At 44.6% G+C, this 107,865-nt stretch overlaps 10 protein-coding genes across 33 annotated transcripts in view; 5 read left to right on the forward strand and 5 right to left on the reverse strand.

Moving 5' to 3' along the window:
• ptprsa (protein tyrosine phosphatase receptor type Sa) overlaps positions 1–10,501 on the forward strand; it is a 165,720-nt gene extending 155,219 nt beyond the window's left edge. For all 17 annotated transcript variants that reach the window (XM_081708290.1, XM_081708292.1, XM_081708296.1 and 14 more), the window contains 3 exons: positions 2,922–3,076; positions 5,261–5,396; positions 5,733–10,501. In XM_081708290.1, the coding sequence (XP_081564416.1) occupies positions 2,922–3,076; positions 5,261–5,396; positions 5,733–5,801 (360 nt within the window). In that variant the 3' untranslated portion in view covers positions 5,802–10,501. The remainder of the gene's footprint in view (positions 1–2,921; positions 3,077–5,260; positions 5,397–5,732) is intronic.
• A 6,215-nt stretch (positions 10,502–16,716) lies between these two features.
• On the forward strand, positions 16,717–23,515 carry tbxa2r (thromboxane A2 receptor). Of its 4 annotated transcripts, none has more exons than XM_027032344.3 (3): positions 16,717–16,824; positions 19,110–20,004; positions 22,664–23,515. In XM_027032344.3, the coding sequence occupies exons 1-3, from the start codon at positions 16,799–16,801 to the stop codon at positions 22,931–22,933; spliced, it is 1,191 nt and encodes a 396-aa protein (XP_026888145.2). In that variant the 5' UTR covers positions 16,717–16,798; the 3' UTR covers positions 22,934–23,515. The 4 variants fall into 4 exon arrangements, with proteins under 4 accessions (XP_026888145.2, XP_026888146.2, XP_026888148.1 ...); XM_027032345.3 differs by lacking the exon at positions 22,664–23,515 and adding an exon at positions 21,410–22,019; XM_027032347.3 differs by lacking the exon at positions 16,717–16,824 and adding an exon at positions 16,834–17,059.
• Positions 23,516–25,294: 1,779 nt separating this feature from the next.
• Positions 25,295–33,950, reverse strand: gipc3 (GIPC PDZ domain containing family, member 3). The gene is made up of 6 exons (XM_027032348.3): positions 31,591–33,950; positions 30,428–30,613; positions 30,017–30,197; positions 26,431–26,540; positions 26,205–26,286; positions 25,295–25,524 (listed from the first exon to the last, which is right to left on the reverse strand). Exons 1-6 carry the CDS (start codon positions 31,852–31,854, stop codon positions 25,373–25,375), a joined length of 975 nt encoding a protein of 324 aa, XP_026888149.2. The 5' UTR covers positions 31,855–33,950; the 3' UTR covers positions 25,295–25,372.
• A 1,267-nt stretch (positions 33,951–35,217) lies between these two features.
• On the forward strand, positions 35,218–48,451 carry si:zfos-943e10.1 (GRAM domain-containing protein 2B). 3 transcript variants are annotated; one of them, XM_081708461.1, is made up of 12 exons: positions 35,218–35,383; positions 43,014–43,166; positions 43,372–43,432; positions 43,512–43,584; positions 44,018–44,121; positions 44,286–44,384; positions 44,615–44,755; positions 44,854–44,950; positions 45,070–45,132; positions 45,216–45,315; positions 45,679–45,786; positions 45,931–48,451. In XM_081708461.1, the coding sequence occupies exons 1-12, from the start codon at positions 35,292–35,294 to the stop codon at positions 45,956–45,958; spliced, it is 1,119 nt and encodes a 372-aa protein (XP_081564587.1). In that variant the 5' UTR covers positions 35,218–35,291; the 3' UTR covers positions 45,959–48,451. The 3 variants fall into 3 exon arrangements, with proteins under 3 accessions (XP_081564587.1, XP_026888137.2, XP_026888139.1); XM_027032336.3 differs by lacking the exon at positions 35,218–35,383 and adding an exon at positions 35,492–39,517; XM_027032338.3 differs by lacking the exon at positions 35,218–35,383 and adding an exon at positions 41,798–42,282.
• Positions 48,452–49,518: 1,067 nt separating this feature from the next.
• On the reverse strand, positions 49,519–52,947 carry lim2.2 (lens intrinsic membrane protein 2.2). Of its 3 annotated transcripts, none has more exons than XM_027032350.3 (5): positions 52,563–52,947; positions 51,189–51,422; positions 50,909–51,049; positions 49,942–50,076; positions 49,519–49,779 (listed from the first exon to the last, which is right to left on the reverse strand). In XM_027032350.3, exons 2-5 carry the CDS (start codon positions 51,364–51,366, stop codon positions 49,706–49,708), a joined length of 528 nt encoding a protein of 175 aa, XP_026888151.1. In that variant the 5' UTR covers positions 51,367–51,422; positions 52,563–52,947; the 3' UTR covers positions 49,519–49,705. The 3 variants fall into 3 exon arrangements, with proteins under 3 accessions (XP_026888151.1, XP_026888150.1, XP_081564589.1); XM_027032349.3 differs by having other exon boundaries at positions 50,867–51,049; XM_081708463.1 differs by having other exon boundaries at positions 49,882–50,076; positions 50,867–51,049.
• A 133-nt stretch (positions 52,948–53,080) lies between these two features.
• Positions 53,081–60,107, reverse strand: ftsj3 (FtsJ RNA 2'-O-methyltransferase 3). The gene is made up of 21 exons (XM_081708460.1): positions 59,950–60,107; positions 59,248–59,353; positions 59,104–59,150; positions 58,935–59,014; positions 58,749–58,848; positions 58,311–58,505; positions 58,080–58,195; positions 57,877–57,981; positions 57,372–57,472; positions 57,195–57,281; positions 56,953–57,108; positions 56,579–56,714; positions 56,238–56,428; positions 55,931–56,048; positions 55,763–55,853; positions 55,291–55,678; positions 54,974–55,062; positions 54,569–54,671; positions 54,250–54,433; positions 54,073–54,167; positions 53,081–53,841 (listed from the first exon to the last, which is right to left on the reverse strand). The coding sequence occupies exons 1-21, from the start codon at positions 60,014–60,016 to the stop codon at positions 53,559–53,561; spliced, it is 2,838 nt and encodes a 945-aa protein (XP_081564586.1). The 5' UTR covers positions 60,017–60,107; the 3' UTR covers positions 53,081–53,558.
• A 77-nt stretch (positions 60,108–60,184) lies between these two features.
• lonp1 (lon peptidase 1, mitochondrial) lies at positions 60,185–68,212 on the forward strand. Its single transcript, XM_035523095.2, has 18 exons — positions 60,185–60,902; positions 61,518–61,606; positions 61,694–61,813; positions 61,983–62,241; positions 62,336–62,397; positions 62,824–62,953; positions 63,051–63,134; positions 63,516–63,736; positions 64,024–64,162; positions 64,248–64,426; positions 64,517–64,604; positions 64,724–64,846; positions 64,951–65,067; positions 65,366–65,506; positions 65,780–65,945; positions 66,377–66,597; positions 66,863–67,027; positions 67,256–68,212. Exons 1-18 carry the CDS (start codon positions 60,357–60,359, stop codon positions 67,403–67,405), a joined length of 3,000 nt encoding a protein of 999 aa, XP_035378988.1. The 5' UTR covers positions 60,185–60,356; the 3' UTR covers positions 67,406–68,212.
• On the reverse strand, positions 68,210–70,060 carry rpl36 (ribosomal protein L36). The gene is made up of 4 exons (XM_027032343.3): positions 69,964–70,060; positions 69,423–69,517; positions 69,002–69,136; positions 68,210–68,337 (listed from the first exon to the last, which is right to left on the reverse strand). The coding sequence occupies exons 2-4, from the start codon at positions 69,513–69,515 to the stop codon at positions 68,248–68,250; spliced, it is 318 nt and encodes a 105-aa protein (XP_026888144.1). The 5' UTR covers positions 69,516–69,517; positions 69,964–70,060; the 3' UTR covers positions 68,210–68,247.
• Positions 70,061–70,483: 423 nt separating this feature from the next.
• lmnb2 (lamin B2) lies at positions 70,484–83,098 on the forward strand. Its single transcript, XM_035523096.2, has 12 exons — positions 70,484–70,939; positions 72,757–72,893; positions 73,694–73,850; positions 73,932–74,057; positions 74,345–74,515; positions 74,975–75,100; positions 75,384–75,604; positions 78,339–78,570; positions 78,810–78,917; positions 79,018–79,137; positions 80,150–80,248; positions 80,484–83,098. Exons 1-12 carry the CDS (start codon positions 70,718–70,720, stop codon positions 80,523–80,525), a joined length of 1,761 nt encoding a protein of 586 aa, XP_035378989.2. The 5' UTR covers positions 70,484–70,717; the 3' UTR covers positions 80,526–83,098.
• Positions 83,099–86,394: 3,296 nt separating this feature from the next.
• LOC113567642 (histamine H3 receptor) lies at positions 86,395–98,611 on the reverse strand. Its single transcript, XM_035523278.2, has 3 exons — positions 97,676–98,611; positions 95,651–95,817; positions 86,395–88,265 (listed from the first exon to the last, which is right to left on the reverse strand). The coding sequence occupies exons 1-3, from the start codon at positions 97,911–97,913 to the stop codon at positions 87,375–87,377; spliced, it is 1,296 nt and encodes a 431-aa protein (XP_035379171.1). The 5' UTR covers positions 97,914–98,611; the 3' UTR covers positions 86,395–87,374.
• Between the last annotated feature and the right edge of the window lie 9,254 nt (positions 98,612–107,865).

Below are 107,865 nucleotides of genomic sequence, written 5' to 3' on the forward strand. Positions count from 1 at the left end.
GACACCTTTATGCAGGTGACGTAAGCGTTTCCTCTCCCAACGGCCTTGAACTTGTCCGGCTCCAGTTCTTAAAGATGGTGCCCGTCACTCGCCCTCGTTCCGTTCCCAAAACGGACACCGCGACAGCGGAAGCTGCGCGCGCTGTCCGCACTCAGCCTGCTGACGGTCGTCCGGGAAGTTTGGACAAATTCTTGACAATGGCCCACATACATCTGACTCAACTCTGGACTAGAAGCCGCACAGACGTCCAGTTCCGGTTTTGTTGGCCAGCTCTGTGATGTCGGCGCACACGCGGTGGCCTAACTTCACATCCCCTGCATGTAGCAGGCGTGACGACCGGCCAGCTGAAGATGGATGCCTCGGGGGAATGGAAGGACTGATCTGCAGCAGCTCCTCCAGCAGCCGTGTACCAGCAGCCGTGTACCAGCAGCCGTGTACCAGATGCCCGGGAAACAAAATCACCTTCCAGGAGTCGCATTGATCCACTCTGCCCCATGCAGATGTTTGTTAATGCCCACTTAAACTGGCCTTCTCAAAAGGGCAGCATCCTGCCATACAGCAGTCTCTGGGTACAGCAGTCTCTGTATACTGTAGTCTCTCTGTACAGCAGTCTCTGGGTACAGCAGTCTCTGGGTACAGCAGTCTCTGGGTACAGCAGTCTCTGGATACAGCAGTCTCTCTGTACAGTAGCCTCTGGATACAGTAGTCTCTGGGTGCAGTAGTCTCTGGATACAGTAGCCTCTCTGTACAGCAGTCTCTGGATGCAGTAGTCTCTAGGTACAGTAATCTCTGGATGCAGTAGTCTCTAGGTACAGTAATCTCTGGATGCAGTAGTCTCTAGGTACAGCAGTCTCTGGATACAGTAGCCTCTCTGTACAGCAGTCTCTGGATACAGTAGCCTCTCTGTACAGCAGTCTCTGGATACAGTAGCCTCTCTGTACAGCAGTCTCTGGATACAGTAGCCTCTCTGTACAGCAGTCTCTGGATGCAGTAGTCTCTAGGTACAGTAATCTCTGGATGCAGTAGTCTCTAGGTACAGTAATCTCTGGATGCAGTAGTCTCTAGGTACAGCAGTCTCTGGATACAGTAGCCTCTCTGTACAGCAGTCTCTGGATACAGTAGCCTCTCTGTACAGCAGTCTCTGGATACAGTAGCCTCTCTGTACAGCAGTCTCTGGATACAGTAGCCTCTCTGTACAGCAGTCTCTGGATGCAGTAGTCTCTAGGTACAGTAGTCTCTGCATACAGTAGTCTCTGGATACAGTGGACTCTGGCCATTATGTCTGCCAAGCCACAGCAGACCTCCTGCTCTGGGAGGCAGAAAGCAGCAGCTTGAGACCAATGTTAGCCAAGCCCCACTCCCCACACATGGCTGAAGCATGCTGAAAGGGTTGCCATGGGGTGGATGCCCCCAGAACTTTCCTCCCGTAGGTCAACAGGGATAGCAACTTTCTATTGAGCTAATCTGGTGAACACCTTCATTGACACGGTCTTCTGGTTTTGCTTTGTTTTGTTTTTTGAAAGTTTCTGAGCCTGGAAAACTGCTAGAACTTTCGGTCTTTTCCATCTCCACCTACGATTCTTTATCAGTGGTGAGGACCTCTCAAACTACCTCTGTCCTACCCATAAGTCCGTGCTCTTATCCCAGGTTTCTTTAGCCTTCTCATGTAACTTGAGGGCTTCAAACAGAGCCGTAACATCATGTCCAACGTTAATACAAACTGTTACATCATCTGCTTAAGCAGAGAGTGTAATCCTTAGGTCAACCCCCGAGATATGAAAAGCAATTGTGCACAAAGGCAGAAGAAGCAGTGGTTTAATGGCTGAGCTGTAAGACTGACCAGATAAAGGGTAACCTCACCTAATACCTGCTGAAACCAAAACTTGTTGGCTTAAGACGCCCCTCCTCCCTAGTTTAACCTTGGCTAATAGGCCAACATGCTATAGCTGTAGCATTTCAAAAACCCATCACCAACACCAAACGCATGAAGTATTGTAACTGTGATTGTAAGGTATTTTACAATCAACACAGTCAATGGCTTTCTTTTAGTCAGGGGAAATGAATCCAACATTTCTATTAAAAACACTGCGTATGTCCAAAATGTCGTGCACTAAAAATAAACGATCCATTGCAGACAGAGTGAGTGAGTGAGGGAGGGAGGGAGGGAGGGAGAAGGCAGCGTTCCAGGCCTTTGATTAGGATGAGGGTGACGCTGTTTGATGTGTGCGCTGTGTCCCAAGACCTCACGCTCTCTCTGTGGATGAGATCTCACTCCCTCCCTTACACCACTGTAATGTGGCCTCCTTCCACTCCAGTTCAAAAATATTACAAATATTCCACTCTTTCAATCTCTCTCTCTCTCTCTCTCTCTCTCTCTCTCTCTTTATCTCTCTCTATCTTGGGACCATTGTTAAGGGTATTGTGGCGAGTCTCTTCTCTCGTTGCGCTCATCCATCAGTGCGGGTGGGTGGGTGATAGTTGATGGGGGTGATGGTGCCCTCTCCCATCGATCATCCACCCGGATCGTCCCGGTTTACACTCCAGAGCAGGACGTATGAGGTGCCACACACCCCATCTGCCTCCCCACAGACTTACTGCACACACAAAAACAACTGCAGATCCAGTAGAAAACCAACTACCGGGTCATAGCTGGAAACGAACAGAAATAACCAAAGTCTTTTTATTTTGGTTTTGTATTTGTATTTGTGTATTTAGGCTTATTAACCCCGTTAATAGAAGACTGTGGTCAATGGACACACACATGGTCTCAAACGAACACCAGGGTGCTTGACAAAGCTTGATCTGACACTCTCTCTCTCTCTTTCTCTCTCTCTCTCTCTCTCTCTCTCTCTCTCTCTCTCTCTCCCTCTCCCTCTCCCACTCTCCCTCTCCCACTCTCTCTCCCTTCTTTCGTGTCTCAGGATGGGCAGTCCAGAACAGTCAGGCAGTTCCAGTTCACTGACTGGCCAGAGCAGGGCGTGCCCAAGTCTGGTGAAGGCTTCATTGACTTCATCGGGCAGGTTCATAAAACCAAGGAGCAGTTTGGCCAGGACGGCCCCATCTCTGTCCACTGCAGGTGAGCAGCCAGTACACACACACACACACCATTCTGATAAAACCATTCTGTATAAAAATAAAATAAAAATGAGGTCTGCTGCCCATTTCAGCTGGCATAGACACACACACACACACACACACACACACACACACCCAATTCCTCATCACACTGCTTAAACCCCTAATAGCATCTTCAGATTTGATGCCTGTGGTTAAGGCCCCCTATTATAAATACAAAGCCTCCACACTAGTGTCCGTAACCATGGCAGCACCATTTAATACGCAAAGCAGCTCCCTCCCAAAGAACATTGGCCTCCAACTTCACATAAATAATGACCGAGCCCCAGCTCTGTTCATTTAACAGCTGCAAAGTGGTCGTATTTTACTGGCACCAACCTCGTTAGCACGCTACTGAACAGAAGATCGCACTAGGTGGGTTGTCTGAAGTGCCGTTCCGGGTGCAGATACCGAACCCCACGCGATGCGGGGACCGTGCGCGGGACCGTGCGCCGTCTGTCAGCATGCATTTGCTTCATTGCCACGTCTGGGTGGCGTTCGCGTTTGTTCATACTCCAGTAATCCCTTGTTAAGCTACTTTTGGCCTCACGGCCATTCTAGGTTAAAGACGCGCATGTAAACCCTGATCAGAATGTGCTGGCTGTTTCTGAGGATTAAAGAGTAGATGCCTGGATCTGTTTAATCAGACGAGTCGTTTAACACTCTCCGCCGTGCACCTGACGAGCTGTGTTTGTGAAAGGCTGGGGATTTCGCCGTCTGCTCTCGTGTGCGCTGTGAATGTTTGAATTTTGAGCTCGGTGTGTGATATACGCACTTGTTGTGTGTGTGTGTGTGTGTGTGTGTGTGTGTGAGACTGTGGCAAAAGTGCTTCATTGCTGGGGGCTGATGTGCTTGTTCCTATATAGATGTTCCCTCCCATAGAGGAGAACAATATCCCTTTAGATTTTCCTCATATTCCTCTGTTGCATTTTGACTCTCTCTCTCTCACACACACACACCTTTCTTTTTGTTTATTCTGGCCAAAGCATCTTGCGTTTTCTATAGCCTGTGTTTAACTTTTGTTTGTTTTTGTTGTTGTTTTTGTTTGGAGGGGGTATATACTCCTCCTGTCCTTTTCCTCGATCTGCTATATATCTCCTTTTTCCTTCACTCCGTCTCACACAGCACCCCCGATAATCTCCCCTCCCTCCCTTCCTTTCCCCCCACCCCTCATGCCTCCTCGTCGCTCTTCCATATTTCAATATCTAACATAGCCGTGGGGTTTAGCCAGTAGCTGTCTTGAGTATGCAAATGAGAGGGCGGATCCTCTTACTCCCGCCGCGGCTCTACCGCTGTCTAACTGCGGCTTGACAGAGTCAGAGAAGAGCTCGTCGGCAGAAGGCTTTGCTGTCGTCGTCCTGTGATGTGGAGAGTCTCGGTGCCAGACGCGCTTTATTTCACACGGTGCAGGGGGCCTGCGCCTTCTCCCGCCCCTCTGCCGGGCGGACGGCCGTTTAACGCGCCACCGGCGTGACACGAGGCATCTAACGCCGCGTCGTTCTGATTCTCGACGCAGGAAAAGCGGCCCGAGCCTCCGCGTGAGCGCTCGATGCCGCGAGCCGGCCGCGTTTCGCACGCCAAGCCTGGCCGCCCGGCCCCGGCCTTGCCGAGGGGACATGATGAAAAATAAATCTGTTGTCATATCAATTATTGTTCCGTGGAAGGGAAGAAGGAGTGACTTCACAGCAGAGAGGCTTAGGGAGACAGCTTTAAAGCACTGATGGATCAGCCTTAAGAACTCTCCTATTTCAGGCACTGTCATAAGAAAAAAGGCTTAGTGTGTTTGTGTGTGTGTGTGTGGGGGGGGGGGGGGGGGTGCTTACGTGTGTGCATGGGCAGCTGTTCCTACTGTCTCATAGTATCTTGTTTTTGATGTCTGTGTTTGTGTATCTGTGCATGCAGTCTTGGTCGTGCCTGAATGTGTGTTCCGGTACAAACGGCTCCTGAAGTTCCTCACCACTACGTACTAGTTTGTTTTAGGAGAGCCGTGGGGTCCTCGCCTTTGTAAACCACCTTGAACGCATCCAGAACAGCCGGCGCCACAATCCTAACAGTTCTTTAGAGCAAAATCTGCAAAGCAATAGCCAGGGCTGTCGTTCTCAAACTCAGGACTGACCGGTCGATTCTCTTGCTTCCCACAATGCAGTGCCGGCGTGGGGCGGACCGGGGTCTTCATCACGCTCAGCATCGTGCTGGAGCGCATGCGCTACGAGGGCGTGGTGGACATATTCCAAACGGTCAAAATGCTGAGAACCCAGCGGCCCGCCATGGTGCAGACCGAGGTGAGATGGAGCTTGCCACACTCCCCGACCCAGTTCCAGCCCAGTTTAGGGCTACACCCTGGATTTATAGTGCAATAACCTTCTCTCCCTCAGCTCCAGTCCCACCGGGCGCTCCTGCTCTTCCAAACATTTGATTCAGCGTGTTTGTTAATTATCGTATCCTATCAGTGGTTAGTTATTTGATTAGAAAGTTGAGACTGTGTTACGTGCATTAATTTCTCACCATTTAAGTAGTCTCTCGGGCACCTACCCCGACCTTACGGCAGGCTAGAATAACGCCCTCCAATAACATGTTCATGAGCGCTTTCCTCTGCTTTCTTTCGCCCACCCCCCCAGGATGAGTACCAGTTCTGTTACCAGGCAGCGCTGGAATACCTAGGAAGCTTTGATCACTATGCAACGTAAAAAGCCATCTTCCTCCCCCCTGCCCATCGCCTCCCCACAGAGCCTTCCGAGCCATACAAACTTGCTTGAAACAATTGATTAAAAGAAAAAAAGATCCAAGGGGAGGATAAAAAAAGAAAGTCAAACGAGTTCTCTCTCTGTGAAATTAGATTAAAAGGGACGGTTCACGAGGACAGTGGACTGTGGAGCCGCCATCAAAAAGTTCAGTCCCAATTGGCCCTCGTGCAGCAGACCTAAGGATCCCAAACAAACTCTCTGTATGTCCTTACTCGTGAGACGGAACCAAACATACTGGGTCGGGCTGCGGGGTGAGAATGATCTATGTGTCGGACCGCTAACCTTCCTCGAGTGTTCTGATGTGGAGGATGTTATTAATCTCTGTGTGAACATATATTTCCCAACCAATCCTGTAAAAGACACGACGAAAAACAAACACCGCGAGTGAAGGAACAGTTACCTGGAACAGCTAGCAGGTCAACTGTCAGAAGCTTCGATCGTCCTGTGTTTACAATTCTGGTTCGCCACTTCAAGAAATGTCCCGTTGCTTGTAGTGAGGAAGTGTTTGAAGGCGGCGTCCTCGCGCCAGTGGCTGCTTCGATGGAGGGGCTCTCAGAAGCAGAAGGAAAGAAGCTTCAGGGACTGCAGCACCAGATCTGTTGGGTTTGTTACTACTCCTTAACCATAGCATACTCCACAGCTCCCTCCTCCATATCCGCGTCTAGCTGAAATTGTAAACCACTCTCCAAGAGGCAGGTGTCGCCGCCGGTGACGAAAGCAACCGTGCGATGGACACTGGAGAACGGGGGACGTGAGCAAAGACGCCGTCGGCCGCAGAGACGCCCGTCTGATCCCCCGCCGCGCCCGTTTGTCCGGCTTCGCGAAGCACGAGCTGACCTCTTCCGGTGCTTTTTGACAACGAGCTAGCGAAGTGTCCATGAGTGAGACTTGGGGAGGAGGAGCCAGGAGCTTGCCCCCCCTCCCCCCTCCCCCAGGGCAGGGGGCATCTTCGATATCAGTGTGGACCAAAGGAACCTTCTCCGTGCCCCGCTGCGTGTGTTTTCCCGGGATCCTAGCATTGATTACCGTTTGGCTGTTTGTTACCACTCCTGGGTGCTGTGGGGTTTGTGACGCACTGTCTTGGGGGGGGGGGGGGGATTGGGGTGTGTGGTGGGTTTCGACCACCACACGGACACACGGGGAGTCGTGGGTTTGTCTGGTATCTTTTGCAACTACGGTGACTTCACATCTCCAGTGACCAAATGCTCATTGACATGAATTTGAATGACTTTGTCCTCTGACTGTGCTATGAATTTTTTTCCCCTTTCTTCGGGCTCTATATACCAAACATGCTGCTTTAGCTGTATGATTCTGTACGTGTGTGTGTGTGTGTGTGTGTGTGGACCTCGTGGGAGACTGAGAGAATGACCGCAGGAAAAACAAGAGTATAAGCCCATAACACACTGTTGTCTTCTGTGGCCAAACAATCATTTCCATCGACTCTTTCTCCTGAAGACCGAAACGTCTCAGATGTTCCTCACAATAGTCTAAGCCCCGCCTGCTCTGCGAGAAGAGACTTTGGTGTGCTCTGCATATGCTCTGTTGCCAGGAGACCTAAGGCTGACTACTTTTCTAAAGCCCAACCGCGCCCTGCCCCCCCACTTCATGGCAGTTCTCCCAGTGGTTTTGTTTTGCCACAACCTGGTACTGGCTGTGCATGAGCAACCCACAGGCAGTTGTGATTAGTCTGGATATAGTGACCTGAACAACAAAAACAACAGTAACAGTAACAGCGACAACAACGGCAGTATGACACAACTCAACCACATCACCGAACTTCAGATCCGTTTACTTTTATGGACATACACGACTCTAGCACATGTGTCTGATGGGAAAGGGGGAAGCTTCTCCTTGTTAGGGCTCTGTGTGCGTGCGTGTGTGTGTGTGCCTGCGTGTGTGTGTGCCTGCGTGTGTGTGTGCCTGCGTGTGTGTGTGTGCCTGCGTGTGTGTGTGTGCCTGCGTGTGTGTGTGTGCCTGCGTGTGTGTGTGCCTGCGTGTGTGTGTGCCTGCGTGTGTGTGCCTGCGTGTGTGTGCCTGCGTGTGTGTGCCTGCGTGTGTGTGTGCCTGCGTGTGTGTGTGCCTGCGTGTGTGTGTGCCTGCGTGTGTGTGTGCCTGCGTGTGTGTGTGCCTGCGTGTGTGTGTGCCTGCGTGTGTGTGCCTGCGTGTGTGTGCCTGCGTGTGTGTGTGCCTGCGTGTGTGTGTGCCTGCGTGTGTGTGTGCCTGCGTGTGTGTGTGCCTGCGTGTGTGTGTGCCTGCGTGTGTGTGTGCCTGCGTGTGTGTGTGCCTGCGTGTGTGTGTGCCTGCGTGTGTGTGTGCCTGCGTGTGTGTGTGCCTGCGTGTGTGTGTGCCTGCGTGTGTGTGTGCCTGCGTGTGTGTGTGCCTGCGTGTGTGTGTGCCTGCGTGTGTGTGTGCCTGCGTGTGTGTGTGCCTGCGTGTGTGTGTGCCTGCGTGTGTGTGTGCCTGCGTGTGTGTGTGCCTGCGTGTGTGTGTGCCTGCGTGTGTGTGTGCGTGAGTGTGTGCGCGTGCGTGTGTGTGCGCGTGCGTGCGTGAGTGTGTGCGCGTGCGTGCGCGCGTGCGTGCGCGCGTGCGTGCATGAGTGTGTGTGTGTGTGTGTGTGTGTGTGTGTGTGTGTGTGTGTGTGTGTGTGTGTGTGTGTGTGTGTGTGTGTGTGTGGAGCCCGCAGAGCAGTGAGCTAAGAAGGCAGTCTGAGAATATAGTGCGTACTAACCGCGCAGTGGAACGAACTGTGTGTAGTCTTTCTTATTTCCAAAAAAGCCTTATTGTTATTGAAACATTATACAAAAAAAAAAAGAAACATGGAAGTATTATTATGATTTTTGTTGTTTTATTTCTCTTACTTTTTTCTCTTGGTTTAGTTTTATAACAGAGATATTGTACTCATTTTTTAATTAGGAGGAGAAAAATGTTCATTTTGTTCATATTATGTTAAAAGACATTCTATTTTTTCACTATAGAAATGTTATGTAAAATGTTTGTGTGTATGTATATATGCATACATCTGTAGGCGATGTGTTTATAGATACACACTCACATATACAGTATATTTAAATGCAGAATATAAAAATGTATCAAAATCTTAGTACAAATAGCATTTTCTTCTCGTTTTTTTTTGTTTTTTCCACCCAGGAACATTTATTTGCTCATATGAAATTATGATTCTGTTTTGGGTTTTTTAAAGGTTTGATAACATGCCACCTGTTCCCCTTGAGACATTGAGGAGTTTCTTGGTACAAAGTTTTTTCTTCCTCTTTTCTTTTAACTTCTCAGAAGACACGAGCCTCTGGATGTATGGCGTTCTGGACATTACTGGTATTATAGTAGTTTCATTAGCATTAGGTAAAAGTATCACGTTGTTTCTTTTTTTAAAGTAGGATTTCTTTACTAAACATTGACTTGACTTTCCTTTCCACATTTCTTAGCTCGTGAACTGTACCCCGATATTTCACCTCTTCTTTGTTAACATTTCATAATTCTCTTTTTTTTTTTTGCTTTTGAATTCACAAATAGAACATCCACTTGTTATATATCAACAATGATCCTGAATATGATACATGTAAATAAACAAATATATATTATATGTATTTGTATAATTTGATCCTCAAGTTTACTGTCTTTGAAGAATAATAATGTCTAAAAGGGGGTGGGACAGACAGCTTCTGCTAACTCACAGATCTCTGGGGACCTTCTTTATCTCCCATCCTGCGCCATCACTCCTTAGTTGAATTGTTTAGATTTTTTTCTCTAGCAATTTCATTTTGATTTTCCAAAATGGCTTTCAGCGCAAAGTCAAGAAAGTCCCCCCATCCCCCATAAGTCTTTGGGTATGTGCATAGCCTTGTCCAGGCTGAGGGTGTGGAGTTAAGCCCTTCTTCACCCCCTTGAATCGACCAGTCAAAGACTGTAGGCTGACGTGTCTCGTATTCCCCTTTTGAAAATGCCACGATCTGGGGAGGGCTGATATGGTCAGCAAACGTGTGCAAAGCCCCAGACAGACTGAATCAGAGAGTAGATTAACAAGCAAAGAAGAACTGATGTCCCTCGCAGCCTCATTCACCACTGGCCCTCAGGTCCTGGCGAGGGTACCAAGCCCTCGATCTGTATTGCTACATACATCACGTTTTGTTGTTTCTGTTTTATCCTTCTTGTGCGATTTTGGTAAGGGATGTAGATCAGGACGTTCCAGCACTGCCTTGTGAACTGCTGGGAGTTTTGACACGCTCCCCGTCGGCCCGGCTCAAAGAAAGAAGACCTTCCTTTCTGATGGACTGACACATTTCTCTGGAACGCCAAAAACTAAGATGGCAGAAGTCTGTGGACGCTCAAGAGTAATGTTGTGACTTTTGTCTGTATCCTGGACCTCTGACAGCAACCAGACTCATCAAATGTTGGATTGATTAGGGATAATACATTGAACCAATACAAAAAAAGTGAACATATTAAAAAACAACTCACACACAAAAAAAAAAAAAAAAGCCAAAATTTAAAAGTGGAAATAGTTTCTCTTTGTACGAAGGCCAAGTGATACTGCTTTCAAACTGTTACTTCTAATTGAAACAATAATTGGTTTAAAGCCACTGTGTATGTAGATATGTTGACTTTGTATTAAAGAAATGTTGTCTGAACATTAGTTTTATCATTTACTTTACCCTACACATTAGACATTTTGTTCAAATGAGTCATTTTACCCAATAATAATAATTTAATTTAATTATTTTTTAATGATTTATTGGTATACATAGGCTGTTGTGATCAAATTTGGTTTAACCAGAAAGACAACAGCATTTAAACTTTTTGTCCATATAAGTACGGACCTCCTAAGATGGATATAACCATATCTGGCAACTTGACGGAGCAATCTTAGCTGTGTCACCATTTGGCTTGAAGCTTAAATTGATGGAGTCTTCATTACACCACTGCCACAAACAGCGTCCCACTCACTGTGTGGATGTCTTAATTCTGCTGATTGATTTGGACACACGGCTTAAAGTTTCATATTCCGATTTTTTTTTTCAGGTAATGATTCACAGCAAGATGTTACTGTGTGTTTGCGAACGTTATTGCTGAATTTCCATGTTTGTTTTTCAATCATCTACACTACAGAATTCAATCAGTATACAGGCAAATTTTCAGGGTATATAATATGCACTCAAGAGTAAGAAAACCTGCTCCTGTCACTGATTATTAATGTTATTGTCTATTACGGATAATACAATATACAAAAGAAACTCTTCAGTTTACCCCCGGTAATGGCGGCGACGAGGTAGGACTGGTTGGTTGGTTTCACATTAAAACCACAGCAACTTTATTAAAGATTAAGCTTTATTAAAGCAACTTTATTAAATTCACATTGCAGTTCTGCTTGGGATTTGTTCTTGTTAGCTGAATGTCAAAATGAAAGGGCTCTTTTCTTTTCACCGGGGCCAGTACTTGAGTTGGCAGCGCTCTGCATTCAGCAGGCCCGGTCCGAAACGGCGCCAACCCTTCACCTGTCGCCATTTACCTGCGTAGTCCCGCCCTTTCTCCCTGTCTCTTTAATACACTCGCCTCGCGTATTAAAACGCATTGGCACGTAGTGCTGTCCATCAAGGCGCTCGAATGAAGACGTGCTCTTTAAAGAGTCAAAGAGGGGGAACAAGAGACCCTCATTTATTACTGGGGGAGAGGGGGGAGGAGGGGATTTGTGGGGCGTAATTATGAGAGCCCGGCTCATTGGAGCTTTGCTAAGCAACCCATCAAAGCACTGTCTCTGACCGAGTGCCCAAAAGCCGCAGGAATTTGTAATAAATGGCAAAGCAATAAATCTGATTATCTGTAGCCCTGGGCTGAACTCTGCTACAAATGACAAATCAATCGAATCAAGCTCTGCGGAACAACTATTATATGGGTGAAATCTGGTTTTTGGTGGTGGTGGTGGTGGTTGTTTTTAGGGTGGTTTTTTGTTTGTTTGTTTGATTATTAAGAATTGGGTAATGAAGGCCTTCTTTGCACGTTCTATATGTAGCCTTTCTGAAAAATCTCATTTCTAGGTTCACATTTTCTAGGTTACTTTTTTAAATGTTGTTTTGTGAAGCTCTCTGGGCCTGACTTGCTTTTCTATTAGATCAAACAAAATAAGAAAATGCAAGAAAGAAGACAGAAATTTTCTGCTTGGCCTTCAGAAAACCTGCGTTAAAGGACTTGCTTCATAATGCTGTAACTAACCCATTTTTTAAAATGGCCTTCAGTGCTCTGAAAGAAGTTTCCACAAGGCTTAATGGGTAAACCTTAGTACATTCCCATTTATTTCTGCAAAGACGTTTGAGTTTCAGGATGTAAATGAGACGGCATTCTAGTTGGCACACAGCCTGTTTTAGTCTTTGTATTCTGCAGGGATTACTGCAGTCTATGTACTAGCTTTCATCAGGCCCGAGAGTCTGCAGCATGAAGATTCTGAAGTCTCTTATCTTATGCTCTGGCAGAGAGAGAGAGAGAGAGAGAGAGAGAGAGAGAGAGAGAGAGAGAGAGAGAGAGAGAGAGAGAGAGAGAGAGAGAGAGAGAGAGAAGAGAGAGACTAGTATGGTGTGGAAGAAGAGGGTAGAAAAGGGCTTGCATGTGCCAGTATAATCAAATCTACTCACTGTTCCTCTACTGCTGTGACATCCAAAGCGATCTAAGCCATTTTATTTAATACAGATTCAAAGGGAGCTTGCGGATCATTGTGTGTCCTGTGCTGTAAATAGAGATAAGAGCCAGACCGGTGTGACTGTAACGTATAGAGGAGAGAATGGCGACGGAAGTAATTGCTTTGTACCCTCTGCATGTGTTTTGTTTGTTCTTCCTCCGTCAGCCACAAAGAATTACCCGCAAGTCTGTTTCTGGAACAAGCTCAGGACTTTGCTGCCCTCGTGTGGCCAAGAGCAGAAGTGGAAGAATGTTTTATGGTGTGATATATATGTAACTGATTATGAAAGTCGCCGAACTGGTAGTGACGAGTTCCACCCTGCCAAAGCAATTGGGGCCTAGCACACACCTTATCACAGAGGACTTCTTTGACCCTAACCTTTAACCTATGACTGGGCAGAAGTAAAGCCACATTTGTGAGGACAAACGTTAAACATTACGTTTGGTTTGTCATGGTACGCTCCTAAAAACACTGCATTGTCCAGAAAGCAAATGGTAATATTTACTCTATGCTGGCAGTCAGAGATTAGATGAACAGATCCAAGATATACAGCAGCTACCCTCCGGATGAGTTAACCTCCAGATGAGGTTATTAAAAATGCAAATAATTCAAACAATGCATAAACATTTATAAATAAAAGCAAAATTTACTCAAAGTAATAGAGATGTTAGTGGAAAAAGAAAAGTAATATAATAACTATGGTATATATAATACTCATGAATATATAACACAGTAGCTACTATAGCGCATGCATAGCATGGTGTAAGGTCTAAACCCAAACATATTTATGAACTCTAGACTAAAGAACCATAATTCAGTGAGTTCTCTGGTGTGTTTATGGTTGACTCCACTGTCAGACGAGTAAGTGAGTCATACTCTGGTTATGCATTTGGAGTTCAACCCAGTAACGCCTGCTATATGACTGAGTGAAATGATCACTAATGAGATCTGCTGTCTTCCCATAAACATTTGAGCTTGTTTATTTATTTTCACTAGAACTTATTTTATTAAAGTCAATGACCTCTTTAGTGGGGAGGCAGAGGAATGAACTAAGAACTGCTAACTATTAGTTCATGTATGAAATTCAGGTTTTTTGGGGGGCGGACACCTGATTCCAGATCAGTGCAATAGAGCCCCTTCACATGCATCCACAATATTTCATAAGGCTGCATGTTTTTTATCCAAGTGACCTAGAATAAGAGAGACTCATAGCTCAGTTCCTGTCTTTTGAATAAAGTCTGCCAACACATTACATAGCAGATGCCTACATTACAAATTAGATGCCTACAGACCGATTCTATCCATGTGTGTTTTACAGGTGCGATCACACTGCTTTTCATGCCCCGTGGTCATGTGAACCTGATACAGTTGACACCGCAGTTTCGTCTGCCTCTCCTGTTCCCGTACGGATTGTAGCACGGTATCAAGCCCATCTGGTGGCTGGCAGCATGAGAGCTGTCGGACCAGTCGTAAAAACCTGCACTCTGCCCCGAGGTGCGGGTTCAAACAGAGGGTAGAGCCGGGCACCGAGAATCGCCCTCCCCCAGCAAAACAATCAGAATACACTTCAACGGTTGCAACGCGCTGGCAGGGGGAGTCAGTTTGACTCCAGTTCCTGGAGCTGGTGTGGATGGGAGGGTGGTTAGGTGACTGTTTGGGTGTCTGGGTGTGTACGCATGTGAATAAGATGACGAGAGAAGAGAGAGAGAGAGAGAGAGAGAGAGAGAGAGAGAGAAGGCACGTCGTGTGCAATCTGAATGCTTGCAGCCTCTGTAGGAGGAATGAATCCCTCCTACTCACAGTATAGGCGTATACGGCCTTGACCTGGGCCTTGACCTTGGCACAGGTGCGGAGTGCCACTTGGTTATGAGGTGCTGGCATGCCCGCCCCAGGTGCCTGCTGCCAATTAACAGAACAGCATGACGAGCTGTCAGCTGACAGGTCCTTAATTCAATTACATGGAGAGCCACTGCCTTGGGGCCAAATTAACCAGGACCGGGCTGTCCGTCAGCTGGAGCTGCCACCTGCCGCCAGGGCCGCGCATCATCCGTGATCCGGTTCCGGGATTTGCCGAGAGCTTGCACTTTTGTCCCTGGCCTCGTGAGCAAAACTGCAGAAGTAGCCTCAAAGCAGCACCAAAGAGCCACCTGGCTTAAAGGAAACACACTGAAAACAAAGCCGCATTTCCCCCGCCCCCCCCATAACGTTTTGTCACTGCAGCCGCCTTCCGGCCCCCCTCTGAGACGGCCAGTGAGGTCAGAGGTTATCCACAACTGCCTTTCATTGACTGCTCATCATTTCGGTCCCCGAGGGAGTCCACGTCTCCGTTTCACTTTGTTCACTTCTTTACATCCTGGCCCAAGCCCAAGTGCGCGACTTGCTAAAACCGCTCCACAGGCCGACTACTAAAAGTGGAAAAACAAGAAATCAACCTGCCGCAAACAAACCGGTGGCTGACCTTTTTCTCTCCCTGTACACCACCATCCAAGCCCTCTCGTCAAGCAGAAAACACGGCCAGCGCAGCAAGCACGACTGGTCATGAGGACGGCTTTCCCCAAGAGCCGTGCCCCCGTCGGCCATACCAGTGCACAAATGCCCTTTTCACACAGTATGGCATGTATATCAATGCCACAGTATAGTGTATGTAAATACCACCGTCTCTCCAGAGGGTGTATGTTTGGTGTGTTATATGTGCACTCACCAATAGAGGTTCCCCGTATGTTTTACATAACCCGATAGTTACAATAGGTTCACAATCAGTGCAGAAAACGACAGGGCAGAACATTCGATACAAATCCGAAGTAGGGTGGGTTATTTTCTTTTTTTACGACCCCTTCACGGATGACTTTGAACGAGTGGAGAGAACTGCGTTAAATTGTGTGGAGAAAATAAAGATCTACGTCTCTTTTAAGACTCGCTGACAGGCTTTTCAGAGCACATAATACATCGAGAGCGAAAGAGGTAGTATTGTTTAGCGAGGAACGAGACGTGACTGCTCACCGCTGCCAAATGTCAGACTCCACACGTCTGGAAGATCTCAAAGGACGGCACGCTGTAGCGTCACCCAACGCACGTCTAGATATAAATAGTCCGAAACTCACGGTGTAAACTTCACTACAAGCATGTAAGCAAATAATCTTAAATTAACGGCACGCCTATCGGACGTGTGGAGTGGGGAGAAACGTCGCTACGTCTATGCGTGCCGTTAGTACTGTACGGTGTGTGTCCTGCACATATGGTTTCTGTCACAAGGCCGGGATCCGTCATAGTAATGCAGTAATCTCCACCGATGTTGCATAGGAAAGCGCACGTGTGTGCGCGCGGGCTAATCAGCAAAGACATTGTGCAGGAAGGTTACATGGTGTTGGAGAGCCTGTGTGTGTGTGTGTGTGTACGCGTTCAAATTTAGTCTCTCAGCATGTAGCAAGTCTAGGATAGTTCATCTCAGCTAATAAATCTAATGTTTCTTCACAGCATCCTCAAGACAGAGGCTGACACCTGTCTAGAGGCGTCATGCAGTAAGATCCCTGCTGGGCTTTGTAGTTTAAAGATATGCGGCTTTAATCTGTTCCGTTGATTTGTTCCAGCCGTGGAATCTCTTTGAAGATGTTAACCATGCCTTAGTGCGTAGCAGACCTATATAAGGTTATGCTGGAGTTTAAATGAGAATGGAAATGTAGTGAACAGCCCCTAAACTCGCAGAAGAGCAGTTACTGGGATCAGCCAGGCCCTCACCGCACAGGAAAGAGGACTAATTACGGCCACTTAAATGGTCAAATCCAGCTGGCAGATGACTGTTCTGCGGAACTGTATTCCGGCTCGGTGTGTGAACTATCTCAAACTGGTGACTGACAGTATCAGTCTCCACATCACCGTCCATATTCAAATGGATTTTCAGCTATCGTCAGGGTTCAGAAAACGATTCCCTCACACAAGCTTGTTAGGACTACATTAGCACAAACTTTCCAGTGTGTAGAAAGTTTCCAGTATGCTGGTAGGCTCGTGTACATTAATTAAATGTGCAACATGCATAGGGCATCAGGACAAGTGAAGAATGACATGGGCAGAGTTTGATTTCGTCTTTAAAAATATTTTTAATTCATATTCAATTCATATGGACCAGTGTGGGGGGGGGGGGGGGGGGGCTTTGTCTCGTGACGCTCGCGACAGCGTTGTTTCAGCAGTCCTCGAGGAACTCCAGGCGCGCGCGCGCGCGCGCTCCCGCGTGAGATCCGTGCACGACGAGCCTCGCGAAAGGATGAACGGAATCGCCTCGTCTGAACGGTACCGGTCGCCTCTGTCTCCTATAATTTAGCTTCTGATTTTTAACGACGTGGACATTGGAAGAAATTAATATAATAAATGTTATTTTGACAGTTTCTTCATAACTAAATAATGACTTCATACTTCATTTGAGCTTAAGGAGAATCAAGATTCCTTGGTATATTTGGATTTTCTATGGAAAGTCATAAAGTCTGTTACATACCGTTAATAGCCTAAAAAGCACAGTACACGAACAGTAAGTATATGGCACTGTTGTGATGGCAGTTAAGCAAATGGGGGTATATGTGGCACGTAGGAGTGTTAGTGAAGGTTGTGGCTGATGTTCTAAAATGTTCTAGGACGTTAAGTCAGGCTACTAGTGTTACTGTCGCACTGAACTTTATGGCTGTCCTTGTGTTTGTGCTGATTAAAAAAAATCGTGCGTGATAAAGGAATGTGTCCGGTTAAGGCTGATATTGTGAATTAATTCATTCAAACTAAACTAGTTTCGGGCTTTCTCCTGGAAAAAAAGAAGAAACCTGTATAATCAGCACGTGTATAAAACTGCTCCTAGCTGGTGTGTTTTTTGCAGGCACGATGCTGTCAGGAAAAGGATTGTTGTTTCTTCATCAGTGTGAGGTTTCTGTAGGCTCTGCACACCAATGCAGTGTGGTTGGTGTGAGAGGAAAATCACCCTAACCTTTGCCTGTTATTTTATATTAAATATGTTATTAAGGTTGTATTAAAATTGCACAAATAAATGTATTTTATAAATGTATTCATGCAGATTTAACCAGGGAAGGGAAGGCTTGTAGGCTTTGAGTGGGGTAAAAAGAGAAAATAAAGGAAACATTCAAGTTTGGCTCACAGATGCTTCAACTTGTCAAATAATATTTAAAAATCCAATTAATTTTTTAATTAATTTTTTAATTAATTTTTTTTGCAAAGGCAAAAAAAAGCAAAGACCTACTAGCTTGGTGCTTCAGGAATTTCATTCTTTCTACTTAAATTATGGCCAAGTTATTTAGGGATTTGAATGTAAATATGTAATTTTTGCAGAAACAGGGACCTGGACTATAAAGTCCCTGTTTATAAGACTTTATTTCTGGGGGAGTTGTTTGTTTTGTTTTGGGTTTTTGTTTCGTTGTTTGTTTGTTTGTTTGTTTGTTTTACTTAGTTACTTCTAATTTTTAACAAAAAAAAGTCCCCAGCTCTTGTTCTAGTGTATTAACCTATTGGGAAATGTTAAATGGTTTTATTAGCTAATAATAAACTTCAGACTTCAGAGAGGGCTTTCAAAAAGCCGTGTACCTGTTTCGGAGCTCACTTTGAGCTCACGGTGAGCTAATCACCCTTAGCTAGTAGGCTCGGAGATGACCACTTCTATTTCCAACTCTGACATCCCAAACTGTCGCTAGGCTCACTGTTCAGCAGTGTTATTGCATCACAGGCTGTGGGAAATTCGTGCTATCAGTGTGTGTTTGTACTTGTCAGTGTGTGTTTTTCATTTTTTTTAAATGCAGAAATAGTGTGTCCCAAGAGGCCACTCAGTGCCCTCCCTGGCCTTCTGATGGAATCTGATGCTAGTTTCAATTGAGACAACTCATTTACATTTACGACATTTAGCAGACGCTCTTATCCAGAGCGACTTACAAAAGTGCTTTGTCATTTACTCATAGAATATATCCAAATACAGTATAGTAGGTTAGAATAAAACATACCAATGAACTAGAATACTGTAGAATACAGGGATGAATGCTGATACGTCGAAGTGCTATTTAAGGTCTATCTTACTTAGAGTCTGTATTGTTTTCACAGAAAGATTCAGTATTTAAAAGACTTCTAAAAAGAGAAAAGAAAACTCTCAGTAACTTGACCAAGGTTAAACAAACAAAAGCCTTGAAATTAATAAATCAATTTTTTCGAATAAACGAAATCATTGAAGTGACCGAACCAGTGTGAAAATAGACTCAGTGCCTTTTAAAGCAGCCACACCACTGATGGTTTTAATCTGGAGGCTCTAAACCGGTCTGATGTTGTGCACAAGAGAGACGCAAAAGCAGTGAGACACAGATATGCAATCAACTGCATCCTAGCCCAGGACAACACTGGTGTTGGACTCGGTAGAGTGTCATGTCTTCTGCGCTCAAAATATAATTTGGTCTATGAAACATGAGTATGGTCTCTGCGATACACAAGTCTGGAATGCTCTGCTATTCTGAAAAGCATTTACATAAAATGAGCACATTTCATATTTCTTAAAGATACTATGCTCACAAAATAAGGCTTATTCACTGTTTTCAAAGGTTTGTGAAAGTACTTCCACCTATCTTACCGGATGACGTAACTACCAGCCACCCAAGAGAACTTACGAGATCACCGTTGGTCACCATGACGACTTCACCGCTTCTCTCCGGCAGCGGAGGCAATGGCTCCGTCGCCTTCTGCTTCTCCGGCAACCAGTCCGGCTTCAACAACACCCACGCAGTGGCCTCTGCCTACTTCTCTGCCATATTCAGTGTGCTGGGCCTCGGCTCCAACCTGTTCGCCTTCGTCGTGCTGGTGAACGCCTTCCGCCGCACCCACAGCCGCTCTCGCTCCTCCTTCCTGCTCTTCCTCGGCGCGCTGGTGGTGACCGACTTCATGGGGCTGCTGTTCACCGGCTCCATCGTGGTCTTCTTCCGCTCCAGCGGCCTCAGGTGGATGGACCTGGACCCCGGCTGCCACTTGTGCAACTTCATGGGCATGACCATGATCTTCTACGGCCTGTCACCGCTGCTCCTGGGCACCGCCATGGCCGTGGAGCGCTTCGTGGGCATCAACCGGCCATTCGCCCGCTCCACCGCCATGTCCAGGAGCCGGGTGTGCTGGGTGGTGGTGGGCATCGTGGCGATGGCCGGCTGCATCAGCCTGCTCCCGCTGCTGGGCCTGGGTAGCTACCATATTCAGAATCCCGGCTCCTGGTGTTTCCTCAACATCAGGCCGGAGCCTTTGGACGTGGTCTTCTGCCTGGTGTTCTCACTGGTGGGCCTGTTGTCGCTGGCGACGTCCTTCGTCCTGAACACGACGAGCGTGGTCACCTTGCTGAGGGTGTGCTGCAGCCAGGACTCAGTGCAACGCAAGCGAGACTATGAAGTGGAGATGATGGTACAGCTCATCTTCATCATGCTCATCGCTACCATCTGCTGGTGCCCGTTATTGGTGAGATCTTTGATTTGTTCTGCCCTCTGGTCCACAGATATTCTTAGCTGTGATTAATATATAGTTCTCTGTGCGTTGTGTAATATATCCTCTCCTGTATTTCAATATGCTTCTTTGTGATGTGTTTGTCTCCTGAGAGATGTAGGCTTTATGCTGTGCTAAAGCTTTGCAGCCAGGGACACAAGTGGTCTCCAGTGAATTCTGTAGACTTTAAGGAAAGTCAAATGTCCACAGGTTCCCGTTGGGCCTGAGTGGTAGTGTAGTGCTGTTTTTGATGGGGGGGGGGAAAAAAAAAACAAAAAAAACAAACAGCTTGAATGTTCTGCAGAAACTGCATCACTTTAATGTCCAAAACGCACGACGCATTTTGGTGCAAATGGTGGAATGTTCTGGGGCGCCTGTGAGCTGGCCGAGGTGAGGCAGTCCAGCAGGCAGGAGGACGCCAGCAGGGTTCGAGTTTGACCTCGCCACCCCAGCAGCGGAGCTGAGGGGTGGGAGCCTCAAAAAATCCTGCATGTTCTGTGTTAGTTCTCAAAGGGAAACTGTCCCTTCAAAATCTTAAAGAGAGTTGCTGTACACGCAGCAAAGTTTACATAAAGTGTGCCTTTCATTTAAGACTGTCTACTCTCCCCATGTTTTAAATATCATTTTTGAAAGGCTACAAGCCAGAATAACAACATTTTATTTAGTGCCTTTTTCCGTGGCATTTCAGTGTATCGTAATTTGTCAAATTCTATGACGGTGCTGTATCCAACAAGAAATCATTCTATTTTATACAACGCAAAGAAAAATCGCCAAAATGGTGACAACATTAAATGATGTTTGAATGGTTCAGGCTGCTGGCTGTGTCCTCAAATGCTGCGTTTCAGGAACAGGAAACGTGCCATGTTCCGTAAGTTAGAATCGCGTGACTGTGCTGGGTGCTGATAAGGAGGGTGTGGAAGGGGCATCTCCGGCGGGAGAAGAGGGGGAGAGGAAGTCCTGCCCCTGCCCTGAGCACGTCTCTGCTCCCATCTCTGGTGTTGGAGACACGGAAAGCCCATGTCCTCGGGCATGGCATGCTTATCTGTGATCAGGTGCCACCTCTCTTCATAAATGCATTCACAGGAAGAAGAAACTGGTCTCGGCGCAGAAAAAAAAAACCTTCTCAGGACCTCCAACCACAATAAACTATGTGTAGACTGGGCAATATGTAGAGTTTGGCCAGATAATAAATGTTGTGGAAGGACGCACTGTGCTCATGACCTCGGAAGGGTTTGGGGTCGGTCGCGCTGCTGACCTTGTAGCATTATGCTCCGCCCACAACATACAGTAAAGCCCAAGAAATCCGGACTTGAGCTCGCTGCTGCACGGCACGTCTGTGGGGAACTTCCTGGCTTTGACTAACCATGTTTCTCCTGGACAGATATACATTATGAAGACCGTTTTGTCTGCCAGCCCTGCTGACCCGCTTTGTGTACTGTTCTACCTCCGAATGGCCTCCTTCAATCAGATTTGTGACCCCTGGATATACATCATCTTTCAGGCGCCTATATTGAGGCGAGTAGAGCGCTCCATGCCCCATAATCCAGATTAACAATCCAGCACCGTTAATCCCTCACTCATACAAGCGCTAATCTGGACGGTCGCGAACCCCAGTATGCATCCACAGTGCATTTAAATGGATGGGATTGAGCAGACACTCCTGTCCAAAGCGTCTGGTAGTGCTTGGACCAGCAGTGCTTTGTACAGATCCCAAATGGCTCCCCAGCTAGTGGCTAGCACGCTGAGCAATAGCAGAGGCTGTAACATTAGGCTTCAGGCTTGTGCTTCCATGAACTGCCTGTTTGCTGTTTTGTTTTCAGCAACTCAATACCTGCAAAGTTTTGTTTGTTCGTCTGTCTTGTTGCGCTGCTACTTCATGTAACCCATCATGCTTTTGTTCGGCATGTGCTGTTAATCAATGCAGTTTGTGTGTGTGTGTGTTTTGGGTGTGTTTTTCGGAAAATGTGCTGTATGGTAAATGTGACTCATTGTTTTGCAGTAGTGATCACCGATGGACAAGCAACTACTTTGTCAATAATGCAAGAGGATATTTTCTTTCTTCTTTTTTTTTAAAGTCCTACAGGCTTCCAAGAACGTCTGGCCATGTCTGGTCCGAGTTACTTCTGCCAGGAGTCCAGCATTACTTCATCTTTCAGTATTTTTTCATGTTATTCATCATTTAAATCATGCTGAAGATGTCTTTTTGTGTGTCATTTAATTAAACCCGGCTGAGATTTACACTTCGGCCTACATACAGTAAATGCTGTACGTACTCGACGTAGATCTTTCCTGCAGTGGGCAACGTTTGTCAAGGGTCAGGGATTGCATAACAGGGAAAAGAACAGTTTATAGGAAAATGAAGATTTTGGAAATGTGGAAACCCTGAATGAGCACAAGCTGCACGTGCGTGTGTGGGTGGGTGCTTGCCGTGTTTGCATGTATGCATGTCGTTAGACTAAATCTCCGTTTACCCATCATGCGCTCTCTCATTCTCTCTCTCTCTCCCTCCCTCTCTCATTCTCTCTCTCTCCCTCCCTCTCTCATTCTCTCTCTCTCTCCCTCCCTCTCTCATTCTCTATCTCTCTCCCTCCCTCTCTCATGCTCTCCCTCTCTCCCCTCTTTTCTCTCCATCCAGACATTTATTGCGAAGACGGTGCTTTTTAAGAGGGGCCTCCACGTCCAGCAGCTGTTGCTCTGGATTCGCTTTGCCACAGGAAACCAGGTCCTGGATCCCTGGGTCTACATCCTCTTCCGTCGTTCCGTACTGAGGCGCGTCTACCCTGGAATAGGACGCTCTCGTGGCTCCGTGGCCAGCCTACGCTCCTCTTTCACCATCTCGCGCAAGCTCACACCCGCCTCCCTAGGGGGCGCTAGCGAGCAGGGGGAGGCGGAGCCCCGCGGCTGACACTCCGTAGGGTCCATGCGGTTACCGAATCCTTTGTGACCTGCACTGTCCACTTCACATTCATGCACTGTACGCTTTTTTTTGTTTGTTTTTCGTCGATTCAAGACATCACAGGAGGATACGAGGATGTGTCGGGGTTCACAAAACTTTAGAGGTGATGTGCACGCATGAACCCTTTGACCTTCAGCCGACGACCGTGCGAGCGCTTCCGTCAGACTGCTGTGAGCATGGAGAGAGGCAGCTCGGACACACCCGCAGCGGGGATGAGAAGCCTGAGCCCACCACTTCTGCCTAATACATCTGTGGAGGTGATCCCCAATCTGTGCACTGTTGCCCACTGGAGAAGTTCTGCCCTCCTCCAAACACACTGCTGGCGCACTAACATATCCCGTTGTAAGTTTAATAAACCTGCATCAACTCTGCTTGGGACAAATTAAATGCATTGCCTAGCACCGTTTGGTGTCAGTGATAAACAGTTAGAATAAACGGTGTTTCGTTGTCACGTATTTACTCCCAAATATAAACACAAGTAAAAATTCACCTTGTTTAGCCACAAAGCATTAAAAAACCCATTGTGCTGGCCTCTTACGTTAAGCCTGTTTTGTTTGGACGGCTTTTGGAAACCTTCCAGAAGGTTATGCACCCTAATGGCTCTTTTGCTTGCAGGAAGCTTTGAAAGTAGCGACAAAGGAAAGAATGAGTTCCTAGATCGCTATCAGTGCACTCATGTGGTGTCTCTGACTGCCACAGGCCAGGGACCAGCAGTACCATTTTGCGGTGTTGTTTTAATCAAACCCAAATAAGCTTGCTGACAACAACCATCCCTTTGATGACCTCTGAGCGCTGTGAACTTGGGATGTCGGAGCTTTAGACAAGAGGAAGATATGGAGTCCGAGCCTTTGGGTCCAAGACAAAAGTTGTGTATTTTATTATGTTTTCATAACTGAGTCCAAGTTGCTGTGCATGGTCAGGTCTTCACTGAAAGATAGTGAAAATAAATAAATACATAAAAGTATATAAATGGAGCAGATGAGATAAACCAACACAAAAAATGTTGATGCGTCACTTTTCCTTGATTTGTCTACCACAAAAGCAAAGACACTGTGAAATGATTTCCCGGCAACTGAAAGAATCACAGTACAAACAGTGATTGGATATTACCTATGTACAAGATTAGTCATAATCTATGTCCAGGATTACATCCAAGATCAGGCATAATCTACGTCCAAGGTTCAGACCCAAATAAACAAGGATCAAGATGGGTGCTAAAAGGTCCTTAATTCACACATAATAAACTACCACTACTGCATGAATTTATGTCATAATTCCTATATACACAAACGTAACAATATCATAAATGTCAACAGAACATAAAACATAAAATTCACTTTTAACACATTCAGTATCTACACATGAAATGAAGACCTTCATTTCTATGCAGGTCACGAGGGACAAACATTGACAGCAACATGCTTTTCACAGCCAAGTATAAAACCAGCGGTGCCATCAGCCTGGTGCATGTGAAGTCATTTTTTCCCACTGGATACAGAAATAGACTCGGAGGCTGGAATGCATGCTATGGAAATAGAGATTTAGGCCAAGTGATACTAATTATCCTCTATGGGTCAACAAAGTCCCAAGGAAAACGTTAATGGCATTAAGTGCATTTTTGGAGAAAAGGATGTTTGCCAGGAAAATGTATTTATTTTATGTCTTGATTGAGAAGGCATTGTGTCTGGCTGGAATTCTTTGACTAATAACCACTGCTATCATATCCTCGTTTTTAGCCTCGGACTGCTGAATCTTAAAAGTGTGTTATTTTTGTGTTTGTGGAATGCTGCAGACTAAGCAGTATTTTCCACTGAACATATAGTGCATATATGTGGATTCTTGTGGTCCATATATTTTAGATGCATGAATTCACTATATCTGTTAGTGGATGAAACCTTCTGCTGTTGTTTAAACTGAAGAACTGTAAACAAACCTTTGCTTGCTTTGATAACGGATTCATGTTGTCATGCATTCCTGGGTTTTATACTCAGAGCTGTGTTTATAAATTGGAAACCCATAAAATTGGCTTCCGTGAGAAGCCTGATCTCTACCAGGAGTCTGGTCTTCATAAGTCACACTAACTCATATTACAATAACAAAGAAAAAAAAAAAGCACTGCGTAAAATGAAAGTGACTTCTCTAACTCTTTGATTTCTGTTACAGTACAATGCAACCCAAATTCACCAGAGAGAGCTAGGAGAACTCTTTCGGTTCGAAACTTGGGCTCTGCACTGGTGTCTTTACACGTTAACACTGAGAGAGATAGTCGATAACGCACAGTCGCATCTGAAGGAAAAATCAGTCTAAAGGTCCTGTGAGATGAGGTGAACGAAATGAGATGAAGCAAAAAAAAAAAAAAAAGACCAAGCAAATAACACTCTTCTGCTCCTAAACTCTGCCATTTTTAACATCCCCAAAGGCTCCCCATACATCAAAGAGAAAGACATCAGGGAAGGCAAAGTCCCCCAGCACTGAGTCCAGAGCCTCAGCGAAGTCATCAGGGTTGGTCTTGTCTTTCCCTGCCTCCACTATGGTGGTCGCTGTGGGACACGCAAAGCATGAGTTTGATCATTCAGCTATGCAAAAACATTTTTATACAGCTGTAGAGGAAAATGTGGAGCTACAGCGGAACTGTGTGATGTTTCAACCCACTGCTAAGCTGGAGAGAACAGGCACACTAACGTCATGCTACAGTGTTTGCGCGATGCGTTAGCATCAAGAGGTTCGTTCATGTCAGGCTCCTTATTCTTGGAACATATCAGATATGCAAACTGATACATGACATTCTCAAGAAGATATTATGTGTGTGTGTGTGTGTCTATATATATATATATATATATATATATATAGATAGATAGATAGATAGATAGATAGATAGATAGATAGATAGATAGATAGATAGATAGATAGATAGATAGATAGATAGATAGATGGACAGATAGATAGATAAACATCACTAATGTGGGTATATTCCTCTAACCTAATAGAGGCTCTTTAAAACCAGTGATAATGGGGAAGCAACTTTGAGCTTCAGTGGGAAACAACTTTTAGGTTCAAGTCCTCAGATACTGGCACGTGTAGTTGGCCTGTTGCTGATGAAAAGTATGTGAAACAGGCTCTGAATTCATGGGAAGCGTAGAAAGGTTAGCCGTGACTGAGGCTAGCATCTCACTCTCATCAAGGGCTTTTATGGTGCTGTTCATCCTAAACTGCGTCTCACCGAGTTCTGGGTCTCGTATGCCCATGTAGCTCTCCAGGAGATCGTCAACCTTCTTCGTGGCCTTCTCCTCGAACTCGCTGGGCTGCCGGTGGCACGCGTTGGGATAAGAGACGGATGTAACGCGTCAGGCTGAGCAAGGCCATAAGGCACTGAGAAACTGGTTTCAGGCCACCGCGGTTGTATGTTGTGGCCCGGTCATCGAACCCCTTCAGACCCATGAACTCACCACTTCCTGGACGGTCGCCGTTCCTTTGGAGCGCAGACGCAGCGTCTCTTTCCCGCTGACCATCTTGCCCTCGCTGGCCTTGGGGGCCCGCGTCCGTTGGCCGATCATGTCTCCAAGGACACAAACAAACAGTCTGAGGCTAAAGGGTTATGCATCGGGCAGCTCTAACCTGAGTGAGCTCTAGCCTCAGCAACCCAAACACAGGAATGGGGATGAATTCATCAAATTGAGATAAATTCAACTGGGCTATCAGTGCCCACCCTGTAAACACGCCCGGCAAATCTACAAATTCCTGTTTGTGTAAGGTTTCTATTTACAGCATTTAGCGAAGCTTGGTGTACAGAGTGACTTGCTTTGTGCTTTGTAATCCATATGCTAGCCCATTAGGCCTGAGTCACAACTCTGTTCGCATATGTCTCATTTCTGTGGAAACAATGTCCTCCTCTGAGGGCCAAGGGCTCTGAAGCAGATATAATTAAGCCCAGCCCTTTTCAAAACAGCTGTAACACAGCAAACACTGTTTCTGCCCAGCCTTTTCTCACGACACAAACCTTTGCTCTGTTTCGTGAAGTATGAGCTCAAGGTCTGTGCTGAAAGGATGCTTTGAGATTTTACCGGTAGCTGTTCCTGGTACAAGTAATTGCACCAGTGGGCGAAAACCTGCCGGGTAGGCACACCGTGTCCTGAAGTCGCCCAGCGGATCCCACTGTAAATGAGCGGAAACGTTTTACCTTGGACGCCAGACGGATAAAGACTGCCACTGCAGCAGTTACGTTTCCTGTCAGGGTGATGCTATCACAGAATTCCCGTGTTTGAAAAGCTCCTGCAAGCCACTCCTGTCGGCTTAGTTTAGCCTTTCATTCATGCCAATACCTTCACGCAGCAGTGGGAAAGGCACTGCCATACAGCTGCTGTGTCTTCTATGTATACTGTAATTACAAGCATTATGAATAGTCTGTTTAAACACGTCTCTGTACCACTGCAGGTAGCAGTGGATCCGCTGTATCCAGTCAGCAAGATACAACAATAAAATACTCAATAAAACACCAGTCGAGTAAGTAGACGGTATAGTAGCTATTTTTCCCCGACTGGTTTTGATGCACTTTCTTTCCCCACTGCACGCCTTGCTCGGGACATTCAGTGTGCACTGGGGAGTGTAATGACTCGCGTTTTTGCTCATGAGAGGTAATCCATCATTTTCAAACATCCAATTAGCTAACGCTATAATGATAATCAAGGCCTTTCAATTATAAACAACAATAATTTGCTGTCAGAGAGAGAGAGAGAGAGAGAGACGGGCGCGCTCGTTTTCGGCGCATGCATATGAACGCTAATTCTCCACGTGCCTGGCTCTCCCAACTATGGCCGAATGACTCCGCAATAGGAGAAGAAAGAAGAGCTCATACACCCCGGTGAAATGATTGCTTTCTACCTTGGAAATTGGGAACGGACACTCCATTACCATTATTATCGACTGTTTAAACACTTTATGTCGTGCCTGGAACTGAAGCAAGGTACAATTACAGGCAAACACATTTGTCTTGTTCCTCAGTACGCGGGTCCCTTTTTAAAGACGACGCGGATAACGCGTGAAGTAAAGCTCGGGTTTCCAAATTATGGTCCTGAGTTTTAATATGTACGTTTGCGCAACCAGCAGTATGTCTGTGTGTCAGCGGTTGTGTATGGTTATTAATGTTTCTAAGTGTCGTCTCTGCGGTTCTAACGGTTACTGTGCTGAATCGATTAGGGACTTGGGGCCTCAGCTTGTTAGCTAATTATCAACCTGCCTATTAGCAAGTACGTTGTTGGGAAACACTATAGCTGTGTTCCGCATCTGAAAGGATAAAAGTATCTTTTTCCCTGACTATAAATAGCACATTATTATGATATTTTAGACATTTAACTCTCAAATAGGGCTACAGCAGTGTAGTAATAGTGGTTACGCTGATTTTGTTGGAGAATCAGTGGTATCTACACAACAGTCCTACCTACACAAAGGGTCCGGACTCTAATCAGTGTTTGGTTCCAGTAGATGTAAACAGGGACTTTCCCATTACTATTCCTCTACCAGTACACTGTATGGGAAATTTCTCCTTATGAACTAGCAGACACTCATTTCCTACTATAGTTATAGTACTGCAGGCTATTCTGTAAACGTCTGGCTCTGTGTGTGTGTGGGGGGGGGGGGGGGGGGGTGTTTAAGAAGGGTTGTCAGATCTTTTCTGATAAGGCACAAAGATTTTTTTTCTTTTCTTTTTTTTCCCCCCCAGAACATTTTTATTGCATCACTGTGGGCCATTAGGGAGGCGAGCCTGAGTTTAGGTCTATAGAACAGCTATCAATTCTGGACGAGGCCCTTCATCAGCTGTACAAACAAAGCCTTAATCTATTCCACTTACTCCCTGGAATTGTCATCATACTGTGTGTGTGTGTGTGTGTGTGTGTGTGTGTGTCTCTCTCTCTCTCTCTCTCTCTCTCTCTCTCTCTCTCTCTCTCTCTCTCTCGCTCTCTCTCTCTCTCTCTCTCTCTCTCTATATATATATATATATATATATATATATATATATATATATATATATATATATATATATATATATAGGGCTAACTCTCAAATAGGGCTAACTCTCAAATAGGGCTATATATATATATATATATATATATATATATATATAGCCCTATTTGAGAGTTAGCCCTATTTGAGAGTTAAATGTCTAAAATTTCATAATAATGTGCTATTTATAGTCAGGGAAAAAGATACTTTTATCCTTTCAGATGGGGAACACAGCTATAGTGTTTCCCAACAACGTACTTGCTAATAGGCAGGTTGATAATTAGCTAACAAGCTGAGGCCCCAAGTATGTGTGTGTGTGTGTGTGTGTGTATATATATATATATATATATATATATATATATATATATATATATATATAAAACTTGCTATATATAATTTGTGTGTGGATCATAAAATGGAGGATTGTGTTGTTACTGGGTCTGGCCACACGGTGGTGCTGTGTCTGCATTGATTTACTCGTGCAAGTCCCTAGAAGAATGTTGTCAATAGCAAGATAGGTGGTTTCGTATTTTGTGAAGTGCAATGAAAAGCTCAAAGACTTAGAGGCTTAGCGCGCCAACCCTCAGGGTGTATTATAAAACCAACGGAAGCCTGAGGTCTGATATAGGACTATATGTCAATAACAGAGAAGAAGCTATAAGGTCACACTATACCTTACCCTGATAACAAAGTTATCCTTTACTAACGTGCTCCAAATCCTGTGGATACTCGGGTTTTAGGCAAACTTTACATTAATATGGAGAAACAAAGCCTATAGTTAAATAAAACTAAAATAATACATTATACTAAACCATAAAAATTATATATATATATATATATATATATATAAAATTATAATTGACAATCAAATCTCAGTTAAAAAAAAATCCTCTGAAAACAAACAGAAACTAAACTAAAATTTAAAATGGGAAAAAAAAGTTAAAAACACATCACTGAATGATGATAATTAGGAGACTTAGGCTGACTTACAGGTGTATTCACTAGTAAAAGCACCTGCTATTGATCAGGACTCACCAAAGGCTTTTTTGGGTTCAACTAGGCGGAGAGTGAAGGGTTCTCCTCTCGCCTGCTCCTTCAGCATCTTGGCAACTTCATAATGGCGACATCCAACTATGCTTTGATCATTGATGGCCTCAATATGGTCACCCACACACACTGTCTTTAGCCGGTCGATGGTGCTGCCTTCTTTTATTCGCTATAAATCAACAAGACAAAGCTCTTTTTAAAAAAAAATCCAAATCCAGGAATTAAAAGTAGTATTGAAATTAAGAGTAATTTAGATCATGAAGTAATTAAGGTATGGCTGTGTAAAATGCTGCAGTACTTGTTTTAAACACCACATCAGAGAAACGATTTTGTTTGATGCAATATTTGTGTGTGTGTGTGTGTGTGTGTGAGTGTGTGTGTGTCATCAGTGGTAACTACTTTAATGAAAGCGTATCCAGCGCCATTATCGGTGATGGTCAGGCCGAGGGCGTCTTCCGTCTTAGTGACCTCGACCTCCTTGGTCTCCCCTCTCACGTGTGCAAATATGAAGTCCTCCAAGCCAATCTGCCCCCCCAGGAGCTTCTGCATGTCCACTTTGTGGGAGTTCAGAGTGCAGAAGAGGATCTGGGGAAACAGGGTGGGAAAACTGGCACACTATCCGATACGTCTATGGACGCGCCGGATCTGGATAGCCACATGCATGAGTCAGGTTGAAAACAGATACGGAATTCCTTGCAGCTATTTTCCATGGAAATTACACTTATATGGACTGTGTGTGCCTTACACCTACTACTCATTTCTAAAAGGCTACTTAGAGGTTTATGGTTGTATTATTAATCTTGTTGGTAATTTGGGTGTAAACAATAAATGATAAACGATAATAAATACAAAAAGATATTTGAGTTTCTCACAAACTTAAATTTTTCTATTCTTCGTTGTTTTCTCTTGTTTGTTTTGCATTTTAATCTGGTGTTTTAGTCTGGTGTTCTCTTTCTAGACTTATTGATTCTGACATAACCAGGAGCAGCGGGAGCTGGAGAGGCCGACTTCCCTTGGCTGTAACCTTAACTAAGGGGATGGTTAAATGTACTGTAGATAAGGGAGCATTTCAAGGCCAAACCTTTACCCTGAGAGTTTTATTGTGATTGTGTAACAGCGACATATTTATTACATTATAATGGAAATAGGTCTACATTTGCTGAGCAAGGAATCATATGGGTCTGATTCCCAATAGTAGATGGACTGTTACATTTATGCAATTATACAGAGTAATAGATTGCATAAATTAACTGATAATCTACATTATGTAAAAATATGTAAACTTGCTACGTTTATCTTGTTACTGAGCCTGTGTTGCCATATGCCCATTATAAATCATATCCTTTTTATTTATAAGCACCTTTCAAGATACTCAAGAGAATGTGAAACAAAAATTAAGCAAAAGTAAAAATACACAACAAAATAAGGATCCACATCAAATTAATAAAACCAATAAGTAAAATGATAAATAACTTTTCAAAAATGGAATCCCCACAACGCCTGATCTCGGCTTTCTGTTCATGACCTGCTCATACAGGCGTCCGTTTCCCACTGCAGCCTACCTCGGAGGGAGAAATGCTGAAGACCTCCGCGATCTTGCCGTAGAGTTCCTTGACGTTGGTGAAGCTGTGGATGCGGCCTGTGGGGCTTCCGTGAGCCAGCTGGGTGTGGAACACTAGCCTGGGCCGGGCAGGGGGGGGTGGCGAGCCATGCGGCGGGGGTTGAGGTGGCAGCGGTGGGGCTGAGGGTGCTGCCCCACCCCCCTCCTCTCCCGCCGAGTTCCTGGAGTCCTGCATCTGTGGGCTCATGGTCTCTCCGTTCTGCATGGGTCCGGGCTCACGCTTCTTTCTCCTGGCCTCCTTCTGAATGCTGGACGGCCCGCACGCATATAGCCACCCCGGGCCAGCTCCAGCGGGCTGAATTAGTGATGAGCGTAACCAGGCAATGGGAGGACAGGTGAGCACCGTTGGCTTGGCTCAGGGGAAACACGACACCGCTCTAGCCGGGGATCTTGTTAGTGACATCGGAGAGCATGGCAGAGAGACAAGCCCGACGTGCCAGCGTCTGGAGAAGAACAGAGCCAATATGGTCGTGAGGCCCATCTGGCGGGAGAGGAGATCCTCACACACGTGAGACTCTTCGCTTTGGGGAAAAAGCATAAACAGGGCAGGAGTTGAAGGTGAAATGAGGACAAATCTATTGGGCTTGCGCACGTAGAAATGCTCCTGTCAGGATGCCAATTTCGGTTGATTTCATCCTTTCCAAAATAAAAGTGTTTATCTGATAAACCGATGTTGGCTGATACATTTATAAAGATATTTTTTTCAAATTAGTTTCATTTAATTCAGCTATGAACTGAATTTATCTCTTGGCTTGACATGGAATAGGTGGTATAAAGTCCAGCCCTAGTGGATTTGTGGGGATATTGGCTAATAATCTTGTCTCTCTTTCTGCCGAGGTACACCTACCCCTGGTGTCATGGTATTACTGAGCCTCAACCCGTCTCAGCTGCCATGGCTACTCCCACCACCCCCTGATGTCCCCTGATGTCCCCTGCTGTAGCCCACCACATCTCCACCCCAGCCAACTACTCTCCGTTGCCCTTAATGGACGTTCTCTTGCAGGATGGGTTTCAGACACATGCACACTATCGGGACAGGACTAGGACCTCAAGAAAGTTGGACTAGTTGTTAATGGCTTATTTTTTCTTTTTTTTTGTAATTTCTTTTAAAATTGTTATTATTGTAGTGTCCGTTGTCAGCCAGAGGAGGATGCCCCCCCCCCCTTGAGTTTTGGTTCCTCTCAAGGTTTCTTCCTCGTGCTCTAGGGAGTTTTTCCTTGCCACTGTCACCCTAGGCTTGCTCACTGGGGGCTTGGACTTGGACATTTGTAAAGCTGCTTTGTGCCAACATCTGTTGTGAAAAGCGCTATATAAATACATTTTGATTTGATTTGATTGGCCCATCTTAAATTAATTCAATGATGATTGATTGGTGTAGAGCTCTATACACTGTTATTCAACTGGCAGCCACTTCAGCATTTGCACATATGCCTGGAAAGCTTTCAAAATGTGGATGCCATTTCAGTGATTCCCTTAAGCTTCCAACATTTGTTGAATATGTCCAGCTGCTCTCATATTTTGCCCTGTGGGCATAGTTAGGTGGAGTATTAGTTAACATATATAGAACATACATAATATATAATATTGCATAACATATATAATATTGCATCTAGTATGTAAATGCATGATATCTCCTTTAGAAAATACTAACCTATTTTAAAACAAGCTCAATATTTTCAATTACATTTCATTTAGTTTTTACTTCCAAATTCTTGTTTTGGATTTTTTTGTTGTTGTTGTATTTTTACCTTTATCCCTTATGTATTAAACAACCTCAAGTTATGATCCTCATTATCTCAAAGACTTTCCAGGTCAAGGTGTGTTAGATCAAGGCAAAGCTATCAGCAAAGTGAGCTTGATAATAAGAGAAAACCATGAAAAAGACCCTTTATCAGGTTTGGAAGCCTTGAAACACAGCTGTAAAGGACATCTTGTTGCAATAAATGGCTGTTGTTACTGTCATATATAACTTGACTATCACCTTTAACCACAATTCTGTTTAATTTGCCCACTGGAAATGACAGGACTATAATTTTATAAACGTGAACATGGTTATTTTTTCGGAAAACTATTCCAAGAAAGAAAGAAAGAAAAATCTGCTCTGAGTACCTGTTGTCTGTAACAACCTTTTTTTCTAAACTAATGTTACAAATGCACTGTACAAATGTAAATGTAAATAATAACTAGACCCAGGACAAAATTAACCCAGGTGCATGTTGATAATAAGAGAAAACCATGAAAAATACCCTTTATCATGTTTGGAAGCCTTAAAATACACCTGCAAAGGACATCTTCTTGCAATAAAAGGCTGCTGTTGCTGTCATATATAACTTAACTATCACCTTTTACCACAATTCTGTTTAATTTGTTCATTGGAAATGACAGGACTATAAGCAAAGATGATATAGGTTTAACTCACCCTGTCTATAGACCTACCTTATAGATATAAACATTAGAGCTATTCTTTAAGAAAACTATTCTAAATAAGAAAAAGAAATTGTCCTGAGTACCTGTTGTCTGTAACAACACTTTTTTTTTGGTAATGTTACAAATGCAATGTACAAATGTAAATGTAAATAATAATTAGACCTAGGACAAAATTAGCCGAGATGCATGTTAGCGTCCGGGGAACACTAACGAGCTAAACCTGCCCAGAAAATGAGAAAGAAAATCATCTCTTTCTCATGCTACCAGCAGTCCTTATTCTGACACGGCCAGTGCTGGTGATCATTTATTTACTTACTTATTCAAGTTTCAAGTTTTTTATTATTGCAAGGAAGCAGCATTATAAACTAAGGAGTATGTTGGAGATCTTGGGCCAGTCCACAGAGCTGGGGCTGGCATTGGTTTGCTTACAGTGCCACCTCTCTTTGTCCTTTCTGGCTGTCCTTGCTGTTATATCAACTTCTTCTCTGCACGTGTTAGCCGGTCTCAGTCGGATATTGTACAAGATGTCTGCAAATACATTTGCCTGAAATTTGCACTGATACAGTGTACTGAGCTTATAATGATGACACATCACGGTTAAAATATAGGCTTGATTATTGTTTGATGGTAATTGTGGACTTCAGTTATGCTGTGAGCTGGAGGAAGGGGAATTCGCAAGGAGATACCATAAACACGAATCTGTCTTTGTCTAATACTTTGGAAACAACCATGGTTATGTATGATATTATAGAGGAAACAATATTTGATAGCACTTTTTTGACTTGAGTCAATATTTGGTCATTGTTTATTTATGATGGTAATAAATTGTAACACGTGACAGAAAAAGAGTATGATAACAGAAAATGTGAGGAGACAGAAACAACTACACTGATGTCTGTCTAACATATGATACATTCCCCACCCAAATCGCGACCATCCAAACGAGATAGGGGACATGTGCATTTTCTGTATTGGGTAATGGGTGGAGCTAGAATTTGAGAGGTGCACTTTAATTGGACGACCCCACTGACATGACGATTTTTTTCAAAACGTTGGCCGCCGCTGATTGGCTAAAAAGACTTGGTCCGATTTTGTATCATTTACTCATTATACGGATGGGCGGGGATGGCATAGCGGAAAAGGAGAAGTCAATCAACTCCGAGGACCAGCCGTAAAACCGGAGAGGCTGAGGTTCGGAGACCGGCTGGAGGAAGAATGCTTGAAAACAAGAGAGAGAGGTTGAAAACGTTCTTGAGAAAAATTGACGAAAAGGCCATTTTCAGAATCAAGCATTTAATGAAGGAAAGGTGAGTGGCCACCTGTACCGGCAAATTTGTCCGTTGGCACACTAGCTCGAGCTGCTGTCTATGTAGCTAGAGACCGTTATTTTGTTGCTGTTGTAAATGTCATTTATCGTAAAGCAGGGTGACTAAAACTGATAAGAAAAAAAAAAAACGTCCGTGTTACACAATACATTTTCTGTTTTTATCTTCCTAACCAGTAATAGCTGTTCGCTTGTATGTGTATCCACCCGTCATCATTCAGACTGTAGTTAGGTTAGCTGGCTAGCTAACGGTTATAACGTTAGTGCTAAGCCGTCGGGCTGGCTGGACGGCTTGCCTGCACCGCTTTGCGACGTTATGTTCGAGGTGGTAGTGACAAGTCTGCCGACTTTTCCAGGTTATACTTCAGATGCTTAGTTGCGAGTTTGTCATCTGTTTGATTTATGGACGGTCGGCCTTCGTTGTAGCTATCTTATCTGTGTAATCTGGGTACCTGGAGATTTAACCTAGCCATAGCTAGCCAGTTCACTACTTTTAGCCTCGGCGTATATCGCTCGTATTTCAGGACGTAACTATTTGTACATGTTTAAATGGTTGGAAAGTATTCCTGCTCTACGAGTAACCTTGGTCCTGACTCGAAATGTTAAGATATGATGTAGCAAAAACTGCTCTGTCCTACCTCCCCTCCCCCGTTCCAGGCGGTTTAAAGATGTTAAAGTTACTTGTCTTGGAGATCATCACCTCTGTCCATGTAAATGTATTCGTTAGGATTAGTAAAAGACAAAAAATGGTAACATAGGAGCTCTCCAATTGTGAGGAATCTTGTTTTGAACAAACTCCTGTTAAGAGTGTTAAGAGAATCTAAACCTAATCAAAAGTGTTCGTGCACTGCTTTCCATGTAGGCCTTTGACTATTGAAAAAAGTGAACTGTTGGCTTGTTTAATTGTTTGCTTGTCAAAACACAAATTGCACATCTGCTGCCGAGTGTGACCAATGTTTTGTGTGGGTTTTTTTTTATTTTTTTTGTCAGTTCATTTTTAAACTGTCCCCAGTCAGTGAACATAATCCAATTCCTACATGCACTACATGACATTATATAATTAAAACCCTGTAAGTGGGTCACACTGACGGGTATTTCCCCAGATGAGCAGATGAATTCTTGGGAACATGGCTTCCACTTGGGTCATACTGTGTTTGTTGCGTTTACGTTCTTATTTTTACGCACTGTCTGTTGGTGCCACTGGCAGTCTGGGCTAATACTGTTCCCAAAAGGAGGCACATTACATGTCTCTGGTACTTGGGAAGGGGAAGCAGCTGACCTACAGTAGTTCTTAACCCATTTGGCTTCCATTGGAGCTGTGTGCTTTTAGGCTGGTGCGGTGGTTATTATAGACTTGTACAACAACGTAGTTACGGGTGCACAGAATGAGGACTGGAAAGTGGAAACTTGTAACTAAACCTCAGGTGACTGAAGGTGGTTGTTGACAGAGGTTTGATGTGTCTGGCTCCAAATTGAGGACTCCCGGAGATAAATCACAGACTCTGTGGTACATGTTATGTACCAGAATTGCAGGCTCATATTACATGCTCACATAAGCGATCCCGAGACCAGTGTGTGCATGAGGGAGCATGCGGGTCAAGGCTGTTCTTCTCAGAAGCATGCTAACGATTTCTCCTCAAGGCGTTGGTTTGTCTCAGAGTCAAAGGTCAACTAAGTTTTTCTTCTGCCAGTTGCACATAATGTCACAGTAAATTCCATGCGTGTCACTTAAGAAAATAAAAAACGTGTCTCTGTCTTTGTCACCATGTTACTCTGGCTAATTGTGAATCTGAGCGCTTCTGCTCGAGTACCAGTTCTTTCTGTGTTTCTTCCTCATGATTTCCCATAGCTGAGTTTGTGTTAACAGTGTGACCAAGAGGATCATGTGGGATTCAGGTGGGAATTCCACCCAGTGCATTGTTGGCCCCGTTGGACACTGGGAAGAAAGACCTCTTCTGTGCCCACAGCAAAGTGGAGGAAGTCAGTGTGATGCATCGGTGCACGTGACTTGCACAAATGTCCCTTCTGCTAGTGGGTTGGACCCCGGCCACGAGTGGCATGTTGTTGTTTGGCTTCGGCGACTGGTGTTTGGTCGGACCACTTTACTGCACTAAAACAGGGCCCATTATGTCCACCATGCTCCTTAACCCAGTTATGTGTTCTTTAGATCTTGCATAGTGTCGCACGTCTGTGTTTTTTTGTTGGTTTTTTTTTTTCTTCTTCCAGGGTAAGTAAACAGGGCTTCTTTTGTAATGGCATGTAGATTAGTGTTTCTTTTACTCCAGTGCACACCAGCACACATCCGGGTTTGATGATCCAGACTCATAACGAACACGAGTAAAAATAGGGATAGCTTTTTTTTAACAAAAATTAAAATACACATTTACTTACAGTAATTCACGTTCCACTTTTGTGCTGTTTTTTTTAAATCTGTGAATGATGCTTATCACAGTACCTCCTGTCATCACACCTTATTCCATGTGTATGTATTTTGCAAGGGACTAAATGCACATATTGCACAACCACTGGGTACCTTATGTAACCTCACCAGGAAAGCGTTCTGCAAAAGACGATGGCCTCCTGGATCTTGATCCTATACAATTGGAGCCCTCATGGTTCTCAGCCTGGCAAGCGATCCGAAATTACTCTGTGGCCCAGTCAGTGTGGACCATCTCCGTTGTCCCGTAGAGCCTCCCGGAACGCCCTCGCGCTTCCATTTGATCGGAACTGGATATGACCTCGCTCCTATTGTTTTACGCCTGCTGTACATGTTATCTCATTGCCGGCTGATGGGCGCACGTCTGTAAGGGGACGTGAGGTGAACAGCAGTTTTAAGTAAATGCTTATGCAAATATAGTAATGATGCTGGCTGGATGGAAGGCAGGAGTGGTTTAACACTCCTGTAGTGGCTGGGGTGGTGTGTTCGCCAGCCCGATCTTCCTTCATTACCCAATCAACCACTGAACCCCACTCTCTGCAGGTTTGTATGTCCCACAAGTGATGGCGTTGTGGCCTGACTTAGACAGCAGCTTGACTCATCCCCTCATGAGATGAGTGGAGTGGTAAGTGTCAGTCTGACACGTGATTTAGCCAAAAGGACGTCATGCAAATGTGTAAACTCTGGATCATTGAGGCAGTAAAGGCCACTATGAGCCACCATCTAGCCTCACTCTAATCATGCAACAGTACCAGAAGAACTCTTAGTCTTATTTAGTTAAGGAGAGACTGGGCTATAAGCTAGAGTTCTTTGATCAGTTATATCCTCCTAAGGCCCAGAGTATGTGTGTCTGCATGTTTGTAACTAGTAGCTTCAGACTTATGGAAAGTAAAAAAGGTCTTTAAAGTTTAATGCACCTTTATCTTCATATCACTTTTTAAAAAATCTTCCAGTGTCCTAACATGATGGTTCTGGGACTCAACAGGATGTTGAAATTCCAAATTGCCACAGCATGGTGGAACAGTAGCATTTACACGGTTCCCTAAAGCTTAATTGGAGTAAAGCAGGACTGATTCATGTATTCTAGAAGCTCGTCTGAGCTAGCCAGTTGTGATGTTGTGAAATTCACTTGTCTAAGCTCTTGCCCCATTAGAAGTAACTGTTGCTTTCCTTTAAGACTATTGTGGACTCTTAGACATTGTGCAATGCCCTCCAACAAAAGATGATGGCCAAGGTATTAGCATGCCCTTTGTGAGGGCTGGGTCTTTGTTCCCGTTTTTTCCATCGTGGTGTGCTTCACATTCCTCTGCTTTGATGCAATTTTAAATAAGAAAGAGGTAGGGTTTTCTACCACCCACAGATCCCAGTCCGGACCCCCTTGTTTCCTAGGAAACACGGGGGGGGGGCGCTGCGTCAGATGGGCAAAATCCTCCCCTGCTGCTTCCCTCGGCCGCGAGGCATTGACGGCGTTGTTCGAAGGCTGTAAAAAGTGACCTTTGGAGCCGGGCCGCGTGCCCGTCCCCGCTGGGTCACGAGTTAAGGGGTCGAAGGTCGCTCCCTCCAGCCTCAGACCGCAGCAGCCGAGAGAAAGAGCGGACGATATCCGTCCACGATGGAGACCGGGAAGAGCACGATCGGTCTGGAGCGAACGGACGTCACGCAGGGAGAGGACGCAGGGAGGTAGGGCGGATTTCTTCAGCCCCCGCGTTACGTTTTTGTCACATGCCGTCGGTGGCGCACGGTCACGGGTGAGAAACGGCTGCTGCGTTTTGGTTTTGCTCCACGTCTCTCGTGACGTGAAGTCGCATTGTTGTTGAAAGCTTTTTTCCCCCCGCAACTATTTTAACACAATCGCAATGCAAATACAGTATTCTGCATTCAGATAAAATCTGGGTGTTGTTATAAGGGAAGTAACTACATAGACGGTTACATGTAAGGGCAGCGTGAAGTCGTCACGCTGTCATCCAAAGAAATCGGCGCAAAACGTTTCTTTGAAGGGAACACGGCTCGTTCTGGCTCGTGCCCAGCCAATTCTGAAGTCGCCGTTTCGCTGCCCCTTCATCAGAAGACGTTCTGGTGCGGTCGGCGTCGTCTACATTTACGTCGCCTGGAAAGTGTGCTGATAGTTCAAGGCCTTTGCACAAGCGACAGATTAAAAAAAACAAACAAACAAACGCATTTGCGTGTGCGTGTGTGTGCAGGCCAGAATACATGCCATGGTGCACATACACCTGTGTCAGGATCCAGCCGGTTCTTGCTTCACTACACTGGCTTTTCAGACACTTCAGACCGATTTATTACTTATTACTAGTAAATAGATAATCGTATTCAGCCCGTGTTCTGGCCGCTGTCCTGGGCAGGTCTTTAGATGACCTTTCATAACCTAAATTATGTCAACGAAGCCTAATCTAAATGGTTAGTAATCCATATGTTTATTGGTGCACGCTTTCCAGACTCTAAGCATGGTTATTATACAGAAAGGTGCCTATGAACATTTAGACTTCTGCATTAAATTGGCTGAGTGTTCCTCTCTGAAGACCCTGCCACAATATAGGAAACCAACTTTAAGCAAAGTAGTTTTTCATGGCAAGGAGAGATGCTTCTATTTGAAACGCATTTCCTCATACACTTCCTTGAACAGTAATAAGTGTTTGACACCGAGTCTTATTTATGATGTAGACATTGGGCAGTGTTAGGTTGTACTCCATTACCATGTCCAGCTAAACCTCATCCTCTGGTGCTGAGCAAAACCTTTGGCCAGTCCACTAATCAAATTGCTCTTTTTTTTTTTTCTCGCCAGTGCAATACAACACATCAAGCAATATTTTGTTTAATGTAAGGAGCTTTTTTTTTTTTAAAGGATTTTTAAATTATTATAATTATTAGAAATTAAGTGAAAGCTTTGTGATTTCACTGGGCACGACCTCCAAATTCCCAGCTGCGGTTATGTGGTTGCGATGCTGGCACTGTGTCCTATATCTCACACCAAAGACACATTTACATGGCTGTTCCTGATAATGCAATCATTTGTTCTCTTTAAATTCCGGTTGAACTAAAACCCTAATGAGATAAGTCTGAGAGGAATGTCCTGCCAGGGTGTTGCAGTCGGCTCAGCAGTTGCAGGTCACGTTGAACGCCCATGCGCTTGGAACGTTCCATTTTACTCTTTGCCAAAATCCGATACGCAGCATTTCTTGCATGGGACACTTGTCACCACCTTCCTGTGTTTCTTGCATCCTGTTTTCTCCCTCATGTGAATACGCCCACGAAAGCCAAGTAACCTGAGGCCTACTGCCCCAAAAACGAGTCAAATAAAAGTTCGAGTTTAATTAAGTTTCCTTTGAAATGAATGTTGTAACAGGCTTGAGTCCGCTGACAGGGCTCCTAGTCACTTTTCGGCACCTTAAGGCTGTCGGCCTGCTCCTGTCCTGCCTTCGCTGGTGCCATAGGCAGATGAACTGATGACTCACAATTTCATACAAGCTCTTGGGTAGGGCACAAATACATTCAACAAAGTACACGATGGGAATACCCGCCTATTCTATGACTCTCGTATATTTCTCAGAACAGGCACGTCCTTGGTCCTTCCCGTCTTTGGTTCGTCCTGGTACTGTGCGCACAGCTCGCCCACTTGGCCAGACGGCCTTGACGCAGACTGCTGGTGGTGCTAGACGGCATCACTGGCGTAGGCCCCTCTGCTTATGAAGGGCGCTAAACCTTACCCCACAGAACTGAGAGGCAGGAAGAAGGCCCACAGGGAGTTGGCATTTTTATTCTCTCTCTTCCCTTCCCTTCCCTTTAGGCAGTCTTGGGGCAAAGAGAAAATCTGTCATTAGCCATGCTCAGCCCAAATCCCCGCTCAGCCCAACCCCCCACCCCACCCCCACCCCCCCGAGCCCGCCTGCGCACTTCTCCTAAAGGGCTTCTCGGAACCACGTGGTTCTTATCAAACAGCTGTATAATTAATTTGCGATTGTGGCTCCTGCGTAGCTCATCCTTGACACAGACTTGGATGTCTGCCCAGAGTGCATAAGCTAGATTTTGAAGGAAAGAAGACAGACCGGGCAGGACAGATCTGAACAAGTCCTTGCCTGCATACTTGCACGGTCCTTTTGTCTGTCTGTCCGAGGTGTTCCATTTCATCACGCCACAAGCTGTAACGCCCTCTGAGTTCCCGCCTCCTGTAAAAATCTGCCTTCAGCACGCAGGACTTTCATTTTGCACACACAGCCACAGATGGAGAAGGGCCAGCCCGAGTGGTTTGTTTTGGCTTCTTTATTTGTCTAATTTATTTCCCTGTAGCCGATATTACTTTTTTTGAGGTGCGAGTCTTGGCAGTGGATGGCTTAAGTTCCGATTCGAGCTTGCTTGCTGCTTCACAGAACCGTTATGAACAGGTCTTTGAGTTTGAGGTTCTCCAGAAGACTGCAGAATCATGCGTACAGGTACACCACAAAACTTTCCCGGAGACTAACCCTAACCACTCCGCTCAGCAGAATAGCCTGTGCGGGATTGTAGACTAGGGTCGCCTTTTATTTAGTTCTGCACTGTTCTGGATGTCTTCTTATGTAGGTATGATGCACAGAACTCAACAGTGTAGGTAACAGTGTGGTTAAAGAAAACAGCAAGAAATGGGGGTGGGGAAAAGATTCCTGAAGATCACCTGTAAGATGTTCTGTAATGAGGCATGCTGTATTCTCAGAGACATGGAAGGGGGAGAAAACAAATGGGGAAAAGGCTTTTTGAATGTCATGACAAATAAGCCAAAGGTCTCACTGCTAATCTCTGAATCATCTCATTTTTAAACGCCTCAGGGATTTAGGAAACAGGTTTTACGGTGGCGCTCACGTGAACAGCTGACAGTGTTTTCCACTTGGAAATCTGAGTTAGATCAGTGGAAGGCTAACAGTTTCCAGGCTACTGACTCCCTGGTGATGTCGAAGGATTGGATTATTCTAGACTCCATGGTGGCTGCTTTGCTATGTAAATGTCTTGGTTGTCCTTTCGTCTGTTGTGATAATGAGAGAGGAAAGTGTTTTGATTGGCCACCCAAGTCCTAGTTGAAGATTTTAAACGCTACAGGTTCAACTGACGCCGACTCATGCATTCTGCTAGCTCCGCCCACCGCAGTAGCTCCACCCACTCAACTAACGTGCCACCTCTCTCCCTTCCCCAGCTGCCCAGCAGAGGGCGGGGCATCCCCCACGCGCATCCGTGCGGGCAGGACGAAGTCGCTGAAGAGGAAGACAGAGACAAGGAAGGCGTTGAGCCTGGAGGAGGCCCAGCTGGAGATGCAGCAACAGACCACGAGCAGGCTGGCCCTGCCCAGGTTTGTTATCCCACCCTCACACTCTGTCTCACACACACATACACACACACACACACACACACACACACACACACACACACACACGCACGCTGCAGGAGTAGAGCTGTAATGGCCTCACACGGGCCATGCGCAGGGCGGCAAAATTCTGCCTCAACCCAGGACGTTCGCACTTATGTCTCTCTGTCCACGTCTCTAATTCCCTCAGGTCTCAGACGTTTGCAGGCGACAGGTCTTTGGAAAAAAGCGACAGCGCAAACTCGAGAACCGTAAGTGCCCCGCACGGTCAAAGCTCTGCACTTGCCCACCTTCCTGCTCTAAAGCTTCCCTTTCCCGCTCTCCCCACAGAGCTTCATCAAGCACAACAAAACATTCCACAAGCTCTTCCCTGACGTCCCGGAGAACGAAGACTTAGTACACGGTGAGAGAACATACAGAACATGCACACGAGAGCTTTATGGGCATAAGGCAACACTGACATGCTCCTGCATTAGATACATAATGCATATCTTTTATATGGTGATCATGTTTCCCTGACATTGTGTAATGTTTACATTGCCTTGCTTCTGAGGGCGTAGACGTAATGTTAAGCTAACGTGCTGCAAAGACTACCTGCGTTCCAGCACGGAGGCTCAGAGGCTGTTTGCAGAGTCAGTTCTGACCTTTGGCCCATTTGGCTGAAGCCTTTAAACAATGACACGGGCAAAGGCAGAGAACTGGGTGGAGGCAAGCTTCTGGGGTGGAGTCGGAGCTTCTGCTACACCCATGACACTGTGCTACGGAGCGCTTTTGAAGACCCAAGTAACCCGTGGAACCGTTTGTCCTCTCTCTGTGGTTTGTATGCATGCCTCCAGCCTACATCTGTGCCCTACAGAGGGAGGTGCCTTACCACGGCCGTCTGTACATCACGGAGAGCAACGTGTGCTTCCATTCCTCCGTGCTCCTCAAAGCCACCAAGGTAACCTTCTGACCCTCATCGGCTGCCAGCGCCATCGCAGCCAACCGAAACCAGTATGCATAAGTCATAAGCGACGGAAAAGAAACTTCTCAAAAAAACAAAAAGGTTTGATTAAGTGAGTACGGAAATGTGTTAAATGCTTGCCTGTGGGTTTTTTTTAAAAGGTGGTGATACCTGTGTCTAGTATACATGTTCTAAAGAAGCAGAACACTGCCCTGCTGGTGCCAAACGCCCTGTCGATTCGTACCAACATAGGGGAGAAGGTCAGACACAGACACACACACACACACACACACACACACACACACACACACACACACACACACACACACTGCAGTGAAACCAACACTATCAACCACACAATAACACAACATATAGTGGTCTAACTGTCTGTATAATGACACTTTTCATAGTCTAAGTACAGAACCTTCAGTACATTCTTGGATTATGTAGGGTCCCGAGTCCTGAGCCACGGTGTTTTTTTGCTTTGCAGTATTTGTTTGTGTCTTTGCGGAACCGGGAGAGCTGCTACAAACTGCTGCTATCAGTCTGCCCCCTGCTGGAGGACGGCAGTGCAAACAGCAGCCCGATTTTCTCCTCAGCCGAGAACAGCTTGGATCATGGCAAACTGGTGGTGAGTAGCTCCACCTCTTGGGTGCTCCCTGCCTGTAGTGTGGTTAGGTGTCAATGAGCACTGAGTGTGTGTGTGTGTGTGTGTGTGTGTGTTTGCAGAACTCCAGCCAGTCCAGTTTGACCGATGCCTTTGAAGAGCTGGATGGAAGCAGTTCGGGACTCTTGCTACAACCTCCCCCTTCTAGACACAACAGAGGTAAGAGAAGGGGTGCAGATGCCCGTCTGGGCCACAGAGGCGACTGCAGAGACCCGTTTATGCTTTTGCTGCGTGTTCCCTATGCGACCCAGTCAATGTAAATGCTCTATGTGTTAAAGGCACAGTGTCAAATGCAAGTCCTCTCGGAGAACAAGACGAGAGCTCAACAGAGGAGTACTCAGGTAAAACACACATACCACGCACAAAGGAAATCTGCCAAGGCAGTCTTTGCAGTGGTTGTTTATGTGGACATATCTGTTTCCAGGGGGTTCGTGGGTGTGGAGCGTGACCGACAGGGCCAGATCACTTATAACACAAAGAGAAGCCACCAACCTCAACACACTCCTCCTTATCTACCTAATGCTGTGAGTGTCTCTCTCTCAAACATGTACACAATCTAGAACACAATTCATAGGTTCCAACTTTACATGGCTCATTACAATTCACCTAATTGTGATCGGCCATTTGTTTGTACTGTTTAATATTAAGCCGACACAGGAAGTGAAATACCCAACATGATTAATTCAAATCACGTGTTGTAGTGGTTTTAAAAAGTGTTTTCCACAGGCTCTGTGGTTGACAGCCGGTATGTTGTTTTTCTGGACTGTGAATGTTTGTTTATGTGCTGTCAGTGTTGGGATTGCTTCAGGCCATGCTCTTGGGCAGATTACTGTGTGTGTGCGCGCACGCCTGCCCTAATGGCATGTTCTCATTGCCTGTGTTGGCAGGGTTCTCCTACTCCTGCTCTCCTCAGGCTACATTGGCCTGCGTATCGTGGCCCTGGAGGAGCAGCTAACCTCACTGGGAGCACTGCCTGAGTTCACTCTACACAGCAGGTAAGCGCGTGCGCACACGCACGCACACAAACGACACAGACAGACATGCAAATGAAACCACTTCCAGCTGCCTTCCCTGCCTTTCACTGGAATATTTTTAAACCTCAGAATAAGTTTCACACCCTCTTTCGTTCCGATTTGAAGGTACAAGGACACACAACCAAACACGTAAAAGAAGAGAGGCGATTCCTGATGGCCTGCCAAAATAAGTCACTCCGAAGTTGATGTCCCAGCAGCACTCACATCCCTGTAGACCCCACAGTGCTGGTGGCCTGGTTCTGTTTGCGGAGAACAGCCCGCCATTTCTGCATGGGAACCTAGAAGCCCGTCGTTGGACGTCAGAGCGTGTGCTACAAGGCCAGTGCTGCTCTGCCTTTCCCCTCTGGAACCAAAGAGAGCCGAATCCGCGTCTGGACGTGGAAGAGCAGTGGTCAGCCATCCGATGGAAGCAGCTCCGCGCTGCTCTGTAGCGAGCTCTGCTCCAGGGGTTGGCCTTCCACACTCCCATCATGGAGGTTAATTAATGATTACACTCTCTGGAAAACTAGCTTTCCTCTGCACAGTTTGCTTCTCCCACTTGGTCGCCGGGCGGGTCGTCTGTCTTATTTTATTTTTACATATATGTGTTTGTTTGTTTTTTCTTTCTTTTTTCCCACCTTTTGTTCTTGACCGCCTGCTTTGAGTAACGTCTAGTAGGTTACAATTTCTACAGCCAGTTCCTACTGGCTAAAACCTTGAGGCTTTGGTACCATGGGAACAGTGCCACATTCCCTGTCATGAAGATCATTTTTCTACTTTTCTCCTTTTGAATCAGAGGGCTGCCATGTTACCCCCTGCCTTGGCATCATTTTTAAAAACATTTCTTTCTGTTTTTTTTCTCTCCCTCTCTCTAATGATCCTCACCTTGGTGGTCCACCCTTTACCCGTTTTCTATGACTGGATGTTTGCATCTGCTATGCACAAGTAATCTTCCGATCAGGTTTTTGAGAAGCGTTTTATAGCCTTTTGTTTTTCTATGGGCCTTTTTATACTTCTGTGGACGAACTGGTTTGTGGGTGGATGGCCTGCTCCTAAACCGTAAAGGAATGGCTGTAGAATAGCTGGTGCTGAGGTCTTGGAGCTGTACGGAGGCACCAAAACATCTTTCTATGCAGCCCAAGCCAGCCGTTTCAACTGCAAGAAAAAGGGGAAACAAAAAAAAAAAAAAAAGGGTAGAAAAACACGTTTGTATGTCAGTAGCGACCAGGTACAGCAGGTCTGTTCTGGCAGTACTGACAGACCCAAAAGCAACCAACCAAACATACTCGATTCACAGCTAATAATAATAATAATAATAATAATATGGTCCAATATATGCATGATTAATTTATTTGTCTGTGAGTGTGTATGTGCCTACATTAGGGAGAGTGAGCATTCATGAGTGGTAACCCTGCTAGTGAAGGGGTGCACTTTACCATGTAGAGGTGGAGGGATGGATGGTGTGATACTGGTAGGGTGGGGCACAGGGACAGAGGGCGCATTTGCTCCTCATCCTGGGGTGTTAGAGAGTCCTAGAGTCTTCTACTTAGGGCTGGGGGTTCAGGTGCACCAGATTCAGAAGAGGCTCTTAACTCAGGAACCAGTTTCCACCGGCTATCGGGGCAAATGGGCTCATTTCAATGGAAAAGCAACTCGAAATTTGGTTACACTGAAGTTTGGATGAAATTTGGCTTTTTAAACAAATATCTGCCAATTCACAAATTAAGACCTGTGAGATCCTTGACAGCGATGCAAAGTGAACCGCGTTTCGACGGTTTCATTGATTCATTGATTTCACACTAACGCATTGGCCGTCGTTTTGTGGTTCCAGTCCTGCTCCTGCACCGCGCACGGCTGTGTTTTCCCGCTCTCAAACACCCGACTTAACTCCCCAAGGGCTCAGAATCAGGCGGGTCTTTGGGTCAGGTGTGTTACTTGCAGAGAGAGGGCACAGCTCTGGAGTATGTGGAGGCACCATGGCCGGGGCCTGCGGGGTGGGAGGCGATGGGACGTTCGGTGAGGGAGAGCTCCGAGGCACTTTGAGAGTTCCGCTCGGACTCACTTCTCCTGTTTCAACGTTTGGGCGCTCACATTTGTGGGCTAGCTAACAGCCAAGAGGAAATGTTCACTCTCCCTTTCTGACATTTCTCTGTTCCGTTTTTGTTTACTGATATTTGTGCACATACTACGGTGCGTTTGTTGTAAATGCGATGATGGGGGTGCATGTCGATCATCTCGCTGAGGTTTCTCACAGTCTTCAGGTTGGACGGAAATGATCTGAGTCCGAAATGAAGGAATTATTATTTTTTTTTTAAATGTGAAGCTGCTCTGTTGCAGTTCTCCCACATGAGGTCCATCCCATTGGACCTGCCTGATAACGCAAAGTATTGCACACAAACTACGTCAAAACCATCAAACTTTACCATCACGGCCCCTAGTGCAAATTTTGTTCCAGTAAGAGAATCCAGAGTTTATCATTTTGGTTTATTTTGCACTACTCAAGTGTTTGTAAATAATATTTTGTATTGATTTTGTCTTTAATAAGTCCCCTTTTAATATATTTATTGTATTCTGTACAATACAAAGTCACCTCTGTGAGATTGGCTTTGATGCTGTTTGAATAAATCAAATTTGGGGGAGAATCACACATGGTGTTGGTTTTAATCTGTAACATATTTAAAGGTCGATGATGGTTTGTTTTTCGCTGAGCATATCAACAAAAATGTACCACCAGCTTGGGTACAAAATTCAGACGAACAGCATCGTGACACCAGAATATCTAACCACCCTGATTTTATCTACTAATTTACAGGTACAGGTGTGGTATATTGTTCAGAGAAGCACTGAAATGTGTGCATATCTTCAGAACTGTGGGTTTTCTGTGGAAGACATGTATGTGTTTTACCTGTTCAGAGTAAACGCACTGACCTACAATCTGCTGTTAAGTCAGCACCAGGGGAATTCTTGTCTCATAATCTTACAAATAAAACAGTGGTTGATATATTTAAACACTCCAGAATCCTCCAGGACGATACAAAGACTGCGTCCCTTTTAAAGGATCCTCCACTAATCTCCATGGTAGTGTGATACAGTAGCTTGCAACCACTCTAGAGGTGCTACATGTACATTTATTAACACAGCCACTAAAATAACAGGCACAAAAGGATCAGTTGTCATCCCCAATCCTCCTCGTGCATCACTGTGGGAGTTGTCTACTGTAGTTCTTATAATAGATGTAATGAGCTTTACACCGGAGGAACCAAGAGAAGTCTCACTGATCGGTTTGTTGAACACCTTCAGACCATCAGAATTAAAGATTCGTGACGAGGCATTTTAATACTAATGCACACAGCATTAATGACATGTTTGCATTGCCAGTTCTAAAATTAGGAAACTCGAAGAAAAAAACTGATCTACACTAAACTTTAGAACCCTATGGAATAAATGTTATGATTTAAACATCTACTTTTTAATATATATAAACTGGCTCCTCCTACTACCAATTCAGAAGCACTCTGCTTGCATAGCTGAAAGGACCTCTGTCTGAAACATCCTGTTTCTCTAGAAATTCTGTCCTTTACTACAATTTTGAATCATGAAAAAAAAAAAGTGGTATTTTTTTTTATCGTAACATCCTGGCAATGGTATCTGGCATGTGTGATGTACTACTGTATTAAGTGTACGCTCCAAAGAAGGCATTGTGGTACCAGCCAAAATAGTCCCAACATATTTTATTTTATCTAGATCCATTGTTCCTTTTTTCTTTATCAGAATTCCAATACTCAAGATTTGAAGATTTTGAAGCAATTTTGCAGCAGCTGAAACTGCTGCACTGCACTCTTTACAGTTGCAGGGGGACTGGGGTGCTGGTGTTGCTTTCGGTGAAACGTCCAGGAGAACTTCAGCTGTCTGAAGTGATTGAGGGTGGGGGAAGCTCAGACATCTTCCTCCGGTATGCGCAAAGCTGAAGGATACCTGAAATAAAGAGCATATAGTCAGCATCTACACACTCGTTTTAGAGAAAGAGGAGCAGGCTGACAGTATACTTCTCAGAGACATGCAGTATGCTCCGCCTGCCTCACACAGTGCTCTTCTTAGAATGAAACGGTCTAGAACACCAGGTGGGGGGGATGTTACCAGAAGCCAGGGCCAAGATGACGCCCATCCAGCCCAGGATGTAGGACCAGGAGAACCTCCAGTTAATGTACCGCTTGCCAAAGAAGTGGACAGTCGCCCCAGTGTAGACTGCCAAGGCTAACAACGAAAGGAATCCTAGAACATAAAACCATACTGAAATTGAGGGAATGCTCAATACTGGCACTCTGAAACCATGTTCGGCATTTGGCAGACGCTCTTATCCAGAGCGACTTACAAAAGTGCTTTGTCATTTACTCATAGAATATAGCATGGCCAGTAGAGTAGGTTAGAGTCCAATATACCAGTGATCTAGAATACTGTAGAAATGCTGATGCCTAGAAGTGCAAAATGCATATAAGCTCAATAACAGACAATATTCAGTGCAATAAATAAGTAATAGATTGTGTGAAACTAAGAATTACACATGCCATATACTTTTTAAAAAAATATTTGGTATTTAAAAAAAAAAAAAAAAAAAGCACATTTCACCATAAAATTTTTATAGCTCCTTATTTGATACATAAATATACCGTATTTATGTGTTAAATCTACTGTAAAATCTGAGAGGAACCATAATCCTATAAAAATATATAGGTTGATTTTATCATAAACATATAGACTCATGACCATGCAGGTTTTAGACCTCGTACACGTGCTGTGATGCAGGAAACTGAAATTCACATGCAGCCCAAAGACACACCCAATGCAAACAATTTTCAAAAGCCCTTGATTAGCTAATTACAGGCATAATGAGAGATTACAGGCATAATGCAATCTCTAAACACACCTGAATCAGATCACAAGGCACTCGACAATGATCTGATGAGTCAGCTGTTAGAGCAGTGTAAAACCACACGCGCACGCTCACACACACAAATGACCACGAAAGTGCTGACCCATGAGGTCCATGAGGCAGGGCGGCTACCTGGCCCTATGCCTAGTGCGTGCGGCTGGAGTCGGGGCTCACCAGCCAGCAGCGAGGCGACGCCTCCCGCCCTAACCCTCCGGCTCTTGGTGGAGGAGGTGAAGGTGCCGAGGCCCAGAAGCGCGGCAACGAAGGTGCTCAGCACGGACAGCAGCATGAAGGCTCGCGTGGCGTCCCAGAAGTCTGTGGAAATCGAAATCCAAGTTCAATTCAATATATGTAAAAACCTTCAAAAGCCAACGCAAAAAAGCTTAAAAGGCTGATAATCACACTTTTGTCCTGATTTTATTCCTGGTTTTCCCCTGCATCCCCCTGCACTCACCCACAGTTAACGTGTGGGCATGACACTTGCGATTGATGCAAAACCTCCAGAGGCCCTGATTGGCGAAGTTCCCGGAGTAGCGATACTGCATCCAATAGTCGGTGGCCGTGGAGATGACAAGGAGCACGAGGGCAGCCATGGTACACAGCGTGCCCCCGCCCAACAGAGTGGACAGCATGAAGGACAAGCCCGGGATGGAGTCCTGCAACAAGCCCCACAGTTCCCAGGGTTCACCTGTGAGGCAAGAACACACACGGGATGAGGCTTTTGCTGAAAGAGGGGAATCCATGACCCATAAATGATTTTTCTTTGCTCTTTGCCTCCAGGAGCATAGCGTGAAGCTGCGTGTTCTTTTATTCATTTTTACAACACGTTCTTAGTTGCCATGATGCTTCTTGCCCGTCAGTCTTAATCTTAAAGCTCTTTTAAGCAGACTGTTTACCAGAGATCACAAAGCCACACTTGAGTCACACTTGGACCTCTAATTCTCTCATGACTGTTATCTATAAACACCGGAAGTTAAACGCAGTAACGAACTTACTTGGGTAAAATTTGGTTTAAAAAATAAATAATAAAATTGTAAACTTTTTGACCAACGCCAGGCTGAAAACAACAAAGAAAAGAAACTTTACACTGTGATTGCTGTGTGGGGAAGTTAAGACATACTTCACATTGGCCTAAAAGCATTCAAGGAATTGCGATTCGATACAATTGATTGCACAACTACAAAACTTCCATTAAATTGTGATGAACACTTCAACAGCCTGATCAGCGACCAGCTGGCACAGTAAAACACTCCCCACTTACTCCATCTGGCCTTCATTCAGCTATGGCAAAGTTCAACCTCTGGGCACCTAGCCATGTTGGCCAAGCCCCTAACATTGCAGATGTATTATAATATAACTGCCCACGCAGCATAGACACGATCAGGACATTTTTGACATGCACCTAAACTCACACACACCTCACTCTCACACAATCCGCCCATCCTGTAAACAGCAGTGTTTGGCAGCTCCATTGCATTGCATTCTACAATCCAACATTCATTTGTGAAAGAAGAGAGGCATTCATGAGGCACGTGAAAGCAGAGCGTGGTGTCAGAAAGGCATCATCATGTGCACAGACCGGGCCTTTGTGCGCCCTCCAGCCAATCGCACGCAGCTCCCACACCCCCGTCCAATCGCCTCGCCCCCTCCCCCCCCCGGACCCGACAGGCGAGTCCGTGCGGACGCGCGCAACACGAGCTCGCGCGCCTCGTGAAAACGCACGCCCGGAGAACGGCCCCCACGAAAGCCCACACACGGCAAGCTCCGGTTACGAACGCAACCGCGGGAGGCGCAGGCCCGGCGAGAGCACGGTGGAGTCGGTACTCACTGCGGCGGTGGAGGCGGTGGTGGTCTGTCCTGGGGGACGGAGCTCACCGCTGGTGGCTGTCTCTCGCTGCTCCCGTCCGGGGTTTGAAGCCTTCTCCACTCCACTGGCATTGTTTTCATACACAAATGGTTGGGGGGGGGGGGGTGGCATGACGGAGCGTGACACGTGACACGTGAAGTAATGCCCCCCTCCTTCCCTCGCTCTCGCCATGTGGGTCACTCCCTGTCCAGCGGCTCCGTCACGATCAGGCCAGGCTTCTGCGTGCTCCCCTTGTTTGGCCCTCGCAGAAACGTCGTTTCATCTCCAGCCGCCGCCGCCATCGTTCCGCCCCTTGACCCTCACCCCACCGCCCTCGCCACTCTTCCTCGCGCCGGGGAGCGCCATCACGAGGGATGAAAACCCTGCACTGGTGAAACTTGGGGGAGGGGTGGGGCTTACCGCACTTACGGACGTGCCCACGTTTGGAAAGCCCTGCTCGAAAAGTGTGACTACAGTGAATAAATTTCAACACGCAGCTGTGGTGAAAATACATGAATATCTTTTTTTTTAATTAAAAATATTCAACACAACACTGGAAATGCACAGTTCAAACACCACCTCCACTTTAAGCCAAAGTACATTTTCATTACACAATAATTAAACTCTCCAATTAGGAGGCTTAGAGAACGCATCTGTATTTCATCCACTCCTAAGGACAGGAGCACAGGAAGCCCTCTGTACACTCCCCTTCACATAACGGACAGTACATCAGTACCAGGGCTGATAAACTCTGCCTTGGTCATTATAAAGGAGAAGGACAAAACTGATCTCAAATCAGCCGAAACTACCGTCACCGCAGGCCTCATCATACGCAGAAGTCCAAGAGGACTGCGTGACAGTGCGCAAAGAACAGGAAGGAGGTGGAAGACGTGGCCAACACACGGCTCAGCTCGTTAAACAGCGGTCCCGGCTGAGCGAAAGGGGCCGGAAACGAACGGAGAGGAGGGATGGCGTTCCTCACTTCCTGTTGGGACGTCCCTTGCCCGTTTTTACCCCCTGGCCCCCCTTGCCCCCGCTCCGGCCCCCCCTGCCCCCCCTGCCCCCGCTCCGGCCCCCCTTGCCCTTGTCTCCCTGCTCCTTCCTCTGTTTGCCTCGCAGGTCCTTCTTCATCCTCCCGTCCACGACGCGGAAGAGGCCCTTCACGCCCGGGGGGCGCGCCACTTTACGCCCCGCGCCCCTTTTTGCCACCACGTAGGTGACGTCCCGCTTTTCCTTTCCCACGCCGGCCTTCTTGTAGATGCTGGGGAGGAAAAGCATATAAGGGGGGGGGTGAGGAAAGGTGCCAATAGTGTGGAGCGTGAGAGCAAAACAGAAGGAGGACGTTCAAGGATGAGAAAGCGCGCCAGGGAGTGAGAGTGGCAGAATACGTGAGCGAGTCAGAGAGATAATGAGGCGATGTGAGTCAGAGAGGGGGGGGGGGAGAATGTGACCGGGCAGGTGGGCGAGGGTCAACGATAATGCGGTGGCCGACCTTTTCAGCTGCGCCATCTTCTCCCTCTCCGAGACGTCAGCCGTGTTGACCACGGCTTCGGCCTTCTTCTTGGCCTGCTCCATCTTCTTCAGCATCTAGAACGCGACACAGAAATGATCGCGACTGCTTTACGCATTCCCCTCTCTCTCTCTCTCTCTCTCTCTCTCTCTCTCTCACCCTCCTCTTCTTGCGAGCTTTGGCCTCTGCCAGTCTCTTGATGGGCCGGGCGTTGATCTCCCTCCACTTCTGCTTGTACTCCTCCACCATCTCCCGCGTGACGGGGACAGGCCTCTTCCTGTGCTTCCGCTCGTCGTCCACAAACCAGGCCGGAATCTCGCCGCCGTCCTCCGAGTTGGCGAACCTGGGGTGGGGGTGGGGGGGTTGGGAGCGGAGGGCGAGGGAACGGCCCGCGGGCCACCAGTTAGCCCCACAACGGAAGCTGGGCTCACGGAGGGCAAACGCGCGGCGGGAGGGGTCAGATGAGGCAGCAGCCCACCTGTGGAAGGAGTCGTCCACCAGATCCCGGTGCCGCTTCTTCGACATGGCGATCTGAGCCCCGATGGCGAGACCCTCGGCGTCCAGGATCCGGGCCCGCTTACCTAAACACGAGCGCCATAGGTTTGGTCAAAACACAGGCGTGACCCACCTATAAACCCAGCAGTATTAACTCCTGCTGCAGCACAGTCCAAGAAACGCGCAAGATCTAAGCTGAAATATCACGTCCTGACAGGTGTGTACCTCTGGGCTAAGGCCTGCCTGTCGGAAGCCATTAAACTACTGGACTCGCTGTTCAACCGCTAGCTGTCCTCAATTGGAGGAGTGCCCCATGTGGCTGAATGATGGGTATAGCGCTCTAAAATTTGTGAAGCTGGGGCTGGTTGCCGGCTGCCACCATACGTACTGGTGCTCTGGACAGGAACTACTTGGAAGTCTTCGTCCTCTGCAGGGATCTCACCAGGTGCTGCAGCCCTCTTCATACTTGCTATGTCACTGCTCACAAGCCAAAAGGCAAATGTACTCGTTACAATGAAAACACACAATAGTTAACAGACCCATGCATGGTTGTTTCTTTCCCCCTTTAGTTAATATAAGCAGTACACCACTTTCGGAAGCATTAAAATACATTTCAAAAACGTTTAAATTAATCGCCAGTGATATTATTTTTAAAATAAATGAACGTATTTACATGTGTGTGACAACTAATTATAACTACTTTACCCTTCATCATCACTGCTATCATCGTCATCCGAGTCTTCATTACTGCCTTCATCTGCTGGCTCGTCTGCTTCCTGTGAGGGAGTGGCCTTTCCCTCCTCCTCAGCAGGCTCTGTCTCCTCCTCCTCAGCAGGCTCTGTCTCCTCCTCCTCAGCAGGCTCTGTCTCCTCCTCCTCAGCAGGCTCTGTCTCCTCCTCCTCAGCAGGCTCTGTCTCCTCCTCCTCAGCAGGCTCTGTCTCCTCCTCCTCAGCAGGCTCTGTCTCCTCCTCCTCAGCAGGCTCTGTCTCCTCCTCCTCAGCAGGCTCTGTCTCCTCCTCCTCAGCAGGCTCTGTCTCCTCCTCCTCAGCAGGCTCTGTCTCCTCCTCCTCAGGCTTCCTCTTTTTGCCCTTACCTGAAAGACAGAAGCGTTTTTTGAGTAAACTATTCTTCCAACACCCACCCACACACACCCACCCACCCACACACCCCCACACACCTGCAGCATGCTTGCTGTGCAGCCACTGGCTCTGTTGGAGTTCCCTCGCTGCGTCTGCATGTCCATCGAGGTTCAGCTCGGCGAAGATGCCCTGAGTTCATCACAGACCGCAAAATCAACGCGAGGACGCACACGCACGCGCACGCAAAGCTGAAAAGCTGCACCCACCTTGCTGAACCACATGCTGGTCTCCCGCTCCCTCTTCTCATCTTTGCCCTCCAGCTCCACCAGCAGGCTGTTGCCCTGCCCCTCTCCCTCCTCCTCCTCCTCCACAGCGAAGGACACCCTGGAGGGACACAGCCGCACACGCTGCCGCTCGGTTCGCTTTAACCGGAAGGCCTGAAGCCAGATTTACGCTTAGGCAGCACTACACACGAGGAAAGGCGGAGTTCCGAGATGACTGTTCAAAAACAGCGAAAGGAGCAGGAGCACCCGTGGGTGGGGGGTGGGGGGGGGGGGGGGGGGGGTTACGCACTTCTTCTTTGGAAGCTTCTTCGTCAGCTGCTTCATGTTCTCCTCGATCTCCGCCAGGTCGTCCTCGTCCAGGTCCGAGGCCAGGGAGACGCCGTCACTCTCCGATTCCGAGATGTGGAAGTCCTCCTCCCCCGACTCCTCCGCCAGCGCGTCGGCTCCTTTCATGTCGCCCGCGGTTACCGCATCCAGGGCCTGCAACCGGACCACGGGCAGTGTGGCGTTACCTCGGTTACAGAGCTACAGCCGTGCATCGGGTCTGGACCGTCACCGCTCTCCGTGGGACGTTTCCCTAATGCCGGGAGAGCGCGCCACGGGCGCTGGCTGGCGGGGCGAGGGCGGTACCTGGGCCTTTTTGATGGTGCCGAGGGAGAACATGCTGGAGTCCCCAGCATCGGCAATGGAGGCGCCGGGCAGGTCCATCTTCAGCTCCACCCTCTCCCTCTGCTTGCGCCGCTCTTTCAGGAGCCTTTTCTTTTTACTGCAAGTACAAAGGAGGGGAAAAACAAACCGAAAACAAAACACTTTTGCTTTATATTTATAATCCTACATGCTTAAGCAAAAATACCAAATCTTTACTCTCTCAAAATGTACAAAATGTTTTATAAGGGTAAAAAATAAAAGGTTATATCATTTTGTAAACAAACGCAAGACAAAAAAAAAACAAAAAAACCCAAACATTTATTGTGGCATTCTTACTTCAGTAAAAATAAAAATACCGCTTTAGTTCTGCAAGTTCCTCTGCTTTTAACTCAGCCAGCTTCTTCTCCATCTCCATCTCCTCCTCCTCCTCCTCGGTCTGCTCTTCTTTCCGGTCCACTGTTTTTTTCTTGCCTCCCTTTTCAGTGTCGCTCTCATCCTCACTTGAGCCGACGCTGAGCCAAGAGAGACCCGGAGAACATTACTGCTTCCTGCATTTGACGGAGACGCCGTGCTCATCCAGCCGTTTCTAGACACTGACCTGATTTCCTGGTCCAACTGCTTGGCCTCCTGTCTCAGTTTCTTGGCCAAAAACCTCCTCAGCTTTGATCTCCACGACAACAGGACACTAAAAAATAAAAGGGAGGAAACTTTACAGGCACAGTCACGGGCTCGTCTAGAAACCGGAAGACTTCAGCAAAGTCTACCAACAACCCACCGGAGTTCCTTTCTTCCCAGGACCTTGATATCTTTGCAGCATTCTTTAATCTCGTCTGAGGTGGCTGGGTGCGACTCCAGCTCAGGACTGTCAAAGGTGATCTAAGAGATCCAAAATGGCGTTCGATTCTGATGTTCATTCAACATTTTAGCTAGCTTGTAATTATACATCTTTTCAAGCAACACACTTACTATAAATGGACTAACAATGTGCAATAACATATCAAATCTACTTTATAAAACGCCTTTTCCTCTCTCATCTAATGAACGGTTCATTTGTAAGGGTGAACTTTCAACTGTTAAATGTGTGATGGGTTTTGCAAGTTATTTACTTTTACATTTACAGTATTTGGCAGATGGTCTGATCCTGATCGGCTTACATATTCATTAGTATGACGGTACGCGTGACTCCCTGGGAGTCGAACCCATGACCTTGGAGTTGTTCCGCCTTGCTCTCCCTACTGGGCTACAGAAGCAAAAAGCAACAGCCTTTTCAATTTCCATACCTCGCTGGTTTTGCTCAGGAAGTCCACTGGGTTCTCTGTCCGTAAAAACTCAGTGGCGGAGAAAGTGTGATACAAGGTAAGGTCGCCGTCGCCGTAGCCTTCCGCCTGTGAAACACACAAACGCGTACACCAAAGGTGAGAGAAACGCGACGCCACGTGACTCTCTCCTCGTGTAAGTGCGTGCTCAGCACAGGGCTTCTCACTCTGGGCTTCTTCACGGTGACCAGCTCCTTGACGGTCTTCACTTGAACTTCGACCTCTTTGAATGCATGCTTGGGATCAAAGAATTTGTTGTCGATTTTGTCCGGTGCCAGAAACCCTATAGTGGAAAATGGTGTGTGCTAGTACAAATGCACGTGACACGTAGGAATTGAACAAAGAAGTTAAACAATGTTTTGGGCAGGGGGGGGGGGGGGGAGTGTCAGGAATGGTACCCTGGCAGACGACGAAGATTTCAGCGGACTCGTTACGGGAGGCCTGGGGCTTGGTGGCCTGCACCTTCTTGAAGAACTGCTGGAAGATCCACATCAAGGGCTGGTAGTCCTTGGAGCGAAACACTTTTGTAACAAACGTCCCTCCTTTCACGAGGAACTCGCAACCGAGCTTCAGCGCCATGAGGGTAAGGTGAGCTGAGGAAGAGAAGCAAAACTTAGCGACACGAGACTCCTCCTCGCCACCGAGCTGGTGACGACTTCGGTTTTTAGGCGGTAGGATAAACTGAACTTAAAACACAACGGCGCTACTCTCCAAAAAACAGAAGCAGTTAAAACAAAAAACAAAAAAAACAAAACAAAAAAAAACACGTGAACCCAAGCAAAAGTAAAAGCCTTTAGGAGCAGGCCAGACACATGAAAATGGTGGACCGTTAATACCCTGAGAGAAGGCGTCATGCTGCCAGTTGGCACCAACGTTGGGCGCGCCGTCATTAAGCACCACATCAGCTTTCCACGTCTGCAGCTCTTTTCTGAGAGCCTATTGGACAGAGGGCACGTCAGTCACCAATGAGCTCCAGGGAAAAACCTAACAAGGTGGCTGGTGGTGCTAGATATCCCTCCCACCTGTCTGCATTTCTCAGTTGTGATGTCCTCCTGCAGTGTAACGACACTGGGGATGGGTCTGATGGGGACCAGGTCCACCCCTGAACACGAGAGCATGGAAAGTAAGACAGCAATATGCTACCAAACATTTGAATGACAATTATTTTGCCAGAATGTGGTTTACACTCACCAATGATGAGACTGGACACAGGCATAAATTTGGAGGCAACCTGCAACCTGTTCATACATAAACCAAGCAAATCATCATTCGTGAGGCCTGGACATGAACTACACTAATGCTCGTTTCTTACGTCTGACAGATCCAACAACTCACCATCCCCCCGGGGCGGCGCACAGATCCACCAGAGCCCTGGCTTTCTGCAGAAACTGGAATTTACGATTTAACTGAATGAGCTTAAAAGACGAACGGGATCTATAACCTAAAATACAGAGAAAACAGTTAATTACCACAGAGACTTCCTTAAACAATCAAAGTTTTGGACATGAATACAATTTCACTCTCATTAGCTAAAGCTCATTAGCTTTAGTCTTAACATTTGTCATTAACAATGACTAACAAGACATTAGTCTTAACAATTTGGCAATGACGATGCTACATTGGTTTTATTACAACAGCAAAGTAGCTAGTTAATCGAGAAATCGCGACTTTGATACTTTGATACTCTTTTAACAATGTTAGTGAAACTACCTTTATATTGACAAGTAAGCAATTACATCAACTCTAACGTAAACGCTATCTAGACCCATCTACCCAAGTTATATAGCATCAGCGATATGGCATTTTCCGTGACCGGTTTGCTAACTTACATTAAACAAATGCAGTTCACTAACCGAAAGCACGCCCAGATCAATTCCTAAAGTATCTCAAGTTTTATAGTAATTTTATAGAATTACTGTCATTGCTGTCATTATGCATTTGGTCGTTTGTAACAGGCCGCTAGCTAGCTAATAAGACAGGTTAGCTTCCATGCTACTGCAATAAAACAGACATTTTCTTCTCTTTTGAGTAACTTACCCGTTTCCTTTGCCAAGTGATAAAATTTGTCTTTTCGGGTCTTTCCTACTTTCAGCTTTTTGCCCATGTTTACTACCCAGTGTGTGGAGTAACGAGCTGTAAACGTGCTGCGCTTCTCGGTGAGGCGGCACACGTGTTTTGCGGCGTGTGATTTAGACGTCACTACCGCCGAAACGCCGTTCGGTTCTCGCGTGTGCAATGTCAGTGGGGTCGCTTAATTAAATATTTTTGGTATTCATTTGGCATAAAGCTGCATAAAACATCGGAAACATGTTAGCAATTTTTTTAACATATGTTAACTAGTTACCTTTCCAGTTTCTTTTTTTTCTGGGCTCGGTAAACAAACGTGTCGTAATAAAACACTGACGGAAGTTGGAAAACGGGACCGTAGAACCCTCGAGATCAACATGGCTGCGTGCGTGAAGATGTGGGGCGCGTGCAAGCAAGTTTACAAAAAGGGCACTGTCGCCCGCAAAAACTGCGCGAGGACGTTCGGAGCCGAAATGAACGGGCCCGGTGCGCGCGCGGCGCTCGGCCCGAACGCCGCGTTCCGGAGAGCGTCGTTATTCCGCGGCCGCTATGGCAACGTCACGTTTGTGCCGTCAGAAACGGCGCTCCGCGCATGGTCCAGGGTCGCCGGCGTGCTTTCCGCCGGAGGAGTTGGTGGTGGTGGTGGAGGTCTAGGGTGTGGGTCGCTGATGGGTTGTGAGCAGAGGAGATACGTGTTTGGCGGCAGGGGCAGCGGCGGGAGTGGGTCAGGGGAGGAGAACGGGGCCGAAGGCGGCGGCTCCGCTGGTGAGGAGTCGGGAGGCACAGGTGGAGATGGAGGCGCGTACGTCCCTCCGCACATGACGGCTTTGACTCCGATGATGGTGCCTGAAGTGTTTCCTAACGTGCCCCTTATCGCGGTCAGCCGAAATCCCGTTTTTCCACGTTTCATCAAGATCGTCGAGGTAGCTGCACAGAGGAACGGCACTAATATAATTTCATATAATATAGAATTTGTTGTTCGGCCAATAAAGCCTCGAACAGACCTTTAGATCTGAAAGTGAATGGATATCACATGAACGTAGTGGTAGTGTATTTGAGTGGTGTCATGGCCATTATCTACGATGTTTTACTGTTTTATTTGAGTAGATTTTGAAGTTCTTTGAGCTGAATATAAATTAATTTTATTACTAGTGTTATTTCAGTACATTCAGAATGAATGTGTTATAACTTGTATTATAATCTGTTGTAACTTGAATACTGGTTTAAGTTATAACAGATTGTTATAATAGATTGCTGGGTGTTGCATCATTCTCTAAACCTCATGTAACTATTAAAACTTCTCCCCTCAATGTTTGTTGGTATACAATTAGTTTTAAAAAAGATAGCATTTGAAGGATTTCTCTTCTTTCCATTAAAATCTTTTTTATATGATAGCGGGAAAATGTCCATATTCTTTCAGCAATTGGAACAGGGGGAGGGGACCCATTCACACAGCTATATAATCCTAACAAACAGAGCTGGTAATGCGGTATGTAAATACTCGGGAATACGTGAACAGTTACATACACTCTCTCCAGGTAAAGAATAAACAGCTTATGGATCTACTGAGAAGAAAAGTCCGTCTGGCTCAGCCCTACGCCGGTGTCTTTCTGAAGAAGGATGACAAGTAAGACAGGGAGATTAAAGGGCATTGAAGGTTACGGGGTTAACGTGGAGTTTTACAGATGCCCATTTTGTCTCTCCCTTTTTTCAGCGAAGAGTCGGATGTGGTGGAGAGTCTGGATGCGATCTACAACACGGGCACGTTTGTTCAGATCCATGAGATGCAAGACCTTGGTGACAAGCTCCGAATGATTGTAATGGGGCACAGAAGGTGACGGCTTCAACTTGCACAGATCCAACTCGTAAAAGAAACACAACCTATTCGAGATGTTCTCAGAAAAGGTTCTTTGAACCGACTCCCGAGACACCTAAGGGCCAGAAGGTGTGACAAACAGGCGCAGAACTGAAATAAATAAATTAATTCCTTCATTCTCATCTAGGATTCGGATTACCAAGCAGATGGACGTAGAGGCCGAAGAGGCAGCTCCGGAATCCGAGGAAGAGCACGGCAAGGCTCCGCGGCAGAAGATGAAGCGTACGCGCAAGGACTCGGCCTCGCTGGCCAACGCTATGACGGAGAGGGTGCAGGAGGTGGAGCTTGCGGTGGAGGCGGTGCCTCTGCCCACCGCCAGCGAAGTTCTCATGGTGGAGGTCGACAACGTTATACACGAGGAGTTCCAGGTGACCGAGGAGGTCAAGGTATGGCCCGGTCACTGCGGAGGTATCGCGTTGGTTTGATATGCTGTGTTTGTCCGCTTAGCTTTGCTATGACTCGCTCTTTGTGTTGATGTAGGCCCTCACTGCAGAGATTGTTAAGACCATCCGTGACATCATTGCTTTGAACCCTCTCTACAGGTAATGTTAGACCATTAGCCTGTTGGCAATAGCACCATACTCAATTTTACACTTACACACACACACACACACACACACACACACACACACACACACACACACACACACACACACACACACACACACACACACACACACACACACACACACACGGTGGGCAGAGCTCACGTTTACCTCCTGTTGACCCTGGGTTCGAGTCCCAGGCATGGTGGCTGCCTTCAGCCTTCATTACACATTACTTTGTTGTTCTGTAGTCCAGCACATTTCATTTTAAATAAGACAAATGTTTAAATACTGAAACATGTAATCAGGTGTTGACTGCACATTCAAATGCTGATTATAATACTGACTATCATATTTCTACCCTTTGCTATAGGAGACCAGTATTTGCATGGGTATTGTGTGTTAAATCACTTCTGTCTGCAGGGAATCCGTTCTGCAAATGATGCAGGCTGGACAGAGAGTTGTGGACAACCCCATCTACCTGAGTGACATGGGGGCCGCTCTAACTGGGGCAGAGTCACATGAGCTACAGGACGTTTTGGAGGAAACAAATGTAAGTTCCCAAGCCGCAGAACGCCTCCCCCCCCCCCGTGTTTGACCGGTCCTTTGCCCCACCCCCCCAGTGTTTGACCGGTCTGTTGGTCTTTCAGATACCCAAGCGACTGTACAAGGCCCTCTCCCTGCTGAAGAAGGAATTCGAACTGAGTAAACTGCAGCAGCGCCTCGGCAGGGAGGTGCGTAACGTGGGATTACACCGCACAGCCTGCTCACAGGATCATAGCAAGCCGTATTAGGATTACTCCATACAGGGATAAGGAGGATTACTCTGTACAGCGGGGGGTTCTGGAATGTTTCGTTTATCTGAAGTTTGCTAAAAGACTGGACTTGACACGTCGCACCACCATGCTTTAATTTGTTTTAAATTGTCTAATGTTTTTAGTTACATTCTACTAAAAATTCTATATAGTAAAGCATGTAGTTGGTCAAGAACTCTAGAAGTACTGTTGATGGGTACCCGCGATCTGCCAAGAAAAGCGTGTTGTGGTAGTTTCCTGCAGTAGTGATCACGGTGGGGTGGTCTGACTGATTTAACGTTACGGGTCCCGTCTCCGTAGGTGGAGGAGAAGATCAAGCAAACCCACAGGAAGTATCTACTGCAGGAGCAGTTGAAGATCATCAAGAAGGAGCTGGGGCTGGAGAAGGAGGACAAGGACGCCATCGAGGAGAAGTTCCGCGAGAGGCTGAAGGAGCGCACGGTGCCCGAACACGTCATGGAGGTCATTAATGAGGAGCTCAACAAACTGGGCCTGCTGGACAACCACTCGTCGGAGTTTAAGTAAGTGTCCGAAAAAGCTTAAGTGTCTGAAAGTTTCAAACCTCAAATGTCTTCTTTTTCAGCAAATAATTATTAGATAGTTATTACTAAATGTTATTTTATTTTATCAGTTATAGTATTATTGTTGCATATACTTTTATTTGATTATAATTCTAGTGACAATAGTTCCAGAGGTCTACAAGGCAGTTTTGTTTTATTTAAAGATGGTATTATTTAGTTGTTCAGTCTTAACTTCTTCTTTTTTGGGGGGTGTTTTCTTCATTTTATTCGTGATGGTAAATCCCCAGTGTTACGAGGAACTACTTGGACTGGCTGACGTCCATGCCATGGGGCACCAACAGCGCGGAGAACCTGGAGCTGTCTCGAGCCAAAGAGGTCCTGGAGGAGGATCATTACGGGATGGAAGACGTGAAGAAGCGCATTCTCGTAAGACGGTCGCTAATGACACGCGCTCCCGTCCGTGGAGTCGCAAAGGACCCGCCCTGGCTCAACTGTCCTTGTCTCGCCGCAGGAGTTTATAGCCGTTAGCCAGCTGAGAGGAAGCACGCAGGGGAAGATCCTGTGTTTCTACGGGCCGCCCGGCGTAGGGAAGACCTCCATCGCCCGTTCCATCGCCAGGGCACTTAACCGCGAGTACTTCCGTTTTAGCGTGGGCGGCATGACGGACGTAGCCGAAATCAAGGGCCACAGGTGATTAGCGTGTGACCAAGTCGTTGAGTGGCGGGCTCGCTGTCTTCTACGAATTATGGTGACTCCTCATGTGAGTTTTGTTCCCTGTAGGAGGACCTATGTTGGAGCGATGCCTGGAAAAATTATTCAGTGTCTGAAGAAGACGAAGACGGAAAACCCACTGGTTCTCATTGACGAGGTGGGTTTCAGATGACGAGGGCTCACAGCTGCGACTTTGCATCTTCTTTATGAGCTCATATTACACTTCATAACATGAAACCAAATTGGTGAAAATAGTTGTTTCCATAACTTCAACAGGTGGACAAGATAGGCCGCGGTTACCAAGGTGATCCGTCGTCCGCACTCCTGGAACTTTTAGATCCGGAACAGAACGCGAATTTTCTGGACCACTACCTGGACGTGCCTGTGGACTTGTCAAAGGTATTCTGGCTTGGTTATTTTCAGTACACCAGTCTTATATTTGCGTTCGTTTGAGGTGGACCTTTGGCTTAATTATACTGTGGTGTTCTCTGGGTTTTCTCCAGGTTCTCTTTATTTGTACTGCCAACGTTGTTGACACCATTCCAGAACCTTTGAGAGACCGAATGGAAATGATTAATGTGTCGGGTTATGTAGCTCAGGAGAAGCTGGCCATTGCAGAGGTAACAAATCCCTTCGTATTGTAGATACTCTCTTATTTTTGATAAAAAAAAATAATATTTTTAAATAAAAAAACTATAGTAGCTCTTTCATCAGTGGCATCTTCTGATTTTGTTTGTTGGCCTGTTCAGGTGCAAAATCATGTTAGTTATGTCTCCAGTGCAGTTTCATGATATAAACTCCATCTTGCAGTTCATGAAATAAGGACACAGTGCAATTATTTTGTGTTCTACATTTTTAATACCATGCCACATCTGCTCCGGCCTGGTCAGTAATGGTTGGTAATGTCCTTCTCTGCAGAGGTACCTGGTACCCCAGTTGCGAACCCTTTGTGGTTTGGATGAGCAGAAGACTACCATCTCCTCTGAGGCCCTAAATGTTCTCATCAGACAATACTGCAGAGAGAGTGGGGTCAGGAACCTCCAGAAACAGGTGGAAAAGGTCAGTCCAGTTCTGTGGGCCCATACTGCAAAAAGATTTGAGAATAAGAGAAAATATTATGAATTTGGATCGTGAATCTAATATTTCTGTGTTTTGTGATGATCCATTTACGTATACAACTGCATTACTTATTTCGAGTAATCTCGGCTATTGTCTTACACCTTTGGTAGGCAACTTTAGATAATTAAATATGACTGACTTTTTGCCTTTATTTCTTTGAGATGCATTTTCTTCTCCTGATATTCTACATTTGCTGTCTTCAAATTCTGGCAGGTGTTCCGAAAAGCAGCATTCCGCATTGTTAACAGCGAGGAGACTTCTGTAAACATAACAGCTGAAAACCTCCAGGACTATGTTGGCAAACCTCTCTTTACAGTGGACCGGATGTATGATGTCACACCACCTGGGGTGGTGATGGGCCTTGCGTGGACAGCTATGGGTAAGAAGATATAAGGATCCACCAGTTAAGAAGCTTACCAGACTCGAATGGGCTAGTTCCCTCATACGCAGGTCTAATCCCTTATTAAGTATGTCTCCAGATATTTAATAATCCCTTATTAAATGTCTAACAAAATATCAAGGTAACATGATTTAATGGCAGACACAGTGAAGGTGGTTCTTGTATTGAGGAAACTACCTACAAACACGTGGAATGTAAGGTAGCAAATCTTAGTGAGCACAAAGTTGCACCTCTAACACTAATCGTAAGTAGCAGTAGTTTTTAATTACTCCTGAAAGTCACTTGCGTGATGTAAGAACATACTGTAGTTTTGTTGAAGAACTCGAGTTCCCCGTCCGTTCCTCAGCTGCTGGCCTGCAGAACAGGCCTTGAGTGCTCCATCCCTCACGGTTCCTCACCGTACTCCTCAGGTGGCTCGACGCTGTTCATCGAGACGTCCCTGAGGAGGCCGAGGAGCTCGGTGGGGAAAGACGGCCCAGCCGAGGGCTCCCTGGAGGTCACGGGCCAGCTGGGAGACGTGATGAAGGAGAGCGCGAAGATCGCCTACACATTTGCCCGCTCTTTCCTCATCAAGCATCAGCCGGAGAACGACTTCCTCGTGAGCTCACACCTGCATCTGCACGTGCCCGAGGTAACGCCAGATTGAAAACATGACCAATGCATTTCCATTCTGACTCCTTTTAAAGGAGCCAGATTCTTAGAACTGTTTCTCGAACTGCGCAATAAATTGCTAATGTCGTCTCGTTTTGGTTTGTGCAAGTTTCCATATTTGTATGAAATCTTACGATATATAAGTGTCTTGACGATGACAGGAATAATTTTATTTACCTGTCATTCACCCATTATATCTGGCCCACTGCATGTGGCTTTTCCACGAACATTCTGATTTTATTCAGGGCGCTACCCCGAAAGACGGACCAAGCGCTGGCTGTACCATAGTCACAGCTCTACTGTCCTTGGCTACAAACATTCCCGTGCGGCAGAACGTGGCCATGACGGGAGAGGTGTCCCTGACCGGCAAGATTCTGCCCGTGGGCGGCATCAAGGAAAAGACCATCGCTGTGAGTTTGTTTTTTCCAGTGGTAGGAGGGTACTTTCATAGCATCTAGGGTGTGAGGTAGTTTGTGTAACTTGCTTCCAACATCCTTTAATGGCTTTGCTTAAAATATTTAGTGTTGTAAAACATCTGTCTGCTATTGATATATAATAAAGTATTTGTCACTTATGTAGAATTCAAAGCTGAGACAAATGTATCCCTCCAGTGTTTGTCTAATCTATTTTTTTCGCAGGCCAAGAGAGCTGGTGTCAACTGCATTATCCTCCCCGCCGAAAACAAGAAAGATTTCTCCGACTTGGCAGAGTACATCACGGAGGGCCTGGAGGTGCACTTTGTTGAACATTACCAGGAGATTTTCAAAGCTGTGTTCCCAGGACAATGAAGAGCATCATTCCCATTATTACATTCATCATCTGTAAATTTACAGAGGATTGTTTTCAAGAAAACGCTAGCACACAGACACCCAAGTCCTTTAGGCCAGCAGTTACTGGGGTGTCCGTTTTTGTGCTATGGAATCTAAAAAAAAAACCCAAAAAACAAAAAATCTGGTACCTGAGGTGAACACAGGTCTTGGCTGTAGATCTCCAACATGCACCGAGAGCTGGGACTGTAGTGTAGCACCTTTTACGAAGGGTAAACCCACGATGCAACAAAAAAAACGTTTCATGTCTTGTCTCACTGCCCTCTTAAAACCAGCAATGGAGGTCGTTTTAAATGGCCACAAGGACATGCTCACCTGGGTAGTTCACCTCCCTTGCGCCACGCATCTTGGTGCCAAGTTTGACTGCAGTACATGAAACACTAACCTCTGAGCGTTATCCCGTCCCCACGCGCGGTCGGGTTGCAAGGCTGACGGGCGTGTTTTCACGAGTGCCCCCTATACACCCTCACTTCAGCGCTAGAGAAGCAGCCTGTAGTGAGCAGAGCACGCCCTTGTGGCATCACCCGAGCTCGGTCAGCACGCTCCACACGGCCCTGATCCGTTAAAGCCCTCGGCTGCTGAGGCTTCTTCACAGCGGCAACATTTTGTGCTCGTTAAATATCGACGACACCAGGGAAATGAGAGAAAGCAAGCCAGAGCAGCTGAGATTTGAAAAAAAAAAACAATTGGCTCCGTGTTTCTTGATGCATCAATTGCACACAAAAAAAGCTTCAATAAACTGCAATAAAGTGACAGGAAAAACTGGAATTTGAAACACAAATTTATTTGTCCAATGATCCAGGTTACTCCTTCTTGGCAGCAGCCTTTCTCATTGCAGCCAGGATGTTGCTGAGCTCTTCCCTCTTTCTCTTTGCACGGATGTGAGTTCCCACCTGCACACAAACGAAGCTGATTAATACTTCATCCAATGACCCGTCAATGGAACAGGACTCCTACAGACAGTTTTGTGCATGCACCAAACACATGCTCTGTAGCCCACTGTTGTAAAGCCACAAGTGGGTTGAGCTGAACTTAACTGACTTCTCATTTTTCATTCTGTCTCATTTTTCTTTGCTTAGAATTAATCAACTCCCGTTAAAGGAAGCTTTCACCAATTAACCAAGATGTATACAACAGAGTAGTAAAAGTAAACTGGGTTTAGCCTCCAGACCTTATAAAGACCAACATTTCCATGACAAAAAAATGATTTTGGCCTCAGGCACTCTATCATGCCATCTGAAGTACATCAAAAGGGTGGCGTGTAAACAGATCTCAAACTATAAAATACAGAACACTTAAGACCGTAATAATAATTTTCTAGCCATTCCATCTAGAACAAAATGGCCAAGCCAGGGGACCACATGCTGAAACACTCTGCCCATTATATATTGGCCTCCAGAACACACGATGCTAAGCAATACGAAATCAAATACACCCGTTTTGAGTCTAAAAGCCCTCAGGGGGGCAGACAATATTATGTAAAATCGGATTACCATTATGTAAACTTTCAAATCAAGAGTTCACCCCCAACCAGTCACATGGTGTGAGAGAACATACCCTTTTCTTGATGAACTTGAGGGCTCGCTTGTCTTTGGACACCTTCAGCAGCTCCATCGCACGCCTCTCATAGGGGGCGAAACCGCACACCTCGCGGATCATGTCCCGCACAAACTTGCTGTGTTTGGTAAGACGCTGGGGCACAGAGCGGACTTCATTAGCTCCAGTGTGCTTTACACTGGACATGTGTCACTGGTACAGCTCATCTCAGTGAGGCAAAGCCCATTAGAAACTTTAACCTACATGTGGTCTTTACGCAACAGAAGCATGTAGAAAGGCTGAATGTAGGCAGTGTGATTAAATTATGACACTATACATGCAATGGACTACATCTTAACGCCTGGCCCTGGGTATAGTACCGTATACAAGACGTTATAACCATGTTTTGGCATACACACGTCTTTGCTCATCGCTCACTTACCCCTCTCCTGCGGCTGTGTCTGGGCTTGGTCACATTCTTGGTCACTGGGTGGCCTTTATTAAGGCCAACCGCCATGGGATACCGAATAGCCATTTCTGCTGGGAACAAACCAGATGAAACAAATGTTACAGAATCATTGCTAGCTGGTCGTTCCGTAACGGGCGACCAACACGTCGCGTATTGCTAAACATACTGATTGTGGCGCATACTTTTCAGTTTGTATATATAATACAGCCATAACAGGACTGCGATATGACCTGTAATTTTTTTAAACTGCGGATAGGTAGACGGAGGAAATTCGACATTCCGTTGTTTTACCGTCAAATACTGTGCAGCCACTGTATTCATATGAACTCCCGTGTTGCTTGAGCGAAATCATGTACAATTAAGCGTCAATTGGGTAAAACAAATGCAAATAACAAAATAATTGCCCCCTAAATTGCTTGTGTTTATAGGTGAACGGACACGTGTATTTATTCGGGTTGGGATGGCAGCGATATATTAAAGATTAGAAATATAGTACATCTCAAATAACTCATACCTGCTTTCTCTAATGGCGTCCAAACCGGAAGGAATGGTACGGGGTAGAAGAAGAAGATTCAACGTGCTGGAAACCTACTTCAGTTATATGGCGCGCCATCTAGTGTCTATTTTTAACAAGACATTTTACATACTAACAGTTTACCACCAAATATTTATTGTCCTGACCGTAAAACGTATCTTAACTACTATTTAAAGATTTAGCTTTTGGCAATAATAATAATATTGCGGGATAGTATGCATTTTTACTGAAGGCTTCGTGTGATATGCGCTTTAGTGTAGTAAGAAGTTAAGAACTAACGCACTTTGCCTAAAAGTCTTAAGTATAACATATTTAAGTTAACTGATTTGATCAGTAAAGCAAGTGCTAGAACGTGGATACCTCCCCAAATTTTATTTTAATATGACACTGGCGCGAACGAGTTCAGGGTAGACGGACTACACCTCCCGTCGTCGCTTTGGTCTGCCGTTTTTGGCGCGTTTTTACGTTAGCCGCAGCCATTTTGTTTGCGCTTCTTTCACTGGGAGCCAACCAGCTGCGAGCTCGACATTTACGCTTCGTGCGGGCACCAAACGTCGCGCCAGGTTTTCATTCAAAAACAAACAAAAAAACCTTCAGCGAGTATTGGGTACATGAGTTGCGCTCGGTTTGAACCCAGCCGATTTTCGCTACTTTGATTTAAACTCGTTGCCGAAATACTGGAAAAGTTGAGTAACTAAGATAAGAAGTTGCTGGCCCGACGTGAAGACTCGATATGGCGACTGCAACCCCTAGCCGCGCTGCCTCCGCGTCCGGCCGGCCGGCCGCCTCCACGCCGCTGTCTCCGACTCGGATCTCACGCTTGCAAGAAAAAGAAGAGCTGCGACACTTGAATGATCGATTGGCCGTGTATATCGACCGTGTGCGGGCCCTTGAGCTGGAAAATGACAGGCTTATGGTAAAAGTCTCGGAAAAGGAGGAAGTCACAACAAGAGAGGTAATTTTGAATGTAACGTTTTTTTACTAGCGAGCTAGCATGTCTGCAGATAGCTATGCTAACTAGCTAACTAAGAGTCCAACTAATTCCAATGCTATTGGCGGCAAGTTAGCCAGTTACCTACCCAGCAAGTTTGATTTGTAGGGTTCGCCTAAGCTAAGCTAGCCAGCCAGCAGCATATTAGCTAACGTTAGCTGGGCTGCTAGTTTATGTCGCTGTAGATGGATGATAGCATTAGCATAGCCACGTTTTTTGAACAGAGGGTTCTTTTAATCAACATGTGACCGGCTCTTGTGCAAATGTATTTATTACTGTGTGTCAAAATGATTCGTTAGCTTCAAGGTAACGCTGGTTATATTAATATATAATACCTTTTTGAACATGAGTGGCTAAGAAAGTTGCTCGAACGCGTTCTGATGGTCCTAAACCCACGGCAGATTTTTTATTGCTAAAACTCAGGTCAGTCCATAAGGAAAGTGATAACCGGATGTACGGCTCCAGTTTGATGTTGATGAAAAATCGGAGAAGTGTATCGGGCACATCTGCAGTCGGCGACGTATTTATACAACACGGTTCTGTTATTCTGATGTTTACAAACAGATTAGCCAGCGTTAACTAACGCCGCATAACTGAAAAGACGCCCGCAGCTGCCGTCGTTGAAGTGAACGGGTGTGGCTGAGCGCTCTTAAAATTTGAAATAAAATAAAAATTAACAGGCGTTATCGGTGTTAATCGGTTACGTGGAGTCACAGCATACCGTTAAATGGCCATCTTCAGTTTCCAAGAAATTTGCTTGTGTAATTAATATAGAACCAGCAGTTCAACCAAGTTTGAGTGAGTGGGCGGACGTTATCTCATTTATGAACGTTATCGGAGTGAACGTTCTGGGGTAGTTTTGACACTTACGTGACCTAGAATACAGCTGTATAGACGCTTAATAAATACGGGCCATTGTGTGTGTGTGTGTTTATATATGTATGTGTGTGTGTGTGTGTGTGTGTATATATATATACGTGTGTGTGTATATATATACGTGTGTGTGTATATATATACGTGTGTGTGTATATGTGTGTGTATATATATATGTATGTGTATATATATATGTATGTGTATATATATATGTATGTGTATATATGTGTATGTATGTGTATATATATATATATATATGTATGTGTATATATATATATATATATGTATGTATGTATATGACGTTGATTCTAGGTGGTTAACTGCAGTATACCGTAGTAAGAGATGTAGAGAGATTCAAAATTGCAGTAAAGTACATTTTCTTGACAAAAACAAAGTCCTTCATCAGCTGTGCAAGTAAAGTGTTTCACTTTGTGCTTTCTCTGAAGCACTTTGCTTGCACAGCTGATGAAGGAACTCTGTTCAAAACTTTGCTTCCGTCGAGAAACTGTATACTTTACTGCAGTTTTTTTTTGGGGGGGGGGGGGGGGGGAGTTCATCATCTTAATATCTGCTATGACTTATGACATGAATTTACAGTTACTGCTTTTTGGCTGATGCTTTTATCCAAAGCGACCTGGAGTTCTTACTGAACCTAATTTGAGCAATTGAAGGTTAAGGCCCCTGCTCAGGTGCCCAACAGTGGCAACTTGGTAGTGGTGGGGCTTGAACTGGCAACCTTCTGCTTAATAGCTGCCCCATTATATATATGAAAAATGTATTTACTTAAGCATGAATTGCATTACTTTGCACAAGGCTGCACACCCCTTTGTTTGAAAAAAAACTTGGGTAAGGCTCTGAATCACACCACACTCCATTAACTGGTGGTCTACATGTTCCTCCTCAACCAGGTGACTGGGATTAAGTCTCTGTATGAGGCGGAGCTGGCCGATGCCAGGCGTGTCCTTGACGAGACGTCACGTGATAGAGCGAAGCTTCAGATTGACTTGGGCAAGGCTAACGCTGAGCTAGAAGAGCTCAGTAGAAAGTAAGTTGAATTGGACTTAAATCATATGCACTGCTTAAATATGTTTGAAAAAAATGGTCCCTTAAAATAGACAAGAGGATCCATATGATTAAAAAATACACTGAAATGGATTATACTGGTATAACTTTTGTCCAGATGATAAAAGTACGTGATGGGTAAATTTAATGTAAATAAGCACTGTGACATGGATGATTTTACATCAGTCACTGTATGAGTTATGATCAAAGTAGTATAAGACTTATAGGTGCTATGGTGTTTTGATGTGCATTTTACTGACTTTACCCAGTATACTTTCAATTCTGCATGTGATTTCTGATCGTCTGTTTACCATAAATTTGATTTGCTTTAAGACCCGTTCCATCTGCTTTCTGAGATCGTACAGACAATCAGTGCCTAGGTTTTCAGATATCAATTCATTTCAAACTTCAGATGTTTTTCTTTTGTTTATCTTTGTTGCCAGTTAACCTACATTAACAGGAAGTCTGTGGCTATATGCTTTAGCCTTTTTTTCTATAATTTTCTTTGTACCACAAGGGAAATTACCGTAGTTGCGTTATTGAAGGAAATTAATAATTTTATTTGTGTAGCTTTGATTTCATGTGGCAAACAAAGTCTTATAATTTTCACGGGTGAAGTCTGTGATATGGTTCTATGCAGAACTGTGGTAAAAGGCTTTTATAGGTCAAAGAGTATAGCATTGGCATGATTTAGTCATAATTATACCTATTGTCGTCAATAACAGACGCTGTTTCCACTGGCCTTGCACAATTTTTTATGTCTCTTTATCCCTCTTTTTAAAGCTTTAAGAAGAAGGATGGAGACCTGGTGTTTGTTCAGGCCCGTGTTAAGGAGCTGGAGTCTCAGTACAACCAGAGTGAAGCAGCGCTCAGCACGGCTGTCAGTGAGAATGCAGCGCTCTCTGCAGAGCTGGGCGACCTGAAGGCCCAGCTGGCTAAGGTTAGCTTTCCCCGTTCCCTTCTGTCACCTCAGCGGCAGACGCAATAGACAGACCCTGACCGACTTGCTGTCATCTTTCAGGCCGAGGACGCTCACGCGGTGGCTAAGAAGCAGCTGGAGGCGGAGACCCTGGCACGAGTGGATTTGGAGAACCGTTGTCAGAGCCTGTCGGAGGAGCTGCAGTTCAGGAAGAGTATGTTTGATGAGGTAGGGGCTCCTTCTTCATCACCACCATGTGATGCATCACAAATGGTTGACTGAGCATCTGAATATTTCTGAACTCATCACATATTTCCACCAGGTGAAAGACTAATCAGACACCGTTACTGGCTCTCAAAGTTGTAGCAAACTCATTTTCTTGTCACCAGAGTTTGATGCAAATGATGTAACATTCTTGTTTACAAATACTAAAGAGTTTGTGTCCAGACTCTTCCACCTTCCCTTATCAAAGATCTAAGGGTCTGAGCAGCTCCCTATTTGTGGGGTTCCTGTAGGAGGTGCGTGAGACCAGGAGGCGTCATGAGAAACGCATGGTGGAGGTAGACAGTGGAACCAAGCTGGAGTACGAGTCCAAACTGACCCAAGCCCTGCAAGACCTCCGCAGGCAGCATGAGGAGCAGGTCAGCCTGTACAAGGAGGAGCTGGAGCAGACCTTCCAGGCCAAGGTACTGTTGTACCGCTTTATACTGAATTATTACCTGCACTATCCAAACCATTTGTGCTATAGGAATGCTGTGAAATTATGTATGTCTACACAGAGAGACAGTGCCTTGCACAAGTATTCAACTCTCTTAAGTGATCTGTTTTGTCATGTTTTAATATTTAATGTAGTCCTGTGGGTGCTGAGCTGTTCCAGTGCTACTGTAGTGTAATTACAGGGAAAAACATCAAGTGCAGCTCACATGAAATGAGGAATGCTTTGTAGACCCCAAATGAACTATAGAGTGGGTCCCTCGTATCCTGGTCCTGCCATGTTTAATTGGATTTAGTACAGAAGCTCATACAGCTGGGCCACTAGGTGTCAGTATAATGGCTGCTTTTATAATGTGAAGCAGACTCACTGGGAAAAATTGCTTCTTTAAGTTTGAAATGAAGAATTTTGTCCTTTCTGCCTGACTCTGCAGCTGGATAACGCCAAGGTGTCTTCTGACCTCAATGACAAGGCAGTGAGCACAGCACGGGAGGAGCTGCAGGAGTCTCGTGTTCGGATCGAGAGTCTGAGCTATCAGCTCTCTGCTCTGCAGAAACAGGTGGGACCGCCGCCACCACCACCGTTTGGTTATTTAAAAAAAAAAAAGAGAGAGGAAAAAAATTTCCCCCCTAGTTCAAACAGGTGTGTTGAGTGTCCTAGCAGCCAAATCCCTCACTGTGCTTCACTCGGGCCCCGTAGGACTGGAGATGAGTGATCCTGTCTTATAAACAAAGACGTATGGATCGTATGGCCCCTGGAACATAATTTGTAGGCCCCTATAGGTGCACGCTGGTTTTTTGTGCAGTGCAGCACGGTGATGTTGTCTGTGCTGCCCTCTTCAGGCAGCAGCAGCAGAAGAGCGCGTGCGTGAGTTGGAGGACCTCCTGAACAGCGAGCGCGATAAACACTGCAGACAGATGGACGGCAAGGAGCGTGAAATGGCGGAGATGAGGGACCACCTGCAGCAGCAGCTCAACGAATACCAGGAGCTGCTGGACGTCAAGCTGGCCCTCGACATGGAGATCCACGCCTACAGGAAGCTGCTGGAGGGCGAGGAGGACAGGTGAGAGTGGGGGAGGCTCTCGGCAGGCTGAACAGTGCAGATGGAGATGTGTGTTCCTCCAGGGTCCCCAGCTGGACCATGTGTTGGTTTGGTTTCCACAACTGTGCCTGATGATGATGATGATCAGCCGTGTGTGTGTGTGTGTGTGTGTGTGTGTGTGTGTGTGTGTGTGTGTGTGTGTGTGTGTGTGTGTGTGTGTGTGTGTGTGTGTGTGTGTGTGTGTAGGTGTGTGTGTGTGTAGGTGTGTGTGTGTGTAGGTGTGTGTGTGTGTAGGTGTGTGTGTGTGTAGGTGTGTGTGTGTGTAGGTGTGTGTGTGTGTAGGTGTGTGTGTGTAGGAGAAGGAGACTGAATGAAATGTATGTATCCCCAAGCTGGTCTGAGAACCAACTTGGAGAACCTTTGCTCTAGCTACCAACTAGATAGATAGATCGATCACTTTATTAATCCCAGGGGAAATTGACATATTGCAGTAGCTCAAGGTTAAATAAATATATATTATTACACACACAATGTATAAAAACAAGAAATGTAAAAGATTTAGAAGAGCAAAAATATAGTCTCTTGTGCAAAGTGTAAGTAACAGGTAAAATTCCTTATCCTTAAGTCTGAAAGCCTGTTATTTCCTATTAAGAAGTTCCTTCAGGTCTTCGGTGACCCATGGCTTGTTGTTAAGGAAACAACATACCTGCCTGACAAGAACAATGAAGTCAGTGCAAAAATTGATATAGTCAGTGATGCTGTTAATGTCCTTGCCAGCTGATTCATACAGCACCTCCTAATCTGTAGTCTCATAGCAAACCTGCAGAGCCTCCTCTGCCTCTGGTGACCACCTCCTTATCAACTTCTTTGTCACTGGTTGACTTAAGACAGCAGGCCAATATGTGGGTGACAAAAGAACCAGGTTATGATCTGATTGTCCAAATGGAGGTAGAACTAATGAACTGTATGCAGCTTTAACATTTGCATACAGAAGATCCAGCACTCTGTTTTCCCTGGTAGCGCAACTGACAAACTGCTGAAGTCTTGGTAGTGTGCTGGAGAGAAACATGAGTAAAATATCCAGGAATAACAACGAAAGAGTTCGGATACTGTGCCTGAAGTTCGCGATTGCCAAGAGTATGACGTCACATGCCACTTCTGTGTTGGCTGCCGGTGGAATGTAAACAACAACAATGTCGCCCGTGAACGGACGCAAGCTAGCAGCTCAGCGTTCGGGCAGCCATGACTCTCTTCCACAGTAATGTGTCCAGGATTACACTGTCTGGAAGCCGGATACAGGAGTCCGGAATATCCGCATGTAGCCATGTCTCATAGAAATGGATCACACTGCGCTCTCTGTATCCCCTCTGTCCCAGTCAGCACGCTCAATTCGTCCATTTTTTTTCCAAGCGATCTCACGTTTCCCATAATGACGGAAGGGACAAACGTCTTGAATCGTCTTCTTTTAGCCTTCACTTTAACTCCAGCACTGCATCCTCTGAACGATCTGTGTAGTTCAGGAATGGGAATGTTTATAAAGTGCGATGCAGATGGACGAAGCTGCAGAAGCCACTCGGGTAGTACTGGAATGAAGTAAAATAATGGCAAACAATTGTACAGTTTAAAGCTCCTTTCATCACTTTCTGCAGGGCTTACTTCAAAGCCTGCTTATAGGAATCTGTGCTTCTCTGGAGACCAGGGTCAATGTTGATCTGAAACAGCTGAGTGCATCTGATTAGAACCTCACAAGCACGAGATGCCGTAAATGAGGTGTTGGATTTGGGTTGGGGGCTAGTCTGCCTAATTGCATTGCCTGCACGTTCACCTATATTCACGTGGTCCTGTGTCCCTTTTTTGGCTGCATAAGTTGGCTAGACATTAGATAACAGGATTACACACCCTGGTTCTAGGGGTGGATTTCATTACCTAAACATTACCTGGAGCTTTTTGTTTGTGCATTTTTGTCTGTCCACACTTGGTCCAAGAGCCCAAGTTATGGGCTAAAGTGTTTCATGCCTCTAATAGCTTTGGGTGGTCTGGCTAGAATAGAATGGCGAGAATGTTCTTTCATGTGAGTCAACGGGGCGGTGGTTTACGTTATTACAGCCGTCTGAGCATGCCACATTGACTTGGTGAATTCAGACAAAATTAAACATGTCCGGGCCTCACTTTTCTGAGTGTAAACGCATTCAACAGGTAATGTCTAAGAACGTAACGGGTCTTTCCAAAGATTAAAGAGCACATGAAACCACCTTTCTTTATGCTTGTGTGAACTACTCAAAGACTGTAGGGAGCCGGTGAAGGTGGCGACTTCTTTAGACCTCAGCTGTATGGCAGAGGAGAGACATTTAGCCACCCTAATCACTACCCCGCTCATGGACCCAGGCCAGTCAAGCATTGTCAGTCATTAGACCAATGAAATGTGGCTTGCAGCATGAAAATTGTGTATGGGGCTGGATGAGTACTACAGTGGTGTTTTAAAATGTTGTCTATAGGGGGTGCTGCTCTCCACATAAAAATCTCAGGACCAGTATTCTGATCCAGTAGACACTGGCTGTCTGGAGCTGGGAAATACTGCCGTCATGACTGATACTGAAGTCCGTTTGACATTAACATTCTGTAACATTTCAAACTGAAGTTGTGCTCAGTAAATAACTTCTCCCCCATGTGGCTCCAGCTGAAAACCTGTCATACGTGCTTGGTGTCATATTACTGAGCTGATGTTTAAGGAGAGTCTGGGTGTGTGTGTTTCCAGGCTGAAGCTTTCACCCAGCCCCTCCTCCCGGGTGACAGTATCTCGGAGCTCTGCTAGCAGCAGCTCTGTCCGCGCCACCCGCTCCAAGCGGAAGCGCGTGGAGGTGGAAGAGGAGCCGTCAGGCGCACCCAAGCTTCACATCAGTCAGCAGGCAGAGGCCACAGGTGCCATCATCATTGAGGAGATCGACCTGGAGGGCAAGTCTGTCACTCTCAAGAACAACTCTGACAAGGTGGGCTACAGCTTCAGCATGGTGTTTACAGGAACGAGACTAGATCAAGAAAAAGAAACTTTAAATGAGCTGCATAACAGATGCTTTGTGTTGGGGTTTAGGGATTGAAATTGTGGGGTATTGTGAAGACGAGACATAAAAAATGGAGTTTGAATACCTCAGTGTATTTGGTGATCATTTGGACCAAGCAGAACATGCTTTGTAGGCTGTCTACATCTTTATTTTTGCTCTTATTTTAGGACCAGTCACTGGGCAGCTGGAGGCTAAAGAGGAGAGTGGGAGAGGGAGGTGAAATTGCATACAAGTTCAGCCCAAAGTTCATCCTCAAAGCAGGCCAGACCGTTACGGTAAGCGCCCTTGTTTTTGTGCCGAGTGCGGTTGGTTCTGGTGCTGGTCCTTTGTACTGAGCCAGGTGTTTTTGCTGTTTGGTTTTGGCATTGTGCTCAGGTGTGGACTGCAGATGCAGGTGTGGCCCACAGCCCCCCCTCCAATTTGCTATGGAAGAGCCAGAGCAGTTGGGGCACTGGAGACGAAATCCTTACCTTGCTGGTCAATTCAGACGGAGAGGTATGCACACTCCTGCACCAACTAGCCCTTTCCCTGGATATGCTTTCAGTATGCTAAGATGTATCTAGATGCATCTTGCCTCCCTGCAGAGTTGAACTCCAGTTCTCATCGAACATGACTGTTTATGCAAATAGATCCTTTCTCTGAAGCCCTGATCAACACCTTGATCAGGTGTTGGACACAATCAGTAATTGAACTCTGCAGCAATCTTCTGAAATTGGGTATGTGACCACTAATCTAATTCTTCAGAGCTTCTCAAGCCAAACCAGGTTTTTGCTCTCTTTAAGGACCTGTCACACCACATCCAGGAGCTCTGCAGCCCTTGATCTGCTTCGTGTGTTTGTCTGTGTGTGTAGCTGGGACCAAACTCAATCTGGATTGACTCTGTGGACTAATTTAGGAGCTCTTTGCCTAGATTGTTTTCCAGTCCAACTCCTAAAGAACCACTGGACCAGAGCTGGATAGTTTCACTTGAGGGATTGTTGTTTTTTTTGCTTTGTTTTGTTTTAATCCTCCCAAGTATTTTTGTTCTAACCACCTGGCTTTGCTAATTAGCTCAAGTCAGAAAGTAGAATCAATTTGTGAAACCATCTGGGTGATGCAAAATCGTTTGCTTTTTTTCTTTTTGTTTTAGAATAGTGTACAGCTCTACACTGCAGTTTTGTATTTTCGGGCACTTGATTTCATCTCACAAAGAGCACCATAATTACCTAACGAGTAGATGCAAATGTGTTAAGTACAACACAGGGGTGCGTCAACAATGACACTGGGCAGCAAATTGAACATTGAAAATATGGACCACAATTTAAATTGAGTTGAAGTGGGTTTTTTGTTTTTTGGGTTTTTTTTAATTGAAATTTGTCTTTGGGGGTTATAAATAGTAAAAATGATGACATGCATGCTTATGCCAGCATTCCTTAGGTTTAAATTCAGAGTGAAAATATGCTGCATATATGTTTATTTATGAGGGTGGTCAGGATGTCGCATATTAATGTGTCGTCTGGCTCTGTAGGAGGTAGCAAAGAGAATCGTCACGAAAAGCGTGGGAGAGCTGGAGAACAGCGAAGATGAGGAAGGGGACTTTGAGGATGAAGATCTGTTCCAACAGCAGGCAAGTCAACAGCCTTTTTATAGACCATCTTTTAAACATGATCCTTCCGTTCCCCTGTAGAGTAGTTCGGTGAGCTCAGTTTTCCATCTTCCTGTATTAAAAAGAGATATCCAGACAGCTGTTATGTTGTTGCTGCGGTGGGAATGGTGGTATTAATTAATTTTTTTTCTCCCTGGTGGAGCAGCTTCTCAGCTGAGCAGCTTGCTGGCTTTCAATGTGGCTTTTTTCCTTCCAGGGCGATCCGAAGACCCGCTCCAGAGAGTGTGCCGTGATGTGACGCTCCCGTTCTTCACACTGTTTTTCTCCCAATTGTCCTCTTACAGAGCCACTACTTTTGTAACATTCAATCATGAATTCCTAAAAATATCTTCCACTCTCCTGTGCCAGTATGCCACGGGAACAGGATTTTTTTAAACGGACCTCATATTTGGCTGCTTTTTTTTTTTTCTCCTCCCCTATGTTTTGTTTTTTAAATCCAGGTAATCATCATAAACTATGTATGAACATATTCTTTTCTTTCCTTCAGTCCTATCTTTAAAAATGTTTCTCTTGACATTTTCATTGGCTGTCTATAGGAAGTTGGATAGCTTCTGACTGGATGCACCACCTCAGTAGCACAGTATAGGACTTTATTAAGAATGTGACATCAGAGAATGTCTGCGTATTTGTAAAACTTCTGAAGTTGTGTAATCAAGTGACTTTTAAGGATTTTCATCCTCATGTGGTTGCTTTTGTCACCATGTGGTTGATCAGGTAGACCTAAGAAACAGGTTGGGATGTTCTGCAGACCCTTTGGAGCCTGACACCTTTTATATAATTTACTGTAGGTTGGAAATGACAGCCAGGGCTTAGCTTGTATGCATTGTATGCTTTTGCCAGCCGGATAACCAGGGTGGAAAAGAAATTACCAGTGGTCCATAAATTTGAGCATATTCATCAGATCTGCAAAGCAGTTGTTCCCTCACCCTGTGATATTGAGCATTATATTAAAAGAATCATCAATCACAGAAAGTGCACTACGTGATGATGCATAAATGTTTTGAACAACTTTGGGCATTGTTAGAATATCCCTTGTCTAACAAGAGTGCCCCTTGCTTAGAAGTTGCATAACTAAACCCTAAATTGTTTATCTGGTTCACTTTCTCCAGAGCCCCATTTCAAATCATGCAAAATGAGCTGGCTTTGTGCTGTCAGGTTTGAGGTGCACGTTGGCAGCAGGTCCGGCCACATTGCTGATGAGGTGGAGATCAAAGGGGCCAGGTCAGAGCTCAGACTGGAGCTATGCTAATGCAGTCAAGTCTTTGTTAACATTTTATTACTTTTACCTCATCTTTTGTTGAGCTTGCCTAGGCTGAACACACAAGTGTTCATAATTTACCTGAGTTCATAATTAGTATTTGTTTTTTGTTCAGATACAGTGCTGATCTTGGCATCTGCACCAGACATTTTAACAGTAGTATGTACGTAGAGGGCATGGATATGTGCCACCTTCTACCTAAGGTGGAGTGACATTTATGGTGCTGACAAAATGACTGGACAAAGTTTATTGACTTCAAGCCTGGTGGTACATAAGAAATATCTTCTTCATTTCTTTGGCAGCGTCTGCCAAATTGATTGTGGAATTTTTGTGCTCCATAACGTAACCCACAGCCTACATTTTTGAAAATCTTTCAAAAATCTTTTCCACCCTGTTTATTGTAATAATTTGACATGTAAAAGCTTACCGTTCTATTATTTGTTGTAAAATGTTTGGGGGGGGGGGCGGGGGCGGCTATGGGACAGGACAACAGGACATGCAGGCAGTCATTTTCTGCAGCTTTAGTTCGAGGTCAGGGAGAATGCTAATAAGACGCCCTCTGCACTAGCCTCGCCTCTGGCTACGTGCTAAGGCTAACCCTCAGTTCGCGCCGTGACGACGGAGGCCGAGATTAGCTGAGCGTACGACGAGCGCTACTTGGAAACTTACCTTCTCTAAAGATGTCTAGCGATAGTTAACTTTCTTCCTCCGTCCCTCTGCAGCACAACGGAGTGCAGCGGGGAAGGAGAGGCTCGTGTGCATTTGAAAGTAGGACGAATTATTAAAGACGTTAAATTAGCAGGTAAACATGTCTGATATAGCCTTTTTCACTAAATTGAGTTTTAGACTGACGAATAGTGATTTTTGTATTTGCATAATTATGGGGCTATTGGAATCAGGTTTACATTTTTATTATTTTGAAGGTTCGCAAAATTATACGTTTGTTAGCACCTGGTTATATAATAAAGGTGATATTTGAGTGCAGTGTAGGAATGCTCAGACTTCATTAAGGCAGAGAGCTAATTCAAACATTTTGCCTTTAGACAGTTTCCATTCCAAGATGCAACATGTATAGTTGTGAGTTGTTGTGTTTTTGGTTTTATTTTGTTTTGTTTTTAGCACACACTCCACATCTGTGAATAGAAACTTCATTTTAGAGTTTAACACTGACCAGAAGTGGGTAATTATATATTTTTTCAGGTTTTATAATGACTGTGACACATGAGTGCTTTGCACATTCACTGTTAAGCATTGCAGAAAGATTACAGTAACAGTGTACTGTAAAGAAATTGCTATTTGGATGGCATAGAAGTGTCACCAAGGCAGTGATGTGATTCAAAGGCTGATGCATTTGAGCCGTATATCAAATGTGAAGTTTTTTTTAAAAAAAATTTCAAAATTACAGATAAATCTTAATCTCGGTCATGTGAGGACTTTAAGGGTTTCAGCAGAGTGTGGAGAGCATGCCAAAAGTCTCATTACTTTTAATGTTTGATTTTTACTTTCATTTATTTTTTGTATGCATAATACAATAAACATTTTACATATTGAAAGTCTTGTATTTTCATTGTACTGATCAGATAAATATAGACTCTTGATGAACAGGTAAATACAGTTTTGCCTGGAGTATGTTCAAGTGAGTGAGTGTTGGGACTGGTAGGGAAACTGGTTTATGGAGATAGATCTGTCACCAGTAGGGTGCAGGATTCCTCACTGGTTAGCAGACTGGGGCTAGCACTTTACAGTTTATGACTGCATCCGTGGGCTTGTGTGGTACAATAAAAAAAATTGGTTTCCTGTTGGAGTTGGATTTCATCACTGACTCACTAGTTTCACTGCCTGTCAAAAGTCCCAACAAGTACAGCAGTTGTACCTTGTCAAATCCTTATTTGTCTCTGGAAACAAAATCTATATAGCGAGCTGTGTATGATTGTTAATGATAATCTCATGTTTTTTCAGTGCTGGTGGCGCTTTCCTTCCCCCACACCCCAGTTTGGGCATCCACCCACCAGATCTCAGGGCCATTTGTAATCTCCCCTGTCCCTCCACTCCACCCTTCATTCTCTCTATCTCACGTATCCATCGCACATTTCCTTTGGATTTCTCACTCATTTTGATAGATGTCCTGTTCAGTTTCAGGCTTCGCATATTACATATGCCCTTTCAGGCCATTCAAATGTGTAACGCCTACCTTTCCATTCCTTGGCTTGTCACCTTACCTGGCAGATACCAGTTTTTCCCCTCGCAATTTAACTCAATGCATCATCTTTGTTGGAGTATCTCCCCCCCATTTTTTTTTTTGGCATCATTATCATCAGCTTCCAATGTTCATTTCTTAAAATATGATTCACAAGTTGAATAGGATGTGATTCTGTCCTTGGAACATCTTTTCACTGCAGATTTAAATATGCACAGCTGTGATTTCTTTTTAGCCTTTTTAAAAATCCATTTCTTATTTTTAAAAAGTCATTTTATTTGTTACATTCATTTTTGCACTTGTAACATTTCAAGTGCAAAAGCCTCAGTCTCGCTCTAAATAAATGAAATTATTTCATTAGGATATATATATATAATATAATGACCATAAATGTGCTGTGTTTCTCGTGAATGTCTCAATAAATAACCATTAAGTCGATCTGTTTTACCAGAAATGTGCTATGGTATTGTAAGACCGTTCCACGCTGATCGTGTCGCCGGGTGGATTTCACTGGGGTGCATTTATTGTCTGGCTTTTGTCACGTCCTTGTAAATGGGCAGCTTGCGCCCACTGACCAACTGACAAAGAACGCCCACTGCTCGCTTTCATCTGCTGTGTGCAGACAGAAATCAATGGCCCGACTATGGCACTTTTTCCCACAATGCAACCTGCCTGTTAAGGAGCCGTCTCCGGCTTCAGCCCCACACTGTCTAACCTTTCACACTGCGTGGTTGTTGACATACAAATGCCAGTTGTTTTGTGCATGATTTGCATGTCTACTTTTAGGATACAGTGATAAACTTTGTGTATTTGATTTTTGTTTGTTTGTTTTGTACTTAAACTGTTGGGAAAGAGCCTAAAGCAAATTGTTTAAAAAAATATATTCAAAGTAATGTGTAAGCTATTTTCATCACCATCGTGCCCATTAACAACTCCTTGATTTATTTATCTTTCTTTGTTTTTGGTATTTATTTTTCATTCTTATGGGTTGATCATGTCCTAGGATGTTGTAAAATCCAGTATTTGATGAGACCACATTATTGGCAGCCTGGAACGCCACGTCAGCTTGGGCATTGCAGTGTTTGTCATTCCGTTCGTTATGCTGTAAGTAACGGGTATGACGTGGGAGAGATGACGTGGGAGAGATGACGCGCTTAATGAGTTTTTGCCCACTGTGGTTGCCTGCTTTCCTCTCGGGCTTTAGGTTGTTGGACCATGTTTTAAATTGGCAGGGAGGCTACTGTGGAAGCTGTCCTCTCCATTATGCTGTGACAAGCTGAGTCTGTCTCCAGCTCGTTTAATGAGTTTCCTCCTGTTTTGCCCCTTTTCTCGGGAGCTTGAAACAAACACTAGAATATCAATGATGACAATGAAGAGGCACCCGCAGTGTCCGAGGCATATTGTTCACCGTGTGAGGTGTTCCCTCGCGGGATCAGTTAAGGTCTACACAAAGGGATCCAAGGGATTTTTTTTTTTTTTTTGCCAAGGTCAGAGTCGTGAGGAAAGAAAACATAATTTAAAAGGGAATGTTAGCTGTCCCGCTTCATGTATTCCTTTTGTTATTTTTCTGAGCTCGAGGGCTTTGGGAATTTTGACCCCCCCCTCTGATGTGCTGTATGATGCAGACCAAATAAGCTTTCATCACAGGTGTTTTTCCAAGGAAAAGTTAGTTAAGAATGGGCCTAGTTAAGAATCTTCACATAAAATTTTGAGGATGAAAAAGGGATTTGGATAACCTTGGCACGCTCAGCAAGTTTCATTACAGTGCTGTTTGTGACTGGAATTAATGTTGGCCCTCATCATTGCCACCACTTGAGGACGCGCAGTACGGTCCCCTCGGGACATTCCAGTCATCATTTCCTGACGTCTTTTCAAGTCTCGTCCTCGCCTGGTTCGCCGTTTCATTCAGGAAAAAATCCCATTATGAAAGTCATCAAATGTTTCTTGGCAATTCACTTGAAATACTCATGTGATAATGATCTCCAATAACCATGAGAGGAGATTCTGACTGAAGAGAAATCAAAACTCCTGGCTTTTGTGCATTTTTCTTTTTTTTTTTAATTTTTATTACCGCAGTTAATAAAAGCCGTATAGAAATTAATAGAAGCTGTATTAAACCAACATTGTCAAATCTTCCACACCCCAACCGTTGGGGATCCTGTTCATATAAACAATTCTGCAAACTTTAAAGCATTTGACTTCTCTCTTGTCGTTCAGCCTAAGTGCCAATTTTCTTTGCCATCCTATTAAGAGTAGGAGCACCACCTGGTGAAGAGACCTTAAGACTTCTTATTGCTTTTCCGAGGACACTGCAGATTGATGCTTAATTAACTTCATCTTGAAACTGAGCTATTAAGCCAGGAGCACCCTTGAACCCATCTGGAAAATGGCATTTATCTTAAAAAAACCTTTCTGCAGTGGTTAGTCGTGACAGCAGAGTAGAACACCAACAGGAGCTGCAGGACCTTGGTTTGTGTTGTGCGAGTAATGTTTCTTGTGTAATACGTTACCACATGACCTTTTAAAGACATTTTGTTTCTTTCTATTGGAGAAGTGTGTGTGTGTGTGCATGCGCGCCTGTTTCCTCTTGTACAAACCTCTGGTCTTTGAAGGAGCACTGAAAATCACCTTTTTACAAAGGGTGTACTGGAGTACCTTTAATACACTGCATGGTATTTAAAGTAGTCACAAATGGTCACAAAGCATTTTAAATGGTCATAATCTCTTTGTGAAGTTAGCCGTGAACTAAATTACACACACAATCTTTCTTAAAAAGCTGCCATTTACAGTATTGTTTCCAAGTTCTAAAAACTTTGTAGTTATTTCTCAAATAGTATAGCTACAACACATATGTAATTATGTATGGGCCAACAATATAACCGCACACCATTTGTGGGTGCAATTATGCTCAGAGTCTGAGTTCCTTTTTAAGTATTAAACTAAAACGTGATGGATTTAAAGAAAACATTTACTGAAATTTAAGTGCAGTGCTTCATATGTGCCATTCTGAAAATAAAACTTGTACAAACAAGACTCATTCCACAAAAAACAAACAACCAAAAAAAAAACCAAAACACCCAAATATAATGTCAGCTTGTGTCACGTTCGAAAACGCCACTAGACTACATTGGGAGTCCTACACAGGACAGCTGGTTAATCTCTCCACAGCTGTGCTGGGCTTAGAGACAGAGAGCTAAACAACCACTAGAATGCTTTTATCAGCAGCTGCCTATACTATTGCACTGTCTCTATTCTCAGAGTTGTGTGTAAGGCCAGTCAGGGGCGGCATCCACAAGACAAACGGTATAACAACAAATGGGTGACCGATGGACCCAAACATGCACATAACAATGATGCATCACTTTTCTCACTACTGCTTTTCAACTTTCTATGCAGTGTTTTCACAAGGTGGTGGTGAATCTGGTTTTTGCAGTTTTGGTGAAGTAGGGGGGAAAAAAGAACATATAAGAGTATAACTGTAATAAAGGTTCATGTCTTTACACAGGAAATGAAAACCCGTTTTCACTCCGTGTGATTAAGCTGTATTGATCTCCGCCAGAAATAAGCCCTCAGTGGAACATTTGTCATCTTATGAGTTGCTGATTTGCACATAATTCCCTGTGAGTATCGTCTCACTGGCAGGATGGGATGTCCTCATGCGGCCCCACAGACTGCCGTTTGGGGCAAAGGATCTTGGCAAACGCCCTCCGAAAGCTGCTGTGGCACAGCGGGTACAGGAAGGGGTTAATGGCGGAGTTGAGCCAAAGCAGCCAGAACGTGACTTCGTACCAGTGGTGCTCCACACACGCGCCGCTGCAGGCCGCGCGGATGATCATCAGCAGGGTGTACGGAGCCCAGCACACTCCGAACACGCACACGATCACCGCCAGCGACTTGGCGATCTTCTTGTCCCGGGAAAGCCGCGAATGGCCTCCACCCCCACAGGGGGTGCAAGAGTTAGAGTTAGGGGGACCCTGCACTTGGACCACACGGGTCCTTATCCAGCACCTCAGCGCTCCTTTCTTCTTGCCGACCGTCTTCATGGACAGAGACACCGAATGACTGCTGCTGGGGTCTCCGCTGGACGACGGCGAAACCTCCTCGTCCTCCTCGACGGCGGCCGACGCAGCAGCCGGCTCGCTTGAGGAGACCTTGCGCGTCTTGACGAAGAACACAGCCGAGGACGTGGCGCCGTCGGCCACCCGCCAGCCCTCCTCAGCCCGGTCGGCGGTGGCCCGCGCGGCCCGGCTCCTGTTCCTCCGCTGGATGTTGAGGTAGATGCTAAGGTTGAAGAAGGCCACGGAGACAAACGGTGAGAAGAATTCAAAGGTGGAGGCGCTGAGGAGGAAGTACCACGTGCAGTAGAACTCGGCGAAGCACTCATCAGGCGGCACGATGCTCTCACCGGCCACCTGCTCCCAGAAGATGATGGCCGGCCCATACAGGAGGAAGGCTAACACCCACACGGCCAGCATCTTCCCCACGGCCAGACGGGTCATACCCTGCTGGGCTCGATACCGCACCTGTGGAATGGGGTGTGCAGATAGAATCAGTGACAGCTATATCAGAGCATCTCTGAGAATATGAGTTTCAAGGATGCTGGCAAGATACACAGTGACAGGCCTTGACTGCTTCTAGTCTTATTTATTAAGGCAAGTGCTGAACTCAAAGAGCAAAGGACTTTTGAAGAAAGTAACTTGAAATTCAATGCATCCGATTCATTCTCTGGGTGAGGAAATGAATTCGTTACCTTACACGCAGTGAGAGCAAGATGCAGACCTGCATATGCTGACCTTGCCTACGGTCAAGGACTACAGGGGATTGCAAAATCTGTTTTTAGTAAACACGTTCGAATGGTGTAGCAATTTAGGTGACAAATATGGTGTCAGCTCAGTCTAACCATGCAAAGTGAGAGTAGACAATCTGGCTGTGTGTTGAAAAAAGCAATTACACTAACAGACTTTTCCATTTCCATTTCGACGAAAATTCATTGTTCAGTTAAAACATTTGTACGAGAACTAGAGGGGATTCATTTATTAAAGGTCAATCCATCACCATCTAACATCCGTGATTAAAAAAAAAACAACATTTTTACAGTATACTAACTAGAGGTTGTAGAGGATGTCCATAACCAAGTGTGTGTTTGTCGTCAGTGGACTTGCATATGGAAATTAATCTTGAACAGAGTGCACCGATTTTGTGCTTGAGGTACAATTTTTAAAAACATTTCACTATGATATACCACATTATTAGGTGTGCCTGTCTTAAACAAGTACACTTACAGAGTGGAGCCCATGTGCTGTTTGTCACACGCTGTACCTGTTTATCACCGTTTAGTTTCTAACCACAGGAGCACTGCTGACTACATGTTATTTTATATATATATATCTCATGGCCACATGGTAAAGGGCTTTGTGCCTGTGTGAGTGTATCGGACACAGTGCTGCTGGAGGTTTTCATGGGTCAGTGTCACCGCAGGGCTGCAAAACATCCTGCCAACTGCAGCCCTGCAGCTAGAAACTGGACATTATAAAGAGCAATAGAATGGCTAACAATCTGTGCATGGTAACATCATCTCTAACTGTATACCTTTATGTATGCTCTAAGTGAATTACAAAAATAATGCACGTGTCGCAACATGCCATATCCACGCAATTCACCTCAAATTAGGAAGAACTGCTGTGTACGGAAAGCAGAAGGTCAGTTGTTTACTTATGTGAATGGGAACCCCATTCTTGAGGATTTGTGTACCTTTCAGGATAGACTGCCGGGTCTGCCGATGTCCCTGCATGATTTCCCCTTCGCACTGCAGGGTGGGGGGGTTCTGTTATCTCCGATAGGCTAGCGGTTCCACAGATAGGCTGTGGTTGTGTTCATTTCCATATTGACAAATACAGTGTAATTTTTGTGGAGATTTGCAGGGGCTCCGAGTTACCGCAGTAGCGATTTACTCCTCAGCTGCTTGAACGCACCCCTAGGTGTACTTCACATCTAAATGTGGCACCTGCTAATGCGTATTCAGCGTTACTTAAAGAGTTTATCCCAGTGCCCTGGGTTATCATGGATCCTAAAGGTGTGCTAGAGAATACTTACTTAAGTTGGTTTGCTGGAGTTCCTAATCAGAGTGTGTGTGGGGGGGGAGCTACAATCTCAAAAGCACTAACATGTCTGCGGGAAATGTGGGGTGGCTTTTTGGCTACGATCACGTTTTTACATTTCCTGAGGAGCAAGCCATTATTCTGAGTGCTGTACTGTGGTAATGTGAACTACATAAATCTTGCCAACACTGGTTTTACAAGAAAATGTGTTTTAAAGGCATTATGATTTGAATATCGGGGTGTGACATTCAAGTTTTCAAAGAATGCGTCCACAAAACTGCAGCATGGTGGAATCTTTGATCAAAACGGCTAAAACAGTCTACCCATTTTGCCATAATAATCATGGCTGGTGAAGTTGGATTTAGACTGCTGATGGATCGTAGCCGTGATGTTCGGTAAGGCTGCCCGTGCCGTGCTGCTCCGATCCAGGCCGGGGGAGAACACCGCACCGATTTTCCATTTCATGAAATGACAAATGGGCTGACAGTGAAGAAAAGCTATCACCTGCTTCTGAGTGGAAACGGGAGCGCACAAGTCCTTAAGGTGCCTTGTCGTGCAATCCCTGCATCTGAGAAATAAGACTTTTCCTTTGGGGAAGCGTGGAACCTTTGGGCCACAGAATACCAGATATTTATTATAGCATTTCACACTCTACAGCTTCCAGGCTAAAAGTTTAGAGATTACATAAACCTCAGCTGATTCACACAAGCAATTGTTCATTCAAGTTTTGCCTGGACACGTATTGTGAAGTGTGTAAAAAGTGTTAAAAACCGAATGCTAGATTGTCAGAAAGGTAGCTTGCTGCAAACTGCAGTATGTCTCAGTTCAAAACTCAAGACGTGTAGTATTTTGCACCAAATTCCACATTCAGTATAGAAGCAAATATGTTCATTTACCCTGCATGGTGCTGAAATCTTCTCGAAATGTCATAACATGTTTAAACTAATGGCTCATTAGTGACTCATGTAACACTCACTCATTTAAAAGAAATTAAAGAAAAAAAAACTATTGACGTGAGGAACAGGATGTGATAAACAATCTATTTAAGAAAAACTGGATTACATCCTTATTCAGAATTCGCATAAAATCTCATGTATTATGCATGAGAAAGCATAATGTGCTTTTGAGACAGGGATGGTTGGGAGCGCTTAATGGCGTTGGGGAAAATGGGACTTCTCTTCTCTGGTCTCAAAAGGCCTTTCAGATTAGCAGCCGATGTGGCTCAAGTTATGATCTTTTCAAAAAGGTTATGAGAGTTTAGAAATGTTTACTGTCATACCGCTACTTATTGCTGTATACCTGCATTACATATCCGTCTACCGCTGAAATACATAAACAAATATGAGTTCTTTACCACAAAGAAAGCTTAATCTCTGCTCTCGTGGAATCTTATAGCATTACAATGGCAGTGTGCAATGGGTCTGCCTCATCCAGGTAGGCAGGGATTTTGGCAGACATTGACTGATGGGGAAAGTCATCAACAATACATACTGCTAACAAAAAAGCTAATAAGTCTGCGTAAGTGCAGCTCCTAGAGCACCTCCTAGCAAGCATGTTTTAGTGGGTCGTCAGAGAAAAAGATTCTGCCCTACCCGTTTAAAGCATCTCAGAGTAGGATGTTTAGTAACCATATCTGTATCGCAGTGTGCCGATGCTGCCAGTCTAATCATTTACATAAACAATTTGAGAATCAGGGGAAATACAGGTCAAGTGCCAGTAATGAATGCATTCAGATGGGACATGGAGTCTTGTGCTTAGTAATATTAGGTTCCAAGAAAAATGCTGAATTTTTTGTAGTTAAATAACTTGAGAACCAGCTAATTACTTTCACAATATCTGCAGCCCCCTATACATTATTTAGAGAAGACAGACTTAGCTCATATGATGGAAACCCTTGGGGATGTATAAGCAATCATCTACAATATCCGTATCCATCTTTTTATCCAAGAGTTTTTGTTATTAATTAATTATCTTTGTACATGAATGTAAAATGAACCCTAAAAAGATCTTCGAATAAATATGCATATACGTGAGTATATGCATGTATTTATGTGTGTATATTTGTTTAGTAATTAATTAATTAAATCATTTATTTATTTATGTGTTTGTTTATTTATTTGTTTGTTATTTAGATTCTGGAAGGGAGAAGAGTGGAGTGAATTACATCTATAAAACATCCGCTGTGGTATGGGAAATTTTGTTCATCTAGCTAGCATCAAATATAGACCAAAATATCAAGCCAAATACCAGCATATGGCATGACTGTGGTGCCAAGTCCCTGTGGGGCAGTGGTGGCTCAGTGGTTAATGTACTTGACTTGTAATTGGAAGGTTGCCAATTTAAGTCCCTCCGCTGCCAAGTTGCCACTGTTGGGCCCCTGAGCAAGGCCCTTAAACTTCAATTGCTCAAACTGTATTCAGACATAATAGTAAGATACTTAGTACAAAAATGTCAGCTACATGCCATAAATGTAAATGCCCAGGCCTGCTTAGGGAGACCAACCACCCTGCAGAGTTAAATCTAACACAACTTAACATAGCTTGGCTCTGTGGGAATATTGCTGTTTAGAACTAAACCCTGGACTTAATTGTTCAGTGAATCATTTACCATAAAACTGAAAGTGATCACTTTGGCAGGCAGTATACTGGCAACACTACATTTCCTTAAAATTTTTACAAATGCTTTCTCTATGTTTATCACAGCTTTTAAACCATATGGAGTCACAAATTTCAACAGCGGTTAATTTCAGACATTCTGTTTCCTAGTGCACAATGAGACCTTGTCCCAGATCCAAGCGTAGATGCAATTTAAAATAAAATGTGCAAATAATAAAACAGATACATTCAATTCTAGAAATTCTGAATGCCATTTTGGTATACCGATTTCATATCAGGAATGATGTGATTCCAAAGTTATTAGGTTTTGTATTCCAGTGGAATATGCAGGGGGAGACTCTGAACCATGGTCAGATAGTTTAACATCTAGAACCTCTTGTAACAAAAAAACATACATGTTCATATATATATATATATAAAGCATTATTGCAAGTTTTATTGAATGAAGTAAGGTAAGTCTACATATATCACATTTAGCATAATTTGTATTTAATGTAATTTTAATGTAAAGGTTGTACAAAATCAAAAACTAAAATAACTACACAAAATGGGGAAATGGCTGATATATGGTTTTTCATGGCAAGGTTTCGAATGTTGACTGCATTATTTCAAACCATTCCGGCAGAAAGTCATTTAAGACTGTCAAAATTGAGATCCTTGTTTAACAGGTGCCTTTACTTCTGAGATGACTCAAATGCACCAGTGGCTCACAGCTGGGGTTCTCATCCTCTGAAACCAGACTGGCCTTCAGACTGACAGGAAATTAGCAGCTAGGCATATCATCCCTCTGAACACTGCTTAAGGCCATTTGCATAGCACTGGGTTGAAGATATTTCAAATGAGCCAGTTCAGCTAGGTGTGATACAAAGAGGAGTGCATAATAAATGATATTCGTCCGCCTCAGGCTGTGTTGTTACAGACTTCCAGGTCCATTTTGTTCTGGCCTGTTTTTTGTTCATTTGTTTGTTTGTTTGTTTGTTTGTTTGTTTTCACAAAAGCCATTCAGAAAGTATTCGAGTTTGCATAGCCTCACAGATACACGATGCCTTTACGTCACTCGTTTGCATATTACATTTATAAGTGCATTTAGCAAACAATGATGTTCAGAGCAGTTTACAGAAAATCTTTGCTGTCTCTATGGAAGTTATCATTATGCTAGAACAACTAGGCCGGAGTCATTTGCCTACCTCACATGCATATATCACTTTCACAAGGATGGTCACATTTTACCGGCTGATTGCGATCTGTCAGCAGAAGGTCCTGCTATCTTTGATGATCACCCAGTTACTCTCTCCCTTAAATAAAGCCCTGTAGCAAGTTATGTTAGCTAGATAACTAAGCACTTGGCAGTCACAAAAAGCATGTTCTAGTACATTTCTTAATGAGCCGGGAGATTTTAAAAATGAGATTCAGAAACTTTTTTATAAGGATTGTTTAAGGATTTGTTAAACGGCGTGCAAAGTGTTTGCGGTAAAAGCTTGATATAGAATGCACAGTCCATGGTGTGGCCCCTAAGGTACAGTTGGCAAAATGCTCACGAATTCCTGTTTGAATACCAGTCTCATTCTTTCGATCATGTTATACATGGCTGCGATTCTCTAGAAGAAAATAGACTGCCATCTCTGAGAAGATGAAGGCGGATCCAACAAAGGTGGTTTGGTGTATCCAGTCCATATCGTGTTACAAGAATTCAAGGCTACAGAACATCATTTAAGACACTGAAGATCTGACATAAGTACAAGTTCTCTAAACCGCATGGGCTGTAGATGTTTGAAGCAGTTAATAAATGAGCCCTTTTTCAAATATAAGCATCAGGATCAGTTAATATATTTGGCCTTCACACAGCTCACACATGCGGCGCTTGCCAGCTCTCACTCACTATAAAGTGAAGAGAATGTGTCGTGGGAAGCACTGCTGTGGCCTAACGCATTATGGTTTTTGGGCAGAGGGGTGCCTTTGTTATCCAGTGATCCTTATCGTGTCTCAACTGATCTCTTTTAAGAAGAGATCTATTTGTGTGCTTCAGTAGTCAGTACTCAGTGCTCGTTTGATAAGAGTTGTGATAGTGCGAAAGACACAGCCTCTGAAATTTCTTTTTTTTTTTTCTCAGACACTCGTTATTCTCTCACTTGTATTCCCTTCTCACTGTAAAATATTTGTTCTTTTTATTCTGCATAAATTGCTTTGGCTTGAGTGTTTTAGTGATGTTGAACTAGGTTACGTAAGGAGCCACTTTCACCCGCAGTCACTGTGCACATTAGCTATAAGAGAAAAGAAAGCCGCCATGCACGGTGAAGACACAACACCTTTGCCTTCCGCTTGCATCATGTGCGTTTCTTTTGGCCTTGGCTTTTAGCTTTGTGGTTAGCGTCAGACGCAACAAACAGAAGCAGGATGGAAAGGTCAGAGAGAGGGGACAGGCTTGTTACCTCGATGCCTTGCGGAGCCGTACCTGCCTGATAGACTACTTTTGCACTCTGGCAAGGTGGATGCGCTCACTGGATTCAGCCACACTACTGCAGATCAAAGACGCGCTTATATAATAGGCCTGACAGCAGAGATCTTCTCTGCATAACAGCAGCTGAGGAGGGAACAAATTTGTACTGCCCTTATTCTAAACAATCTGCATCTCACTGTGTTTACGTTGGCACAGGATATTATGGCATGTGGTATTTTGGTGGTTTCGATTGAGTCGGCCTTTCAAGTTGAATCATCTTCACAGCCAATAAATGCCTGAAACCTTTACTATAATGTATTCTATCTACACAATATTGTTTCCATAAATTTGTACCTTATTCTCTCTGTAGTTCACAACAAGGAGATGAACTACAGAGAGAATAAAGGTACACATTTATGGCAATTACATTGATTGGAAAATCATTACAGTACTGCTATGAAATTTTCTGTGCCAGACAGTTATAGGATGCATGTTTTGTGTGTTTTGATTGGCAGAGGGCCAAAGGCAGCTATTATATTGACTGTTTTTGTGCAATAAAGTGCAATAATATTTAGGATGATGGATGGTGTGGGGGATTCTGAAAAACACTTTGACTGAAATCCAACTTTGTGTCATCTGAGATACTCTACCAAACAGATCCTCTACAGAATCAGACTGCAAGAGAGAATGTGCGTGTGTGTGTGTGTGTGTGTGTGTGTGTGTGTGTGTGTGTGTCTGTGTGTGAAATCTGAACGTACGGCTCTGGTGACAGACAGGAAGCGGTCGTAGCTGATGAGGACGATGTTGAAGACAGAGGCGGTGCAGAGCAGGTAGTCCATGACCAGCCACAGCTTGCAGAGACCCCGGCCCAGCATCCACCGGCCTGTCAGGATATAGGGCATGTACACGGGGATACAGAACGCCCCTGAACAGAGAACAACAATGCACAGTGCATGACACCACGCCATCACTTAACCAGGGCTTCAGCTGGCCAGACGTCACCGACGTTTCCACAGCGTGTCGCATGTGCTGCGGAGCTGGTCTGCTAATGACATGAACGTCGCATGTTGGCCTAACAATGCAGACGCTGTCGGCCCGAAGCCATCATTACGGAATACTGTGATTCCAACACAAAGCAGCCGTCAGCGTTGCAGTCAAACAAACTGTGCGGAGGAGAATGGAGAGAAACCTGCAACTGCTCCCACCGAAGACCCAGGGAAGTGCTGTGTCTACCTCGTTTGGCGAGCGCTCTCTCGCAACTGAATGCTAAAAGCCTCATTAACGCCTCTCTTCTGGAGGATGCATGGGGAACTGGCCGGCTGTGGGCGTTCCATTTACACTGACTGGCTCCAAGGGAAAACAACGCGCTTGACCTTTCATGTGGGATCTTGTTCCCAGACGTCTATGAATTCCGCAGGTCGCCGCAGAGCAGCCCTCATGCCAGCTTGCTCATCTGAGGGCCTTTTTCTAAAATCTGCAGCTCGTGTTTTAGTCCATGGGGTTAAATGAAGGCATGCTCTGGCCGTGTGCTACCGTGAGGGGACGGAGCTGAGCGGAAAGTGGACTTTCAACATCTAATGCAAGCGACTCCAAATATAAAGTCCAGCACTTTGGGTCCAAGGCCGAAAGAGTCTGCAAGACTTCAGATAAATCAATGATAGGCTTTCTTTCCTCCTAACACTCTAGCTCAAGAGCACCGATTAGAGGTGACAGTACACTGCCACTAGAATGAACCAAAGGTTTCTCATCCATCTCTGGTGTGATATTAGGATTCAAGCCTAATGTAGCTTTCAGTAGTGTTTGATTGGGGTCAGGTATAGAAGTGCTTAAATCATAACACCATAGTCATTTGTAGAGATTAGAGAGGATAACACAAAAAGATGTTGTCGACGGGGGGGGGTTGGGTCTGCAGGTGAGTGGGTGGAATTGGAGGTGAGTGGGTGGGATTGCAGGTGAGTGGGTGGGAGGGTGAGTGAGGGTTTGGTGTCTGGAGTGGTGTAGTTCTGGAATCTGGATTGTTCTTTTGGAAAATTCTAAAAATAATTGCTTATTATAAAGATTTCCGCATGCTGCTCACAATCTATTTACACCCAGGTTAGATACCGAACTCAAAAGGAGTTACAGATGCAAACTCAAACAAGATGGAATCTTTAGCCTCGATTACAGAGAGTTAATCTGTACACTTTGACAGCGGTGGGGGTGGACAGACCATCGAATGACAGTATAATGCACAAGTAATTGTGGCCAACGTCAAACTAAGTGGCTGCGCAGTGAATTTACGTAGGCTAGTGTTAAGAAATGTGCATCACATCCGCTCTGTGGTCGTTGTTGTCAAGAGAAAAGTGGCGAGGAAAAGGAAAACCTCGACTTGAGTGATTCCTTTAAAAAAACAAAAAACAAAAAACAAAAAAAACCCGGCAGTCACGCAAAGTCCGGGTAAAACACGGAGCATGCAGTACAGCAGGAAAACAAGTTGTTGGGTTTTTTTTTTAAGGCAGATCAATACAGAATGTCAAAGGCAGTCATTAAAAACGTATCACCGTATAAAGTGCAGTTCGGTTAACTTCAAGTATATTTCAATTTTTGCTTGAAATGACCTATGGAACTATATACTGTGCTGGGTATAACAGTGTTTAGTTAACACATTGCAGCGAGACAGACACATGACAGTAATGCAAACAGTCTCTGCCTACTTTTTATTTATGCATTCTGTCAAGCAGAGATGCAAATTCCAAATAACTTTTAAAATTGAATTATTTTTTATAATAATAATTTGTACTTACCGACAAGGAAATCTGATATCGCCAAATTAAGGAAGAAATAATTGCTTTGATTTCTGAGACTCTTGTCCACGACAAAAGCAAGGATGACCAACGCATTTCCCACTACAACCACGACAACAAGGGTTATCATTAAAACAGCAAGGATCACCATAGTGTGGCCAGGGAAAGCGGCTACGGTGCCGCTGACCCCCGTGTCGCCAAAGCTTGAATTATTGTATCCAGAAAAGCAAGTTACCATTGTCAAATCAGGGGTACCTCAAGGAACAGCGATAGGTTGCTCTCATCGTCCGTGTTAAATGCTAGATTGAATTTAGACCTAAAGAAAAACACTAGACTTTTCACCTTGTCATCATCGCCTAAAGTTCGCGCGAATAATGAAAAAAAAAATTAAGACCCGCCTTTTACTGTATAGAGAAGGTTTACATGTTCCCAATGTTCACAAAGATAATTCCGAGTGGTGTCTAAAGCCTTTTTTGCACAATGAACTATTCTCCAAGATTCCACCGAACTCCATTTGAAAAGTCTATGTTTGGAAAATGTAAAAAAAATAAATTAATAATAATAATAATAAATGCGCGTAATTGCTTTCCAGCACAGTAAGGGGTCGAGATGAAAACCAGCGGAACCGCGCGTGCTCGTACAGCGCGCGAGAAAATTAACTGTGGTGCCCTCGCGCCTTCCTTCGGGTGATGCTCGGTCCACTGAAAGCGCGCATCCGAAGTGCAAGGCGACCTGTGCGAAAAGGAGCTTCTAGGAATGTTCCGCCAGCGCCGACTCCTCTTATTGTACGAGTCGTTCCAGCACCCTGGACAGCGGCAACACGGGGCTCGGGGCTCGTTTTACGATCCGGTTCCCTTTCTAGTCGCTACGAAAGCTGTTCTTTCCCGAAGCAAAATTTACTGAACAGAAGTACATGTGATGGCCTGTTAGATTCAACAATTTAAAGGCTCAGTATCCATCATCCTACAGATTTTCATGCCTTAATTCTCCAAGATATGAACCTACGACTCTCTCAAATGTCATTTATTAGGGAATGATTTCATACATTATGCACACGCTCCGTGTCACCCTGATAAAAAATGAACATGTGTAATTATACGCCCTGTCAGAGGTTGAGTCTTCTTTCACAGTGACTCACTTCCCCGCTGTCACAGAAGAACAATTTAGCCCAGTGAGTTAATTCTCAGCTGCGCCTACGTGGGCTGTAGCGGGAACGCACCATTACAGACAGATAATGCCTTAGACACGTTGTGTAGCTCAACCACAGACTATTTGAAATATGATTTCAACAACAGTTATTAATCTTTTTTGTTTGTTTTTCAGTTAGCCAGTTGTATCTGTTTTCCACACAAGGGCTTTCGCCATTCTTTCAGAACCTAATTTTCGACTACTTATGAAGTGCTAATTACCCGTGCGCTCAGGTCTTTAAGTCCAATACCCAGCCCTGCGCAAAAAAGGTTAAGGGGGCTTCTGCATGTGGTTCGCAGCTCATGTAACAAAGATTTATCTCTAGTCATCTGTCACATCAACCTGGCAAAAAAGTCACAGTGCAAATTGTGTAGTTTTAAGAGATAAATTTAACATGGCTCTGGGCATGCTACCACACTATTCAAAATAAGTGCAAATCACCAAGTTGTTTTGGGGCCCAAAAAGTCAACCCAAATGGTTACCTGCCAAATGCCCTATGACCCAATGTGTTCAAATTATGTCATTTGTGTCTGGCCACCAACTGAGAGACAATGCAGTTTTTTTGTGATATACACCTAAATTGTATAGTTTGACCAATATCGTGGTCGTATGGAGTTGGTAAATCTATGGACAAGATCCAAATACTGGGGGGGGGGGGGGGGGGGAATGGGGAATCTACATTTTCTTGTGGCAGGAGAAGTGAAAACAATTGAAAAAGTAACAACCTAATGTGTAAACATTTTAGTTTAATGGCTAGAGGAAGTTTGTTGTGTCTGTAGGCTTACACCAGAGTCACATGTTTAATCCTGCTAATGAAGTGAGATCCCTAGCCCAAAATTAGGATGGTTCAATCTATATATTATACTCAGTTTCTTAAAATCTTGTTGAATAATGACAGTTTTCAGACTCTTTTTGACCAGCATTTTTGACCAGCATTATGAATAATGGATAAACTTTGATCAGAACTTCACCTAAAGTAATAAGCCAGTGCAGGCTTGTTTAATGAGTAACAGGTACAGTTTTATATTTATTATTGTTTATATATTTTTGTCTACTGTAAAACTATATCAGAAAGTGTAGTTTTGGTGAAATTGTACATTTAAACACAACCCAAATAAAACATTCAGTTCAAAATGAGAGAATATCATCTTATTTTTCAACAGGTCTATATTTTAAATATTACAATAGGCTACACATTAGAAAACAAAATTAGACCTTTGTATTCTGTGGAGAACTATGCAGATTTGTCTGTTCTCATTTCATAGTAAAATATGGTATTGGCTGTAGTGTTCTTATTTGGTGTGAGAGATTCCGAGGGGCTGGATCACATTTTAAATCTTCAGAAAAACCCTCCTTCTGTGATCCCTCCCTTCTTATTGTCAAGTCAGACATGTAATATTGCTGTTACCCTGAAAAGAGCAATGGCAATAGAATCACCTATTAATATATGCAAACTCTCTACTGCCAACGAATGAAAATGTGCAAGCTCAAAACTTGTAGTTACGATGAGGCCTGAATGCAAACCTGACATGCATCTCACTTACCCCATGTGTGGTGTCCACGCCATCATAAAGTTTTCATTTAGAACTTGGCAATTTATCAAATATATAACTTTCATACATTTTTTTCTGTCGGAGCATGCCTGAGATACTGGCTAAAAAATTAAGCTGAGGTCTTAGACCAGAGGTATTCCAGACTTCAAATCTTCCAGATCTCAAATCCAGTTTCTGGTCTTGTAATCACTGATAGTTAACTGAACATGTAACATAATAGATTGCTCTCCCTCTCTCTATCTCCTAGGCATTAGTAGGCTGGAAAATCCATGGTACTTGGAGTTGAATGACTGCGATTTGAATAATTTATCTTCTAAGAGCTAAATTAACTCAACTTCCAGGACCAGATTTCAGATTTGCGGTCTGGAGCTGAATACCTCTGCCTTAAAATGTAAGGAAGCTGGAGTACCTGGGAACAATATGATACCGGCCCCAGCATCGCCCATTCATTCTCAACAAAGGTGTAAAACAGGCCTGGAGAGGCATGTTCCTGTTGATTGCAGGAAAGAATGCCAGTATGAAAAACTCCATGGTTCTGCCTCCATGAAACCCCTCCCTTTCTGCTGGGAGTGAATCCAGGGAGGGGTCAACCCGAGAGTGGCATGCCGACATAGCTGCCAGAAACAGCGAGGAAAGCGATCAGTGGAGCCAAGGGCCATGGACATGTCTGCCAGTTCCCTGTTGCTGTCAACACAAGGGAAAAGTGCCTTTGCACTGTTTAATTGTTGGCCGCAAACCTTCTTCTAATCCAAGCAAACAACATTTGTAGAGCTTGTTTCAAACAGCTGAATTTGTTCACCACATCTATGTGACAAACTGATATTCTTTAAAAATTAAAAAAAGTAAAAAAAAAAATACATAGTTTTTGTTAAAACAATTGCCTTTTCAGTGCTGTTTTAACCTAGAAATTCATTGGTTAAAGTGGTGAGATAGAGTGGGCTCTAAAAAAGATGACAGATGGTTCTTCCTAGACTGTCCTCTAAGTAAAAAAAAACAGTTTCTCTAATGAATATTCAAATTCATATTTTTCTTATCCAGGGCAAGATAAAGGAGTGTGTAATACTGGATAGAGCAGGTAGAGTGGTACACCCAGCTCATCAGTCCAGTTCCCAGAGAGCACACACACTCTCACACGGATAAATACTTAAGTCGTTCTGAATAAGACCGATTGCCAAATGCTGTAAATTAATGGACAGTAGGCTGCTTTTTTGGTATTCTGTATTTTTGGTGTAAACAAACAGCGCTGCTGAGCTCGTGATGGCATTCAGCACCTCGTCTGTAATTTAAAAAATTGTGAGGTTTCTTTAAACTTCAGAAAAGCTAAATGCCTCCTACTGTGAACGTCTTCTGGGGGCCGCTGAAGTTGACATTAGTGGATGAGATGTTAGATACAAAATTAAAAGCACTGATATGTTTTATGGTTTGATATTGCAAAGATGGCACTGATATTCCTTAAATTTCTTTTTGAAGATGTGCACTAATCATCCGTACAGCAGATGTCTGACTCTTTTCAGTGCATAAGAAAACAGCATACACAGATTTGACAGAACAATAAGTATCCCTCTCCAAAGCACAAAGGCATGCAAGAAATCATGCATAAAACATACACCCCCCCCCCCCCAAAGAAAAACCCCCCAAAAAACAAAAACAAAACACAGGTGTACGAAGTGCTAAAGAACTAAGACTGACGTGAATAGTTCCTAGAAGAGAAAATTACAAAGATGACAGGGACAAGTTCAAGCTTTTGTTGGTAATTCAGATTTTTTTTGGCAGTCCACATGAAAACTAATGCAAGAAACGGCATTTGAATCCAGAGACACCCAGGACATTTGGAATGCTGCAACCAGCGTTTGTGCCGTGGTACCTTTGCCTCATTACATGTGCCTCTCTCCTGAGCCAGCTGTATTCATTATGATGTCATTTGTTTATTTTCCTTTTTTTAATACAATGAGTTACACAGAACAGTTTGGCTCCACCTAGTGGACCCAAAGTGCAATGTCAATGAGCGCTTCAACTGTGTGCCTGTACTAACCTTTCTCACCCCAACTCTACCCATCCTCCTCACCTGCCAGAACACAGAGAAAGCTCTAGGCTAACTGGCTCTTTCTGGGTCATTCCTGCACAGAGGGGTTTCGAAACCCATAATAAAGCTCTATTGCTTACTGGTTCTTATCATCTAGTTTGTTCTTTACTATTTATTTTGTTCTTGTTGTGGTGTCCTTTGAGTCTTGGTTCCTCTCATGGTTTCTCCCTGATACTCTTGGGGAGTTTTTCCTTGCCGCTGTCGCCTTTGACTTGTTCAATGGGGGCTTAAGCTCACACATTTGTAAAGCTGTTTCATGAAGACTGCTGTTGTAAAAAGTGCTATATAAATAAATTTGGTTTGGTCGGTAGGTCGTTTTAATTTTGCAATGTTTCTTTCTTAACGAATAAATGCGGATCATTAGGGAATTAGTCTGGTCTCACTATTCAAATGATGCATTAGTAATTAGGTTTCCACATCAGCATTCCAAACAACTCCCCACATGCAGTGAGCAAAACCCAGAACGGAAAGCCCGAGCAAGCCTGCTTCGACATAAAATTCAAAGCATATGTTGGATGTTTTTGTCCTTTGCAGAAGCTGAGGCTGAATAAGGAAAGAACTAGTGTGAGAGATTGGTTTCTTTTGCCTGGTTTGTTCCACCTCCTCAGAAAGAATGAGGGGAGATGGTTGTAAAGAATGCTTTCTGCTACACCACTGTGATGTTTGATCTCCTGAGATGAAGGGTCTGGACACTCGTTTGAGTAAACAACTGAGGACATCTAAGAGACCCACTTCTGACAGAAAAAAACAACATCTATTACCATTTCTCCCTGCTTTTCGTTCACCACGACACCCTGTTTGGCTGCATTTAATTTGCTGATTTGATTTCTCCAATTAATTTTATTCAGTTCATACTGTCCTTGGCCAGTAGGCTATACAAAAGGGCAGGGTTTCTTACATGCGATGCAAATTAAGCATTTTCATGCAATGCTAATGTCTCTCTCTTGCTGTCCATGTTTGGATGGAAATTACCCGTGCCAGCCATGTTTGGAAGAAACATATACTTTGTGCTCTTGCTGTGGTGATTAACTTGTTTGTGTGACCCAACTCGGGAAATTCTGAAACAAAAATACATAAAATTAAGACTCTTGTGACAACCATATTCAAGTAACAACATTAATAACACAAATAATACAGAATAAATTAGGTCAGAGGAAAGCCTTGATTAGTCACTAATGTTGTCTTGCATGGCTTTATGTGGTATTACCTTAAATGACTCCTCAGTTTTGCCTGTTACCACGTTGAAGTGTTGCTTGGGTAAAATGGGATTAACGGTCTCTGTAGGAAGAACATTTTCACACTCCAGTGGAAAGACAACCACACTGAAGATTGACTCTAAGCCCTTTAAAGATCCAGAAAACATTTTAAAAAGTATTAAAATTGTTGTATGATACTAAACAACTTATTGGCTTTCTATCTTTAAAGTGGACATATTATGAAAAACTTTTTTTTTTCCAGTGCTTGTGCGCATACATTTGAGTATCTGGAGTGCCTACCTATCCACATACCTATTTAGTGAGCTGACTAAGTCAAAAAATATGGGAGTAGCAAATTGTTCAGATTTAGCTCCCCTTCCTCCAGGATTAGGGTACAGAACAGCTGAATGGATAAAGTATATTTTTGGTGGCAATGTACCAGCTACAGTTGGCAAAAACATGTGTGTGCAAGCCTCTTTGTCTCACTGGGTCTGTATAAAGCAGGACTGGCAACAAAACCTTTCCTAAAACAGGGATTTGCGGTTGCATTTGTGGGGAAATACAAGTATTTAAAAAAAAAGGTGAACTTACCATTGCCAAATCTTGCTTCTTCACATTGTATCAGATCCCAGTTTCTGCAAGCTTTGCTCTGTGTAAACCAGAGCAGCTCTCGACATGAACGATTGGTCACTGTTGCCACCAGTTTTGAAAGCTTTTCAAAAGTGCATGTTTGGCCACACAACGTTTTAGTTTTCTGCTTAAGTTTACATTTTTGTTTTTTATATTTTGGTTTGAGCCAGTATAATAAGCTCGGCTTATCAAGCCCTTTCTCTGAGTCTTTATGTGGTTTAAATGCACAGGTGTAATGTAGCGTTAGCTACATTGCTAGCAGTAATATCACATTTAGCAGGTTTTGTCTTGAAAATGCAGCTGATGTCAAATTTTATATTAGCATTTAGCATTTTTTAAACCTTTAATTTAATATTAAGACAATCCCCTAAGATTATAGGAATAAATTTCCAGTCTTATTAACTCCAAATATCTTTCACTAGTTTATTCTGGTTACTATTTCCTTTTTGAAGAAAGTCCAAAGATTTAATTCCTGCATTATCTAAGGCAGATGCAGGACGTACCAAACCCTCCACCGAGTTACTGGTGAAAAGAGAAAAGCCTGTGATTCTATGCAACCACTTCATCTGTCCTGATAGATGTTTGGCACAAAGAATTCCTGATGCACTCAAGGCGTGGTGTGTAAATTGCACATAAGGTTAGCGTGAAAGCAGACATCACGTTAATCCAAAGAGGGTGGAAAAGGAAATGCTACGTTTATCAAGGGGCATGGCTGTTCCCATGGTTCTTCCTAATGGGGGACTGGCATCTCCTCACATCCCTCCCTGAATCAGGCTCTGAATATAGTTCTTGCTTTCAAAAAATGATTAAAGACATGCCCACCCATTATGTTTTACTGTCCCTTCGGCCAAAGCAGTCTATAACCCGGTTTCTAACATTAATGTTAATTAATGTTAACATTAATTATCTACATGTAAACACCGTGACACTACATAAACATATTATAAACATTCCAGTCTCTAGCAGTGGGTTGTCCGCAACACAGCCAAGAAGACTATGTGACCTTAGCCGACTTAGCAAACACACAATAAGAAATGTCAAAGTGACAAAGTTCATAACTAACCATTCAAAAACATCACATATTCTTGATTCTCAAACTTGTTCAGGAGCCTCTTGCTCAGAGTCTAACTCTGGCCCGAACAGTTGTGAATTATCTGAGGGACTGTGTAATAACTACAGGCTGGTTTAAGAGACTATGTTCACTGCGGGATTGTGTGACAATTATGGGGGTTGGAAACTGCAGGAAGAATGGGACGGTGCAGTAATTGTAGAACTGTGCAATTATTGGAATAACTCAGACTGCTACAGTTAGGATTGTGCAATAATTAGGATGATAGGCTGTGAAACATTGTTTGGAACTGAAATAAATGTGTGTGTGTGTGAGAAGGGTTCTGTTGTGCTTGCATCTCGTGGTGTTTTGACCAAAGCATGCTGGTCATGACCCCAGGGAACTATGGGGGAAAAGGGCATCACCTTTACCTTTAAATAACTTTTAAAGAGCTATGTAGAGAAACTGCAGTCAGGATTTCACCCTGCACAAAGTCCTGACACTGCTCTAATTAAGGTAATTAATGACATTTATTTAAATACAGACTCTGGGATGCTATCCGCTCTACTGCTGCTCCGTCTCAGTGCTATCTTTGATACGAATAACCATACAATTCTTATAGTTAGACTTGGGAGGTGGGATGATCTTAAAATTGTTTTCAAATACCTGCAAATAGAAATTACATTGAAATAACAAAAATTGAAATAAAAAATGATGTTTCTGAAAGAACATCAACAAGATTAGAGATTTTCTGATTAAATCAGAAACTCATATGTGCTTTTATTTCCAGCAGAATTTAGCTCATGATTGTGAGTGTGGACAGTGAAGAATTATTTCATCGCAAAGTGCATTTTCCTGTAGCTAATGACAGCATATTTCAATTTAATGTCTGTTTGGATGCAATCTTGATATCACTGGGATGCTTCGACTTGTGAGACTGTATGATCTATAAAATCGAAATCAGGTCTGGGTAGGATCGGTTACTCCAAGCCAATTACTACTGTATACTGATCCACATCTACAAACGACTCAATCGACGTTCCAGTTTGACAGCACAGCTATGCGTATGCTCTTAGAAATAAATGAATAATGTCTCCCATGTCCATGTATCTCTCCTCATCACCACACCCCTCCATTTGTCATACCTGCCCTTCGTTGTCATCTTTGTTAGTGTATGTATTTAAGGTCCCATTCTGTGTTTGACCATGGGTATGCTGCGTTTTGGCTTCCCTAGAGTGGTTTGTAACATTTATAGCTTGTCGTGTTACGTCTTGTTCTTGTTTACTGTTGTTCTTCGTGTTTTGGTTTCTTTCTCTGGTTGTGCTAAATAAACGTCTGTGTCGGTTTAAAACATAGTCTCACCTCGGAATCCTGCCTCGCTTCCCGAATGTCACAGGAACAGTATTCATTCTTTGCATATGTACAAGCAAGCAAGGTTACATTTATTGGTGAGAAAATACAGATCTAGGTTCCCAAGGTCTTTAAACTCTTTTTCAGAGTACACAACATCTAAACAAAGGTATGAACATTCTAAAAATATTTTGGACTTCTGCGGTATCTTGACCAACTGAAATTGTCTGAAGACTACTAAATGAGGTGTGATGGCTACCAAAATGCAATTGTTTGTACACTGGTTTCTGTTGTGACATGCTGCCTTTGAACAAGTAAGGCACAGTGCTTCTGCATGCAGATCATGTTCAGCTTTCCAGACGAGAAGCCACACGACACAACAAAGGTCTATGAAAATATTTAGTGATGCCCCTTGAGAGAAAGAGAGCAAGAATTGAATCTGAAAGGGTCATGGCACCAGTCAAAAGGTGCATTAATATTCATTGGACAGAGAAACAAGAGGGAGAGCAGGCCTAGAGGGATGCTTGAAAGAACTCGGCAGTAGAAGGGGGATGACATTATAATCCTAAAGCTAATAAAAAAGCAATGACTTGATAGAAACCGCCAAAAAGTGCCAATGAGGAATAACAGCATCCAGGTGCAAAACTTCCAACAGTCCAGGACCTGTGACCCCTTCAAAAAAAAATAGCAGTGTACAATAATGAGTTTTGAATTCCCCACTAATATTAAACCACACCCCACTCCATTTGAAATATTCCCCCCCAAATATCTCAAAGCTGAGAGCACTTTGATGCACTTCCTGGTGTTCCTTAACACAGAGGTCCCTCAGTGTTAATATTCATGCTGAATTCTGTCATGATTTGACTTTTCAGTTTGTATTTAAATTGTGGCCACACCCAACTTTTGAAACCAGAAACAAGACAATAAAGTCTGAAAGCATATTTTGTGTCAACATTTTTAACAGTATCCAGTCTAACATTTCACAGAATGTCCTTCATTTCCCATTTCTCTTTGCAGAAACAAAGATAAAAGACACGAGATAAAAGCACTGTTACGCCTTGTTCTTCCAAGGTTAATTTTAAAAATAATTGTATGCTGTCCAAATGTTGGCAAGATAAGACAAACTCATTAAAATGCAATAC

Source organism: Electrophorus electricus, chromosome 26 (assembly GCF_041902795.1).
Source record: "Electrophorus electricus isolate QZ-2024a chromosome 26, ASM4190279v1, whole genome shotgun sequence".
In the NCBI taxonomy this organism is placed as follows: domain Eukaryota; kingdom Metazoa; phylum Chordata; class Actinopteri; order Gymnotiformes; family Gymnotidae; genus Electrophorus; species Electrophorus electricus.

Bases quoted from the DNA above. Each gene is read 5' to 3' on its own strand.
- gipc3 (XM_027032348.3), bottom strand. From the start codon at position 31,854: ATGCAGAACGGAGAGACCATGAGCCCACAGATGCAGGACTCCAGGAAC. The intron at 30,614-31,590 runs GTAGGCTGCAGT...CTGTTTCCCCAG, and splicing joins TCAGCATTTCTCCCTCCGAG to ATCCTCTTCTGCACTCTGAA. The intron at 30,198-30,427 runs GTAGTTACCACT...GTTGATTTATAG, and splicing joins CTGGATACGCTTTCATTAAA to CGAATAAAAGAAGGCAGCAC.
- LOC113567642 (XM_035523278.2), bottom strand. From the start codon at position 97,913: ATGGTAACTTGCTTTTCTGGATACAATAATTCAAGCTTTGGCGACACG. The intron at 95,818-97,675 runs GTAAGTACAAAT...TTCTCTGTTCAG, and splicing joins GATATCAGATTTCCTTGTCG to GGGCGTTCTGTATCCCCGTG. The intron at 88,266-95,650 runs GTACGTTCAGAT...CCCATTCCACAG, and splicing joins TCCTGTCTGTCACCAGAGCC to GTGCGGTATCGAGCCCAGCA.
- lonp1 (XM_035523095.2), top strand. From the start codon at position 60,357: ATGGCTGCGTGCGTGAAGATGTGGGGCGCGTGCAAGCAAGTTTACAAA. The intron at 64,427-64,516 runs GTGATTAGCGTG...TGTTCCCTGTAG, and splicing joins GCCGAAATCAAGGGCCACAG to GAGGACCTATGTTGGAGCGA. The intron at 66,598-66,862 runs GTAACGCCAGAT...GATTTTATTCAG, and splicing joins TGCATCTGCACGTGCCCGAG to GGCGCTACCCCGAAAGACGG.
- lim2.2 (XM_027032349.3), bottom strand. From the start codon at position 51,366: ATGCTGTCCACTCTGTTGGGCGGGGGCACGCTGTGTACCATGGCTGCC. The intron at 50,077-50,866 runs GTAGCCGCCCTG...TTTATGTTCTAG, and splicing joins CGCACTAGGCATAGGGCCAG to GATTCCTTTCGTTGTTAGCC. The intron at 49,780-49,941 runs GTAACATCCCCC...TCTTTATTTCAG, and splicing joins CATCTTGGCCCTGGCTTCTG to GTATCCTTCAGCTTTGCGCA.
- ftsj3 (XM_081708460.1), bottom strand. From the start codon at position 60,016: ATGGGCAAAAAGCTGAAAGTAGGAAAGACCCGAAAAGACAAATTTTAT. The intron at 55,854-55,930 runs GTGGGTGCAGCT...TGATGAACTCAG, and splicing joins CCAGCATGTGGTTCAGCAAG to GGCATCTTCGCCGAGCTGAA. The intron at 54,434-54,568 runs GTGGGCTGCTGC...CCCCCACCCCAG, and splicing joins GTGGACGACTCCTTCCACAG to GTTCGCCAACTCGGAGGACG.
- tbxa2r (XM_027032344.3), top strand. From the start codon at position 16,799: ATGAACGGAATCGCCTCGTCTGAACG. The intron at 16,825-19,109 runs GTACCGGTCGCC...CTGTTTTCAAAG, and splicing joins GGAATCGCCTCGTCTGAACG to GTTTGTGAAAGTACTTCCAC. The intron at 20,005-22,663 runs GTGAGATCTTTG...CTCTCCATCCAG, and splicing joins TCTGCTGGTGCCCGTTATTG to ACATTTATTGCGAAGACGGT.
- si:zfos-943e10.1 (XM_081708461.1), top strand. From the start codon at position 35,292: ATGCTTGAAAACAAGAGAGAGAGGTTGAAAACGTTCTTGAGAAAAATT. The intron at 45,133-45,215 runs GTAAAACACACA...ATCTGTTTCCAG, and splicing joins CTCAACAGAGGAGTACTCAG to GGGGTTCGTGGGTGTGGAGC. The intron at 45,316-45,678 runs GTGAGTGTCTCT...CTGTGTTGGCAG, and splicing joins CTCCTTATCTACCTAATGCT to GGTTCTCCTACTCCTGCTCT.
- lmnb2 (XM_035523096.2), top strand. From the start codon at position 70,718: ATGGCGACTGCAACCCCTAGCCGCGCTGCCTCCGCGTCCGGCCGGCCG. The intron at 70,940-72,756 runs GTAATTTTGAAT...CTCCTCAACCAG, and splicing joins AGGAAGTCACAACAAGAGAG to GTGACTGGGATTAAGTCTCT. The intron at 80,249-80,483 runs GCAAGTCAACAG...TTTTCCTTCCAG, and splicing joins AAGATCTGTTCCAACAGCAG to GGCGATCCGAAGACCCGCTC.
- rpl36 (XM_027032343.3), bottom strand. From the start codon at position 69,515: ATGGCTATTCGGTATCCCATGGCGGTTGGCCTTAATAAAGGCCACCCA. The intron at 69,137-69,422 runs GTAAGTGAGCGA...TCTGTGCCCCAG, and splicing joins GACACAGCCGCAGGAGAGGG to CGTCTTACCAAACACAGCAA. The intron at 68,338-69,001 runs GTATGTTCTCTC...GTTTGTGTGCAG, and splicing joins TCAAGTTCATCAAGAAAAGG to GTGGGAACTCACATCCGTGC.